This window comes from Lonchura striata, chromosome 23 (assembly GCF_046129695.1).
Source record: "Lonchura striata isolate bLonStr1 chromosome 23, bLonStr1.mat, whole genome shotgun sequence".
Classification (NCBI taxonomy): domain Eukaryota; kingdom Metazoa; phylum Chordata; class Aves; order Passeriformes; family Estrildidae; genus Lonchura; species Lonchura striata.
The window spans coordinates 1,911,969-2,052,824 of NC_134625.1; the positions used below are offsets into that span (position 1 = coordinate 1,911,969).

The 140,856-nt window shown below is 53.2% G+C and overlaps 1 protein-coding gene across 3 annotated transcripts; it reads left to right on the forward strand.

The window, feature by feature from the left end:
• The first annotated feature begins 3,741 nt into the window (after positions 1-3,741).
• Positions 3,742-84,443, forward strand: ETS1 (ETS proto-oncogene 1, transcription factor). Of its 3 annotated transcripts, none has more exons than XM_077787970.1 (10): positions 3,742-3,873; positions 11,722-11,804; positions 13,925-14,069; positions 58,791-58,910; positions 59,913-60,113; positions 63,292-63,369; positions 64,405-64,650; positions 68,840-69,100; positions 78,671-78,789; positions 79,795-84,443. In XM_077787970.1, the coding sequence occupies exons 2-10, from the start codon at positions 11,733-11,735 to the stop codon at positions 80,008-80,010; spliced, it is 1,458 nt and encodes a 485-aa protein (XP_077644096.1). In that variant the 5' UTR covers positions 3,742-3,873; positions 11,722-11,732; the 3' UTR covers positions 80,011-84,443. The 3 variants fall into 3 exon arrangements, with proteins under 3 accessions (XP_077644096.1, XP_077644097.1, XP_021386782.1); XM_077787971.1 differs by having other exon boundaries at positions 3,778-3,791; XM_021531107.2 differs by lacking the exons at positions 3,742-3,873; positions 11,722-11,804; positions 13,925-14,069 and adding an exon at positions 35,466-35,579.
• The last annotated feature ends 56,413 nt before the right edge of the window (positions 84,444-140,856 follow it).

The following is a 140,856-nucleotide window of genomic DNA, read 5'->3' on the forward strand; positions in this document are numbered from 1 at the left end:
GATGGAGATGAAAAAGAAATTTTTTCCCTTGTCATTTCTCACCCAGTCCTGACACCTTCATATATTCCCTGTTTAAAGCCTGTTTTTACAGAGATCTGATCTCCCTTAGAAAAGTGGGATAAACAAAGGATGAGGCAGTTCATTAAAATTATTGTGGTTGATGTGGAGGAGATCCACATGCAGCAGCTCCCAGCCTAAAAGAGCATCATAAAAGTGACTTTTGGGGCAGTTTAAGCATTCAGGATATTCCTCTGCACCCCACATTTTTCTGTTTCAGTGCATATCCTGTACCTGCACATCCAAGGTAATGGACATCCAAGGTCTGAGCTCCTGTGTGATCCAAGAGTAGAAAAAAGCTCCTTCTCCTGTCTGATCCAAGAGTAGAAAAAGCTCCTTCTCCTGCTTGTGAGGGCAGAAATTTCCCCTTAGCTCAGCTATTCAGCATCCTTGGGCTCCATAGAGGAGGGAATTCACCGGGGTTGGTCCGGAGGGATGAGCTCTGGTGCTGTTCCTGCTGGCTTTTGAGGCCAGGCAGCTGCAGAGGGTGTCAGCAGCTGGGTCCCAGCTGTGCCCAGCTCTGGGACCTCTGAACATCTGGGCACAGGCTGTGAGTCACACCCGGGTTCTGAGCAGGGGCAGAGGGAACATCTCCCTGGGCAAACGTGCCATGGACTTCCAGGCAGCTCCTGATCCGGCTGTGGCACCTTCTCCCAGGGCAAACACTGCGCAGGTTCCTCCAGCTCAGGAATCCTCATTTCACTCTTTGCCCTGAGGCAACACTAAAAGCAGAGATTCAGGTGCTCAGGACCATTTTGTTGGTTCCTTCTCTGTTTTCCCAGAGTAAGATGGAAATGGTGATCCATGAAGGGCTCTGGAAGCTCCTCCCCTTTAGTGGTTTATGATCCTCAGGCAGGAGCACAGGGATCTCTCCCTGCAGAGGAACCTGGGGGCTGCAAGGGAGTGGAGCTGGGCCAGGTGGCAGTGGGTGGCACTCAGGACTGGGCTGAATTTTGCCCAGATGACCCATGCTCCCTGCCCAGCTCCAGCAGACAAAGCAGGAGCATCTCCAGGTGCAGCCACGCTCCAGTGCTGCTGCTGAGCTGCCACCCCAAGTGCTGATGAGGATTTCTCAGGTCGTTGGGAAAGGGGCTGTTTCTGCTGACACCAGTGAGCTGCACCTTTCAACAGGAGCCTGAGTGCCCCCAAATTTAAGCAGCCTACGAGTGCAGAACCTGTGAAACATCCCCAAGACATCTCCAATTTGGTGAAACCATCAATAACTGCTGCAGGGAAACATTAAGGGATCGCTTTATTTTTTATGAGCACGGAGCAAACCCAAAGCAGCTGCCATGGAAAGTGCAATGACTTTATGATCAATTCCATGAGCTGCCCGAAATTTAACCCTACTTTTTGTTGTGAGCTCAAGCAACTGGTTTGGGTGACTGATGTGACAGCAGTGACCCTGAAACCAGGCAACCACGTGGAACTTGGTGATCTTCACAGTCCCTTCCCACCCAAAGCAGTCCATGACTCTGATTCCATGTCCCAGCCTCGCAGCTGGCTGCACAGCCACTCCACAGAGCTGTTAATGTCTGGATTCTGCACCCCAGCACCCTCCTGAGCAGAGCATCCAGGCAAGGACATCTTGCTCGCAGCTGCCAGCAGGGTTATCCCAGGAAGAGTTGCCCAGCTAAAAATTGATTGCTGAACACATTCCACTCCTTTGGAGCTCAGATGTGACAGAGCCTTTGTAGCAAAGCCCAGGAGGCTGGAAACCTTCCTGGGGAGGTGGAACCCTGTAAATCATTTCCTGTGTTAAAACAGCTACAAGAGGGGGCCGTGCCTGGCGAGTCCAGCAGGTAATGGATTTGGGCCACCTGGAGCTGTGTCTTTCTAAATTCAGGGCTAAAGGAGAGATTCATTCATCATTTGGCAGCTCCTGAAGGATCTGGGAATAGTTTTATGTGCATAAATAATGGGGTTTTTTTTTGTATTTGTAATTCTGTTCATTTTAGCAACCTCCTGGTCTGGGAGAGGGGGACAGGAGGGACTTTTATCCTGTGAACACTTGTTCAGAACATCTGATTTCTCTGGGGAACATTTGGCAGCAGGAGATGCTACAGGAGCCCTGTGCAGGCAGAAATGATCCACGTAGGAGCAAACACAGCTTTGGTTTGTACTTTGCAAATGTCCACTGTGCTGAGAGTACTCAAAACACCCAGGGTTGTGCTGGGGAAGGAGTCTGCAGGAGTTATTCCTCTCCCCACACACCAACCCTTCAGCAGTGACAGCTCTCAGATGTACAGGCTGCTTTGATTTTTCATGAGAGTGCTGCTAAATTCCCTGGAAATCACGGATGCTGTACAAGCAGAGCCTCACGGTGTCCGTGCAGCGAGGCAGTGAGAGCTGAGCCCGCTGGGGCTGGGGGCTCTTTGTCGCTGTGCTGCTCCAGTTCGCCCTTAGGATCTCCAGGGAAATGCCAGCAGCTGCTCCCAGCGCCCCAGTTTGTCCTGGAGCAGCACACATGGAGCCCTTGGGGCCTGGGCTTTGCCCCTGGCAGGGGCTGCTCCAGGGCTGCTCATGGACACAGCGGGATGGGATCTGGGCTGGAGCCGGCCAGGATCTCCAGCCTGGAGCCCTCTCCTGGAGGAAAAGGCGGCTCTGCTCTGGAGAGCGAGACAGGGAGAGGGATGGGCACATCTCCTGCGCCCGGGATTTGGGGTGCCACCGGCGTTTGAGCTCCCTGGCCAGGCTGCCAAGAGGAGGACAGGGGTGTTCGGCAAAGGCCACCCCAGGTCCTGCTGCTCCAGAGCCTCTGGAGAATCCCCAGGGGCGTTGCAGGAGTGAGATCACTGCACGCCGTGTTTCTGCCCCTCTGCCCGCACCTGGCCAGCGGGAATGTGCCCTCCTGCCCTTCTCCTGTGTGGAGAGGCCCCTGGGCACCGCCCTGGCCTGGGCTTTGCAGGGATGCGGGCTGGGGCATCCGCCCCTGGCAGAGCTGAGCCGGCGGCTCCCAGCGCTGCCAGCGAGCGAATTCCCCCTGCAGCTCCCCACGGAGCGAGGCTCCCTCAGCCTCCAGGGCTCCAAAGCGAGCAGCGGCTCCCGGGGCTCCTGGGCTGCAGCGGTGCGTGCCCAGAGCCCGCAGGGTTTGCAGCGGGGGGATCCTTCCCGGGCTGGGGTAAGGCAGCAGGCAGAGCAGAGCCCTGGGGCCGCGGGAGCGGGCGCAGAGCGGGGCCAGGCCCTTTGGGGAAGGGAATTCTGCCCTGGGGCAGGGGCAGCTGCCGGGCTGGGTTTGGGGTCAGCGCTGGCAGCGCACCTGGCCGTGCCCTGCGAGCCCTGATCGCTCGCTGGGCAGGACAAGCTCCGCTCGCGGGACTCGGCGGGCAGGCTGGAGCCGCGGGGATGCACAGGGCACGGCACGGCACGGCACGGCACGGCACGGCACGGCACGGCACGGCACGGCACGGCACGGCACCCACGGGCCGCCCCACGCGAGGCCGGCAGGGCGCTGCGCCCAGCCCTGGTTCTGTTTCCCAGCAGAAGGTTTTGTTTCCCCAGCGCCGTGCCATCGGCCAGAGGTGGCTCGTTCCTGGCCGGCGGCCTCCGAGCGCCTGGGTGCGGGGCTGACCACTCCCCCTGCCTTTGAATAGCAGCCCTGCCTCGGACGCGATGGCATTTCCATCCTCCCCGGCTCCGGCGCGGACAGCACCAGGTGGCTGGGACGAGAGCGGCCACGAGTGTGCGAAGCCGTGGAGGATATAAAGCTTTTCCCCGGGTCCTTCAGCTGAGCCGTAAGTGATGAGGGGAGAGGCTCTTTGAACTCTTTCGGGGGTTGGAGGTACCTGCGGACGTTTTCAGGACACCTCAGATTTGGTTTGTGGTGATTTACTTTTCCTCTCTCAATTTCCAGTTTCACCTAGTAATTAATTTGTGTATTTGCTACTGCAGGATCTTCTATAAATGTCTTAGATGATGCTTCCCTTTAAAAATTTATATATATATATATATATTTAGTACATAAATCTTATATGGACATTTAGGAGAATATTATTGTTTTCCTCATAGAGGTGGAAGGCTATGCACTGGCATTAGTACAGTGAATTAAATTTGCAGTTCCTTTGCTGTTCTGAATTGTAATTCGGTTTTGGTGTAATATGGTTTTGTTTTGCTGGGAGGGAGGGCAGATCCAAAGTGCCCAGGATGGGACAGACAGACCCAGGGCTGATTCCTGCTTTGCAGGGATGATTGGAAGAATTTGCTATGACCCCTCCAGGTGTTTTCCATGGTGATGCCATCCCCTAAAGGTCCCAGAGTGCCACAGGTGCCAGCATTTGCTTTTGGGAGAAGCTGGAGTGTGAAAACCACAGGGATGTGCTGCCATTCTTTGGGAAGAGCAGAATCCTGCCCCCCCAGCCCAGGCAGAGGGAATTGGGAGTCCCTGAGGAGCCCGGCTCAGGCAGAGGGAATTGGGAGTCCCTAAGGAGCCCGGCCCAGGCAGAGGGAATTGGGAGTCCCTAAGGAGCCCGGCCCAGGCAGAGGGAATTGGGATTCCCTGAGGAGCCTGGCTCAGGCAGAGGGAATTGGGATTCCCTGAGGAGCCTGGCTCAGGCAGAGGGAATTGGGATTCCCTGAGGAGCCCAGCCCAGGCAGAGGGAATTGGGATTCCCTGAGGAGCCCAGCCCAGGCAGAGGGAATTGGGAGTCCCTGAGGAGCCTGGCTCAGGCAGAGGGAATTGGGAGTCCCTGAGGAGCCTGGCTCAGGCAGAGGGAATTGGGAGTCCCTGAGGAGCCCGGCCAGGGCCTTCCCCTTCCCGTGAGTCTGTAAATCACTGCTGTGCCTGTGGCCACCCATGCTGGAGCCCCCTCCAGCCTCCGCTCCTGCCAGCGGGCACCTCGGGGTGATCCCTGCTGCTCCTGCCCCGCTGCTCCTGTGCAGCTCTCCCCGCCTGTCTGTCAGTAATGCTCTGCCAGGCCTGGCTTATGGGGCATTTGCTGCTTGCCCAGCGGCTGGGGGTGTGTGGAGGCCCGAGGTGCTCCCCAGCACTGGGGTGTGTGTGTGTCCCTTGTCCTCAGGTTCACCACGGAGCTCTGGGGGAGGGACCGTGTGCCCCTCCATGTCACTAAGCTCTTTCCCATCTGGCAAGATGAGGGACAAAGAAACAGGAGGTAACCCCACCTTCCCCGGTGGTTTGGGGCCCTGTGGAAGAGCGGGTTTGGTGGGATGTTCAGAGCAGGTTTGGGAGCCTGCTCCAGGTGTCCTGCTGAGGGTCCCACAGGGATCCCGGGGGATCCCAGCTCGCTGTGCAGCCCTGCCCAAGCCCCTGTGCCATGGGAGAGGCTGGGCTCTGTGGGATGGGGAAGGTGTGAGAGGGCAGGGATCCCCCTCTGAACAGCGGGACACTGCTCCTGTTCATTCCCCTTGTGCTCTGTCCCAGCTGAGGGCCTGGCCCATGGCATTGTGCCTGAGCTTACTGCTTCACAGAGGCAAATTCGTGAGTGAAACAAGAGCTGACCTAATTAACCCTCCCTTCACATCCTCCTGCAGTTGCCAGTGGCTGCTGTGAGCCAGGGCAGAGCAGGCTGATCTAATGGCAACAGCTCTGGCATCCCACCTAAACCCTCTCCTGCCTGACCCGTGCTGTCAGCTCGCTGTGCATCTGCTGGGGGCATTATCCTCGCTTAATTAGCAGCTGAGTAATCGATGAATGAGCAGAGAGCAGGAGAAATGCAGAGAAAACGCAATTTACTCCAAGCACAGAGAGCCAGGGCTTTGTGAGACTGGGCCAAGCTTGAACCACTCTGGCGCTCTTCCACGGCCGCTGTCACCCGTCCCAGCCACAGCTTGTCCAGCCAAACGGGAAGGCTCCTGAGATGCCCTCAGATCTGACAGGCACCGGGGGAGGGAAGAGCCCCTTGCTGGAGCAGCGGGGGATGCGCTGCAGGCGGCCCCTGCCCCATCCCCGCAGAGCGCTGATCCCTGACAGGGCTCGGGGCTCGCATCCCTGGTCCTGCCCCGGGGCTCGCATCCTCAGCCTGGCCCCGGGGCTCGCATCCTCGGTCTGATCCCGGGGCTCGCATCCTCGGTCTGATCCCGGGGCTCGCATCCCTGGTCCTGCCCCGGGGCTCGCATCCTCCGCCCTGCCCCGGGGCTCGCATCCTCAGCCCGGCCCCGGGGCTCGCATCCTCAGCCCGGCCCCGGGGCTCGCATCCTCGGTCTGATCCCGGGGCTCGCATCCTGGGTCTGATCCCGGGGCTCGCATCCTCAGCCCGGCCCGGGGCTCGCATCCCCGGCCTCGCCCCTCACTTTCCCCGGGCACCTTCTCCGGCCCTTTCACCTCCCGCAGATTCCCAGCCGGTGCAGAAGGGCCATTGCTGCTCTGCTGTTACCGCTGCACCTCCTACTGCCCGCCCTCTGCCCCACAGCGTGCGAACACTCTAAAGTTGTAAAATCGTAAGAAATGTGGGATATCGTGCGGCCAATCTGCTAAAACCGTGGCAGAAAGCACACTCCTGCCCGCCGCTCCTGCCTTAGGGATGCTCCTTCTGTGCGAGGCGGTGCCAGGGGCTGATGAATGGGAGGAGGTTTCTAAGATGCCAACAGATCAACATCCCCTTCTTCCCCTGGGAACGGGCTGGCAGGCGGCCTGGAAAGCGCCCGGATCCCAAGGGTTAAAGCCGGCGGAAGGATATCATTTCCACCGGCTCTTCGCCCCACCCTCTCAAAGATAATAAATTATTGCTCGATGCAAAAATGAAGTGGTTATCACTGAGCAGCTCTGGGTCAGCCAGAGGAGGGTGGGTGTGTGGCAGGGGCTGCTGCAGGTTCCTAAAGCCTTGATTCACCTTCTTGAAGGCAGAAATATTTTGGTGGGGTTGCTGATGCTGCCCCATCCTCCTGGCTTCTCGGTGGGCCCCATGAAAAGGAATTTTCTCAGTGTATTGGGAGGGAGGAAAGCACCCAAATAGGGTTTGGTGGCTGTCCCAGGTGTGCCACCCTGCAGTGACACTTCCCTGGTGCCCGGCTGGGGCTGGGGGATGTGGGATGGAGCCGAGTGTGGTGCAGCAGCTCAGGAACTGGGGAACAGTCGGAGCCTCAGCACTTGCAGCACAGCCATGGAGGGAGCATTAAACTGGGAAACAGAGATGGGACTTGACTCTGCCACTGGGAAGTCACTGGGGCATCGCTCCACTTCCCTCTGCAAACATAAAACTGAACAACAAACAACAACCATGAAGTGTCTTCATATATCCAACAGACAAAGCTCACTTATATCTAATGTTCTTTTTAAACTCCTTCCCAACTTCTACAGGGGAGTGTGTGTTAATCATGAGCACAAACAGCATTTCCCTTTTTAAACCAAGCTTGATAATTGACTTAAAATTAAAAAAAAAAAAAACTGAAAAAGCAACAAACCCAACCTTGTAAAAGAGGAGGGATGGATGTTGAAATGAAATTAAAATTTAATGTAGTTTAGAAATGACCCAAGAGTGTAATAGCTTTGGCTGGTACTTGATCAAGTCCCAAAATAAATGCTGGTTCTCCCACACATGTTTTCACAATAGGACAGGAATAATAAGAGCAAACAATAGAGCTGAAGTCAAGCTGTTAAATCATTAAGGATTTTACCAAACAGTTCGGATTCCCCTCTATTAACTAGCATCTCTCAGCAAGCTGTGGCTCTGGATTATCTTGATGTAAATCTGCAGTGATTTCCTCAGTATCAGCCAAATTACCTGCCCGGAGAGCTCCAGCCTGGAATGGAGCTCAGCCGAGCTCCCTGGCAGCATCCAGGGGAGGAGAGGAACTCTGTGGGCTCTTCTTAGAGGAAGCTGAAGAGAAGCGAAATATCGCTCAGCCATCAGGGAAACTTGCTGACAGTGAGAGATGTTTTGGGCTGTGAAGTAGTTTCCTTTGGGAAGTGGTGGAAGTTCTGTTAAAATTAGCCTGGACAAAGCACAGCAGAGCTCCCTCTGTGCTGTCCCTGCCTCGTTTTCCACACTCCCTTTTCCAGAGCACAATTATTCCACGCACAGGATCTGCTCACCTGCCTTTTCCAGCAGGGCGTGTCACCTACCTGGTGCCATCCCTGCCATCCACAGTGGGGGCTTGGAATGGTCCCTTCTGGGATTCTGTAATTCTAGGTCCTTTTCACAGCCTCCAGCCCGTGTTCTCTGCCCTTTAACCACTGTCACCCACAAAACCGGTATCACATTGAGGAACTGGTTTAATTTGTGTTTAACCAGGGCTTCTCTTGAATCCACAGAGATGGGGATGCAAATTGTTGCTGAGTTTTGTGTTGTGTTCCTGCGCCTCTCTTGTGCTTTTTAACAGCTCACTTTGGAGGGGAAGAGAAACCAGAAAGCAAACTGGCTCTAAATGTCTTAGAGCTGCTGTCTAGAGATGCTAATTCAGCTCTTGCAGGCTGGTGAGGGAGCTGCTGGGGCTGCCTTGCAGCCCTGGTTAAATCCTATTGCTATTCCTTGTTGCGTGAAGCCTGTCCTGGGTGTCAGGCTGGGTTTGGTGCTGCTGAGCTCAGCGCACACCACGGCCTCGAGCAGCAGCGTGTGCTGCCCCCCTGGAAGGTTCAGCCTGAGAAAGATGCAAAGGACAGCCAGCGAGGCATGAGCCGGCTCTCAGAGCTGCTGCAGGCGAGGTGCCTCCACCAAAGGGGAGAAAACCCCAAACCGAACCCCAGCTGCCGCTGCACGAGCTGCAGAGCAGAGCAGGGGGTGCTGCTTGCTGCTCCCTGGGGCTGGGAGCCCTCACCCCTGCACACGTGGGTGTCGCTGGGGCAGGTGAGCAGCCCCAGCTCTCTCCGGCTCCGTTCCGCCCTGTCTGTCCTGCCTTGTTTGGCAGCATCAGCCTTTGCTTTGGGGCACGGGCCAGCCCGTGTTTACCTGGGATGGTGCTGAAGCTCAGGTGTGTGATGGGCTGGGATTGAGCACCTTGCCCTGCGTTAGGGTTGCCCTTCATGCCAGGGATGCTCCACCCTGGGAGCGCTCAGGGCCAGCTTAGACGGGGATTAAAGCAGCCTGGGCTCGTGGCAGGTGTCCCTGCCTGTCGGAATCTGAGGTATTGATGATTCTGAGATTGTGGAAAGTCTCTGTCTGTCAGCCCCGCTGCCAAAGAAAAGCCATAATTGATCTGTGCTGGTTTCCAGGTTGTTTATTCTGTTTATCTCTCACATGTTCTGCTGCCCTGCCCAGCTCTGTCCTGCAGGGCAGCGTGTGGGGCTCTGCCCTCAGTGGGATGTGACAAACATTAAATACCAGAAACTCCCTGGGCTGCATTTACAAGAACGTGCCAATATCTGTCACCTCTGTTGGACAGTGTGTCCCCAGCCTGAACCAACAGAAAAATGCCAACACCACAGTGAGACATGGAGGGCATGAAGAAGGAGAAAAAGGACAAGGCACACCCAATCTCCTCCATCTTGTCCCCTTTGGACCCCTCATCTAGAATCCTAAAATTTTACTTTTGCACCCGTGCCACACTTAATTATTACTTCTATCAAACACTCAGAGCTTGTAATTCATCCTGTAAGATTGAAAACTCTTTTCCATGGCCAGAGATCACAGCCAGTGTCTCTGGGGGCTCTGTCCAGGGGGGTTCCTGACCCTGCCCGGGCAGCCAGAGGGAAACCCTGGATTCCCACGCCTGCCCATGGCAAAGTGCAGGGGTAGTGAGCTTTAGGGCCCCTTCGAACCCAAACGTTCTGTGCTCAGCCTGCAGCAATGGGCTCCGTGCACTTTGTCTGCCCCAGCTGCAGGGAGATTGAAGCCGAGGCGTTTTAACGCCTCGCTGGGGCGGGCTGGCAGGGCGTGCACAGATGCTGAGATTAGTTAAGGCTTCTCAGCCACACGAACTCGCACTCGATGTGGTTTTGGGTACAGCACAAAGAGAAATAGGCTGGTTGTTCTTCCACCACGTAGGGGTAGTTTTCAGTCTTGTGAATTAAAAAAGAGAAGTTTGAAAAAAAAATATTCTGGTGTTCGAGGCAGAGTTAGTAATAACGAGCAGGAAATGATGACAATTTAATACTGTGCACATGCAGGTGTTTTGTGTTGGGCCATTACTCACAGGGCACGGGGGAGATGCTCTGGGGGTCCCTGTTTGCTGAGGTGCTGAGTGAGACACAGCCAAAGCAGCTTGCCCTTCCCCAGGGGTGGAGAACTGCAGAGATCCAGCAGCAGCAAAACCCCCGGGCAAGGACCGGAGGGAAGGCTGGAGATGATCCCGGGGCCTCCAGGAGATGATCAAGGGTCCGGTGTGGAGCTGGAGGCTGGAGGTGATGTGGTTGTGCTGGTTCTGCTGAGAAGAGCTGAGCACAGAACATGTGGAGTGCGACGACGGAGCTGGGAAAGGAGCTCAGCCTGAGGAGAAGGAGGCTTGGGGGTCCCTTTTTAAAACAAGCCTGGATGTGGCACTGGGTGCCAGGGTTTAGTTGAGGTGCTGGGGCTGGGTTGGACTTGATGACCTTGAAGGTCTCTTCCAACCCAGTGATTCTGTGAATTCTGGCTCTGCACAGCTCCCTGTAAGGAGGGCCTCCAGGAGGAGTTCCCTGTTCTCCCAGGAAGCAAGTGATAGGAGTAAAGGAAACAGCCTCGGGTAGCACCAGGGGAGGTTTAAGTTGGATATCAGGAAAATTTCTTCACTCAAAGTTTGCCAAGCACTGGCACGGCTGGCCAGGGCACGGTGCAGTCCCCTTCCCTGGAAGTGTTCCAAAAATGTGTAAAGTGGCACTTGGGGTAGTGGTGGGCCTGGCAGTGCCAGGTTACGGGTTGGACTGGACGCTTCTGGGATTCTGTTGTAAGGACACTCAGCCGGGGGTTTGCAGCTGCAGTGGCCGCAGCCCAGGGCTCTGAGGAGTGCAGAGGGGCTCCCCAGGAGCCAAGCTGTGTCCTCGGGGAGGCTGCAGCAGCTCCTCTGCCTCAGCAGGCTGGGAACAGCCATTCCCACGGCTCCAGGTCCCATCCTGCCCCGGCCAGCCCTGCCCAGCCAGGCTGTTCCCCTTCCCTCTGTCCTCGCAGCACCCTGGAGCCACATCCCCCAAACACAGACGGTGCCTTGGACCCACAGCTCTGATAGCAGAGCCACACTGCAGCTCCCAGATGGGTTCGGGGATGATTAAAACTCCCAGCTAATGAGCAGCTCTGGCAGGAGGACTTGCTCAGGAGAGGGATTCCCGTGTGAGGAATTCCACGTGGGACTCAAGGCAGCGATTCAGCGAGGGAAACCTAAACTCATGTGCAAAACCAGAGGGTTTGTCCTGACAGCGGCAAAGTCCTTTGTGAGACAGACTGGGCCTGACAAAGCTTTCACAGGAAAGGTGTTGATCTCAACAAACTGCCTTTTTTGGTTTTTTTTCCTCTCTCTTAAAAGAAAAATATTGGCAACAATTTCCCACCAATTCTCCAGCAAAGGAAATATGATCTCATCTTCCCTCAGAGCAGCTCCCTCAGCTTGCAGGTGATAATTCATTCCCCATTGTCAGGCTCTCCCCTGGTCACACTCCTGCATCTGGGTGCTGCATTGTTGATGTGACCCCTCTAATCACAGTATTTCCTATTAATCCAGGTATTTTTCCTTTTAACTTTTCCAGCCTAAACTCCTTAAGGTGACAGTCTGCTCCAAGCTTTATACAGCTGTGGAAAGCATGGATTTAGCTGGTGCTGTCAGTTTTTATGGCATGGAATCTAATGCCCCTCTCCATTCCTGCAGGCATCTCCAAGATGATGAGTTATTATATGGACACAACCATCGGCAATGCAGCTCCTTATCCTTTGGCTTGGCCTGGAATGATGGTAAGCAATGATGGACAGGACAAGGGGAATGGCCTTGCACTGAATGAGGCTGGGCACAGATTAGATTTTAGTAAGAAATTCTCCCCTGGCAGGGTGAGCAGGCCCTGGCACAGGTTGCCCAGAGAAGCTGTGCCTGCCCCTGGATCCCTGGCAGTGTCCAAGGCCAGGCTGGGGCTTGGGGCCACCTGGGAGAGTGGAAGGTGTAGGTAGGACTTGGAGTGAGACAGTCTTTAAGGTCCCTTCCATCCCAAATCTCTCCATGCCTCTGTAAAAGACAGGAATGGGGGCTGCTTTCCCACCCCGGCAGCTTTCTCTCGGGTTGCTGTGATTTCTCCAGGCCTGACCCAGCTCGGTGCCATCTCCTGAGGATCCATGGTTTTAGTTCAGGGCAGTCCTGAATTCCAAGCATTTACCCAGAGCTTCTCTGACCCTCTGAGCCTGCAAACGTCCCCTGGAAATGGGATCCTGGTGGGATTCCCTGCGCTGGCGCTGGGAGGATTGTCAGGGGCAGCACTGTCACCTGGGAGCAGCGGGATCCCACGGAGCAGGGGGGAGAGGTGCCCGTGCTCCTCTGGAGTTTTGGGGTGTCCGGTGCTCCCTCTCCCCAGCCAGCTCTGTTCCCTTTGCAGCTGATGGGGGGCTGTGTGTAATAAAGGTTGCAGTGTGATCCTGGGACAGGCTGGGCAGGGATTTGAGCCTTTTTTAGGAAAATTGGATCCATATTTAGGGAAATCTGATCTATATTTCAATGAATCAGAGAAATATACTCAGAGAAATCAGATCTCTACTTAGAGAAATGACATTTCTAACCATTTGTCCAAAGAACTGCTGAGCGTTAGAGGTCAGATAAGCTCTGGGCTGACACCTCAGGCTGCACAGAACTTGTGCTAAAACCCGACATTTTCCCCAAACTGGGAAGAAAAGCCTGTCCTGAGCCATGAAATATTCCCAAGGCAGCTTCATAGCTTTCCTTTAAATGGCTCCAAGCAAGCATTTGGCTTTTAAATATTGATTTGCCGTCAAGGAAATCTATTCCCCCACAGGGAAATGGTAACAATGATAAAAAATTCAAACATCCTGCATTTATTTATAGGCATGTGCATGGTATTGTCCTCTTCTAGGGAGACAAACATTTAAATGTAACGTATTTATTGTATGCTATATATGCATTTGTGTGTGCGTCCATGGTAAATATATATATAAAATATACACACAGATGCACATAATAAATATGGTGTGTACATATATACATAAATATATATGTATAAAATAGGTGTGTACAAAATAAAATGAAAATTACATCCTGGAATTATTTATTAAAGCTTTGTTCCCAATTAAAAAAAAAAAAAATCTATGTTTCTAAATACCTCTATATCTATGCGTAAGACATGTATTTTCTTTATAAAGTACAAATTTAGCTTCATATACAATAAAAATAACTGTGGAATTTATACAGAGTTATAAGCTAGAATTACATAGGCGTGGGTGTATAAATTCTTATATCACCCATATAATTAGTACATCTATAATGCATTGTGTGTTAACACATAATAATACAGTGTATTATGTAATGTTTGGGTAATTATACATTATGTTATATAAATTATATATGCATCTGTACATTTCATATGAGGTGTATAACTCATATACCCACGTGTGCTTACCACATGTATAAACTTATCTGTGGACACACCAATAAAACCAATGTAAACAACCCAAATAGAAAGAAAATAATCCCAAATAATATCCCTATAAATAGGAAGAGGAATATAAATATGACTCCCTGTCAGTGCACCCCCTGGTGACCTCACACATTTTGTGGGGTTTTGGGGCTTACTGCTGCCTAAAAATGGCATTTCCAGCTGTGGGGAGTGGAACAAAGCTGTGCCATGGAGGTGTCCCCATGGAGACCCCCCAGCTGCAATGCTGCCCGCCTCAGCCTCACCCTGACCTTCACGTTTCCCTCACCTTGCTTTAAAAAATGCCCTTTTTGCCCAGCGCCCCTCAGGCAGCTGAGCTGGAGCTGCCGGGCAGGGTTTGCTGCCCGATTTTGGGGGCAGCCCCAGTGCCCCGCACCTTTGGGGTCCCGCTGCCCTGACGGTTCCCCCTGCTCCTTGCAGAAGCCGGGGCTGCCCGGGCCCTGCGAGGATCCCTGGGGGACGTGTGGCTTCCCGGCCTCCTGCTGCCCACCCCGGCCCTGCTGCCCGCTCTGGGACGAGCCCGCCACGCAGGAGGTGCCCACCGGGCTGGAGCACTGCGGCACGGGTAGGGCACGGCTGGGGCACGGCTGGGACACGGGCTGGCATGGGTGGGACACAGCTGGGACACCGGCTGGCACAGGTGGGACACGGGCTAGCACAGGTGGGACACGGCTGGGACACCGGCTGGCATGGGTGGGACACGGCTGGGACACCGGCTGGCATGGGTGGGACACGGGCTGGGACACCGGCTGGCATGGGTGGGACACGGGCTGGCACAGGTGGGACACGGCTGGGACACCGGCTGGCACGGGTGGGACATGGCTGAGACACCGGCTGGCATGGGTGGGACACGGGCTGGCACAGATGGGACATGGCTGGGGCATGGGGATGACATGGGTGGGACACAGGGTGGCATGGGTGGGACAGGGGGTGGCACGGGTGGGACAGGGGGTGGCACGGGTAGGACATGGAGGTGGCACAGGTTGGATATGCAAGTAGCATGGGTAGGACATGGCAGTGGCATGGGTAGGACATGGAGGTGGCAGGGGTAGGACAGGGGGTGGCAGGCGTAGGACACGGGGTGGCACGAGTAGGATACAGGTGTGGCATGGGTAGGACATGGAGGTGGCACAGGTTGGATATGCAAGTGGCATGGGTAGGACAGGGGGTGGCAGGGATAGGACAGGGGGTGTCAGGGGTAGGACAGGGGGTGGCACCTCCCCTGTTCTGGGGTGCTCGGGGCAGCCTCAGCTGGAAAACGAGCCTGAATCCTGCCAGGCTCTGTTTGTTGTGTCCCCTCCAAGTGTCATTCCAGATTTGCTTTCTGCCCCAGTCCTGCCTTCATGTTCTGGGGTTTTTGCCCTTAGTGCCACCCTCAGGCACAGCATCACCAGGCTGGTGCCTGCCTTGATGGTGCCAATGGGCTCCCTTAGCGAAGATTGGCCTAGAAAGCAGAAAAAACCCTTAAATATGGGGGTTTTGTATCTGTTTTCCTGCTATTGAAGTGATGCTGAAGGATGGCAGCTTCCTTCTTCCCTGCCGTGCTGTGGGAATGCTCCTCTCCCCTTTCAGCTGGTGATTTTGCTGGTTTTTGGAATTCTGAAGTTCTGTGTGCCCTGCTTGCTGCTCCCTGGCTCTCTGGGAGGGTCCTGTGGGCAGGGTGCCCCTGCCAAGCTGCTGGCTGCATCCTCTGCAGTGCTCCTGCCCTTTGCAGGACTGATGGCATGGCTCCTGGCCAGTGGCTGTGCAAGGTGGCATCCAGGGAGGCTTGCAAGGAAACTGGGATTCCCAAATTCCCATTGCACCCTGCTCATTTTGGGTCTCTTGTAACTCGGTGCTTTGCACTGGCACAGCGTGCCCGGAGCAGCTGTGCCCAGCCCTGGAAGTGTCCCAGGCTGGGACACCTGGAGCAGCCTGGGATGGTGGAAGGTGTCACTGCCCATGGCTGGAGGTGCTACTGGATGGGCTTTAAGGTCTCTTCCAACCCAGTTCTGGGATTTTTTGATTCCTTGGGAGATTGGTGGTCACCAGAGCTGGAGAGGAGTGGCCACGCTAGGCCATCAGCTGAAGCACCTCCCTGCCTGGGGCTGGCTGAGGTCTCCTACACCTTTAGAGTTTGGAAGCTGCTAGAAAAGCACCAGGTTCTTGCCTCAACAGCTGAATTTTCATGCTGAGCTACACTTTGGGCCCTTCCTTGTGGTGTGGAAGGTGGGGTGGGATGAGATGAGCTTTAAGGTTCCATGGAAGGCAGCCCAGCCTGGGATTCCAGGAGTCCTGGATGAGCAGCTGGCAGGGCAGGTGTGCTCTGGCCTGGGCTGGGTGAGGAGGGAGCAGCTCAGGGCTCAGGTACCCCCAGCATGGCCTGGCCACAGAACCAACAGAAAGAGCTCAAGCTGCACAACGGTGACCTGTGCCGAGGGCCACGGTGAAGTTGATGTTTCACTTCAGTCCCACATAAGCCTGTCCTGAAGCACTTAAATCCCAAGTAAGCTCCCCTGTGGCACGTGCAGCTCTCCTGGGAGCGTTCCTGCTCCTTAGTGGTGCTCACAGGCCCCTGGGGAGGGAAAGCACTGGTGTTCAGGGCCTTTCTGCAGCTGAGGAGTTCAGCAGAACCAGTGACTGCTGGGTCAGATGTGCACTTCGAGATCTCTCCTTGGCAAAGGTTCAGGCATTTGGGTTTTTTTTCCTTTCTCCTTTGGTGAGCACTTGAGTGTGAGCAGGAGATGGACACAGAGAGCTGTGCCTGTGGCTGGAGCAAAGCCCCTCTGCTATTCCCAGGCATCCTTATTCCAGCTATTTGCTCAAGTCCTGTGAGTGACCTCTCTCAGCATGATGTCAGCTCTGCTCTGATGCAATCTGCCCTGGCAGCATTTGGATTTGCTCAAACATTTTACAAATCTGTGCCTGGAAAGTTTTTTTAGGTTTTTTTTCCCCCAACCCTCTCCTGTTTTCTGTGAAAGTGCTGTCTCCAGGGACCAACATATCTGCAGCCCAGATCTTCCTTACTCCACCATGGCTCTGTGAACTTTCTCGTTGGAGAGGCTGGAGCCTGCCTCAAACATTAGTGAAACCAGGGAAGGAAATCCAAACTGTTGCTGTCTTCCACAGGTTTTGATTCAGCTTTTAGTGAGTTGGGATGAGCAGGACAGGCCCCTGGCTCTCTTGCAATACCTAAAAGTTACTTTTCAGTTCTTCCTGTTGCATTGCAAGGTGCTCTTTCTCTGATTTGTTTTTTACTGTTGCTGGTTCTTCAGTCTAGAGCAGTTTCTAATTTTAAATGAGAGGAAACTCTTATTTGTATATGGGGCCAGGAACAGCCTTTCATTTCTCCTTTGTGTCTCAGCTGCACATGAAAACCATTTGTCATCTATTCTTCTGCTGCACCAGAGGCTATTTTGGTTTTCATGGTCTTGATGTTGGTGAAAGAAACAAGTCAACAAGGAAAATGCAAGTGTGAATATATCCTCCTGCAATAGAAACCCACAACATTTCTAAGAGTTTGAGGGCTGCTTGTGTTTAGGGAAGATGCTTTGCCTTTGAAGCTTGGGCAAGTTTATTTACACTGTGCTTGAAGCTGATAAGATTATTCTGTGATATGGATAAAGGAAAGCCTGATGTGGATTTAGCTCACAGATAAAGCAAGAAGGGGTGGAGTCTTTTTGTCTTGAAAGGCCAACATTTGAAAATGGACTGGAGTTCAGTTTTATTTGTCAGCTTGTACCACAATGTGTGGTGCACGTGTTGGGAATGTCAGTGCCCAGGGATCACCACAGGAAGGAACGGCCCAGCCCAGATGTGACAGAACAAGGCCATCCAGAGAGGAGCTGCTGGCTGCTCATGGACAGAGCTCTGCTCCTTGGCACCAGCTCTGTAAAGGCACCTCGACTGCTCCATCTGCCCCCCAAGTGCAGGCGTGCCTGCCCAAAGTGCTGCTGGAAGGATGCAGAAAGCCACACCTAGCACCTTACGGTGAATTCATAAGGAAAGACGATCTTAGTGTTCCTCCCTGGGAATATTTTTTGGACTGTACAAGGTTAGATGTAAAACTGGAGTGGAAGAAAAAATTTGCCAGTGGAATTGTCAAAGTATTGTGGGACTCTGAGTAACCTGATCTAGGGGGTGGCATCCTGCCCGTGGTGCAAGTGTTGGAATGAGATGATTTTTAAGGCCCCTTTCCACCCAAACCACTCCAGGATTCTGTGATTCCATGACGATTTCAGCATGGACACAGTGCTGGCTGTGCTGCCTTTAGGAGCCAAGGCCACTTCTACAGCCCCTTGCACTCAGAGTGGATTTGTTTTCCTTACTGATAGGGGAGATAAAACTGTTGTTAATGGCAATGAGGGATGGAACCACTCTGACTCCAGCGGAAGAAGTTTCCACAGCTGTTGTTCTGAATTAGCTTCCTTGGACTGAGGGAACTCCCAGCCTTTTGGGTACTTCTGAGGCGTTTAGGGGAGTGCTCCTGGCTTCCCTGAAAAATGAATCACAGAATCCCAGGATGGCTTGGGCTGGAAGGAACCTTAAGGATCACCCCATCCCAATGCCCTGCCACTGCCAGCGACACCTCCCACCAGAGCAGGCTGCTTTGAGCCGTGTCCCGGCTGGCCTTGAACAATCCCAGGGATTTTCTGGAGAGCAAAAAGCTGAGCTGGTGCTTCATGGGCATCAAGTCCTCGCAGCCTGGGCTGCCCTGGTGCTGAGCTGGTTTGGCCAGACCTTGCAGCTGGAGGAGCACCTGGGTGTGCTCCGTCCCCACACCGAGCAGGGCTGGACGCTGTGATCCTCCTCCCAGCCCGGCTCCCAGCCCGGCCGGGGTCCCACGGGGCCACCCACACCCGTGGCCAAGCCTCCCTGCCTTTCCCCACGTGTCCCCCTCCTTTGCCTGCTCCTCTCCCGGTGGAGAACCCCGCAGGAAAACCTTTTCTGTGAGCGCTTTCTGGGCCGTCTTCCAGGCCCACGCTCGGAGGAAGGGGGCTTGGGGAGGAGGAGGAGGAGAAGGGGGGAAGGTAAAGCTGACCAGGCTCAGCCCGATGGCTTCTCCAGCTGCAGAGCATTTTCTGAGCAAAGCTTTTTTTTTTTTTAAATCTGCTTTTTTTTTTTTTTTTTCATGTCCTTTTATCCTATTTTTAACTGCGGCCTCCTTCCTTTTCTCAGCCTCCTCCAACACTTCCCCCTCCCCTGTGCTGCGCTGCCTCCCCCGCACGCTCTCGCTGAGATGAATGGGCGCCTTCTCACAGGGCACGCACAGCTGCTGCTCCTGCCTGCAGGACAGCCAGCCCTTCCCTGGGCCAGCCAGGATCACCCCTGGGCTGGCCAGGATCACCGCTGGGCTGGCCAGGATTATCCCTGGGCCAGCCAGGCTCACCCCTGGGCCGGCCAGAATCATCCCTGGGCCAGCCAGGCTCACCCCTGGGCCGGCCAGGCTCACCCCTGGGCCAGCCAGGATCACCCCTGGGCCGGCCAGGATCACCCCTGGGCCAGCCAGGATCATCCCTGGGCCAGCCAGGATCACCCCTGGGCTGGCCAGGATCACCCCTGGGCCGGCCAGGATCACCGCTGGGCTGGCCAGGATCATCCCTGGGCCGGCCAGGATCACCCCTGGGCCAGCCAGGATCATCCCTGGGCCAGCCAGGATCACCCCTGGGCTGGCCAGGATCACTGCTGGGCCGGCCAGGATCACCCCTGGGCCAGCCAGGATCATCCCTGAGCCAGCCAGGATCACCGCTGGGCCAGCCAGTCCTTCCCTGGGCCAGCCAGGATCACCCCTGGGCCAGCCAGGATCACCCCTGGGCCGGCCAGTCCTTCCCTGGGCCAGCCAGGCTCTCCTCACCCTCTTTAACAAACCAGGAGCAGGGAAATGCAGGATGTGCAGGAAGGTGAAGGAAATCAGGGTGAGCCCCACGGGGAGGGATGCACTGGCTGGGAAATCATTCCATGGCTCAGAGAAAGCCCTGCACAAAATCCTGCCCTTCCGAACCTGCTGCAGCACTCCCTGATCCACAGCTCTCCCAGGCCCAGGGCTGAGTGAGGCTGCTGGGCTCTGTTGTCACCCTCTGGTCCCTGAGGTGACACAGCCTCTCTGGCTCTGGAGCTGTTCAGGGCTGAAATGGGGGTTTTCACTTTTCCTTTGTGGACCTCTGGGTGCTCCATGGGCTCCAGTTAAAGGCCAGTCCCAGCTGCTGTGCTGGGACACTCTGGGCTGTTGAAGGACACACATCATTTCTCTGTTAAGGGCATTTTCCACTCTGTCGGTGGAGAGAGGAGATCCCTCCATGCCTTGGGAATGGATTGCAGGGCTGTGGGATGCCTGTGGTGTGTCTGAATCTGCTGGGAAGCATGAGCAGTCCCTGCTTGGCTCTCAGGTTGGTGGGACGTGGAGTGCCTGGCTCCTGTGGATCCTGTTGTTTCCCAGGTGAGGAAAACACACCCAGGGGTTCCCATGACACTCGGTGCTGCTGGGACCTGCCGCAGCTCAGCACTTGGAGAGGATTATTTGCTCTGAGGCAACAGAATGACAAAAATCCAGACTTTCAGTTTTCCATTTGTTTCCTGCCTGACTCTGGAAAATTCCCTGTGCTGCCCGTCCAAGACAAAGCCCCAGGGAGCTCCCTGTGCCTCGGTCATCAGCAGAGAATGAGCTCAGAGCTCTTTTCCCACTTGAGCTGCACAGTCAGCTGGGCATGAGGGATGGAGCTGGGAACAGGACCCTGGGATGAGGCTGGGGGAAGGCTGGAACGTTGGTGTGTGGGTTTTGGGAGCAGCTTGGAGATTGCTGGGATTCTCAGGTACAACAAGGGGGTGGGAGCTCAGCAAGAGGCAGAACTCAAGTTTGGGAGCTGCAAAAATGAGCAGCAGCACTGAGAGCTCCAGTGTGCCTTGCGGGAGGGACAATGGGATGTCTGGGAAGAAGGGATCTGAGCCACAGCCTGCTCAGGGTTTCTGTGATGCCTTGAGGCTGCCTGCAGAAGAGACCTCGTTTTGGGGTGCCCTTGGAGCAGGACTGACCCCTCTATAGGGATGGGGTGAGCTGGATGTACCTGCTGGGTTTTCCAGAGGTGGAAACCATCCTGCACCACCAAACACCTCAAGACAGGCCACACAAAGCACAGCTGGGGGAGGGGGGGTGTGGTGTTTGAGCCTTCCCAGGAAAATTTCTCGGAACTGTGACCTGTGGGGACACTGGGCAGCAGAGCACCCTCTCCAGAGGGTTTGGCTGCCTGTGGCCAGCCCTTGTAGCAGCACTTAGGGGGGCTTTGCTGGGCTGGGGAGGAACCAGGAAGGCAGCAGAAGTGAGGAGAGATATTTGGAACAGGCTTCCCAGAGAAGTGGTGCTATCCCTGTCCCTTGAAATGTTCAAAAAAAGTGTAAATGTGGCACGGGGGACACAGTTTAGTGGTGGACCTGGCACTGCTGGGGGGTGGTTGGACTGAGTGATCTTAGAGGGTTTCTCCAACCTTTAGGATTGTCTGATTGTGTTTTCTCCCTGGATAGACAATGGGATGCCAGGAGAGCACAGCAGGGCAGGCAGAGGGGCTGTGAGGAGTGGGGAATCCAGGACCCTGCAACAGCCTGATCCTTTCAGCTGCTGGCAGCTCGGAGCACCTCTCTCTCCCTCCAGATGTTCCTTGTGTTTATGGCTGCTGGAGCAAGAGCCTGAACTCTCTCATTAATGCGTTTCTCTCTCTCTCCTCCTCACATCGAAGCCAGGAGCCTCAGCTCCGAGGCTGCAGCTGGGAAGGAGCTGGGGTGAGGGGTGGGAGAGGGGAGGGAGGTGTGCGCCAGCCTCCCGTCCCATTCAGCTCCCCCTCCGCTTCCCTCCCCCCGAGTCCTCCCAAAATACACATGCCCCGCAAAAAGAAAAACACTGGCAGATTTTTTATTTCAGAAAGTAAACACTTAGGCCATGGGGGTCTGGAGGTTATGGGAAAAGAGGAAACCATTGGGCTAATCAGGCCGGGACACACTTCCCCTGCTGAAATAAAGCAGAAATCGCTGCCTCACAGGGCGCCGCTGTGGTTAACCCTGGGGCTGCCAGTGCCATGGAGCGTTTTCCCTCAATCCCTGGGATCTGGTGCCTCTTGGTTAATCCAGGGGCTGCCAGTGCCATCCATGGAATGTTTTCCCTCAATCCCTGGGATCTGGTGCCTCTTGGTTAACCCAGGGGCTGCCAGTGCCATCCATGGAATGTTTTCCCTCAATCCCTGGGATCTGGTGCCTCTTGGTTAACCCAGGGTCTGCCAGTGCCATCCATGGAGTGTTTTCCCTCAATCCCTGGGATCTGGTGCCTTGTGGTTCACTCTGGGAGTGAACTGTGCACTGTGGTTCAGTGCTGAGAGCTGGACCCTGCCCACTCATTTTCCCTCAGTCCCTGGGATTTTGGGGTGCATGGTTAACCCATGGGCTGCCAGTGCTATCCATGGAATGTTTTTCCTCAATCCCTGGGATTCAATGTTTTGTGGTTCACTCTGGTGCTCTCAGTGTTGCAGCCCAACTCTGCCTGCTCATTTTCCATCAATCCCTGGGATTTTGGGGCTCATGGTTAACCCATGGGCTGCCAGTGCCATCCATGGAGCATTTTCCCTCAGCCTCTGGGATTTGGTGCCTTGTGGTTCACTCTGAGCTAGCAGTGCGGGGAGCTGAACTCTGCCCACTCATTTTCCCTCAGTCCCCGGGATTTTGGGGTTTGTAGTTAATCCTAGGGCTGCCAGTGCCGTGGGGCTCTGTGAGCTGGACCTTGCCCACAGGTTTTCCCTCAATCCCTCGGTTTTGGTACCTCACGGTTCACCCTGGTGCTGCCGAGCCCCAGGAGCCCAGAGCTGCCCACATGTTTTCCCTCAATCCCAGTTTTGGGGGGTGGAAGGGGAGCCAGCACTCCACAGCAGTTCTGCGGCCCTTTGGGAATGATCTGTTGGGAAATTTTAGTAGGAAATTATTTTTTTTCTCTGGTTCATGAACCATCCTATAGAATTTCATCATCATCCTTGCCTGAGAACTCTGCCTGTCGGCTGCAAACCTCTGCAGAGAGGAAATCTCTCTCTGCTTGGATCAGTGGGATTTGGGCAGTTTCTGCAGAGCTTTGAGAGGTTTTCAGAAAACTCAATTTTCCCATCCTTGCCAGATTTGCATGAGGTGTATAAATGATTAGATTGTGGATTCTTTGGTCACAAATCCTCCAGGGGGGGATCCTTCCTCCTCTTTTTGACTCCAGTGTCTGCAGAGCACACGGAATGTGGGATCTGGCCAGGAGATGGGAAACCCTTGGTGCTCCCACAGGACAAGGAATGGTCTTAGGCCAGGTCAGAGCCCAGGGGCCTTTGTACCAGCTTCCAAAGAGATCCCAATTTTCCTTCTCAGAGCCTGGCCTTGGACTTCCCAGCTGCTTTCCCATCCCGAGCTGTGCACTGGGAATGGGAATGGAATGGGAATGGGAGTGGAATGGGAATGGGAATGGGAATGGGAATGGAATAGGAATGGGAATGGGAATGGGAATGGGAATGGGAATGGGAATGGGAATGGGAATGGGAATGGGAATGGGAATGGAATAGGAATGGGAATGGAATAGGAATGGGAATGGGAATGGGAATGGGAATGGGAATGGGAATGGGAATGGGAATGGGAATGGGAATGGGAACAGCAATGGGTGTCACTCCCAGGTCTCACACCTTTTGCAGCTCTGTGTGTTTTTGGAAAGGCTGGCTTGCTAAGCAGGTAATAAGTGAATATTAGAGACTGGCCATTGCTGGGAGGCAGGTCTGCTTCATCAGACCTTGTGCCAGGGATTGCTGCCTCCCTCTGCATCCTGCCAGGCCGGGATTGGCAGAGAACCGGGGAGACTTTGCCCCCAGGAACTCCAAATCTTATCCCGATGCCCACACTGCCACGGTCCCTGAGGGAATTCCCATCACCCTGAGCTGTCCCACCAGCCTTCCCTCCGCCTGGAAAGCAAAGCCAGCACGGAGCAATCTCTAGCCAAGGGAAAGTGATCTTTCCATCCGAGCAGAGGTTTTCCCCCAGTGCTGGGAGTGTGAGGGGGTGGTGAAAGGTGCCGTCGCCGGTTCCTTGAGCCATCAGCCCCGCTCTTGCGACATTCCCAGCAGGAGGCAAATCCCAGATAGCCGCAGTAGGGGAGCTGCAGACCTGCCGGGTCCCACCCTGCTATCTCAAGAATGCATTTGAACAGGAGCTGTTTCTGCAGCCTCTGGAGGTCAGGGCTTCAGATGGAAATCAGGCTCCAGAGACAGTCCCACGGGGCAAATTTCAGGATTTTTGGAGTTGGTGTTCAGTGCAGATAAGCCCTCGAGAGCACAGATACTTTATCAGAGCCTTATCTGAGCTATTTGCATCACTTCAGCCTGAGAAACTGCTGTCAGACGTTTGGGGGAGGGAGAGGGGCAATTAGGATGGTCTTTGGGTTCTTTAATTGTTATTTCCAACACAGAGACACTTCCAGGAGGATGGGACTGTCCCGTGCCCCAGCACAGCTCTGGGAGCTTGTCCAGGCCGGAGAGGGGAGCAGCAGGAAGAAGCACCAGGCTCAGAGAGCAAGGAGAGCATTAGGAGGGATGTCCTGGGAGAGCCCAGCATCTCTGCTCTCCTAAAATGAGGCAGAAATCAGCCCGAGCCGCCCCTGCTGTCAATTGGGAATGGAAGTGATTCCTCCTTTTCTGAGTGGAGCTAGGGCTGAGCTTTCCAAAAGAGCTCTCTGCACCTCCTTTTCCAGAGCCTGCTTTGTGCCTGTGATGTTTCTCACCTTACCTGGAGCCTCTGGGGGAAATACGGGGTTCCTGATCTCTTGCTGCTCTGCCAGACTCTTCAACCCAGCTTTGCAGCAAGGAGCTGTCGGACTGCAAGGACCCCACAGGGCAACCTCCTCTTCCCAGAGGGTGGGGGCTCATCCAGCCAAGCCCCCAGTCCTGGTGACTCTTCCCAGCACCCATGGCCATGGAAACAGAGAATCCCAGAATGGCTGGCCTGGGGGACCTCAAAGCTCATCTTGTTCTGTGGTCAGGGACACCTTTCACTGGAGCAGGCTGCTCCAAGTCCTGTCCAGCCTGGCTTTTTATGGGAGAAGGGTTCTCAGGGATAATATCCAGGAGACCAGACTGATCTTACAGCTGGGGTTTGGAAGACCTTGGCTCTATCACTTACCAGAAAGTCTTTAGGCATCTCAACCCCACTGCCTTCCCTTGGAGTGAGATCCCTAAATGCCTGCAGTGCTCCTGTGAGCCCCTGCACAGCAGTTTCTCACGTTGGAGATGCAGATGATTAATTCAGTGCACATTTTATTGCCATACTTAATTCAGTGAGGTCAGGAGAGTGGCTGAGGGTCCCTGGAGAGCTGGGCTGTACAAGTGCTTCAGATTGCACACAAAAAGAGATGTCTGAAGGGAGCTTTGGCTGCCGGTGTGGCCAGCCCTGGAGCTGCCTGCCATGTCCCCAGCACGTGCTGGAGTTTCCCAGCCCTTGGGATGGACCTTCCCCCTGGGCTTCGGGAACAATCGGCTTTGGAAAAGCTGCACTGGGTCAGTTGTTGGCAGTTGGAGCAGAGCTGGACCGTGGTTCCTCTCTGTGCAGCTGGTGCTGGGAGGGACAGGCCCCTGTGGAAGCAGGCAGGGATAACCAGGCCCTGCGTGTGTTGGGATGATGGTTCCTCTGGGGCACAGTCATGGGACACTCCAAAATGTGAGCTGAGGGCTTCAGTGAGGTGTGGGAGCAGCTTGGGATGCAGGGTGAACTTTGCACGTGGGCTCATTTCCAGCTTTAGGCTCCTGAAAGGAGCTTCTCTGTGCCCTGGGAGCTGCCTTTGGGGACCTCTGATCCCCAGAGGTCAGACAGGACTTCTCTTTTGATGATTTTCCTTCCCCTGTGATGCTGCAAGGGCAGGTTGGGATGCAAAGCTGGGATCTCCACAAATCCCTGTCAGGAGGGTGGAGCCCAGTGGGGGTTGGTCTTTTCTCAGGGGTGACAAGGGACTGGACAAGGGAAAAAAGCCTCAAGTTGTGCCAGGAATTGGTATTTAGGAAAAATGGAGAAAATTTACTGCTCCACCAAAGGGGAGATTTGATTTCTAAGGAGATCCAGCTCAAACTCCTTCTCCTTAACTCAGCAGCAGTTCTTTTTCAGAAGTCAGGAATGCCTTTCTCCCAGCTCTGTGTGATTCACTCTCCACATCTGAGGTTCAAGTTGGGCCAGGGAGCTCTTGCTTGGTCAAACTGATGTCAGCGTTGAGGTAGAAAAGGAAAAAAGGAAGAGATGCCCCAAGGGAGCCTGTTTGTGGAAAAATTCTAATTTGGTCAGTTCCAGGCATCTTGCAGAAGAGTCTGTGCTTGGGAGATTTCAACCCAGTTTTCCAGACTCCAGAGACAGGCCTAATTCTGGAAGGCAGTGATGGAAATAAAGCTGGCATCTCCTCTTGCCCTGGACCAGCTCCTCACCAGCTCCTACCCTGGGGTATCTGTGACATCTCCAGAGGTGACCAGACCTGCTCCTCCTCAGCTTTGCATCCAGCCCCTGCCTGACCCCAGGAGAGCAGAGGCTCCTGTGTCTGTGTTTCCACCCAGGCAAGCAGCCACGCCGTGGAAGTAGGAGCAGTTTTCCTTGCTCTGCAGTAATCAGACTGACAGGATAATGAGGCAGCGCAGTAGCTTTGCTTTGCCTTTTCCTTGTGCTGAGTCCCAGGCTGGGTGTCAGCTCAGTCCCCATATCTTGAGGAAAAACCTCTTTTTTTTTTTCCTCTTTCCTCCTTGTTGCTGCCAAAACCAACAGATTGTTGGGTGGAAATCATCAGTATTTTGTCAAAACCAAATCCAAATATTTCCAGGCAAACCTCAGCGTTTTCTGGTGCTGATGCACAAACAAATCTCCGTGGGAAATGCCAGCAGGGAAAGCAGATGGAGCAGTGGGCTGGAGTGTTCTGCTGTCCTGGCTGTCTGCTGGGGATGTGCGGCTGAGGGGCTGCGAGGAGGAGCAGGATGCTTGAACCCAGGAGCTAAATTTGGGCTGCTCGGTGTTTATTCAGAGCACAGTGGTGTAAACAGCCGTGCTCTGCTGGCCTGCACCAGCAGCCTGGCCTGGGCAGCTCAGCCCACAGAGTGCAGCAAGCACCGAAATCCCCTCCCTGCTTTCCAGGAGCAGGATGTGCTGCTTCACCCAGCCACGCTCCCAGCTCAGGGCACGATCTGAGAGCTTTCAGCCTCCTGCTGCTGCCTGGCTGCGATCACCCTGCCCTTCTCCCCCTGCATTTGCCCCCAGCCCTGCGTTTGGCACAGCCATACTCCCACAACCATCCCTCTTCCCAAAGCCCTGCCCGGGGCCTCTCAGCTCCAACGCCACTGGGTCATGGTGGGGGCACTTTCCCCTCCAAAAACCACCTGAAGTCAGGGTTTGGGGGCTCTCCCACGCCTGCCAAGAGCACCTCGCCCTCACTGGCCGTCGCTGCCGCTCCTCACTTCATTAGCACCAGGGATGTTTATAAATGGCAGGATAATATTTTTCGATTCCAGTTTGGGTTTCCTGGGCAGCCACTTTCTGAAGCACTTAGGAAGTTTAGAGAAGACAAGGTTATATAAACGGTTTTCCCCCCTGGGCCCTTATTAATCAAGTGGCCGTGGAGCCATTCCCAGAGCTTTGGGATCGAGGGCACTGGCTGGGTGAGGGGAGGCAGCTTTTTCTTGGCTCCTGCCCTTTATTTGGGATGAATGGAGCTCTCAGACCTGGCTGTGAGGTTTGAAGCTGCCAGAGGGCTGAGGAGGCTGCTCCTGGGTTATGTTAAACTGGGTTTGGGGCTGGACTCCTGTGTAGCCCCTTCTGGGCCTTTGTGTGAGCCATGGCATCTCTTTTAATGCTGTTTTTCCTGGCCCTGCGGATGCAACCATGTAAAATTTGGTTATTTGGTGTAAAACCATTGCATTTCCTGAATGAAGGGCAAAGATGATTTCAACAACAGTGTGCATCAAGTTGATCCCTGTGCTTTTCCAGTGGAACCCTATGGGTGTGCACATGCACTGATTAGTAATTCCCTGATGAATTCCTAAAGCTTCCCAGCTTTTTCCCACCCAAGCTCTACCAGCAGCTGCTCCCCAGGGTGGGTTTGGAAAGCAGGAGCCAGCTTTGGTTCCCATTAGAACAAAACCAATCTCTGCCTCCTCCTCCTCTGTGTCCTTCTTCCTGCTGCCTCCTCTCCGCAAGGGATGAGGAATGGGAATTTTCTCTTTGCCTTGGGTGGATGGAGCTCTGTCTGCAGCAGCAGGTCCAGCTGCTCCCAGCCTGGAGCCGCAGGTCCACAGGAAATCAGCTCATTAATCTGCTGCCCCACCTTCCCAGTCCTCCAGCCAGGCTCTCCCAGTGTGAAAATGATGATTGCAATAGCCAGAGGTGGGAAACAATGATTTAAAGAGGGTAAAAGGAATATTTGCAACTATTGCTGACTGGGGCCTTGACAGAAGGGAACTGAATTTCTTCCGGGTCTTGGGAGCGTGTGAGGAAAGGTGCTGAACATCTGGAGTGATTTAGGAGTTCTGGGCTGTTGTGCTGGAGCTCAGCCCAAGGAACTGGGCTGGGATGGGGAGAAATCCTCCCATGGCTTTTGGCTGGAGCTGGTGCAGGTTGGGTGTTCAGAAGGTCCATGTCCACCTCCCCCAGGGATGGTTGTGGTGGCCCAGGATACTTCAGGCAGCCCTGGGGTGTTTGATGCATCATCTGAGTGGATTTTCTTCACTCTCCAAAACCCCTTTTTGGATTGGAAGGAAACTCCAAGCCCCAGAGGCTATTTTGTTTCATCTCACAGAACACAAATCAGCTTCCCAGCTTCCCTTTGGCCTCATCCTTATCCAAGACCTTCCCCTCCCACAGAATCCTCCTCGAGGAGGTGAACTAACTGGGTGAAAAGAGCTTGTTAACAAATTACTTTTAATAGGCTTTTTTTTTTTTTTTTCCATGTTGCAATTCCTTTCCATATTAAAAGTGCAAAAATAGAAAGTTTCAGCTCTGGTTGAATGACACAACATTTTCCTTGTTTATTTTCTTTCCACTGCTTTAACCCAACGAGAAGTGTGGGAAAAGGAAAAAAAAAAAAACCCTACAACAAACTGCCTCTGTATCAGCCAGGAACATATTTAGAAAAAATATTTGCATCTGATTTTTTCTTCCAACCATCAGCAAAGCACGAAAAATAATAAATAAATAATCTGTTTTCATGGCTTTTTCTGCAGGCAGTTAGCTGGGAGGTGGATAGGGAAGCAGAGTGTGCTGAACCCTCTTGGATGCTCTGTTCAACAGCTTGCCGAGGATGGGATGAGGGAATGGCTTCCGCCTGGAACGGGGTGGGTTTGATGGGTGATGGGACGGGGTTAATCCCCGTGAGGGTGCTTAGGGAGCTGTGGCTGCCCCTGGATCCCTGGAAGCATCCCAGGCCAGGCTGGACAGGGCTTGGAGCAGCCGGGACAGTGAAGCCACGGCAGGGGTGGCGGTGGATGAGGTTGGAGTCCCTTAAAGCCCTGAGGTGCCGCGGCTGTCCCGGGGTGACCGCGTCCCCCCGGAGCCGCGCTCCTGCCCCGCTGTCTGCTCCCATTCACGCCCGCGAGGATTTGGGACCTCGGCGAGCTGATCAGGAGACGCTCCCGGGGAGAGAGGCGTGTTATTTAATTAGCGCACAATGGGCTGGCTGGGAGGCACGTGGTGGCTCTGATGGCAGGAGATAGATGTCCTTTTAGCCGGGCTAATTGTTGGGAAATAGCGGGGGCTTTGTTCAGCCCCAGCGTGGGCTCTGTGATCTCGCAGAGCCCAGGGGCTGCCCGCTTATAATTTTAGACAGATCTATTCAAGCCTGCCCTGCAGCGCGGGGCCGAACAAGCCGGGCATTGTTGTAGAGCCAGGAGCGGTGGCCAAGAAAACCACCCCGAAAAACCCAAACACGTGTAGGGAGGAATATTTCCCTGGCGTTTATTCACTGCCAGGCCAGGTTGCCAAGCGCGGACAATTGCGGGAGAGGAGGTTTCCAGCGCCGGGCGAGGGTTTTTCCTCTTTGAGACGCACTGGCAGGCGGATCCCTCATCCAGGAGCGATGCTGGGGGTGGCTCTGCTGGCAGAGCCTCTCTGGGGAGGGCAGCTCCAGGGCTGTGGGTCTCATCCCGGAATTTCCGTGCTCCGGGCACGGGTTACATGGAATAATCGTGCCCCCAACCCCCCAACCCCGAATTATCTCTCTAGTGTGCATTTGTCACCTCGTGGCCTCGGCAGGACAGTGGTTTGGGGTGGAGGGACCTTGGCTGCTGGATCTCTGTGGGTTGTGCCTTGCAGGGTCCTGTGGAACAAGGGATGGAAATCGCAGTTCTCTCTCTGAGCTCTCCCATCAAATCCCTGTCTGGAGAGACCCCATCACGGTCCCCAGCCCCTGAGAGTTTCCCTTGGGACTGCTGAACTCCCAGCTCCTTGGAAGGGGAGAAAGTGTCGTTAAAAAAAGGGATGGAGGCACAAAGGTGGAAATATTGGCCAGGAATTAAACTTCCATGACTTGAACCCCTCTGTCCTGGCCCCGGCATTAACCCGAGGGTCACTGCAGTGCTGTGGTTTATTTTCCTGGGCTGATCACTTCCAACTGGCTGCCAGCACGGGATTGTCCTGGTGGCTGCCACTTCTCAGGCTCTGGACTCTATACCAGAGCCTGGAGCTGGACTGACCTCCCTTGGGAGCTGCTTGTGAGTCTCTCGGACCTTGGTAAAGTGAAACGTGGCTGTCCCTCGGTGTTTGGTGAAGCAGTGGGTGGTGTTTTTGTGGTGATGGGTTTTTGAAAGATGGAAAGGGCAGATAAGTGTCAGTAATCACAGTCTGGCTGTCAGGAGACCATTTATGAGCAATGATTCCTTTGGGTCTCCTTTGTAACCCCCCATGTATCCCAGGGAAGGGAATTTCAAGGGCGACCAGGGATCAGTTCAGTAAGGAGACACTGGTGAATTCCAAGAGCCCAGCCACAAGCAGAGCTGTGCTGCTTAAACCTGAGCTGGCTGCTTTGTGTGTGCTCTGAAGGAGAGAGATCTGAGAACAGAGATCCGAGCCAGGAGATGTGAGCAAAGGCAAGAGAGGTGTCCTGCAGGTGGGATTTGATGTGCATTGGCTGCACATGCTCGGTGAAGTTTGGAATATTGGGAGTTCAACAGCAAAACTCTTCAGGATGTGTTCACCCAGAGCTCGGTGCTGTGACCGGAGGGGAGCAGGAAGATTTCCGGAGAGCAAACAGGGCGGCAGAGCAGCTTACGAGGATTTTCCATCCAGCTGGGACACGAGTGGGTGACAGCACCCTGCCATCGGAGTTCCCATCGGGATGGCACTGCCGGGGCCCAGAGCAGCTCCTCAGCTGCGGGATCAGCACCTCTGGGAGGCACTTGGAGCTGCTGGAGCAGCCTGTGAGGCCGGCCCGGGATCCCCGGCGTGTGACAGGGCTGTGGCAGAGCCACGCGGGCTCTGTGTGCCGAGCCCTGGCCCCCGCTGGCCACAAAGCGGCTTTTGTGAGCCCTCCCCGGCGGCCGAAGGAGAGAGGAGCCGCGGAGCTCGGAGCCGGGGACAGGCGCTCCCAGGAGCGCGCTGTGGCCGCGGGGCTCGGGCTGGGGTCCCCGGGACGCTGCCCTGCTTCTCCTCCCCCAGCGGCCGGGCCGGGGAGGGGAGGGACAGCGAGGGCAGCCCGGGGCCGCGTCTGGGCTGCGTTGTCGCCGCCGGGACCCCGCGCTGCTCCGGGAGCTCCCGCAGCCGCCCGGGCACACGCAGGATGCGCCACTGACGAGCTCCGCTGCCATGCCCCAGCCAAAAACGGGGGGCTGGAGCCAGCAGGGCTAACCCAGCCTCCTCCTACCAAAATACTCCAATAGTTCCCAGCTATTGCGGCGCTTGAAAGAATTTCTGTATCATTTTAAATTCCAGGAAAGGTATCTCCCAGGGGAACGGCCGCGGCAGCTGCCCGCTCTTTCCTCTCATTGCACAGGGCCACCTCCCCACCCAGGGCCACCTCCCTGCTCTTTCCTTTCTTGGAGTGGTGGCTGCTGCTCCTTCCAACAATGTCCCCGTTACGATAAATCCTTTCATGTCTCCGTTTCTCCCTGGAATTGCAGGACAGTTTTTTTTTTTTTTTTTTTTTTTCCTTTTCCCTTTCCCCTTTGCTCCTGATTTTTGTCTCATGCCCTCTGGGTATTGTTTACTTGACAAAACATCAAACCCAATCCCTGACCGCTCACGGTCATTAAAAATCCCATGGCAGTTTTGGGGAAGGCTCCAATTTGGCTAATTACGTTCTGCCATAAATATCCCCCTGCAGATTTAATTGGATATGGTGTTCTTCATTTCCTGGCCATTACAGCTGGGTGGATGCTCCACTTTATTACGTGGCCGTTGTATTTCACCCCATGTTTTGGTAGCAGCAGTGCTGGGAAAAGCTCCCTCTCCAGACCAGAAGTTACACCTAATTCCTGCTGGAATGAGAGTGGGGAAACACGAGGGAAAGGAGAAGCTGGCACAGCCCCACGACATCTGAAGGAGAGCCAGGAGCTACCCTGGGCTGGGGCAGGAGTGAATTTGGCCGTGGAGAAGTGAAAGAGCCATCCCAGCCAGGAGAGAGGTCATGGGAGAGCCGTCCCCGGAAATCACAGCAAAGGCTGCGCTCTCCTAACACCTTTCCTCAGTGCTAAATGAATAATAATTACTCTTGTTCTGTTAACCCAAGGTTAGTCAGCGACCCTGGGAACAATGGGGCATTACTGCCCATCCTTTCTTTGTTCCCAGCAGTTGCAAACAGTGGGGCTGCGCTGGGGAGGGAGGGCAGATGGTTATCGCCCATCTTGGGGCTGCAGGGCCGTTCTCAGCCCGGCATCCTCCCTCCCGGACAGAACCTCCGTGGATATTCACGTTCGGTAACGACACAGTGGAAAACGAGGGTGAGACTTGGATGAAGAAGAGGAAAGATTTTCCTAAAGCCTGTGAGCAGCAAATAGGAACCAGTTGCTGAGGAGAAGTCATGTTTGGCAGGTCTTGGACTCAGAATGGTCACATCCCAGCTGAAGAAACTAATCAATGGATTCCTTCCATGCCTTCTGCGAACACTGAGCCATTGAGCGGCTCAGCTGGAGCTCAGAGCCAGGGCTTTCATGTTGCAGCTCTGAAGTGAACACAAATTAAGGCGGCTGCTGGGATGGAGTTTGAAGGAGAGATTCAGCTGCCCTGGGAGGAAACCTCTGCCCGCAGCCACTCTCTTCCTCCCCTTTGGGGATTTTTGCCTTGGTGTTACTTTTGGAAGCATTTCCAGTTTCTCTGCGTGTTGGGGTTGTCATGCTTTGCACCAGCAAAATGGAACACAGGTTTGGGGAGACAAAAGGGGGTGAGGCAAAGCCCAGAGCTCCTCTGCAGCCATCCTGCACCAAGCTGGGCTCAGTGTCATCGGCTTTGTGGGATCAGGGCTCAGCCGGGATGCCAGGAGAGCGTGGATGTCTCCTGCTAAAAACCCCACAAGCTGTGAGAAAGGTCTTTATTAGAGCCTCTGTGCTGGTGCAGAAGAGAAGGATCTCCAGTACAGGTGCCCTGGAGTTCAGCCAGTCCTCGAGACTGTAACACTGCAGGAGCGGCTGAGCCAAAAGGGGAGCCCGGGGGGGCGAGGCTAAAGCAGAGACACCTCAGGGCACCCGCTGCCTCCTCTGTTGCTGCATCTCGGTCTGTGGCAGCTCCATCCAGGGCTCTGCTTTGTGCTGTGTGCCACCAGCAGCCTGTCCCAGCCTGTGTTTGGGCAAGTCCCAGTGACCTCGGCGCGCCTCCTCCTCTGTTTCGGTGCGGGGCTGTGGTTTGCTGCAGCCGCGCTCCGAGCGATCCGCCCGGGGTCATTTCCATCCGGCTGGGACCGCAGGTGCTTTCTGACGGCTCCGGCAGGCAGCTGCACAAAGCGGCACCCCCAGGCAACCCCCCGCTTCCCATCCTGCCGGATCCCAGCCCGGGAGCACGGGGAGGGAAGGGCTGGGGGCTCTGATAACTGCATCAGGTTTCTCTGCCCAAGCCTGCTCGGGAGGGATCAGAGATCAGATAGAAAGGCAGCTGTTTCTCCTGACTCCCCTTCTGATTTTGAACTAGAAATGTTCTGCTAAATCTCCTCTCTGTAGTTTCTTCCTTTAATCCTTGCTGTACGGGGAAGAAAGAAACCCAAACCGAGGGCAGGTGCAAGCACATGATCCTTGTCCCGGGGAGGGACCACATTTTATCCCTGTAGCAATCCTCTTTCCACCTTTGGATTTCCAGGTTCATTCCTGTGGTAGGTTTCAAACCACCAGCTGAGGTTTCCAACGCTGTGCTCTGCCTGAGCACGGCTCAGGTTCTCCTGAGCCCTCGGGAATCAGTGGAGGGAAGTTTTTCATCACAGCAAATCACTGGTCCCACTCCACTGCTGCAGGAATAGGTTGTCCAGAACTCAGCTTTCAAGTAAATTGGAAGCAAGATTGCCTGGAAAATTGAGAATGTGAGAGGCTGCCACTGGGTGAGGAAGATGAACCTGGAGCTGGAGCTCTCTGCCCAGCTTTGCCAGCTTTCAGCCCTCCTGCTGCTCGATCTGCCTGCCTTGGCAGAGCCGTGTGTGTGCAGCCAGAGCCGCCCCTCCTTGTCTGGCCCCGGCAGCCTCGCAGCTTCTTTCAGTTGCACAAACTTCCCCGCTATAAATACGCCGGGGTGGCTGAGAAAGGCCCTGCTGCAGAAGCGAAATAATCCGAGCTGCAGTGTTTGCATCTGCAGCTCATCTTTTGGGGCCTCGGGAGGTTTCAGGGGTGTTTGCAAGCGGGGCCCTGGTCCATCCTAAGGGCTGAGCAGTGACCATGACCCCAGGCAGCTGCTCCTGAGGGCCTATGTTCACTTGAGGCCATCTTCGATGAGAGCAGCCTGATCTGTGCCAGAGTCAGGAGCTGTTAAAGACTTTCAGAGTGACAGAACCACAAGAGCTGGTTGCTAATGACTTTTTTTCTCCGTACCGGTAAGCTGACATCTGTGAGTCATACTCTCCTTCTGCTGTGCCGTTTGTGGTCTCAAGTTTGTGCTACCTAAATACAATCAAACAGATTTCATGTGAAAACCGATATTCTTCTGTTAACTCCATGCTGTACTGGCATGACACTCATCTTGCATCTTCAAGATGTTTTTTATCCAGTCAGTTCCCACCTCTCTTTGGCCTCCCACCTCTACCAAGCAGGGCAGGAACAACCACCCCTGGCTGTCACCCACCACTGCACGATGTGCACTGCTCTGCCCTGGCTGTGCCCCTGAGTTTGGATGTGCTTGTGGGTGTGAGAGGGTCAGGCTGCTCCAGGAAGGATGATGGGAATGTGAAAGGGAGATGGAAATGTGAGGAGAGGATGTGAGCATGAAGGGGTGATGGGAGCCGAAGGGGTGAGTGTGAAAGGCAGCGGATCATGTCGAGACAGGCAAGGTGAGCACAACTGGCCTGGTTTCAAGAACTATCGGTTTTGGGCAGCGGCTCCAGCCAGGGCTGCGCGCAGCCAGCGTGCTGAGACTCTGAACCCGTCCTGCTGGGGAGCCGGGGTGCGAGCAGAGCTCGGGGCGGAGGCGCCCTGGGCCCCCTCGGTCCCCGGAGCCCCGATCCCCCCGGTCCCCCCGGTCCCCCCGGCAGCGCCGGCTCCGCTCCCCGCAGCGCCGGGCCGGGGCCGCCCCCGGGGCGGGGCCGCCGCTGTCGCCGCTCGGGGCCGGCCCAGCGCCCTCCCCTCGGCTCAGCCCGGCCGGGGCGGCGGCGGGCGGAGCGCGGCGGAGCGCGGAGCGCAGCTCAGCCCGGAGCGGAGCGAGGGAGCGCGGGAGCGCGGGAGGAAGGAAGGAGGAGGAGGAGGAGAAGGAGCAGGAGGAGGAGGAGAAGGAGGAAGAGCAGCGGGAGGAGGGAGGCAGCGCCGGCCGCGCTGCCCCGGGCGCCCCGCTCCGCGCTCGGCGGGGCTCAGCCGCCGCCCCCCGCTCCCGGCGCGACGCCCCCGCGGCGCTGCCCCAGCCATGAAGGCGGCGGTGGATCTCACCATCATCAAGACGGAGAAGGTGGACATCGAGCTCTTCCCGTCCCCCGGTGAGCGCCGCGTCCCCTCCGCGCCCCGCTCCGCGCGGCCCCGTCCCCTTCTCCCTGCGAGGCGGCGGGGGAGGCTTGGCCGGGGGGGACGGGGTGGTCGGAGAGGTCGGGGTGCGGTTTTTGGGGGTGTCTTTCGGAAGGGAACACGCAGCGCACCCCAAGTCGCAGCGCAGAGGCGCCGCCCGGGCTCTGCCCGCTGCGAAGGCGAATTGACTTTCCGAGCGCTTTTATGACTTTCCATCCCCCTCCTTCCCTTAAAATCCATCCCGCCGCCCCTCCAGCCTCCTTCCCTCACGCTCCCGGCATCCTTGCCGGGATGTAGGGAAGCCCGTCCGGCGGGGAGGCAGGAGGGATGCGCTCCGCGGGGCTCCCCGCCTGTTCCCATCGTTAGCTGGGATCTGCGTTCTCCCCATCCCTGGCTGGAAATGTCTTGTGTGGTCCAAGCACTCGTGGTATTTGGGAAACACAACTCCAGTGCTAAATACTCTGGATTTAGCACGTTTAATCTAGGAAAAACCGCCGCTTTGATATTTTTTTCGCCCTTCTGCAGCTGGAGAAATGGGTGGAGAGGGGGTGCAGAGAGCAACACGTTACTGAAGGGAGGCGAGAAGGGGGTTTTGTGTGTTTTAGAGGGGTGAGTTCAGCTGCTGCTGGCTGTGGTTAACTGCTCCGAGCCGAGCCCTGGCCGGAATAAGGGCTGCTGTTCACACACTGGTGGCGTCTGGCTGCTCGCCGATCCCGGGTGCTCAACTCCTCTCTGCCCTGCCCAGGCACGGTGGAGGATGGAGCTTGGAGGACCCGCAGGAAAAAAATCAAAATCAAAAACAACAACAAAAAAAACCCCAACCCTTTTTATGCATTAAACGAGTCCTGTTGCTTCATCTCTCCCTGCTGCAATTCCCACTGCGCCAAACTGGAAGTTTGCTGAATTTTGTGCAGCACCGGTGCGGCGAAGAAAATCAAATTAACGACTGAGTTGTACCTTTCTCTGCCGGTTAGGAAGTTTCTAGGAAGGCCAGAAGGGAGGCACAGCTCCCGCAGGCATTGGGATTTTGGGCTGCAAGTGGAAATAAAATGACAGCTGAGTGCTGGAGCCGCACAGGGCTTGGTGCTTAGACTTCACTAGATGCTGGTGCAGCATCAGCTGGCCTGCAGAGAGCCCCGAAGGCAGCACCGCCTGGGCATCAGCCCATGGGCTCCGGAGTGTCCAGCGCAGGAGCCTCCCTTGGGATCCCTCCTCCCTCCCTCCCTGGCCGCAGGGAGCCCCTGTGCTGCTCGGAGGGTCCAGCGCTCCCTGCCCCGGCAGCAGGGCTGAGCCTGGCCCCGGCCGGGCTGGGGAGCGCCCGGCTTCGAAATGCCCGAGGGATGCTAAGAATGCAGCCACACCGCTGAAATGAGAGGCCGGAGTGGAGCCGTTTGTGCCTATTTCCTAAAACTTTGGGGAAGACTCATTCGTGCCCTTCAGCCCCTGAGGGCAGCCTGTTTGTTTGGAGGGGGAAAACAGGATAGGAATAAACACCTGGACCATCAGGGTGGGGTGGAGTTTGTTTTTCACTCCGGAGTTAAGTATTAAAATTTGCACTCTCCTGGTGCGGGTGGGAGCTCTCACGAGGCTCTGTGTGCTCTGGGTGTCTGGAGCAGTGCAATTCCCTGGTTCCTGAAGGGAGGGCTCGGAGTTTCACCCTGCCTTAAGTTCACTTTCTTCTGTCCCTGAAAGCTCTTCTGCAGCTGATGTCAGCAAACAGCTTTTAGAGCTGCCCCAAAGTTAAGCTTGGGCAGGAAGAGCGCTGAAAAACACAAACCCAAGAGGCAGAAAAGCTCTCCCCCCCATCGGCCTCAGCTGCAGCCGCTCCTGTGCTGGTGGCTGCGCTCGCTGGGAGCCACAAAGGTCAGTGCTGTCAATTAGCTGGCTTAACCTCATTTCCCCTCCGAGTCGCAGAGAACGCTGCAGCTTTCTGGTTTGGTGGGATTGATGGTGAGGGAAGGAGTGTGGATGCTGCTGGGTTGTGTTCCTGGGATCCGGCCAGGGGAGGAGGGAACATCACTTCTCTCTGCTCCTGGAGGGCTCATCTGCTCCCTGATGGCTCCTTCAGCCCTGAATCTGCCACCAAATGTCCCCATCGTCCTTAATTCCAAAACGGGCTGGGAAGGACTGCAGCCCCTTGTCCCGTCCTGCCGATGGGGTTAACCTCGGGCAGGGAGGGCCCTGCAGCCAGAGGGTTTCAGTTGTGCAGGATGTTTGATGTGCCAGGTGTCTGATGCCCCGTGAAACTCTGTCCGCTCTCACCCCCCAGCCAACCCCTGCTCCACCCCACAGCTCTGCCTGCGAAACTCCGGGAGATCTGTGCTGTGTCCAAAGGGTTTAAAAATAATCTGGAAGGGATGTGGATCTGTAGAAAGCTTCCAAAGCCAAATCCTCCCCCTCCACCCCCGCTATTACCGGCAGGAATGTGTGAGTGAGAAGAGGAGGTCAGAGCCAGAACCCCATGGGGGTGGGTTCTCCTTCAGGATGCAATTCTAGGTGCGTGGATATGTTTATGAGGATGTGATGGAAGGGTGGTAACATCACCTGTGGTTGTACATACATGGCTGGTGGGACCATTCTCAGACACTAAAACCCCAAACCACGCAAAATTCAACCCCAAGGGAACTTCACCTGGGGGCTGATGAAGGCTGCCCTCCACAAATCACTTTGTTTCCTGCAGCTTGGCCAAGCTGCATTTGCTGGCTGTGGGCAGTGGGAAGCAGCTGCAGCCCTTGCTGGGAGTGTGGGGTGGAACTGGGGCTCCCAGTGCTCATTCTTGCTCAGGGAGCTGCAGATTTGCCTCCCCCGAGGTACCAGAGGAGGGCTGCAATCCCAGCTGTCATTCCTGGGCATCCCAGGTGGAGCCAAATTCCCCATCCTGCATCCAGCCTTCCTTCTGCCTCCTTTCCCTGCAGGTGTGTTACTGAGCAGTGGGGGATTTGTTCCTGGAAAAAGCACAGAAATCCGGGATTTTTGGCTCTTCCTATGCCTACCCTGAGGACAGCTGGGACGTGCACACACTGTTTCCATTGGCCTGTGCGTGGGTGGCATCCCAGGGGTGTGTTTTTATCTGACAAGAGCTTTTCCCTCTGTTTGGGATCTGGGACAACACTGGGGCTGAAGCAAGATTTTCCCTTCCAACCCAAACCTCTGTAAGGTTGTGGTTCTCCTGCTGTGGTGGTGCAGGGTACAGGGAAGCTCCTGCACAGCTTCCCTGCTGCTTTGGGATGTAGGACCTGCCTGAATCGTGCTTCTCCCCCTTCCCACAGCCAGGCCAGGCTTCGCTTTCACTTTCAGTGCAGACAAGTAAGGGAGCTGGCTTTGAAAGCGAGTCTGGCAAATGCAGAGCTCCTCCACAGAGCCTCGCCGCAGGCAAGTGGCAGAGAAAATCTGCCTTCTTTAGGTTTTAGGAGGGGATCTTTCACTCTGTTCTCTAGCTTGTCTCGGGAGGACAAGTTTTCAGCCATCCCTGGCTCCAGGTGTGCGTGGAACGGGGTCACAGCTGGATCAGCCCGACCAGGGGGGGTCAGTTTGCTGAGCTGCTCGGGGTTAAAGTGCTCGGGGATTTGGGACATTATTCCCAAAAAGACAGGTTTGATCCTGCGTCGTCCTCTCAGGATTGAGCCCCCCAGTTGAGTCAGCCGCTGTGTGACTCAGTTTCCCTGCTGCTGACAGGCGCTGGCTCCTGCATGGCCACGTTTCCTTTCCATCAGGGATCTCCAGCATTTCCCTCCCTGCTCTGGCACGTTCTGTGTCCTCCCTGTGCCTCAGTGGGCCTGGGAGAGCGCTCACCTGTCCTCCCGGGGACACGGGGATGCCAGAGCCCGGGGAAAGGAGAGCACTGATTGATTGGCATCTCCAGGGATGCAGGGAATGGCACAGCGTCTTTTGGAGTGCTCTGCTCCGCGGTGCACCAGCGTGAGAGCTGGGCTCGGCTGGGGATGCTCTGTGGGCTGGGATGCTCAGCAGCGAGGCTGAGGCTCAGAAATGGAGGGCTCGGGGCCGCTCTCGCATTTTCGGTGCTGATTGCCTGCGGAGGAGGTGAAAACTCAGCTGAAGAAGAGCAATTACCTGTGTATGCGCTGCCAAAATGCCCATTACTGTGGTATCCAGGCGGGATGCGGCAATGAGAGCTTCCCAGGAGGGGGGACTGCCTGCACTTGGCTGCCACCGCCTTCGAGTTTTTTAGTGTCAGCTTCACAGCAAAGCTCTGAAAAGGGGCGGAAAGAGGGCAGCTCACGGAGCTGTCCCTCAGGGACACATCCCCGCAGCACATCCCCGCTTTTTAACCTGGGTACAGGCAGGGAGATTTCCAGGCAACAGGAGCAAGCCCCGTTCCTGTCACGTTTCCATCCCGTACTCCCCAACGCACACACCAAGTGTGTAATTACAGTGTCGTTACATGAAGTGGCCCCTAATTAACCATGTAATTACAGCGTGCCGTGCTTTGATAGGCCTTGCAGAATGCCGGGATAACACAGGCTCACGCTGGAATGCTGTGCTCCAGCTCTCCAGAGCCAACTGCTGAGACATCCTAAGACTTCCTGCGCTCCCAAATCCAGAGCAGATTGCTGGCAGGCAGGCAGCGAGCGGCTGGGACTCCAGCAGGACTGTGGCACACTGAGCTTTGCCACGGGATTATCACAGAATCCCAAAATGGTTTGGGTTGAAACCCTTGCGGATCTCACCTGGGAGATCTCCCACCGCCCCAGGGAGCTCCAAGCCCTGTCCAACCTGGCCTTGGACACACCCAGGGATGGGGCAGCCCCAGCTGCTCTGGGAGCCAGCTCTGGATTTGCTGCTGTGGAACTGCAGGCTTCCGTGGCAATGATGGGAAAATGTGGGAATCTACAGTCACATTCCTCTGGAATGGATCCTGCTGTCTGTGTGAGGAGCTGGGGACAGCTGGATCAGGCTCAGAGTGCACAGGCTGTCCCATAGATGAAACCCCCAGGTGGGTGTGAGCAGGACCAGACTGTCTGAGTACATTTCAGGGATGTGAACTGGCAGAGCTGGCACCCTAAATGGCTCTTGGCAGTTGTGGCACCAGGATCCGCTGGGATTTTGGGGAAGAAGGGAACAAATCCAAGTAAATCTGTCCCAGATAAGGCAGGAGGATCTCTTCCTTTTTGCACTGTCAGCTGGTCCTTGCATGGCACGAGGTGAGGAAATGGCATGATTGAGGACACAAGTGTCACTGCTGTCCCTGATCCAAAGGATGCAGCTCTGGCACTCCCCAGGCTGACAGGTCTTGCTTGGTGGAGCACCTGTGCTGGGTAGGAGGGTGCCAGGACGCTGGGGAGGTGCTCAGGGAGGGGATGAGCTGCTTTATTTGAGCACTGAAGTTCCCCTGGAGCCAGAGCCTGTTCCTGCTGGGATCCCTGTGGGAGCTGGGGTGTTCCGTAGGGGCAAGGCTGTGCCTCTGAGGCCAAGCCCTGACTCCCCAGTTTGCTTTTTGGCTGGGAGTTCCTGGTGGACTCCAGTGTCTCTCCAGAGCCTCCTGGTGCAGCTCCAAGCCCCATCCCAGCAGGAGCCAGTGGCACAATCTGCAGCTGATCTGAGCAGCACAGCTGTCTCACAGCCAAAATTCAGGCCTGCAGCCCTTTTTTTGTAACCCCATGCCACAGTTATCCATCTCAGCTCTTTTGTTCCTCTTCCGTGACTAAGCTGCTCGCTGCCTCTGTTTCTTTTTTTTCCTTTCATTGTGTAGTTTATAATCTTCCAACGAGATACAGACAAAAATTTGTTTGCAGCGCTGGCCAAGAAGTCTCTTGTTTCCCTGGCACAGGGCCATGCTTACATCTCCAGTCAAAATACTGCTGGTTAAACAATAAATATTTATTGATTCTCCTCCGAGCTCCTGCATTTTTCCCAGGTGCAGTGGAATTTGAGGGGGGAAGCACTTGAGTGCTGCCCATGGCAGAGCTGGGAGATGGCTCTGGAGATAACGGGCCTGGAGTGGGATCTCATCCTGCGGAGGAGATCCCTTTCCACCCCTTGCAAAGCTGGGATGGCTCCTGCTGCACAGCCCTGCAGAGCTGCTCTCATCTCTCCAGCCCAGCTTTCCTAGCTTTGGGGATCTGTGCCTGCAGCCTTCCGTGGCAATGATGGGAAAATGTGGAAATCTACAGTCCCTTTCTGTGCCTGAATATCTCCTGGAACAGGGAGGGACAGTCTGGGACGGGCACAGTTTGAGGCCAAGTGCACAGAGATGGCATCAAAAGAAAGAAATCCTTGAATCCCAGAATGGTTTGGACTGGAACAGACCTTAAATCTCACCCAGTTCCACCCCTGCTGTGGGCAGGGACACCTCCCACTGGCCTGGGTGGCTCAGGGCCCCGTCCAGCCTGGCTTTGGGCACTGCCAGGGGGGTTTCAGTTTGTAATTTGGTGGAAGGGCTCAGCTGTGGTGTCTCAGTGCAGCCCCCCCGGCTCTGGAGCCACTGACAGGCTGCAGATGGTGCCTTGCAGAGCCTGAGCCCTGCATGGAGGGCTTGAGGTGCAGGCAGAGCCCCAGTGCTGCTCTCAGAGCTGCTCCAAGGCGTTCATCCTCTGCAGAGGGTGGCTGGCTCAGAGGAGCCCCGCATGGGTCAAGCCCTGCTCTCTCACTACCATCGCTTTGTGAACTGAAACTCCGCATTTTTATGTTGAGGTTTTGGGGTTTTTTCAGTCAACTGCCAAAAATCCAAGCCCTGATTTGCTCCTCTGTGCCATGAACACCGCCAGCTCATGGGAGCAGTGCCCCTGTGCAGGACCAGGCAGGACCAGGCAGGTGACACGTTTTCCCTGTCCCCGCCGTGGCTGTGCTGACCTTGCCCAGTTTCCTGGCTCTCCAGGCTGTGTCCTGCTCTTGCAGGGCAGGTGTTTGCAGGAAGGCAGGAAGCTGGTGCAGCACAGCCCCTCGGTCCCACATCTGGTTCCTGGAGCTCACGGATAAATATAACCTGCCAGAAAAATATCACAAACACACCGAGAAACAGCAGCTTGCTTTCCCAGAGAGGAAAACCTCCTCGTTTCTGTGGCTCCCTCTGCTTTGGGAATGAGGATTGGAGTCACTGTGACAGACTCGGTTGTGGATTGGGATGTGCAAATGACAGGGCTCTGTCTGGCTCTGACCTGGGCTCTGGGGCTGTAATTCCCATTCCTTCATCTCCCACTGCTGCTGGGCACAACAGCAGTACCTGCTCCAGCAATTCCCTTTTTTCCAGCTTTTCCCCTCATGTTTAAACCTTTCCTATAAAGCCAGAAGAGGCAGAGACCTCCAGCTGAGGTGGCTGGTGCAGGAGCGCCGGGGTTGTTTGGGCTGGAGCAATGTCCTGGGAGGGTGTGCAGGGAGCACTGCTCTCCTCTGGGCTGCAGCTGTGTGGAGGATATCTTCCCCCTGAATCCCATGTTTCTGGGCTGGCTGTGGGGCTGCCTCCTCACCCCAGCTGAGCATCCAGAGCTTGTTAATGAACAAAATGCATTTTCTTACACGGAGGGGATTCTAAATTGGCTCCACATGGGTTCTGTAGGTTGTCGCACTTTCCCGGAGGGTGATGGCATGAGCAGGAATGTGGGATTGATGAAAGAAGCCAGACACTGAGTCAAAAGCTCCCCCTCTCCCCTCGCCGTGCCCCCTCTCTCTCCCCCCATCTCATCTCAAATACTTGACGTGATTCCAGGGCATTCTTCACATGGCTGGTGGGGAGCGCAGGAGAAGCCAGCCCAGAGGCTGAGCTTTTCTTTAAAAGCTTCTTTCTAAAGCTTTGGGGCCTTGCACCCCAAAAGTTGTTGAAAAAAGCTTTGATGAGAGCTTGTTTTTTAGGGAAGCTGAGGTGCAGCACTCCCGTTCTGCTGAGGTGGGAGCATCCTCAGCTGGGTGCTCCAGGCCTCCCTCTGCTTGCAGCAGTCCCGTTCTCCATGCTCTGCGTTCCACTGCCTGGCTCCTCCCTGCTCCTGCACAGGCAGGCCTGGAGCCATCCACCTCCCGGAATTCCCAGCCTGGGGGTGCTGGGTGACTGGGACAGGCTCAGCATCCCTCGCAGGCACGGCAGGATGGGGGTGCTGCCATTCATTCCCCCGGGATGCTGCCTCTGCTGGCACGGCCTTGCAGGATAACCCTGCTCGCTCAGGGAAGCTGCCACTGCCAGCAGCAGACCCCAGAATCTGAAGCTGGACACTGGGCAGTGCTTTGGGGGTTGTTTTCTCTTGTTTACCCCTGTTGTCAGCGCTTTTTATCACAATAATCGAACTGTGGCTTTTTGACCCACATGAAAGTTTTTTTCAGAGGTGCCTGCATGTGTTTGTGCAAAGCCACTGAATTATGGTCACTGCTCTGGAAACAGCAAAGGGGATTTTTGTTCTCTTACCTTTTAGTTTTGAGCAACTGTTTACCGAAACCTGAACCCTCTGAAGAAACAACTTGCAAAAGCTGAGTAGTCCTGGCTTTTTCCACTGGAAAATTAAAAAAAGATGGAGTGGGACACGTGAAATTTGGGTCTTTTTTTTTCCCTTCTTTTTTTACCCATTATTGTTAGAAGCGGTTTGAAAATGCAATGCCAAGAGCTTTCTCTTTTCAAGTGCTCGAGGCACGTTACCCAATTGCTCCATCCCTCAGACTGCTCCGTGAGGTCAGCAAACACAATTCCTCCTGGTCTGCAGCTGGAAATGAAGAAAAACTCCTTTGCTCAAGCCCTGGCATCAGCCCCAGGCAGCAGAGGAGCCCGGCAGGTTGGCAGCAGCAGGGGTGGCATTTCCCAAGGCCATCCGTGTGAAGGGCTGCCAGAAGTTCAGGCTGTGTCCGAGGCTGTGCCGGGTCTGGGAAGGCTGGGAAGGTTGGTTTCCCTTTCCAGCAGCAGCAGCAGGGTTTGGGATGCGGAGCTGTGCCGGGTTTGGGAAGGCTGGGAAGGTTAGGAAGGCTGGGAAGGTTGGTTTGCCTTTCCAGCAGCAGCAGGCTTTGGGATGTGGGGCTGTGCCGGGTCTGGGAAGGCTGGGAAGGTTGGTTTGCCTTTCCAGCAGCAGCAGCAGGGTTTGGGATGAGAGGCTGTGCCAGGTTTGGGAAGGCTGGGAAGGTTGGTTTGCCTTTCCAGCAGCAGAGGGGTTTGGGATGTGGGGCTGTGCCGGGTCTGGGAAGGCTGGGAAGGTTAGGAAGGCTGGGAAGGTTGGTTTGCCTTTCCAGCAGCAGCAGAGGGGTTTGGGATGTGGGGCTGTGCCAGGTTTGGGAAGGCTGGGAAGGTTGGTTTGCCTTTCCAGCAGCAGAGGGGTTTGGGATGTGGGGCTCTGCCGGGTCTGGGAAGGCTGGGAAGGTTGGTTTGCCTTTCCAGCAGCAGCAGGGTTTGGGATGTGGGGCTGTGTCGGGTTTGGGAAGGCTGGGAAGGTTGGTTTGCCTTTCCAGCGGCAGCAGCGGGCTTTGGGATGCGGAGCTGTCCCGGTAGCCGCAGCTCGGCGGGGCCGCTCCTCCCTGCGGCTCTTTCCATCCCTGTAAGCGGCTCCAGATTTGAATTTGGCTCCAAAGGGCGGAACATGAAAGGCCCCGGCCCCGCGCCTGTTTGCCTTCCAGCGGGATGACTCGCACCATTCTGGCTTCCAAGCAGCCGAGCCCGGAGCAGCCGGGGCCATATGGATCCTATAGAGTGACCCGAGTGCCCGGCACTGCGGGATGGGGAGCGGGGGGATCCGGAGGGAGCCCCGAGCTGTGTCACCCCCGGGCTGGACCCTTTCCCCTCCTTTGGCATCTTCAAGGGCTTCTGCCTTCCGTGGCTGTCCGGCTGCCTGTCCCAGGCCCTCGCTGAGAGCCAAAGTTCGGCTGAATGAAAGTTCAAAAAGAAAAGAAAGAAAAAGAGGGATAAGAAGGAAAAGGAGAGAAGGGAAGGGGAGGGAGGATGGTGTGCCTTTAAGCCGCGTGTGTAGCTGCTCGCTAATCTGGTGACTAACTCGGTGTGGGCTGCCAAGCCGGGATCCATCCCCAGCCCAAGGCTCGGGAGTCATCGGGTCCCCTCCCTGCCCCATCCCGCGCCCCGCCGGGCGCCAGCCCCCCCGGCCCCCCGCACTCCCCATGGCAATTTATTTACTCATCTGGAGGGCACAGCCTCGGCGGTCTCTTGACTCAGCAGTCCGGGGCCGATGGGAGCTGCGGGAGCAAATTCCAGGCAAGAAATAATCTCATGACTTGTCTCGGAAAAGATTGCTCCGCAAAGATCCCCTGACGGTCACGGAGCGCTCCGTGCCGGCCCCTCCGGCAGAGCCTGACCAGGCTCCCGATTTCCCAACCTCGGGCAGCCGGCCAGGGATCCGAGGGGACTCACTGCAGCTTTCTCCCTCGGAAAAACAGGGATGGATTCAGAGATAGGGGATGGCGCAGGGCCTCGGAGCTGATGCCTGTCCCCCTGGGACACAGGCAATGGGGAGCTGGAGCTGGCTGGCCTGGGCAGGGAGCCCAGAGCTTGGGGCTGTTTTGGTTTTTGGGGCATTCCTCCTTTCCTTTCCCTCCACTTTCCAGGGAGGGTTTAAACCCTTCCTTCATCCCCAGGCAATTTTCATTCCTCCATCTGTGTTTTTGCCCAGGCACTGGCATCACCCCCGGGAGGGCTGGCACCGAGGATGACTTTCGAAGCACATTTATCCTTGTTTTTTTTTCCCCTCCTGTTGGCTCTTTTCCCTCCTACATTTCTCTCATCCTGGTCTTTTTCCCCCACCTCCTCCCCAGCCAGAGTAGCTGGAGTTCCATCCCTCTCTGAGGGCTCTTTGGGAGGTCTGGTCCATACCCAGTGCCTTCCTGTGGGCGCTGGGAATGAGCTGGGATTACACCAAACTGGGAATTAAGGATCTTTACGAACCGGCATTTTTCTGGGAGGAAAGCCCCGGGGGTGGGCAGGGCTGTTGGGCTGGCAGCTCCTTTGCCTCCTCCTCAGCTGGGATCAAGGCTTGGGATCACTCAGCTCCTGGGGCCATGGAAGGCAGCAGGTCCAGTGCGCGGTGCCCTTGGAGATGATGGGAGAGGAATCCAGCCTTGGATCACCGAGGAGTCACTCCTGGAGCACCAGGAGCTCGGGGCCAAGCTCCTAAGGGAATCTCACACCCCTCAAACCACACATCCAAGTCACTGCCAAAGCTCCTCCAGCCTCCTTAGGGTTGACGGAGGATTCCTGGAGTTCCTGGCAAGGGCTCCCAGCTCCCGAGTCCCAAATGCCGCCCCCTCCACCCCCTCCTCCGTGGAGTCTCCTAAAGAGCCTCTTGGCGTGAGCAGCCGAATTCAATCAGCCCTTTCACCATCTGCTCCCAGGCACTTCTGCCGGCAGGGCTCGGGGCCAGGAGGCTGCAATTCCTTAATAGCTTCCGGATGCTTCGCGGGGTGGATGCGAGGCCTGGGAGTGCCTCAGCCTCTCTCCCCCAGCCCTGCCGAGGTTTCCAAGCTCGGGCTTCCTCTGGGCAGATCCGAGCACCTCCAGGCACTCACATTATCCCTGCTTGCGCTTCGCTCTTCCCGGCTGAGGCCAGGAGCTGACATAATCCCATCCCAGCCAGCGCTTGGCTCTGGGATGGGGATGACTGAGGCTGATGGGGCAGCCCAGCTCGTCTTTGGCCGCCTTTCCCAGCTCACTCCCACCTTCATCTTCCCAGGGCTTGGTCTGGCCCAATCCCTGCACTGGTCCCTTCCCTGGTGGGAAGTTTCCTAGAAGTAGGAGCTGGAAAAGATCTTCTCGGAGATGGAGAAAACCCTTGCTCCTGAGCCTGAGGATACACCCAGATGTTGCATGGTGTAACACACCTGGGCAAAGCCCAGGAGCCCTGTGCTCAGCCTGGGATAGAGATGATTAATCCTGGGGCTCTCCTGGAAAATCCCCTTGGTTGTTTTTCTTGTCTGCTTAAAAATTACTAAAACCAGGAGAATTGTTCCTGGGAAGTTGTGAAATAAAATGACTTTGGCACCGCTGTTCCTGAGGCTGGCGTGGGCTCCAGAGCTTTGGTTCCCAGGGTTTTCCCAGGCCCTTCCTGGCCTCCATCACTGGGGGAGCTGAGCTTGGCCAGGGAACAGGGAGGTGAAGTGGTGCAGGACTGGCAGGAGCATCCAGGGAAGGCCTTGTCCTGGTTCCCTCTGGTCCCAGATGGGAAGCTGACTCTTGTTCTCCTCCCAGCAATCCCTTGGCTTTCATGGCTTCCAGCCTAGCTAGGAAAGGGCTCCTGTCCTGTTGTGGCTGCTGGGATCATCGGCTGCAGAGCCTGTCCCGGGGCTGGGGGACGTGCAGCGTGTGGGACGTGAGTGGTACCACGGAGGTGTCGGGTGGTGGCACCAGCAGAGCCACAGCCCGAGGAGGTGGGGCTGGCTCAGTGGCAGAGCAGCAGCAGCACCTTCTCCCTGTCGTGTGCAGCAGGTCCTGCCTCCCCTCCCTGCCTGGGAGTGCCAGCTCGGGAAGGTGCTTGGAGCGTGCAGTGACTGCTGTGAGCTGCCCTGGCCGGGGGTTCAGCTGCTGGGTGTATTTGTGTGTGTTTGAGTGTGTTTTTGAGTGTGTGCTTGTGAGCCCTGGCCACGGACACCCTCAGAGAGGGTCATGGCACTTGTGAGGGCAAACCTTCAGGGCAGTAAATCCAGGGATGCAAAGGAGTCAATCCCTAACCACACAGGGAGACATGTGGCTCGTTACCTGCCATCTTTTGGCAGCTGCCAGTGGAGTTGACTGTTTGTTCTAAAGAGTTATAAATAATTTTGTTGATTAAAATGATTGATTACCCTTGGTCTAATATTATTTAGGCAGAGCAAACAGTGCTGAGATTTACCAGCTGCTCTCTGACCTCCCAACCCTGATCTGTTTGCAGAGAGCCTGTGCAATTATTTGTTTGATTTCAAAGCTAAATATCCTAATCTTCCCTCTCCGCCTTTGGAAAGTGCAACTGGCACCGGGACAGCTCGGGCTGCTGAGGGAGGGCAGCCCTGGAGTGTGCAGGGACTTCCCTGGGCACGGGGGTGAGGGGGCACATGGGCAGGACAGGGCTCCTGTGGGGCGAAGGCGTTTGGGGATGCTGCTCCTGCCCCGCTGGCCCGGGCAGAGCCGGCGGTCCCCGGTGCGGGGGCAGGAGGGAGGCGGTGCGGGCCGGGGCAGCGGGCCGGGCACCGCGGGCGCGATGCGCCTTGCGCTGCCGCTGAGCGCCCGCGGCCGAACGCCGGCGCTGCCCGCGGGGCTGCGGGGAGCGACGGGCAGGAACCTGCAGCTGCCGAGCGGCGGAGGCGACCCGGGGCTGCCGAGCCTCCCTCGTCATCCTCTGATCCCTCCGCACCGCCGCCTTCGTGCTGGCAGCGTCCCGTGGGGATGTTCTGGGCTCCGGGAAGCCGTAGGAACATCCCCGGGGACCTTCCCCGTGAGTGCATGGACGCCCCACGGCATCTCCGCAGCAGGTCCGGCTCTCACAAGCATTCCCGGAGCATGAATGGGGGCTGGTGAGGCAGCGGAGGCTTTGATGTGGACGGACGTATCTGGGGGGTTGAACATCAGCCCAGCCCCAGGGCAATGCCACTCTCCTGCCATGTGCTGCCTCGTGTCTGGCGTGACTCGGCCTGGGGGCAGGGGCTGGGCCGGGACACACAGGGATCAGTCTGAGCAGGGAAATCAAGGGAAGGTTGGGGAATTCCTCGGGACAGACGGATTGGAGGTGTTTGGCTGAGCATCTCTGTGCCTAATCCCTTCCCAAGGCAAGGGTAATTGAGGCTTCTGTGAGTGATTTCCCAGTGATTTCCCAGCAGCAGGGACAGCTCTGGAGTCCATCGGCCTCAGAAACCTCTCCTGGTGATGGGCACACAAATGATGGGGTTTTACCCAGGGCATGGAGTCATTGCGCATGGATCATCGGGACTGTGGGATGAAAACATCCCGAGCTGTGAGGTCATGTGTGGCTGCTCACAAAGTGTGCTGGCACAGTTTGTTCTTCAGGAGTGTCTGAGCCAGCTTGGAGGGCTGGGATCCTTTGTGAGTGATGAAAGAGCTCAGCTTGAGTGAAGGTTCCTTGGCCTTCCTCCTGCTGCGAGGGGACAGCCCTGCCAAGAGATCTCAGCCTTCCCTTTTCACACTTCCCATCCTGACAGCATCTTCCCCACATGATGTTCTGCCAGTTATCCTCAACCTGGCCTTGCTACATCCCTGCTCTCCCTCGCTGGAGACTCTGGTGCATGCTCTGGCAGCCCCAGCCTGCAGCAGCAGCTGGAGGTGTTGGAGCTGAATCCCCTTTGTGTCTGTCCCTATTCTGGATGATGATGAAAGAGAGGGAGATGAGTATCTGCAGAAGAGTCGGAGGGTTTGTTTGGATGGATGGAGAAATGTTCCATCTGAACTGCCCGGGGAGTACCTTGGGAGCATCCCATGGGTGCTTCTGCAATCCAGGAAAAATCCATGGCAGGGTTCTGGAATGAGTTCATCCTTCTCTTGGGACAAATCCTCCAGTCCTATCCCTTCTTCATCAAAGATGCCAGAAGTGGCAACACCAGCCAGGGAGCTGAGGGGAGAAGAGCAGAATTCCTGGGTTTGACCCGGCTGGAAGGGAATGTGAGCTCTCAGGGCGGTGGGTGTGGATGACCCAGAGCTCCCTAAGTGCTGGAGCCCAGCGTGGGATTGCTCTGAAGGCTCAGGCTGGGCTCCTGCAGCCCTGCCAGGCTCCGGGGGCACGGCTGGCACGAGGGCTCAGCCCGGGGAGAGCGAGGAACGTCAGGCGTGAGCCGTGAGCAGCCGGCTCTGTGCCAGCAGCAGGGCAGGAGCTGTGCTCGCCTGCTCGAGCCGGCGGCTCCGCAGGGACTTTTCCCTTTTTCCCCATTGCTGTTGAGCAGCCCGAGCTCTGGGGGTGTGAGCGGCGGGGTTTGGTGGAAAGGAGCATCTCCCGGAGGTGGGGCACGGCCTGGGCCGGCAGGCTCCCCCTGAGCTGCTTGCAGCAGGGCTGGGTGTCCTGGGGCTTGTCCAGGCTCCGCAGGCGTGCGCCCTGCCCTGCCCGGGGACCAGAGCTCCTAGAGGCGCGGGTAGCAGCGATTAGGGTGATTATGGGGGACGCCTGGCTCACGGGTTTGCCCAGCCTGGGAGGGTCCTCCCGGCCCTGCTGAGCAGCTATCCCAGCTTGGAGGTGAGGTGTTAATCCTGGCTCCTGGGATATCCCATTGGAAAGAGGCAGGGAAGGGCTCTAAGGGCCTGATGAGGGTTTGCCACCTGAGCAGGAGGGCTTTGGGCAGGTGGAGGTCGCTCCTTGCTGGCTGCAGCCTCCTGGCCTGGCTGTCTCCAGCCTGGAGCCTCCACAGGGGTTTAATTGAGTTCGATTCCACCCTCAGGCCAGCGGGCTCAGGAAAGGCTGGAGGAAGTCTTAGGTTGTGATGCTGTTACATCTGAAGGGACTGCAGAGGCCATTTAGAGCTGATTCAACAGTAGGAGGGAGGGTCTGGTGCTGAACTGCTGGAGCTGCTGGAGCTGAACCACTCCAGCCTTGTAGCATCCCATCCTAGAAGCCTCGGGTGGGTTGGGTCCAGAGAATCCTTAAAGTTCATCTCATTATCTTATCCCACAGGCACCTTCCACTACCCCAAGGTGCTCCAAGCCCTGTCCAGCCTAGTCTTGGACACTCCCAGGGATCCAGGGGCAGCAACAGCTGCTCTGGGCAAAGCTGATGGAATTTGACTGATGAGCAATCCTGTTTCTGACATCTTTGGTGGTTCCAATGAGTGCTGTTAAGCCATGGCCATGTTCCCCAACCTCAGAGGTGGCTGAATCTCCCCAGGGTTTGCTTTATCCATCTGTGCTCCTTACAGCAGCTGAAATGGGGAGGATGGGGTGAATGCCCAGCTGAGGGGAGCCCCTGAGCTGCTGAAGGAAGGGGAGCCCTGGGCCCTGGCCCTGCTGAGCTGGGGGAGCTTTCCCAAAATCGCAGTGAGCGTTGACTCAGGGGCTGTGGTTTAGCTCAGCTTCAGCCCTGGCCTTTCTCTAGCACTTCATTCCCTCTTCTCTCCCACAAAAGCCAAGGATGGAGCGAGCTGCCCACCAGGCTGCTCCCCTGTGAGCTCCTGGGACTCTCAAGGATGCTGCTTTCCCAGGATTGCCATCCAACACCCACGTTACAAAGCAGGGAGAGCGAGGGAGGAGAAGGAGCTGGAGCCTGAGCAGGGCGGGCTGTGAGCGATGGTGGCTGCAGAATCCTTTCCCTGGAATGGTTCCTCACAGCTGCCAGAGCCCAGAGCCAAACCAGCCCTCCCTCACCTGCTGGCTGCTCTGTGCCCACTTTTCCTCATGGACACGTCTCTGCCAGGCCAGGCTGCCCATGGCACACGGGGCTGAACCCCAAAACCCGAGGCCGAGCAGAGCATCCCAAGCTGAACCTTCCCCTCTGGTTCTGCGAGTGCTGAGAGCCCAACCTGGGACAAAATGCTTTTATCTGCATTTAGGGAGGACACTGTTCAGGCCCCTTTTCTAGGGGAAGAGCTGGCCCCCATGGCACACCACATCTCCCTAAGAAAACTGCTGAGGGCCGGAAAAAAGCCGGCTTTGTTGGGCTTTCTGCAGTGCTAAGCACTGTGGGCTTTCGGTTTCCTCTCTTGTTTTTCTCTTGAAGCCCAGCTTTCATCTCACAGTATTTATTTTTCACTGCTTGAAGGAGGGAAAAAAGAGACTTATTTTTCTTCTCGTTTTTATTTTTTTGTTTAAGAAATGTATTTATTTTAAATTAAAATAGCAAATGTCTGCACCTTTTATGCCATCCTTGCAGAGGGAAGCAGGGCCGGTCTCTGGCACGTTGCTGCAGGACAGAGACCCAAATCTCCCAAATCTCCCCCATCTGCTCCCATCCCATCCCATCCCCACAGCCCCAGCAAAGACCCCTTGCTGTGCTTATCCCTGCTCCCCATCCAGATTTCCTTCTGGTCCTTTTTTCCAGCTTTCTGTCCCACTTTCCCTTTCCCCCCCTCGGATCTCGCTGCCCTTTGGGTCCGAGGAGCCCTAATTGGAACAGGCCGGCTCCTCTGCTGCTTCCTGCGTGGGAGTGAGAGGCAACGCTTGTGAAAACAGTTCAAAAGTGCACACAAATTTTTGCCTAATCCTGCCTAAATAACAGGGGGCTCAGCCAGGGTTGTTAGCCCGGGTGTCCCTGCTCCAGGGCGGGGGCACCTGGGAAAAGCAGAGCTGCCCGAGGGGCTGGAGGTGCCTGGGGGTGCTGGAAACCCGAGCTGGGGACATGGGGATGTGGTGGGGACGTGGTGGGGACGTTGTGGGGACACTGTGGGGACATGGTGGGGACGTTGTGGGGACGTGGTGGGGATGTGGTGGCCTCGCTGGGGAGCGTGGGAAGGGTCTCGGCTCCCGGCCCCCCTCTCCTCAGCCTCCTCTGATCCTGAGAAAGGTTCTGGGCTGCTGAACCCTCCCAGCTGGGGAACCTTGGGAAATCTGTGCTCCAGCTTGCCCCAGCTCCAGCTCTGCCCTGCTTTGGATCCCGGGGAAAGCTGGGACAGAGGGGCTCAGGGAGATGAGCCCGGGGTGGGCTGGGGGAGCTGTGGGCTTGGTGGCCACGGAGTCACCGGTGGGAGAGTGAACCCCGATCACCCCTCTGGGAAACTCCTGCTCCATCAGCACCCAGCAGTGGGGGGATGTCCTGGAGCACGGGCAGCTCCAAAAAGATGGGATGGGGGCTCCAGGGGGATCTCAGGTGCCTCAGGGCTCAAGGATTGAAGTTTCTGAGGGACACAGGCATGAATTCATGGAGCCCTTGGATGCATAGTCCCTGCAAATGATCTTGTTTAAAACCAATGTGCCTCTTCCCCCCTAATTTAACCATGGAATCCTGGAATGGTTTGGGTTGGAAGAGGCCTTAAAGCCCATCCAGTCCCACCCCACTGCCATGGCAGGGACACCTCCCACTGTCCCAGGCTGCTCCAAGCCCTGTCCAGCCTGGCCTTGGGCACTGCCAGGGATCCAGGGACAGCCACAGCTGCTCTGGGCACCCTGTGCCAGAGCCTGCCCACCCTCCCAGGGAGGAATTTCCTCCTAAAATGTAGCCTAAATCTAAATATAAATCTAAGCAAAATCTAATTTTAAATCTACCCTGTTTCATTTGAAGCCTTTCCCCCTTGTCCCTGTGCCTCTGCCAAGCCACACAAGGGCCTGGAATCTCCAGGCATCCATGTGCTCCAGGCCGGGGAAGGGGAGACTGAGGAGAGCTCGGGTTCCTGCCCTTGGTGTCCATCCATCCATCCATCCATCCATCCATCCATCCATCCATCCATCCATCCATCATCCATCCATCCATCCATCCATCATCCATCCATCATCCATCATCCATCGATCCATCCATCCATCCCCATCCATCCATCCATCATCCATCATCCATCCATCCATCCATCATCCATCCATCCATCCATCATCCATCCATCCATCCATCCATCCATCCATCCATCCATCATCCATCCATCATCCATCCATCCATCCATCCATCCATTCATCATCCATCCATCCATCCATCCATCCATCCATCCATCCATCCATCATCCATCCATCCATCCATCATCCATCCATCCATCCATCCATCCATCCATCCATCCATCATCCATCCATCCATCCATCCATCCATCCATCCATCATCCATCCATCCATCCATCCATCCATCCATCCATCCATCCATCATCCATCCATCCATCCATCATCCATCCATCCATCCATCATCCATCCATCCATCCATCATCCATCCATCCATCCATCCATCATCCATCCATCCATCCATCATCCATCCATCCATCCATCCATCCATCATCCATCCATCCATCCATCCATCCATCATCCATCCATCCATCCATCATCCATCCATCCATCCATCCATCCATCCATCCATCATCCATCCATCCATCCATCCAGGCAGGAACAGGAGGTGCTGTGGGTTCGGGTGGCTCCACTCTGACCCTCCCCACATCCATTTCCAGCAGCTACTGGGTGAAACCCCACACAGGGACACACCGGGGCTCTGCTGGAAAAAAGAGTGAGTGGCCGAGGGGAGCTTGGAGGAGTCACTGACCCGGAGTGGAAACTTGGCTGAAAAATGACTGTGCTCCCATCCTTCTGCTCAGGGCATCCTTTTTTCCCCTGCCTGCCATTTATTTTCCTTCTGCAATCAGCTGCAAATGGCTTTGGCGTGCAGAGGAGTTCTGTGCATTTGAAGGTCAAAATCCCTAAAGTTTGTAAATCCAAGTCCTTTAAAAAGATCAGATGTGTGGAAATAGTTTACACATGCAGGGCCTGGTGGGAGCAGAGTGGGAATTTGGCTGGTGTTGGTCTCTTTGCTCCTGGTTTTCTCTCAGGCTCCATGTGCCCCTGGCTGGGGGCTCTGGGCAGGTCCCCCTTAGCACAGAACCCATCCAGGGCAGTGTCAGGGTGTTTTATCCTCTTGTGTCTCTGAGCGCCATCCCCAGGGGTGTCAGGGAGCTGAAGGGACCTGGTTTGGAGAAGCCACGGAGCCCCCAGATCCCTCTTTGCCTTGGAAAGCTGCAGCCAGATAAAAGCTGTCCCCACGCGAGGCAAATCCTGCATCTCTGCTCTACAGATGCTGCAAATGCTGCTGACATAACTCTGCAGGGCGACTGCAACTCCTGGCACTGTTTAAAAATCAAACCATACTCCCAGCCTGCTCTCCCAGGAGGGGAATCAAAGGCGGCTCTGTCGGCGCAGGACGAGGACACGGCATCCCCACAGCCGGGTGCACGTGGCAGCTGTGTCAGGGGGCTTTGATGGGCTCCTAAAAATCAGCCAGAAATCCCAGTCTGGCCCCTGCTGCTGAGCTTGCTTTTGGGATTAAAGCCCCAGCATTCCTAAACTGGGTTTAGGTGGAACAGCTGGGCCTGTGCTGGCTCCCACCCCAGCCCTGCACACAGCTCTGTGCTCTGTGGGCAGCACTAAAGGAGAGGTTTTATTGGTGCAAGGTTTGATTAAAATCTTGCAAACAGGTTTCAGATGGCACTGAAAGCTGATACCGGGGCAGCTAAGCCAGGCTTGTTGCTTTTGTTCCTGAAATTCTGCTCAACTCTGACCTTTAGGCATCCCAGACTGGAGGCAAAGGGCTGGAGGACATTGCCAGGGTTTGCCTCCATGGGAAGGAATTTCCCTGCACCAGCAAAGTTCATAGAGTTATAGGATATTCCAGGGTGCCAGGGTTCACAGGGATCACCAAGTCTGAGTCCTGGCCCTGCACTGAGCTAGGTGAACTCCACCATGCTCCCTGCACATAAACCACCCTGTTTTAAAATAAATACTGAATTATTTAAATAAATTCAGTACCCCCAAATCAGTAGAAACAGAATTTAGAGTAAAAACTGTCCATCCACCCCATCCTTCTCCAGCCACCCAGCCAAGCCTTGTCCCCAAACACGTCTGCAGAGCTTCACACACACGTTTGGTTTCCCTTGGGTGAATTTTCCCCAGCTCTGGGACACTGCTGACCCAACCAAGGCTTCTGCAGGCTCAGGGCTTTGGGGATGCTCTGTCCTCAGCAGAAATTCCAACAAGTAGCTGCGACTTCATAGGAAAAAAGCAGATGATGTTTTAGTCTTGAAACTGCCGAGCACAATATATTTTGCAGAAGCCTTGAAATGCACACTTGGGTTGATCTGGGTGTTTAAATAGACACTGTCCTCTGGCATGGTTTTTTTTATTTGGGAACAGATTGTTTGCTTCCCTGTGACCTCTCCCAGAGAATCACTTTTATGTCTCCCCTGTTTTGACAGGTTGTTTGTGCAGAGCTCAGCATTCACCTTCCTAAACCGAAATCTTATCCTCTCGCTACTGCAAAATTGATTTTCTGGGTTTGTGCAAAGTCAACCCCATGGATCCTGCACAAGCAAACAGCGGCATCAGGGATGGGCCCTTGCTATTGCAGAGATAAAAATACCATTTTTCTCTTTTTCACCCTGCTCTTGGTGTCTGGCCTGAGGAGCTCACCTCCACACAGGTTCTCCTGGTGATTCAGTGTTAAAATTGGGGTTAGAACCGTTTTCTCAGCCTGGCTCTGAGTCATCTTCCCAGGGCAGGCAGGAGCTGCTGTTGAGCAGGCGGAGGCAGCAGATTCCTGGGTGGTCCCTGTGACCACAGAGCAGGGAGAGCTGAGCATTCAAATGTAACTTGAGGATGAAGGGAAAGGGGCACCGAGCCACTTTCTCCCAGTGTTATCTCAAGCAGCAGATGGGGAACAGAGATAGCGATGGTGGCTGCTCATTTTCCGTGCCCTCTCCAGCCAAATCCAGTAAATAATGAAGTGTAATTTGCCAAATAGCCTTTGGATGTGGGATTTGCTTTCAAAGGTCCTGATCCTGCCACTGTGGAGGCAATCCCGGATTTGTGTGGTGGGCTGAGGGCAGGAATTGTATCCTGTGTTCACCATGTTGGGAGTTTCACTGTTCCCACCTGAGCCAAGAGTCTGCAAATCATTTCTGGAGAGCCTTGGGGGCTTGGCTGGAGGATGTGAAAGGGAAAGGGGAATTTCTGAATTGGGGCTGAGAGGTGGGAGAGGCAGAAGTGGGGACAGAGAAGTTGCTCTGTTTGGCTTGGGAGTGGAATTGCGTCGGGAGCATCTCTCAGATGATCTGGGGATGCTTTGCAGCATTGTAACCCTCACCCTGTGCTACAGAGCTGCATGTGGAGGTTTATCCATGGAAAACCAGGATTGTTTAGGCTGGAAAAGCCTTGCAGGATCATGGGGACCAACCATTCACCAGCACTGCCAGGCGACCACCAACCCATGTTCCCAAGAGCCACATCCACAGGTTTTTTAAACATTTCCAGCGGTGATGACTCCACCACTGCCCTGGAATTCTGTTTATCCAACCCCCAGATTCCCACTTGGAAAAAAACCCCAGTGTTGGGTTATTTGGCCTTTAAATGATGCCCATGAGTTTGGCTGGGGAGCAGCTGAGTGGAGCAGGAATTCCAGACTGGGGCAGCTGGGCTGGCTCTTCCCGGTGGCTGCTGCCATCTGTGACTCCGTGTTTTATCAGGAATACACCAGCACTGCCTGGAACAGGCCCTCAGCAGCATTTTGCAGGTGTAAAGGTTTATTAAATCAGGAGTTTAACAAACTTGGAGTGATGGAAAACCGTGGTGGTTGGGTTTCCACAAGACAGAGAATTCTTTGATTTTCAATGTCTGCGTCCAGATATTGATGAGAACACCAAAGACTTTGCCCATGGTGTCATTTTTCCACTGAGTTTTCATGGAAAATTTCTACTAGGCTGCAGAACTAAACCAACCTCAGGTGGAAGATTTCCATCTCTGCTGACCAAGTGCAGTTTTTGGGGTGGTGGTTGTTCAAGACTTTCCTTCTCCATCAAAGATGTTTTTCAGGAATATTGAAAGTACGGGGAAAAGAGCCAAACCTCTATTCAGATATTTTGCCTCAAATGTTTGCTTTTATTTGTGAGACTCTTTGGCTACAAAGCTTCATCTCTTTCCAAATAAATTAGAAAAAGGGATTTAAAAAAGGAAAGGAAGAGGTTTGGTCCATGTCAGGACTGACTCCAGGCCTGGCTCTTGGCTTGGCCCTGCTGTCCCATGGGATGGCTGGCGTTGTCCGTGACTCACCCGTGGCTCCGTGCTATGGATGTGCATGACGTAACTCTGGGCTCATGTGGGATTTTCCAGCTCTTTGTTTCCCTTCCCCTCTCAGATGGGTATTCTGCCACTCCTCCATCCTGTCTCAGCCTGCTGTCAGCTCGCTTTTTCATGGAGTCTCAGAGTCATGGAATGGTTTGGGATGGACGGGACCTTGAAGCCCTTCCCATTCCACCTCCTGCCTTGGACCCCTCCAGGGAGGGGCAGCCACAGCTTCTTTGAGTGACCTGTGCCAGGGCCTCCCCACCACCACAGGGAAGAATTTCCTAGGATAAAGAATTTTCTAGGATTCTTTAATTTTCTCCTTGCTTTTCTTTGCACTGGGATGACAGAGTGGTAATTCAGGGATGCTTTTCTCCCTCTTTCTTGCTCACCCTGGTGTGGGACTCTTTGCCTTCCTCATTGCCTGGAGCTGCTGAGCCACTTCCCAGGCTCCAGACACACCTGGAATGCTGAAGCCCAGCAGGCTGATGTCTGGAAAAGCCTTGATACCATCATCCAGTAGCACATTCCAGAAGCGTAGGGACACCATGTGCACCTGGCTAGCATTCCCTGACATCTTTCCCAGCCCCGTGTCCTCATGGCTGTGTTTCTCTCCTGCTTCTTTCAGACATGGAATGTGCAGATGTGCCTTTATTAACGCCCAGCAGCAAAGAAATGATGTCCCAGGCACTGAAAGCCACGTTCAGCGGCTTTGCCAAGGAGCAGCAGCGGCTGGGAATTCCCAAAGGTAAGACATGGCTTCCCATGAACGACCTCAGTACCCACAGGGGTTGTGTCCTCCTCCCAGGCTGCCCAGAATTCCCTGTCTGCCATCTCCCCTGCTGGTTCTTGGAAGCTTCAGCTGGAAAAACGTGGACAAGTCATTTCCACTAAACAAAGAGGCAGCTGTCCCCTTTACCAGAGGCTGGTGACAGGGAGAAACCAAGAAAATTGGAGAAATGGGTGGGAGAAGGGGGTCAGGGAAGTGATGGAATTTTTAGAATTCACAAACAAATCCAAAGCTTTTTCCTTGGTCAAAATGTTTCCACGTTAAGGCTGAGCCAGATCGGGTGTGGTGCTCACACCCTGCTGCCGGTGGGCTGCCAGGCTCCAGGGCTGAGGCTGTGCTGCTGCAGGCACTGCAGCACTGCCCTGTCCTGTTTTCCCGGGATCACTGCCCGTGGGTGTCACTGCTGGATCCAGGGCTGAGGCTGTGCTGGCACAGGCACTGCAGCACTGCCTGTGTCCTGTTTTCCCGGGATCACTGCCCGTGGGTGTCACTGCTGGATCCAGGGCTGAGGCTGTGCTGGCACAGGCACTGCAGCACTGCCTGTGTCCTGTTTTCCCGGGATCACTGCCCGTGGGTGTCACTGCTGGATCCAGGGCTGAGGCTGAGCTGGTGTAGGCACTGCAGCACTGCCTGTGTCCTGTTTTCCCGGGATCACTGCCCGTGGGTGTCACTGCTGGATCCAGGGCTGAGGCTGTGCTGCTGCAGGCACTGCAGCACTGCCTGTGTCCTGTTTTCCTGGGATCACTGCCCGTGGGTGTCACTGCTGGATCCAGGGCTGAGGCTGAGCTGGTGTAGGCACTGCAGCACTGCCTGTGTCCTGTTTTCCCGAGATCACTGCTCATGGGTGCTTACTGCTGGATCCAGGGCTGAGGCTGTGCTGGTGTAAGCACTGCAGCACTGCCCTGTCCTGTTTTCCCGGGATCACTGCCCGTGGGTGCTCACTGCTGGATCCCTCTGCAGACCCCCAGCAGTGGACGGAGACGCACGTGCGGGACTGGGTGATGTGGGCAGTGAACGAGTTCAGCCTGAAGGAAGTGGATTTCCAGAAGTTCTGCATGAACGGAGCTGCCCTCTGTGCCCTGGGCAAGGAGTGCTTCCTGGAGCTGGCGCCTGACTTTGTGGGAGATATCCTTTGGGAACACCTGGAGATCCTGCAGAAAGGTCAGTCCCGGGGTGTCCCGGGTGAACAACTCATGGCAGCCTGGTTCTGGGGCTTTCCATAGACCAGGGGGTGTTCACCTTGAGCTTTAATCCCAGGAAAAACATCTTCCAGAGCCCAGCTTTTCAGCAGGATTCCAAATGGGCATCCCAACGGCAGCGGGCAGGGAGAATCCTGGCAGTGCCTCAGAGAGGCAGAGTGTTTGTGCTGGCTGCATGGCAGGGATCCCCAGTGGGCAGGGACACTCTGCCTGCCTGGAATCCACGGTGGGATTTTCCAAAGCATTTTTCCTCAGCCTGTTCAGCTCCTGTTGTGAATTTTACTATTTCCTCCACTGGAACTGGGTACAGGAATACAGCCAAAATCCTACCCAAATTTCCCAGCGGCGATTGGAAGCTGCTTTGCTTTGTTCCATGTCCCCAAAACCAGCATTTCTGGGAGGAGAAGCCATCTGTGCCATTCCCTGCATGACAGCATCCAAGAACATTAACTTCCAGTGACTGGGGACACACAGTTTGATTTAGGGTGTTGATTTTCCATGTCTGGATGCCCAGGAGCACTGGAATGGTTTCCAAGGGGCAGGGGAGGGACTGAGTACCTCTACCTGAGGCACAAGCAGGAGCTGCAGCACACCTGAGCTCTTTTTCCAGCTCCCTTCTCTGGAGAGCTGTTTGCTTTCCTGGAATGTCCCCTGTGCTGTCCTACTGACCCTGGTGGCAGGAAGGGGAGGGGGAGCACAGTTATTCCTTCCAGGAAACCATTGACAAATGGATGTTAATTGCCCATTACTAATTTTACTGCTACCTGTGGTTTGCAGAAGGTAAACATGGCCCTTCCCGGGCTCTGGGCAGGCCAGGCTGTTTTCCTGCTCTTGGGCTCTAAATCTGGTCTGTCCCTTTTGTTTTGCATATTTTTCATGGAGTGCTTGGATCAACACCGAGCAGTTTAACCAAACAAAGCCAAACCTTGTGCTCAGCCCAGTTTCTCCTTGCAATGAGCCATTGCTTGCACCTTCCCACAGCCCTTCCTCCCTGCTGTCCCTGCCCATGGTTGGGAGTAGCTGGTCTTCAAGGTCCTTTCCAACCCAACCCTCCTAGGATTCTGTAATTCTGTGATTTTTTTGGGCTGTGCCCACTGGAGAGGGTGGGATGTGCTGCAGGCACTGACTGAGGCACCAGGGCTGGGTTTGCACCTCCTTCCTGCAGATTCCCCACACATGGAGATGGACTTGATGCTGTAAATTTATGGCAGAGGGGAATCATAATTCCAGAGAGCACTGACACATGTGGGTATTCAGACACTGCAGTATTGATGGTACAAAGGCCTGGGACAGGGAGGAGTTTTTTCAAAGAGGCTGAAAATCTTTGTGCCTGCTGCAACTCTTCTTCTGAAAGGATGAAAATGAATAAAGCTGAATTTCTGTCTTCACACTGTTGGTGTTGCCCTGGGAGCCCAGAAATCTCTGTTGCCTGCTTGGTTTCACTGGTGACTTTGTCACTCTTGCACAAGCAGGGCCCTTGCTCCTCTGGTGGGCTCTGAACCCATTTCCAGTGAGGTATTTGGTGGGTGACGAAGCTCCCAAGAAATAACCAGCCTCCCCCCAGGAGTGGTTTCTGTTCCTGTGAGTGCTGGGGCTCATCTCCAGCCTGACCAGAGCTGTGCTGGTGCTGTACAGACAGAACTGAGCTGTCCTGCCACATCTGCCCATGCAGGAGGAGCTGGGGCTCTCCCTCTGCACCTGGATGTGACATGGGAAGAGATCAGCTATCTCCAGGGCTCCAGCTTGTCTCTCCATCTTCCCACCATCATCACTGGGGGTGTTGGTGCTGGGAGTGGTTCTTGACCCCGAATTTCCTGGCTTTACCTGTGCTGCTGGCCTGGGGTTGTGCTGGGACGGGCTGTGACCCCGCTGTCCCCTGGGAGTAGTGCATGACTCACGTACCACAGGCTGCTCAGGGCTGAAAAACAGCACATGGGTGCCTTTTCCCTGCATGAATTTGGGTATTTTCAGGCTCACTTTTCCATAATTCTTCCTAAAATAACTGCCTCAGTTACCAGCAGTCAGCAGTGCCCTGCACTTGACTCAAAGCGCAGCCGAAGGTTCTCCCCTGCTCTGTGGTCACCCCCTGCCCCTTGGCAGACACTGTGGAGAGAGGAACAGAGCATTTCTCATTAGTCCTCTGTGTTTGCACAAGCCCTTCTTTTTGTTAGGGAATATTTTCCAGCCTGCAGTCCCCAGGGGAGAGGGCCAAATTTAGGCTCCTCGCAGGCGAACGTGCGTTATCCGTGCTCGGATCCTCCAGAGCCGGGGCAGAACCAAACCCAGCCCAGAGCTGCCTGGGGGCCTTGCTTTGGGTAAAGGAAAAAATCTCCCATCCCAGTACCCCTGCTCAGCATGCCACGCTGGAATGAGTCAGGTGTTCATGGAAAAAAATTTCGGGGTGGATTTTACATGGGAAAGCAAATTCAGCAGAGCCCAGGAGGAGCAAAGTGCCACAGGAAGCAGGAAGTCCATGCTTTGACGTGCTCCATGCTCTCTCCCAGTGAGTTATGCCTATGGAAAGCTGAAATTTGGCATTTTGACCATATATACATGGAGGAGTCTGTGTCAGGAGTGGGGTCAGGGACAGTGAGACAAAGCAGTTTTGAACATGGGTGTCAGGCGCTGCACAGGCTGGGAAATCACACGGATTTGGGGTTAGAGGAGCTGGGTTTGGGATGGGTCACCCACTCCCTCATACACACCTACTGGTCTAAAAATAGGGCTTTTCCAGGAAAACAGCTGTCCTTGTGTGGGGAGTTTTTCCAGGAGCTCACACATGGAAGTGTGCTCAGCAACCCTCAGGAGAAGGAGAGGTGACAAAGCCTGAGGCAAGCAAGGAGATGATGCAGCTGGGAGCTCAGAGCCTCCTGGAGCCCTGGCTGAGAAAGCTGTTGCTGTTTGGGTTGGGCTGGTTTGGTTCAAGTTCGGCCACACCTGCAGCAGGAATTCCCAAAGGACCCCACAGGCCCCAGGTTTCTGTGGGATTTCGGCTCTGAATTCAATTCTGTTGCTCAGGACGCCCCAGTTTAACCTGGGGAGGAGATTTTGGGAAGTTCGGGGCTCTCTGTGTCACAGCAAGTCTTGCACAGCTCTGGGTGCCTTCGACTGGTGACATTTCCTTCCTTTCCTCTTTGCAGAAGAGGTGAAACCGTACCCAGCAAACGGAGTGAACACCACGTACCCCGAGTCCCGCTACACCTCAGACTACTTCATTAGTAAGTCTCAATTAGCAGTGTCAATTATCACCATTATCATGTCTGGAAGCACCTTTGAGCTGAGGTTTGTCTGCACCGCAATAGGACTGCACCATGCAAGGGGGGATGTTGTTTTTCCAAGGGTTTAGGGTTGATTTTGGAAGCCTTCTGTACTTTTTGGTGGCTGCCTTGTGTGCCAACATCTGATATTTTTCAAGCACTGTTTGTCTGAAGCTGTAACTCAGCCGACTTTGAAAGCAGCCTCAGCACACTTGAGTTTGGGAATTGCAAAAAACCTGGTAAAAAAGGGAGGGAATGGGAGGAGAAGGCTTAATTCTGGATTGCCAGGGAGGAGCCTAGCAAGGAAAGGGATGAGGAATGCACTCCTGCACTTCCCATTGCCATTGCTCTGGGGATGTTCTTTAAGGGCATTGGAAATATGGGAGCTATTTCATGAACAACTAAAAAGCCTAACTGACCTGAAGAGGGGAGATTTGGATGAGGTGTGAGGGAGAAATCCTTGGCTGTGAGGGTGGGGAGGCCCTGGCACAGGGTGCCCAGAGAGGCTGTGGACTCTCCATCCCTGGAATTGTCCCAGGCCAGGTTGGTTGCTCCAGGCTTGGAGCAGCCTGGGATAGTGGAAGGTGTCCCTGCCCCTGGCAGGTGTGGGATTGGATGAACTTTAAGTTTTCTTCCAATCCAAAACCTGAGATTCTGGGTTTCCATGACTCTGAGGATTGGGATTCCAGGCTCTGGCACTGGGGAGAGGTGGCTGTGCAAGGGACCCCCCTTTCCCAATCAGCAATGATGCATTTTTATCCTGAGACTCCACTCCCCAGGATTTTCCAGCTTTTTCCTTCTGGCAGCTCCCCTGGGAGGAGTTGGGTGCAAAGCACATTGAGGATGGTCGGGGGTGTCTTATTTTGCTAAATTGCTGCACTTTTAGACCCCAGCTCTGTAGCTTCTGACCCAAAGCAGTGCCCAGGGCTGGGGCGGGCGATGCTGTGGGTCCTTGGGGCTGGTTCTGGGGGGGCTCTGACTCTGCTGTGCCCCCAGGTTATGGCATCGAGCACGCCCAGTGCGTGCCCCCCTCCGAGTTCTCCGAGCCCAGCTTCATCACCGAGTCCTACCAGACCCTGCACCCCATCAGCTCGGAGGAGCTGCTGTCCCTCAAGTACGAGAGCGACTACCCCGCCGTGCTGCTGCGCGAGCCGCCCCAGGACGCGCTGCAGAGCGACTTCTTCTCCATCAAGCAGGAGGTGGTGACTCCAGACAACATGTGCATGGGCCGTGCCAGCCGAGGTAAGGCTGGGCTGACCAGGGCCTGGGTCTGGAGAGAGGTCTGGGGGTTTAAGGCTTCCACGGTGTGTGTTTGTAGGTAAACTTGGAGATAAGAAAGGCTGACTTAGAAATGCCGTGGAATGGGACAGATGTTGTTGAGAGGGAAATGGAGTTAGGAAAACAGTTTGAAAGATAGCTTTTGTAAATAAGACTAGATACTTGGGAGAAATAGAACTATGAAAGTTCTAGAAAAGGTATTGTACAACAGGGGCTGGCTTGGATGCCTGCTGTTCTCCCCTCTTCCCTCCTGAGGGAATGGCTCTGGGAGCACTGAGGGAGCTGTGCAGTGCTGACACAGCCCTCTCCCAACACATCCCTGGTGCCTTTGAGCCCTCCTTGCCCTTCTCTCCAGGGAAAACACAAGGAAGGCCTCTCCTCTCCTCTCCTCTCCTCTCCTCTCCTCTCCTCTCCTCTCCTCTCCTCTCCTCTCCTCTCCTCTCCTCTCCTCTCCTCTCCTCTCCTCTCCTCTCCTCTCCTCTCCTCTCCTCTCCTCTCCTCTCCTCTCCTCTCCTCTCCTCTCCTCTCCTCTCCTCTCCTCTCCTCTCCTCTCCTCTCCTCTCCTCTCCTCTCCTCTCCTCTCCTCTCCTCTCCTCTCCTCTCCTCTCCTCTCCTCTCCTCTCCTCTCCTCTCCTCTCCTCTCCTCTCCTCTCCTCTCCTCTCCTCTCCTCTCCTCTCCTCTCCTCTCCTCTCCTCTCCTCTCCTCTCCTTTTACATCCTCTGCAGAAATTCAATGTTTCTGGTGCTGTGAATTTGAATTGAGTTTTTATCTTATCAGGGAGGACAAACTGCTGGGTGCTTGTAGAAATCCCATTTTTAGGAGCCCAGGCAAATCCCCCCAGATTCTTTCTCATCAGGAATTGCTGTTGCAGGCTCTGAAGAGTTTTGCACTCTGTGATCTGAAGTCTTTGTCCATTTTGTTCAGGGATTTGATGGCTGCTTGTTTGAAATATTCTGCTGTAGCCAATATTCCTGAGCTTGGATACGAGGTGCAGATGTCAGGGCAGCAGCAGAGCTAAGGACCCCCCAAATGCTCCTCTCCAAAAGTGATAGGTACACGATTCATCTTTGAGATGGTGGGATTCAAACACCTGAACACTTGGGAGGATCTGAGCCCAAATACCTTCCCAATTAATGCTGTGAGGCTGGGAACACGCGGGCCCACGTGTCTGATTGCTTTGTGATCACATCAGTGATGCCAGGCTGGCATGAGGCTCTGTCTCCTTTCAAAGCAAAGAGCTGAATCCGTGGAGCTGAAAGTCCCTCACAAGTGGGATCATTATCTGCAGATTCCAGGTAGGGAACCTGAGGCACAGGGAAGAGATGTGACCCTGCCATCCCCTAAAATGGAATCCGGGTGTCCTCAGCCCCAGAATTCGTTACAGTGACGTGGTGCTGTGACCAGGTTTGGTGTTAAACCCATTTATCCAGAGAGCTGAGGATGAGCTGCCTTCCCAGGGAAGCCAGAGCTGCTTTCTGGGGCTGGGGGGCACGTGCAGCTCATTTGAACTTTCTCACTCTTTTTCCAAGCTGGGAGAGCCAATTTGAGGGAAGTTATTTTTTGTGCTGTTGCCTCTCCCTCTGAGAGAGGTGACCTGAGCCAGAAGGGCAGCAGGGTTTTAATTTAGGGTAAACTTCTCTTTTTTTGGGTTGTTTTTCTGCTGAAATTTCAGTAATGTCTTTCCCTTTTCTTGACCTTTACTTTAACACAGGTGATTTCATCATTCTCACAGTGCAATGGTTCAGGAAGGCTTTTGCAACTGTACCTTGAGCCTGTTCTCAGGGGCAAACCTAAAAATGGTTTCAGGGGAACAGAGAGCCCTGGCTGCTGCTGTTAGCAAAGACTTGAATGCTGATTGCAAGATCAGCTCACACCAGTGCTGCATTTCAGCCATGGAAGGGCCTTTGGGGGACACAAATCCTCCCAGGGCCAGGGGAAAGCCTTAATACAAAGCAGAGCCCAGTTAATTGATATTTATGTCCCTCTTTACCTTGCACTGTCTTACAAGGTTAGTCTGACACCAAGTCAAGGCCTTCAGCATCACCTCAGGGTGAAGGTTCTGCAGACACTCTCCTTCTGTGGGGCCTTTCGGAGGAAATTTTGGGGTCCCACAGGAGTTGTTTCTCTCTGCCCTGTCAGCCAGGGCGGCTGGTTCAGGAGTGGAGCTGCCAAACTCACTTGAGCTTCTCCTGAGTAAGTGCAGGGCGTGATTGTTCCAGCTAGGTGGAATTTAGGTGAATTTCCAGTGGATTGACACAAATCACATCTCTGTCAGATTTTAATTCCTTTTCTAAACAAGCCTGTGCTGCAGGACTGCTCAGGGAATTGGTTATGGCAATTAATGTACACACACACAGCAGTACTGTGTTCTCCTTAGCAGGATTCAGGGAAGGACTGGAGTGTGAAAATCCTCAAAAACAACAACAACAACAACAACAAAATAAAATAGAAAAGAGTTTGGACCAGGGCTGTCCCATCAGAACAAAGCCAATGGATCCCAGCTCCCAGTGATTCCAGGCCAGCAATCAGGGCAGGCCCTGCAGGAGTTGAAGCTTTTCATAGCAAGTGCTCTTCAAACTACAACACAACAAATATTTGGGGGCGTGTGCCAGCGCCCTTCCACGTTCCCTGTCCCCCGGGATTTGCTCTCTGGGCCCAGGCTCTGGGTAGCTCTGCCAATGGAAATTTCTCCAGGAGCTCTTGCACAATCCCAGCAGCTGTTTTTAGCTGGGTTTGGGAAATTAGTGAACTTGAATGATCCTGTTACGCTTGTAGCTTGTCAGGAAAGATGTTGAGCAATCAGTAGAGTAGGGAGATCAGAGGCTGCATTTTCAGTTTGTTCTTTGGGGCCTTTTTTAGCTCTGTTTCAGCACAGGGCTGGCTCTGGGGATGTAAATCAGCACTGCTGAGGATCTGGCCTCTCATGTTCTCCCTTTGACTAAAAATACCCCAGAGAGTGACTTTGACACAAACCAGCTGTGCTCACCTTACCAGAGCTGGGAAAAGCTGTTGGAGCTCTCAGCCATTGGCTCTCCTCCTCCATCAAACCTGCTGCTGGCTGGGGATTTGGGGCTGGCTGGAACAGATGGCAGCAGAAGGCTGCTGTGTAATTTGGGAAGAAACATCCAGATTCAAGGAGCTGGGTGTGCCTGAGCAGTGTTTGAATAGGGCTGGCAGATGTAGTGGGGGATTTATTGGAGACGTCCAATATCCTTGAGCAGCAAGAGAATCACAGAAATCAAAGAATCAGAGAAAGGTTTCACTTGGGAGAGACCTTAAAGTTGGTTCCACCCTTGCCACGGGCAGGGAGACCTCCCACTGTCCCAGGCTGCTCCCAGCCCTGTCCAGCCTGGCCTTGGGCACTCCCAGGGATCCAGGGGCAGCCACAGCTGCTCTGGGCACCTGTGCCAGGGCCTGCCCAGCCTCATAAAGAGGTCCTGGAGTGCCCATGTTGAGGCTCCTGAGCTCAGCCTTGAGTATCTAAAGCGAATTATGTCTCTGAAATTGGAATTGAGGGACCATTTTCAGTCAGCCCCAGGCACCAGTCTTGGGTAGAGAGGCCAGATTTGGGATTTTCCCATCTCTCTCTGCCTTGCTCTTCTGCCTGAAGTTTTCCAGGGCTCAGCCCTGCTCTGAATAGCAAAGGTAAAAATATTGCAGCTCTGGGCTGTGCTTACTTTGGAGATGGGATGTAAAGGAACAGCATCAGTTGCCTTCTGCCTGCGCAGTGCCGAGGTGAGGCACACTGTGCTGGCCAGGTGGGGCTGCCTGTGCTGGCCAGGTGAGGCTGTCTGTGCTGGCCAGGTGAGGCACACTGTGCTGGCCAGGTGAGGCTGTCTGTGCTGGCTAGGTGAAGCAGCCTGTGCTGGCCAGTTGAGGCACACTGTGCTGGCCAGGTGAGGCACACTGTGCTGGCCAGGTGAAGCACACTGTGCTGGCCAGGTGAGGCTGTCTGTGCTGGCCAGGTGAGGCAGCCTGACCTGGCCAGGTGAGGCACACTGTGCTGGCCAGGTGAGGCTGTCTGTGCTGGCCAGGTGAGGCACACTGTGCTGGCCAGGTGAAGCACACTGTGCTGGCCAGGTGACCACGCTGTCTGGCCAGGTGAGGCTGCCTGTGCTGCCAGGCCCATCTCACCTGCTGTGCCTCCCCCAGGTAAGCTGGGAGGCCAGGACTCCTTCGAGAGCATCGAGAGCTACGACAGCTGTGACCGCCTGACGCAGTCCTGGAGCAGCCAGTCCTCCTTCCAGAGCCTGCAGCGCGTCCCCTCCTACGACAGCTTCGACTCTGAGGACTACCCTGCCACCCTGCCCAGCCACAAGCCCAAGGGCACCTTCAAGGACTATGTGCGGGACCGGGCCGACATGAACAAGGACAAGCCTGTCATCCCTGCTGCTGCCCTGGCTGGCTACACAGGTAGGGCCCCATCCTGGGAACGCCTCCGTGCCCCCCAGCGCCTCGGGGAGCACCTTCCCGACCTCAGGGCCAGACTCTGGGGCACTCTGGGCTGCCCAGCTCGCTGTGGTGTGAGGGAGGGTTTTGGGGTGTGTGGGGTCAGCTCAGGGCTGTGGCAAGTGTGGGCATCCCAAGCTCATGGGGGATGTGGCACCTGGCTGGGCGCGGGGCACTCAGTGCCTTGTTCTCCATTTGCCCCTGGCTGGCTGTGGAGGAGCTGGGGCTGGTTTGGTTCCTGAGCAGGAGGTGCTGCTCAGCCTCCAGCCCCTGTGCTGGTCCCTGGGGGCTCTTGGTTGTGCCCCCCTGGGGCAGGAGCAGCCTCATCTCCAGCACTGCTCCTCTCCCTCTGGCACAGAGGAGGCCCCGCTGTACCTTGGTGTGAGGCAGGGATGGGGCGCTGCCAGAGCCATCCCAAACATTTTCCATTCCCTGGGCTGGGAGAGATGAGAAGGTGATAGGCCACAGAAACTCTGGCTCTTTATGACAGCCCTTCAGCAATCTGGCATCTCCAAGGAGAGAAACTTGGTGGGATGGGAGTTCCAGCTAAAGCTGAGCTAATCCTTTCCAGCCCTTCTGTGCCATGGCTTTTCCCTGTGCTCTCAGCAAAACTCTGGGGCTGCCTCCTGCCAGTTCCCCCGGCTCTGCACCTTCAGATGTGTCTGGCCCAGCTGGGAGCAGCTGGTGGGAAGAGTTTGTGTCGATAAAGATCATCACCAGGTTGAGAGCAGAGCCTGAGGTGCGGCTGTCCCCGAGCGTCCTCCCACGCGCGGCTCATCTGGGGCTGACACCGAGCCCTTGTGAGGGTGGGGAGAGCTGCAGGAGGGAGGAAAGGTGGGCAGATAATTTTAGGAGAGTAAAAAAGGAAGTGGTTTGTTGCTATAGCTTTAGTTAGAAAGAGAACTCAGCCCTGCCTGCTGAATGAGACTCTACCAAGTCCATGCAAAATATGAGAGTGCTCTGCATTCCTGAGTGGACTGGGGCTTGGGCGTGTGCTGGGGAGGGAGAGGAGGGACTGTGACCTGGGGCTCATTCTCTGCTGTGCCCTGGAAATTGATATTCCTGACAAAAGAGACCTCTGAGCACAAGTTGCTCTTTTTGTTCCTATTTTTATTCCTATTTTCTCCTGATGTTGCCTTTCCCTGTGGCACCTGGAAATGCTTTGGGAGCCTAGCATTTGAACAGCTGGGGAAACTGAGGCACTGCGGTGCTGGCAAAACCAGGAGCATTCTTTTCCAATTGGATATTGGAAAATAATGGATATTTCCAGTCTTTTCCAAGCTGGATATTTCCCTCCACGTTTGCTGTTGCTCATGGAAAAGAGTGCAGAAGGAACTACCCCTGGAGAGAGGAGAGGAGCTGAAGTCAGTGGCTGGGCCCTGTGTTTCTTCCAAGGAATATCAGCACCCCAAAGGCTGTCCTTGGAGCAGTGCCTTTGGGAAGGGGAGACTCGGGTTCATGCCATGCCAGAGCACAGTTCCAAATGCTTTGTTCTGTGTAACATTTTCCCTCCTCTCATTTCCAACCCCTTGAAGCTGGGAAGAGAATCCCTCGGCCCAGGCATTTTGGTGGGATGATAAGTGGGAATGCCTGAATTTTTCTTTTACTTTTGCATTGCCTCACTTGATAGGATTTAACTGTGGAGAGGAGAATCTGGAATCACTGGGAATTCTCGAGCTGGAGCTCTGTTTGCCTGCTCTGAAGGCTGCTGAGCAATTTTCAGTGCTCAAGCCAGCTTTTGCCATTGGGAAAGATCCCTGGACAGGTGATCCTGGCAGGCAGTGACTCCAGAGATGTCCTCTGAGCCATTTTATAGCCCCAGACTTTTGGCTGTGGGCTTTCCAAGCAAAGGGAGCCAGAGTTGGGTTGCTGTTAGATCAGGACCTGGGGAGAGTGAGTAGAACATATGGGGTTTCAAAGTGGAGGAAAACTGGGCACTCCCCACTATGTGTCTGTGTCAGTGAGGAAAACCCAGCTCAGGCTGCCCACTGAGAATGCTGGAGGTCTGGCCTGGGCCAGATGAGCTCAGAGTGGGGACTGGGCAGAGCTCAGAGTGGGGACTGGGCAGAGCTCAGAGTGGGGAAGGGCAGAGCTCAGAGTGGGGAAGGGCAGAGCTCAGAGTGGGGAAGGGCTGAGCTCAGAGTGGGGACTGGGCAGAGCTCAGAGTGGGGAAGGGGCAGAGCTCAGAGTGGGGAAGGGGCAGAGCTCAGAGTGGGGAAGGGGCAGAGCTCAGAGTGGGGAAGGGCAGAGCTCAGAGTGGGGAAGGGCTGAGCTCAGAGTGGGGAAGGGCAGAGCTCAGGCCTCCCTGTGCATTGCTATGCTTTACTCCTGCTTTACTCGGGGGAGGAAGTGCTGTCTGGCAGCCCGAGCAGAGGAACTGAGTCTGGGCTCTGCCTGTGGCTCTGATGAGGTGGAGGAGCCTCCCAAGGAGCAGAGCAGGGCTCTGCCAGCCCAGGAGCCCAAAACACTGAGACCTTGGCTTTCCATTTCCCACTTGAGGACTCAGCCAGCAGCCAGGTCCCTCCTCGTGGTGGCCCTGCTGGAGCTGGCAGGGTGAAGAGGACATCGCATCCCTCATCCCCAGAGCTCTGTCCTGGCTTTAAGGCCCCGACAATCCTGTTCAGGTTCTGTTAGCAGCCCTGGTTCTGAGGTGCCCAGGGAGGTGGCCCCAGCACATCTCTGATGGTATCTGCCCCAGAGGCGCGTTTTGGGGTGAGAAGGTGCATTTTGGCGGAAGCTCTCTTCGCGTTTGATGTGTTCTTCACCCAGCTCTGAGCAGCCTTTCAGAGCTGCCTTATCTGCCCCCACATCTTGACCTATTTTAACAAGTTGCCATGGTTGCTCACAGAGAGGTTGATGCAATTTTCTTATCTTTTTTTTTGAAGAAGAAATGTAATTGCTCAGGAGTTGGTGAACTTCAGTTTCCATCTCTGCAGGGAGGGCCAGCCCTGGACACCTGGGTTTGGAGCTGGCTCAGAGCTTGGGCAGCTTGAATTTTACCTGAGGGAATGGCTGGAGCTGGGCCAGGGGAGGTCAGGCTGGAGAGCAGGGAAAGGTTCTTCCCCCAGAGGTGCTGGCACTGCCCAGGCTCCCCAGGGAATGGGCACGGCCCCGAGGCTGCCAGAGCTGCAGGAATGTTTGGACAGCGCTGCCAGGGATGTTGGGTGTCTGGGCAGGGCCAGGGGTTGCCCTGGATGATCCTGTGGGTCCCTCCAGCTCAGGAGATTCTCTGATTCTGAGATTCTACATTACTCCAGATTTTATTGTCTTTGCCGTGACACAGAATGCATCCATGAAATCCAGGCAAGGGATGGCTCAGGATGTGTGTTCACTGCTGAACCTCACGCTGGCTCAGCTGAGCTCAGTCTGAGCTCTGTGGTTCAGCAGCAGAGCCGTGTTTGGTGTGAGTGGGCAGAGATCCCTCCAGTGCCCGAGCCCAGCTGGGCCAAAGCCAGCTCAGCTCTGCCTCCACATCCCCTGGGGCTGTGCCCTAGCTGGATCCTGCAGCCTCTGGTGATTCCCATGGCCACCAGCATCCTGCAGGAGCCTGGCACCAACTGGGCAAACTCAGCTGCATCCTTGTGTCCTGTGTTTGCAGCCCGTGCTGCCGCTCCCCTGGTGCTGCAGGGCCACAGGAGGCTCAGACTTTGCTGGGTCGCTGTGGCCATTCAGCACTGAGCTGGTTTTGGGCTCCCTGGAGCAGCTGTGCGGTTTGGCAGCCAAGTGACGGGGTTTGTTTGCTCTGTGGTGGGCAGGACTGACACCCCGGGGCTTTCCATCCACGGTGGTGGTGCTGCCATGGCCCAGAGGGGCTGCTCCACATCACTGAGCACACAGCAGGGCCATCCCTCGTGTTCCAGAGGGGAGGGGAGAGGGATGGCAGAGCTGGGGTGGTCACAGCAAGCCCTGATCCCACAGATGCAGGGCTGGGTTGTATGGCTGCTGCTGCCTGTGCTCTGCTCCGGGCCTGGTTAGGGAGGTGCTGATCCTTTAAAGCCAGTCCCAGCACTTGAAGAGTTAGTGCCCCTTCCAGCTGGTGTCACCATGCCTTGAGTGTCCCTCTCGGAGCATCCCGGGTATCCTGCTGGGCGGCAGGAATTCGGGAGGCAGTGCAGGAACAGCCTCCTTCAGAGGTGTTATCCCACCCTGAGCTCTGTCCCCTGAGCTGGACTGCCCAGGCCAGAGCTCGCTGTGCCAGGGCCGTGCCAGGGCCGTGCCAGAGCCGTGCCAGGGCCGTGCCAGGGCTGTGCCATGGGGCCCAGATGTGCCTCAGCCCCTGCAGAGTGTGAGCTGGCTGTGCTGCAGGGCCTGCAGCCTCCCCGGCTCTGTTTGTCAGCGATGCTTATCTGTGACCCGCAGTGAAAGCACAGCTGCTGTTTTGCAAGAAAGTCGAGGCGGTGCCAAGGAAAGCAGGTCTCGTTCAGGGCACCTCAGGTGCTGCTGCCCTCCCCCTGCTGCTGTGCTGCTGCTCTGGAGCCTCCATGGGCCAGATCCCCCCTGTGCTGTGGCCATCAGCACCCAAAAACCTGCCAGCAGCTGCCTGCCTGTCCCTGTCCTGCCACGCTCCAGTGCTCTGGCTGTCCTTGCCTTCCCTTCCCCAGCCTGTGCTGCAGCACTCCTGCATTCCAGCACCTTCCCTGCCTGCACTGCTGGAGCAGAGTGTCCACCTGGGCATCTGCAGCCTCGGCACAGGAGTCTGGGAATGCAGACACCCCTTCCTGTGCACAGCAGCACAACTGCTCCTCTGGCCCTCTGCGATGCAGGGGGTCACCCTGCCCCTCCTGGCTCATGTCCTTCATGTCCTGCTCCTCCTGGCTCATGTCCTTCATGTCCTTCATGTCCTGCCTCTCCTGGCTCATGTCCTTCATGTCCTGCTCCTCCTGGCTCATGTCCTTCATGTCCTTCATGTCCTGCCCCTCCTGGCTCATGTCCTTCATGTCCTTCATGTCCTGCCTCTCCTGGCTCATGTCCTTCATGTCCTTCATGTCCTGCCCCTCCTGGCTCATGTCCTTTGTGTCGTGCCCCTCCTGGCTCACGTCCTTCAGCTGCCCTTGCAGGTGACTTCAGGGTGGCCACCCAGCAGCTCCTGCCCACGTTTGCCTCAGGGAGGGCCCAGTGGGCTCAGTGCCCTTCTGGCCTCCCCAGGGTGGGACTCAGGGTGGGCCCAGGGCCGGTTCAGTGGCTCCTGCCCCGCCTGCCAGACGTGCAGACGAGAGCAAACGCAGCCCCATGCACCGCTGCCCAACCGTGGCACAGCTCAGCTCCCCCCAGGGCTCCTCCAGCCCGGGGGTGATGGGGGCCAGCAGCTCTGGCTGGGTCTCCTCCAGACACCCAGCTGGTGCTGCTCAGCAGCTCGTGGCCCGCAGGAGCACTGTCAGGGGGATGTGGAGCTCACAGAACCCCTGGAGCTCTGCCAGGTGCCTCTGGAGTCAGCCTCTGAGTCCTGGGACAACGCTCTCAGGCACGGGGCAGTCCCATGCAGCGCCAGGGGTTGGAGTCGATGATCTGTGTGGGTCTCTTCCCACTCGTGAGATTCCATGAGATCAGTCCCCCCAGCACTCCCTTCCTGAGAGCAGAGGAGCTGCAGCAGGGAGGCAGCTCTGGCCTGGCCTGGCCCCCTGGCTGCTCTCCTGCCTGCAGCCATGGCCGTGTGGCTCCCTAAGGAAGGAGGAAGGAGCCTCCTGGGTCCTTTCCTGCTTTTTCACACCTCTTCTTTGGAGATGCTCCATCCAAGCTCCACCGCTTTGCAGTGTCTGGGCAGGAGTTGTGGGAGCTGGTCTGGCAAGGCAGTGATGGGGACCAGCACTCCCAACACTCGGGGGCTTTGGGGACCGCGTGCCATCCAGGGGGTGGGCAGGGTGGCAGGTGAGTGGGGCAGGGTGGCAGGTGAGTGGGGCAGGGTGGCAGGTGAGTGGGGCAGGGGCTGTTTTGGAGCCGTTGCCAGGGCCGATTGTTTGTGGGGTTGGAACCACAAACCGCAGAGCGCCAGGCAAAGGTGCCTCGAGGGGGGGTTGGTAGCTGGGGTTTTTCTGTCTTCTTGTCTTGTTTGAACCAAGGGGAACAAAACAGAGGCCGTTGGGAGGGGTGGATGTGTAAAACCGTCCCGAGAGACACGGCAGGGCTGGGGCTGTGCCCTCGCTGTGCGGTGCCACCGGCACTGTGCCGCTGGAACGGCCCCACCCGGCAGAGTTTGGTGTCCCCGCGGTGGGGAAGCTCAGGGACCTGCCCTGACCAAGGAAGGATGGCACAGGGATGGCGTGGCACCAAACCCTTCGCTCTGGGGACACCGTCAGGGCTTGGTGCTGAGGGAGCCCCGCTCAGACAGCGGCTCCCGGTTCCCACAATTCCGGCTGACAGCCGGCCCAAGAGGAATATTTTCCCCCTGACGCCGCAGAATTCCTGTGGTGTGACAGTCCCTGCTGAAGGACCCTGTTCAGTGCCACCAAGGCCAGACAGGGCCCCCATTGTGCCGCTATTTTCAGCAGCCCCGTGGGTGCAGGAGGTCGCAGCGGGGTGGGAGGACCCCCCCACCACTCTGAGTCCTCCTCTTGTCTTTTGTGGATCAGGGGCTGCCCCCAGTCCCCAGCCAGGGCTGGGTCTGCTCTGGGAAGCCCCTGGATGTCTGTGGAGGGAGCAGTGCCATAAAAGCTGCCTTGTGCCCCTCCACCTCACGCTTGGAGCTGCATCCCAATCCAGGCTGTGGGAACAGGTGGTTGTTTTGGGATAACCAAGGCAGCAGATCCCGTGGCCTTGGGACAGCCTGGCTGTGTGGAGTGATCCCAGCCCGTGGGATCCCAGGGAGTGATCCCAGCCTGGCATCCTGATGGGGATTTCCAGCCCTGGCTGGGATGAGGGGAAGGGTTGGAGCACGAGGGATGGAAAATGGGCGCTGCTCCCAGCTCCTGTGGATGAGGTTTGGGGTGCAGGGGCAAGCCCAGGAGCTCCCTGCTCGCCCTGTGACATTGAGGGGAGGCACTGCTGCATGAGCCACCTGGAAATCCTGTGGGAAGATATTCCCTGCTCCTTGCTGGCTGCAGAGTGGCTCATTTGTGGAGATCCCCTCCCAGCACTGATTGCAGCTGCAGCAGATGATGCCCTGACCTCCAGCACTGCTCCCTGCTCTGTTCTCCTCCCTGCCAGCGCAGACCTGGGGCGCAGGCCTGGGCATGTGCCGGGGTTTGGCTCCTGCCACCTCGCTGCCATCTGGGAGCCGTGCCTCCCCCTCGGGCAGGGAGGGGGTTTGCAGGAGCTGGGACATGCCTGGAGCCCTGCACAAACACATTCCTCACATAGCTGCCTGTCCAACAAGAGGAATTTGGGGTTTTACGCGTGTCCTGCAGGCAGCCCAGAATAGACCTTGGGAATCCCTGTTCCAAAGATGACACCATTTCCTTGGAAATCCCAAAATACCCAGCAGGGTGGCACTGGGGGTGGTGGCAGGAGCCCTACCTTGCTTGCTGCAGAGAGGGCAAGAATTCCTGGGTTTCCCAGCACCTCTTCCTGCCAGGAACCAAAACAGGAATAGCACTGGCCATTGGCTCAGGGTTAGAGAGGCTGGAACCTCCAAAGACCCTGCAGAGTCAGGATGGCCCAGGGGTGTTTTGAGGGCAGGTGATGAATTTCCATCCCTCTTATTTTGGGGGAGGAATCAACTAAAAATCCTTATTCTTCAGTTGGCAGGAGAGAAATCAATGGGAGGAGAGGGACCTGGCCTTGGACACTTGGGCTGTGTCTCTGTTAACTCGATTTGGGTGTTGGATGTTTCCTGGCTGTGTATGGGGAGTCAGTGTAAGGCCAGATGGGCCAAGATAACTCATCCCCTTGGGAATTCACCTGTAGAAGACCTCAGGCAGCCACTGAGGTGTTTTCTCTGCATTTAGAGCTCACTGCTATAAATAGGCCTGAGCCTGGAGATGTGGTGGCACTTCAGGCCAGGCTTTTCACTCCTCCCTTTCAACAAGAGGCGAAGGCGTCATCTGAATTTCCTCCCTAATTTTGATGTGGATAATCGAGCTCCATCCCTACTGGAGAGTGCAGTTGTGGAGTCAACATCTTGGCAAGCTCCAGAGGAGCAGCAGGCTGGAGCCTTTCCCTGCCGGGTCCCTCTCCGTTTCCAGCAGAATGAGCCAGGAGCTCCCTGCCCTGCCCTGCCTGTGGCTGTGATAACCCCCAGGCCTGGCGCTGACAAAGCCCTGGAGCGGTTCCACAGGGATAACAGTTTGGAGACAGTTTGGGAAGGGCTGGATGGGACACGGCCATTCCCGTGTCCTGGAGCCAGCTCTCTCATTTCCTCCTCCCCAGCAGCTTTTGAGTCATTTCAAACTCTGTGGAGAAGGGGAGCAGCCCTCCCTTCCCTCCATGGGTTATCCCACAGCCACAGCTCAAACAGCATCCATTGTCATTGCTGGGAACAGGCTGGGCTCCATCCCTTTTTCCGAGCCCATAACTCATTTTTTCCCTGCTTGAAGCTTTGCTCAGTGCTGTCAGCACTGGGATTACCCCAGCTAATCCAGCCTGTGCAATTCTCTGTGGGATAAATAATTTCCTCTCTCCTCTGGCTGTCTCATTGTAATTACTGTCATTATTAATGATCTATTCCAAGCTGGGTTTAAACCATGGCAGGGTCTCTCCCAAAACACCTTACCCACAGCTAAGTGGGTACTTGGGGCAATACTTGGAGTGTGGCCACATTTGGAAGTTGTTCATCAAGGAGATTTTAGCTCCAGGGCTTCTCCTCTACCTTGGTTTGGGACACAAGCCCAAGGAAGAAATAAATATTTCAAAACTTCTCTGTGACTCCGACCAAACCCCGCCACAGGCTCTCACTGGGTGCACTGGGACAAACTGGTGATGGTCAGAGTGGATGATTGGAGGGGAGGTGGAGACCAGGTGAGGAAGGAGAGGTGGAATGCCCATGGCATGGGATGCTCTGCATCACCTCGTGCCTCTCCAGCTGGGCCAGGGGAGCAGCAGCCGCGGGGAGGTTCCTTGTGGGTTTGCTGAGGCTGTGCCAGTGAGGAGATCCTGGGCTGGGGAGCTCTGTGTGCCCCCGCCCTCCCCATGGGCCTGCAGAGCCCATTCCTGCAGCAACACGCCCGGGAAAGAGGCCAAGGAATTCTCGTAGCTGGGTGCCCTTATCTGGATCAGCAGCGCAGAGCAAAGAGTCACGGTCGGAAGCGGAGTCTGCCCGAGTTCAGCCGTGGCCGGCGGCGCTTTGGCACCGAGGGACTGGCACTGCTCTGGTGCCAAGGCAGTGACTCCTCCTGTTCGTGTGCCAGGAAAATAATCCTATTTATGTAACTCCACACGAAGCATTCCAGGGCATGAATATTCAGCTCTTCCTGCAAACAGGAAGCTCTGTTACCTGTAGGGATTAGCTCAGCTCCTGCCCTGTGGCTGCTGGTGGCTCTTTTTGACAGGAGAAGGCTTTATTTGATTCAGTGAGCATCTTTTGTATGGGAATTTTCCCCCGCTGTGGTAGAACAAACTGTGTTTTCCTGGCATTAATATCCCATGTTTCCTTTGTCTTTCTAGGCAGTGGACCCATCCAACTGTGGCAATTCCTGCTGGAACTGCTCACTGACAAGTCCTGTCAGTCCTTCATCAGCTGGACGGGCGATGGCTGGGAATTCAAACTTTCAGACCCAGACGAGGTAAAGTGCCCTGGAATTAAGTGCACAACCCAAATTCCTCAGAAATATTGGTGTGGATAAGCCTCTCCTCCTCCCTTTGGGCAGTCACTTTGTTCTGGTCATGGGCATGGTGTGGGGAACCAAGGAATCAGAGTCCATCTGAAGGTTTGCTGAAAACTGGGATGCAGTCACCCTTTGGAAGCAGAGGTTTGTGCCCAAAGTTGGTGGGAAGTAGCTGGAACACCTTAGGAAGAGGAGCAGTGGCAAAGCTCTTCAGATAGGCAGGGTACAGGCGAGGGGTGACTGTCCCTGCTTTGGGGAACAGATGGGATCTTTGCCCCCTCCCCTGACGGGATGGTGGGAGTTGGTCTCTTCTGCCAAGCACCAGTGACAGAACAAGAGGAAGTGGCCCCAAGCTGCACTAGGGGAGGTTCAGGTTGGATATTAGGGAACATTTCTTCGTGGAAATGAAGAAATGGAAATTTCTTCCATTGGAGGAAATTCCATCTTTCCAAATGGGAATTTCTTCCATTTCTCCTGGCACAGCTGCTCATGGAGTCCCCACCCTGAAGGGATTTAAAAGCTCTGTGGATGTGGCACTTGGAGACATGGATCAGTGCTGGGCAAATTGGACTCCATGATCTTAGAGGGCTTTTCCAACCTAAATAATTCCATGAGTGACTGGAGCCTCCCTAAGTGCAAAAGCGACTGGCACTGGGCCTTTGCATGTCGGTGTCACCCGGTTTGGAACTGGGAGAAGGTGGAGCAGGAGCCTTGGGAAAGGGGTGAAGGATTTGGGATAAGAGGATATATCTGAGATACCACATGAAATTACCCAGATAAATCCTCATGGGATGTTCTGCCATATTCTGCCATTGCACAGAGGTTGCTTTTCCCAAGCATCAGTTCCTAATGACGAGGAATTCTGTGAATTCTGTGAAAATTCCTGCTGGGAAGGGAACACCCCCACAGCCACGGCGAGCGAGGCAGGCTGACCTTTCCTCCCTGTCCCTGCTGTGCCTGCAGGTGGCCCGGCGATGGGGCAAGAGGAAAAACAAGCCCAAGATGAACTACGAGAAGCTGAGCCGCGGGCTGCGCTATTACTACGACAAGAACATCATCCACAAGACGGCCGGGAAGCGCTACGTGTACCGCTTCGTCTGCGACCTGCAGAGCCTGCTGGGCTACACCCCCGAGGAGCTGCACGCCATGCTCGACGTCAAACCCGACGCTGACGAGTGACAGCGACGCGGGGACAGCGCTGTCCCCCGGGAGAGCCCAGGGACTTCTTTGGTGGTTCTTTCTGCATTGATTTTCGCTGTTCTTCTGCTCGGTTTTCTTTTTTTTCTCGAGGGCCGCTCAGATTTGAGGCTTTGAGGATGTCGGTGGAGAGGGGGGAGGAAGAGGAAAGCTTTGGCTTTTTGTTGATTTTCCTGAAAGTTCCAAGACAGGTTTTTCTGGGGGAAAACTCTGAGTTTTGAGAAGGCCAGGAAAATGTAGCTCACTTAAAAATCCAACAATCCCCTCCCCACCTTTGGCTCTTTAGAAAAAAATGCGACGGAATAGATCCCTTTGGTTGCTCACACACAAACTGACAGGTCAGGAATGTCAATATTCCTGAGGATTTGAGGAATTTTAAACTTTTTTCTTTTATAACACCAAAATGGGTGAATATTCTTGCTTTGGGGAGGGGCAATATAGGAAAAAAACCAAGGACTGTTGTTCTTGTTCCATCACCTTTCTGTCAGTTGTCTTCTTTTCTACAAGATAATTTTTCCTATTAGGGATCAAAACCTTTTATTTTTTTTTAAAGTTTTATTTTATTGAATTTTGTGCCAGTATTTTTTTTTTCCTAAATAGTCTTAAGGTCTAAGATGGTCTCAGTATTGCAATATTGTGTATGTTTGTTTCTGTTCTGCCAGCAGGGAGTTTTATCCCAGGGAGGAAAAAGAGAAAAAGAGGAATTAGTTTATGCAGACCCCACTGGAGAATTGGAATGCTGGGACTGGGATGGGAAGGAAAATGAACTCCAAAGTGGCTCCTGTTGATGCTGGCTGGGGGTGCCACTCCTGTTTCCAGCCCCACACGCTGTGCTGATAATGCTGGTTGAAATCCCTGCTTTTTTTTTTAATGCCTGGCTGCACAAATCCTCTCAAAATTCCTATGGAAAATGTCTTTTTGGCATTTTCCAAATCACTTCTTTTGCTCAAGGAACACTTTGGTGCTTACAGAAATTTTTTTTTTTGGGAGGGGGAAAGGAGAGAAATTCCCATGTTTTCAATGTGGTAAATGGAAAATACGCAAGCTAATCGAGGGGAAAAATCAGGAAAAAGTTCAAAACCCAAAGGGAAATGTTTTTTCCTTCCTGTTTCAAGCAGCTCTGTCTTTATGGCCGTGTGTGGGCACAGCAGAAAGGAAATTGTCCCTGCGAATGGGCTCTTTATGGCTCGGGGCTGCTGCTGCCAGCAGCCCTGTCAGGGTGTGAGTGGCACGGTGTCACCGGGGGCTGTGGGGTCAGGCCCAGGGAAGCTGCTCCCCCGGGCCTCCCACCCCTTCCTGCAGCTGCTTTTCTCTGGGGGGTCGCTCCTGCTGTTCCTCTGCTCCCCGGGGTGCTCTGGGCAGGCTGAGGACAAGGTCCCACCACCCTCGGGTGCAGCGGTGGGATTTGAAGGGTCAGAGGTCGTTCCCATATCCCAGTGCAACCCCAAAGCCAGATCCTCGCAGATTTGGCCTCCCAAGGGAATCTTTCACCCCCCTGGGTGTTTGCATTTAAAGGCAGCATTTTGTACTTTACCAAAATCCCTCCTCTGAGCGTGCTTTGTCTGTGTCTTGGGGCACAGAGTTCATTCCAGAGGCACTGTGGAGCCAGGGGGTCAGAGCCTTTCCAGAGGTGCTGCAGAGCGATTCCTGCCTGACCCCAATGGACAGGACAGGAATCTGTGTAAATACCCATAATATTCAGGCACAACCCCCCCTCACAGAGGCAGAGCTGGGGGGGAGCCCAACCCCAAAATGATGCCCAGAGGTGGTGGGCTCTCCTTTGCCTCTGGAGCAGGGGGACCCAGCACCTCTGTATCCTAAACCCAGGCATTTTAGGGAAAGTCAGCCCCAGAATTGCTGTGTCCTTACAAAAGGTGGAGTTGGAGGGGAATGGGAAGGCCAGGAGGGAGCTCCTGCCAAGGGGGTTGGAAGCAGAGGGGGTCCAGGAAGGGAGGTCCGAAGGAAAGGGTGGGATGGAGGGAAGGAGGGAAGAGGGCATGGAAGGAAGGTGAAGGGAACCCCAAAGGAGGAAAGGGATGCTGCCCACTGAGAAGTGGAACTCAGGCTCATCTCCTTGGGCAGGCAGGGAGGAGGAGGATGGGGGCAGCCTGGCCAAGCTGGAGAGAGGAAAGGAAAATTGGGATATCATGGATGAGACCCCCAGAGGTGAGGCTCTGGGACAGATCCAGCCTGAGCCACAGCTGGGCAGGGAGCCGGGAGAGGTGTGAGGGCACAGAGTGCACAGGGAGGAGCTGGTAACGAGCATCCCAACAGCAATCAGAGGGGTTTTTGGGATGTTCAGGGTTGCTGCAAAGTGCCCTGAGCTTCTCTGTCATGGGTCACTTCAATTCCCCTTCCACCTTTAGAAAGGGACTCCCAGACATCCCAGCTCCTGCCCCTGGCAAGGGTCGTGTCCCAGGACACCCCTCCTGCTTTGCTTGGATGCTCCAGCTGAAAAAGGAAAAGAATGGGACAAAATTTCCCTCCAATAGGAGGAATTGCAGGTTTGGCTACAACCCCACGCCCCTGCCAGGCTAAATCCTTCCTCCACTGTGCTTATTCCAGGTTTCCAAGCTGAGCTTGTGTGTTCCCAGTGATTTTGGGGAGATGGTTGAAGGTAAGGAAGGGTGAGCCATGGGAAACAGCTCTGGATTTCTGGAAGAAGCCTCTGGCTGGAGTTTCCCCATCATTTCTCCCAGCCCTTTGCCCTCCCAGCTCACAGCCGGTGAACAGTCCCAGACACATCAGCTCCATAATTCCCTATTTTCCTTTGCTTTTATTCCTGTTCTAGAGGCCATCCCAGAGATGGGTGCTGTTTATACACTGGAAATGTGCAGATTTCTCTTTGTTTCTTTTGCTTTGTTCCTTTTTCCTTCTGCTTTTCATTGCTGGCCTTTGGCGAGGGCTGTGCTGAGCCAGACGAGCTCAACCCTCTGAGCCCTCTGAGCTCCTTCAAGTCCATGAAAATTTGGTTAATTCCCACCTGCTGGCCCAGAAGGATGGATTTGAGAGGGATGATGGAGATCTGCCAGGGCTGGACTCCCTCCTGTGCTGTTTCCTCCACACAGGAGTGAATTTCCTTCCTCCTTGCAGATGCTGTTGGAAATGGGGTAATTTTGTCTTGGTTTGGAATGTCTCAGGTGCTTTGGGTGAGATTTTGGGGTAATTTCTGTGTCCTGGTCATTCTCTGCTGTTTCCATGTGGGTTGTTGTTCCCTTGGCCCCTCTGGCAGAGCCTGAGCCCTGCTTGCAAATAGCTTTGGGGGCCTTGACAGTTGATATTTGGGAACTCAAAAATAAAGGGAAAAACCCCAATAATGATAAAACCACCCCAGTAATGATAAACCCACACCAATAATGACAAAAACCACAAGCACTTTCCTGCTGCCGGTCCCTCTCCATCTCCATGTGTGGGATCACCATAATCCTTGGATTTTGGGGTGTGTCCAAGTGGAGATCCATGGCATTCCCACACTCCCGCCATCCAGATGGGATCATTCAAGGGGAGAAATAACAAAACAGGGCAACAAATAAAGAGTAATGTAAAATTTCACTTTCTCCTGTCTTCCCAAAGCAGCATCTCCTCCAAAAAACAGTCCCAGAAAGCAGCAGTCAATCCAGATGCTGCAGGAAACATCTCCACTTTCTGAGTTTTGAGTTTTTGGAGGGTTTTCTCTGAGGTTTTTAGGATTCAGTTGCTGATTCCTTGTGAACTTTGGAAAACTGGGATGCCTTGGTGTGCTCTGCTCCCTGGTAGGGTCTGTGTAACACCCAGGAGCTGTTGTCTACATTCCAAAGAGGTTTAAATAAAGGATAAATCTATGTATACATATATGTTATAATGGAATATCTCCAGGAATTAACTGCCTCAGTAAAAAAAAAAACAAAAAAAAACAACCAAAAACAGACAAACAAAAAAAAAAAACAAAAATAAGGAAGTCTTTTTTTTTGTTTTATTTTGGTTTTACACATTTTTTTAAGCTGATAAACTTAGAAGAAGTAAAGAAAAAGAGATTGTTATATTGTGCTGTTTGACTATTTTCCAACGTGTATTTTCATATAATTTATATTTTTTAAAAGTGGGAAAAAAAAGTTTAAAAGTGAGATTTAAAAAAAAAAATAAAAAACAAACAAGGAAAAAGCAGGTGCTTTTTTAAAAAAACCTGAGCTGAGGTAGCTTAGAGATGTAGCGATGTGTGTGTGTGTCCGTGTGTTGTGTCTGGTTCCGTTTGTTTTTTTTTTAAAGGATTCAAAAATAAAAAATCCCTCCTCCACTGAATTCCTAGAGAAGGAGGGGATTGGTTTTGTGTGAATTGCTGATGCTGGCACATCATTTTGCTGGAGAGTTTTTTATATACTGTAGCCTTATTTCATATCGTATTTTAAACCATGTGAAATTAAAAGAATAATTCCTAACCCTTGGTGTCCGTGTGGTTATTCCTTGCCTTTTCTCTTTAGATCTGGGGCAGAAAGAGGGAAAACAAAAAATGTAGAAAATCCAGCAATTTCTCTGTTTTCCCCGTTACTGAAATTGGGGTTTTATGGGGAAGAAGGGCCTGGCTGACATCACGGCGGGGTGATGCTCCTCACCTTTGGCTCCCTCTCACTTTGGGATCATGGATCCCATCCCAGGCTTTCCAAACCCTCTTTCATCCCTCACTGGGAGGGATGGGGTATCTGGTTCACCAGTCCAAATGAGCTTCGAGAGGGGCATTTTCCTCAGCAGGATCTCAGGGAATGGATGTGGCCACCTCTGCAGATCCCGTGGCCACCAAGGGGAAGATGTGCTGGGAATTCGCTCTCCTCCTGGACACCTCAGGCTGTGGCCCATGGGGAGGAGAAATCCACCTTGGCTCTCTCCAAGTCCTTCACACTGTGCTTCAGATCCTGGAAAAAAGCACGTTTGGATCCAGTATGGAGTATCCTGGGTTGGAATGATACCCTGGCTTTTGAGTTTTTCTCTTCTGTTTCGGTGTGCAGCTTTTAGCTTTATATTCAGTGTTACTGGGATCTTTTCACAGGGTGGTGAAGACAAACCAATCCTGTTCTAGCTGGAGACTCACGGACAATCTCTTCAAACTTCAGGCCCGAAGCACAAACAACGTGAGGAGGGCGGGCAAGCAAGCAAGGAGGATGAAACTTCATCATTTGAAGCTGTTAATTGGGCAGTTAAATCCTGTATGCAAACGGACTAAAACTTATGAAAACCTGAGATCTCGTGGCCAAGGCCTCTTGTGCTTCCACCTTGGAGCCAGGACCGTGGCTCTGGTCCTGCCAGGGTGTCGCCTGTGAAAGCACTTCAATAAATATCCACTTTATTACTTTATTCCTCTGAACTCCGTCTAGCCTCTGTTCCAGCTCCTTAAAGACTCACAACGATTCCAACTCCCAAGCCTGCACAGGACTTGGGATGCTTTTTCCAGGGAATTTTATACTGGCTCTGGTGTTTCCTCATCCTCATCCAGCCAGGAGGAAAACTGTGCTGTGCCCAGTTGGACGGGGCTGGATTGGAGCCTGACCTCTGGAAGTGGTGATTAACGAATCCGGCATCTGGGAGACGTCCGTGGGCCAGGAGCTGCTGCTGATCCATAAAATTCTGCGTGATGGGAAGCTCCCGAGGGACGCCAGTGACGCTGGGTTGGCTGAGTCAGCACGGACCGGGTCAGAGCCTCTGCTCAGGAATGGGATGCTCGCGTTTGTTGGGTACCGGGAACGGCGGACAAGTCACGGGGGGATGCAGATCCAGGCTGAGGAACTCTCTCCCTTTATAACAACTTGCAGCCATGCAGGGAGCAATCCCGGCATACCCAAGGATGAGCGTGGAGAATCCTGATGGTCCTCACGGCAGCCGGGGCGTGCTCCCGGGACATCGCGGCACTCCCGAGGCTCAGCCGATCCCTCGGAGGGAAGGGACGGACCCGGAGCGGGGACAGCCGTGGGACAGCGCCCGGCCCGCTCCATCCCTTCCCTGCAGCGCCGGGCTCCGAGCGGGATCGCTGGATCCCGGCGCGGCTTTTCCATCGCAGCGGGAGCCGCCGGGGCTCTTGCTCGGCTGTCCCGGGAAAATAAACATCCAGCGGCTCCTTCCCGCTCCTTCCCGCTCCTTTCCCAGCGCAGCTGCGGAGGCTCCGGCTGGGGCAGCAGCCAAACCCCGGAGGGATGAAGGTGCCCCGACTCTCGGGGATTTTTCCTCCTTGCAGAACCTGGGGATGCCGCAGCTTCCCCCCCGGCAGCCCCAATCCCGCATTCCGCAGGGATTGCAGCCTGTGGTGAAACAGCCGCGGGCCGGGGCAGCCCCGCGCCCATTAACGGCCCCGCGTTAATTATTAACCCCATTAACCGCCCCGCGTTAATTATTAACCCCATTAACCGCCCCCTGCTCCCCCAGAGCAAGCACGGGGGGGTGGGAAGGAGTGGCACACGGAGCAATGTGCCCCCCCGATGTCCCTGCCCTGTCCCCACCCCTCCTTTCCCCAAGGGTCTCCATGCCACCACCAGCTGCAGTGAGATTTGGGATGGAGAAGTGGAGTTTGGGGAGGGAGCCGGAGCTTTTCCCATGGAAAAACCCACCACAGCTCTGCTCCCACAAAATTCGTCCTCTTTGCAGCATCCTGCAACCAGGCTTTTCATAAAAACCGTGGGAATTTGGAATCATACTATATAGTACTATAGAATAGAATTATTCATAGATTATGATTACAGAATATAGAATAGAATAGAATAGAATAGAATAGAATAGAATAGAATAGAATAGAATAGAATTACTCAGGCTGCTCCAAGACCTTTGAGTCCAATAATTTTGTAGAATCATGGAATAAATGAGTTTCATGATAGAATTGAGCTGAGAGGAAGAGGTTTGCTGGGAGTGATGTCCTCCCCAACAAGAAAATCCTGCCTGTGTGGGGAACTGCACCTGGAGGAGGATGTTTCCGGTGTGTTGGCTGCTGTGTGGCTGCTCAGGTGTGGGACTGAAGAGACCCAAAACGAGCAGATCTTCTGCTGGAAATTTCCCAGACTCCAGCATGTGATTATCCAGGGATGCACACATCCAGCAGTGCAGTGGAGCAGGAGGCAGCGTATCCCGAGGGATCCCTGTGGGATGGAGGGGATTTCTGGGCTGGAGACACCCTGAGCTGCTGCTCCAAGGGGAGACCAGCGAGGAAAAGGGACATTTTCAGGTTGGTGTCTTGAAATGAGACATTGAAACCGGTGTTTGAGGGACACTGAGATGGAAACAGGAACAGGAATTGCTGAAGGCTGAAGTGAGGGAAGGGCTCTCTGAAAATCCCTGAGATCCCAGGGAGGTGGAAGGACGTGGTGAGAGAGAAGGATGAATTTATTGGGGGGATGCAGAGGGGGAAGGAGAAGGATGAGGTGCTGAGCAGCAGGGGATGAACTTGGCTTCTTCCTGGGTGATGGTTTCTGGATGATCTTTTAGATCCCTTCCAAACCATTCTGTGATTCCATGAGGGGTGTGCACACCTTTCCACACATCCCCCTGGCGGATCCCGGGCACAGCGAGCACATCACACCAGGCAAACGGAGATTTAGGGCTGCTGGGAGCACCGGGACACCTTTGGTGCCCATTCCCCTCCCGAATGGAGATTTCTGGGAGCACCGGGACACCTTTGGTGCCCACTCCCCTCCCGAATGGAGATTTCTGGGAGCACCGGGACACCTTTGGTGCCCACTCCCCTCCCGAATGGAGATTTCTGGGAGCACCGGGACACCTTTGGTGCCCACTCCCGGGCCGTGCCGGGGTCGCTGCCGTGGGATGCCGGGGTTTCCTTTCGGAGTCAGCGCTTCCCGCTGTTTGCTTTCCTCCCCCGGCTCGGTCCCGGCCTCTGAACCTCGGCCAGCAGCGACTTTCCGCCTCTTCCAGCGCCTTTCCCCGCGCCCGGAGCGCGGCCGCTCCTGGCCTTGCTTGGACGGCGCTCCCACAATGAGCCTTTGTGCCAGGCTGCTCCGGAGGGCAGGAATTCGGGACTGCGGGAATTCGGGATCGCGGGAAATCGGGATCGCGGGAAATCGGGATTGAGGGAATTCGGGATTGAGGGAATTCGGGATCGAGGGAATTCGGGATCGCGGGAAATCGGGATCGCGGGAAATCGGGATTGAGGGAATTCGGGATTGAGGGAATTCGGGATTGCGGGAATTCGGGACTGCAGGGATTCGGGATTGAAGGAATTTGGGATCGCAGGAATTCGGGATTGTGGGAATTCGGGATTGAAGGAATTCGGGATTGTGGGAATTCGGGATCACAGGAAATCGGGAACACAGGAATTCGGGACTGCGGGAATTCGGGATCGCGGGAAATCGGGATCGAGGGAATTCGGGATTGAGGGAATTCGGGATTGCGGGAATTCGGGATCGCGGGAAATCGGGATTGAGGGAATTCGGGATTGAGGGAAATCTGGATTGAGGGAATTCGGGATCGCGGGAAATCGGGATTGAGGGAATTCGGGATCGCGGGAATTCGGGATTGAGGGAATTCGGGATCGCGGGAATTCGGGATTGAGGGAATTCGGGATTGAGGGAACTCGGGATTGCAGGAATTCGGGATTGAGGGAATTCGGGATTGAGGGAATTCGGGATTGCAGGAATTCGGGATTGCGGGAATTCGGGAATGCAGGAATTCGGGATTGCGGGGATTTGGGATTGCGGAAATTCGGGACTGCGGGAATTTAGGATTGCAGGAAATCGGGATTGAGGGAATTTGGGATTGCAGGAAATCAGGATTGTGGGAATTCAGGAATGCAGGAATTTGGGATTATGGGAATTTGGGATCGTGGGAATTCGGGATTGCGGGAATTCGGGATTGCGGAGATTTGGGATTGAAGGAATTTGGGATTGTGAGAATTCGGGACTGCAGGAATTTGGGATTGCGGGAATTCAGGATTGCAAGAATTCTGGATTGTGGGAATTTGGGATTGCAGGAATTTGGGATTGTGGGAATTAGGGATTACAGGAATTTGGGATTGTGGGAATTTGGGATTGCGGGAATTTGGGATTGCGGAAATTTGGGATTGCGGGACACACGAGGCCAAACAGCCTGAGGGCCTCGTGGGGAGCCCGGGGCAGGGGTGCTGCCCCAAATTCTGCATCCCTGTGGTAGGGATGCTTCCCAGCTTGCTGCATTCCTGCAGAAAGGATGGTCCCCAAAGCGCAGCGTCCCTGGCGAGAGGATGCTCACCAAGAATCCCTGCTCAGGGACGTTCCCCAGAATTCCCCATGCATCAAAGAACGATGCTTCCTAAAATTCTGCACCCCTGGGGTGGGGGTACTGCCCAAAATGCTGCATCCTTGGAGTGAGAATGCTCCCCAAAGTCTTCATCCCTGGGGTCAGGACACTCCCATAGCTGATGCATCCCTGGGGTAGGGATACTCCCCATAATCCTGCATCCCTGGGGTAGGGATACTCCCCAGAATTCTGCATCCCTGGGGTAGGGATACTCCCCATAATCCTGCATCCCTGGGGCAGGGATACTCCCCAGAATTCTGCATCCCTGGGGTAGGGATACTCCCCAAAATTCTCTATCCCTGACCTGGGGATGCTCCCCAAAAACTTCATCCCTGGAGTGCAGGTACTGCCCAAAATTCTGCATGCCTGGGGTAGGGTTGTTTTCTGCATTTTCCATCTCTGGCTGAGAATACTCCCCCAGATTCTCTATCCCTGAGGTGGGGATGCTCCCCAGATGCTGCATCCCCCTCCTGCCTTCAGCATCATTTTGGGAAGGGAGGAGGACACTCCCAGCCTGCTCATGCTGAACTGAGATTATCTTTTCCTTAAGACAGGACTATCTTTCCATGGGGTAAATTTCCCAGGTTCCCATTCCCTGAGCTTGACTTGCCTTGGATGGACCCAGGAGAGCCTCTCCCTCCTCCTCTACGCTCCGCTCGTTCCTTAACTGCCTTCCCAAACTCTCCACCCTCCTCCCGGGCTCATCCCTGGCATCCCCCATGCCCCATCCTGCCGCTCCAGCTCCAGCACGGTGGAAAAGGCACGGCAGGAGCGGTGCTGTGGATTTTCAGCTCCCGTTAATGACATTTCCCAGCTGGAAAACGCGAGGTGAAGCCAGAGCCATCGGCCTTGGCTCGGGGCAGACCACCAACGTGCCCACCACAGACCTCCAGCGAGCCCGCGGCTCCCAGCCCAAATCCAGGGGCCTGGAGGGAGCTGGGAGCAGGCTGGGAAGGCTGGAGGGGCGAGCAAGGTCTGCTCAGCTCCAGCCCTGCCAGAGAAGGGTTTCTTTTGGAGCAGGGAATCATCCTCTGCCAGAAAAAAAAACCCAAAAAAACCACCTAAAATTCCCCACATTGAGATTTTTCTTTGGGTTTTTTTTATGTTTTTCCCCTTCCCTGTCTTGGTTGCTCCTGCAAAATCCCCAGCTGCTGCTGGCAGCGCTGTCCTCGTGCTGGGGGCTCTGCTCCAGGGGGAGAATCCTTGGCTGAATGAACCCAGAAAGACAAGCAGGGGGATCTGGCAGCAGGAAAAGGCTTTGCTCCCTGTCTGAAGGGCACGAGGATCTGCCAGGGGTCTCCCAGTGGAGGTTTGGGATTCAGGATCTGTGATTTGGGGAGCTCTTGGCAAGTTCGGCCTCTTTCACCATCTTTGCCTCAATTTCCTCAAGTGCAATCCCAGATCCCAAACCTTTCCAGCCTGCCTTAAACACACTGGGGGTCCCTGGTTGGGACTGGGATGGGATGGGATGGGATGGGATGGGATGGGATGGGATGGGATGGGATGGGATGGCTGCTCCTTCCATCCCCACTGCCACTGTGATGTTTCATTTTTCCAGTCCCCTAAATCCTCAGCCAGGATCAACCCAGCACAGCAGAATAAACCCATTCCCACATTGCTGCCACCTTTCCCCACCTCTTTCCCAGACATTTCCCAGGGAAGTGGGATGGGGGACACTGGGGATGTTATTTGGGGTTTCCCTGGAGACACCACACCCAAAACCTGGGAGCTGGGACCACCAGGATCCTGTGGGAAGCCCGGTGGGATGCCCTGCCCAAACAGCTCAGGGCATTTCCTGTGAGCAGCCCTTGCAAGCAGCTCCCCAGCACATCCCAAACGCCTTCCTAGGAGCATGGGGAACATCAACACGGAGCATCAAAAGTTAACCTGGGTCGTCTGGGACCTTTGTGATGTGCAAAGGCTCTGCAGAACCTCATCCAGCTGGATCCATCCTGCTCTTTTGGGGTCAGGACACTGGAAATGGGTTTGGTGACAGTGGCTGCACTTTGGGGACAGTAAAGGCACCTGGAGTCCCCATCCTGTGCCCCAAACCCTGGGATAAGGTGACCCTTTGGGGGCTGGACTGAAGGTGTATTGCAGCACCTGTTCCCAATTCCCTGCCAGCTCCTCTTTCCACCGCTCCAAGCCCTTCTCCTCAACACTGCCCAGTCTGGCCAAGTGGAAAGTCCTCCTTGGAGGAGAACTCCCCATAAATCATTGGGATCTGCATCACCATGCTGGGTTTTCATCATGAAATCCCCCCAGAAAATAGCAAGTGGGGGCAATCTCACTCTCAGCACAAAGCTGGCGCAGCCCTTGTTTGGCTTTTCCCTCCTCCATGAAATGCAGCCCTGGCTCAGCTGCTGGCACAGGGTGAGATGGATGTTTATTTTTCCCTCTCCCCTTTTCTGGATCCTGGGGTTGCTCCTGTGAGGTCCCACTTTCATGGCAGAGCCAATTCCTGATGATAAAAATAGAAGGCAGGGGCTTCCTGCCAGTGAGGGAAAGAGGAGAAAGGGGATGGAATGCCAAATAAATCAGTAAAAGTGGCAGAGTGGCACTCACAGAGCTGCAGGAGGATTTGAGGATCCAAGGAACTTCTGGCTGGGTGGGATCAACACGTGAAAAGGGATCAAGGGGAGTGATTTTGTCACCATCCTTGGGTGACACAGGGCAAAAGCCCTGTGCTGGTGTGAAGCAATGGATTTATGCCCTTCAGTGTGGATCCAAACCCTCCAGCCCCTCTCCCAGCTGGATTTGGAAACCTCTGTCACTGCTGACCTACTTAAAGGCTGTGCCAAGCGTTGGTCTGGGATGTGCAAAGGGTTTGGATCCCACGGTGTCCAGGCTGGTGTGGGTTCTGTGGGATGCCAGCAGCTTCCCGAGCCCCCCTGGCACCCATGGATGAGATGTGATGATTTGTTAGGATGAGATGTGTGAGGCTCTGTTTTGTTCTGCCCTGGGTTTTGCCAGGTTTTGGGAAGATCTGTCACGGGATCCTTTAGAGTTTGGGTTGGAAGGGACCTTAAAGCTCATCCCACTAGGGACACATTCCATTATCCCAGATTCTCCAACCCCCTCCTGCCTGGCCTTGGTCACTTCCAGGGGTTTAATGTCTATACATCCTTATCTCCCCAGTAAAACAGGGATAAGAACAAAAAACGGTGCCTGGTCTCACGGCTCTGCCAATATAATTCTGATTTTGGGGTGAAAATCAGGGAATGTGAACCGGGAGCAGCAGGAGTATCCCAGAGCTGTGACAGCTTTTGGGCTTCAACAGCACCAATATTTACAGCCCGAGTGGAGGAGCTGCAAAACTGGCAGCAGTTCAGGAGAGAGCGAGGAAAATTATTGGAATGAGGCTCTGGGAGCTCCATTTCTCTCCCTGTGTGTCGGAAGGGATTTATCCAACTCACAGGCTCCCTTCCTCCACAGGGAAAGGAAATTTGGCCATGAAGGGCTGGGAGGCAAAAACTGATCAGTGAACAAATACAGAGTGCCATGAGGAACAAATAGAGTGGCAAAGAGGGAGGTGTTAATTGGTGAGGTTCATTAAGCTCTGGAAGGATTTGCTGTAGCTTATTTGGAGCCTGGGGCTCATTTTTGCTCCTCATCCGCCAAATTTGTTCTGTAGCCCAAAGAAATCATTCCTGCAGCAGGACACAGCAGCTCCTTGCAGGGATCCCATCTGGCTGAGGTGCTGACCACAAACCTGGGATTTTCACACGAGTTTTGGGAGTTTCTGCAACTGAACCTTATTTTGAGCTGGAAACGTACCTCAGTGCCAGTGGCAAATCCATCCTGGAGTGCTGTGTCCAGCCTGGGAGTCCAACATCAGGAGCTGGAGCTGCTGGAGTGAATCCAGAGAGGCCACAGAGATCCTCCAAGGGCTGGAGCTGGACTGGGAGAGCTGGGGGTGCTCACCTGGAGAGGAGAAGCTCCAGGGAGAGCTCAGAGCCCCTCCAGGGCCTGGAGGGGCTCCAGGAGAGCTGGAGAGGGACTGGGGACAAGGGATGGAGGGACAGGACACAGGGAATGGCTCCCACTGCCAGAGGGCAGGGCTGGATGGGAGATTGGGAACTGGGAATTGTTCCCTGGGAAGGTGCTGAGGCCCTGGCACAGGTGCCCAGAGCAGCTGTGGCTGCCCCTGGATCCCTGGCAGTGCCCAAGGCCAGGCTGGACAGGGCTGGAGCAGGTGGGACAGTGGGAGGTGTCCCACTGGAGCTGAGCTGAGCTTTAAGGTCCCTTCCAACCCAAACCACTCTGATCCCATGATCCCTCCCTAATCCCAAGATCACCACGTTGTAGCAGTAGCAAAATGGGATTTTGCATGTTCCACTTCCCAAACACTTCATGCTGCACCAACCCAACCCAAAGCTGGTGCCCATCCCCAAAACCTCCCAACCTGAACCCAAAATTCCCGTCACAAGCAGACAGGCCAGGAAGAGCTGGATCCGCCTTTGCCTGGTCATGGTGAATCATCTGTGGTGAGGCTGTGCCAGCTGCTTGCTCAGCCACCAGCAAGGAGGGAAAAACTCCAAACAAACCCAACAACTCAACAAAAATCCGTCTGCAGTTCCTCTCAGGAAGAGCCACTGTGTGTACGCACAAGGCTGGCAGGAAAACACGATGCTCTTTCCATAGCAGCATTCCTGATATCAGCCTGGGGATCTGGCCAGTCCTTCTCTGATAAAATTAGCAACAAGGAATGTGCAATTCCTACTGGGATGGCTTATGGAAATGACAAACAGAAACAACAATTCCAGGTTTGGTGTGTGGATTTAGAAATCTCAGCAGCTGCAGCTCTGGATTCCCCCTCTGTGAGCTTTGGGGTTGTGGGAGAGGGGGAAACTGGAGCACAGGCTGCTTCCGGGAGTGGCACATTTTAGTGAAATTGGTTTAATTAACAATTTGGGTTGCAATTCAAACTTGTTTAACCACACAAGAAAAGCTGAGAGGAATCACTTGGGGGTGGTTTGTGCTCGCCTGGGGTTTGCACAGATCTGCAAGCGCCCGTTCCTCCCCAGTGTGGAGACGGAGATGATTCCTTGGAGATAAGGGTTGAATTAGCTCAGGGATCTGGTTACAAGAAGAATTTGAAGGATTTCACCCCAAATTTTGCCTTGTCCATGACCAAAATGAGATGGCACAGGAAGGACAACAGCACAGAGCAGGTGATTGTCCTCCAGAGCTGTGTGCTGTGAGGCGCCACATCCCTCCTCTGGAGAGCACATCCCTCCCTCTGGAGAGCACATCCCTCCTCTGGAGAGCACATCCCTCCCTCTGGAGAGCACATCCCTCCTCTTGGAGAGCACATCCCTCCCTCTGGAGAGCACATCCCTCCTCTTGGAGAGCACATCCCCCCTCTTGGAGAGCACATCCCTCCCTCTGGAGAGCACATCCCTCCTCTTGGAGAGCACATCCCTCCTCTTGGAGAGCACATCCCTCCTCTTGGAGAGCACATCCCTCCTCTGGAGAGCACATCCCTCCTCTTGGAGAGCACATCCCTCCCTCTGGAGAGCACATCCCTCCTCTGGAGAGCACATCCCTCCTCTTGGAGAGCACATCCCTCCTCTGGAGAGCACATCCCTCCTCTTGGAGAGCACATCCCTCCCTCTGGAGAGCACATCCCTCCTCTGGAGAGCACATCCCTCCTCTTGGAGAGCACATCCCTCCTCTGGAGAGCACATCCCTCCTCTTGGAGAGCACATCCCTCCCTCTGGAGAGCACATCCCTCCTCTGGAGAGCACATCCCTCCTCTTGGAGAGCACATCCCTCCCTCTGGAGAGCACATCCCCCCTCTTGGAGAGCACATCCCTCCTCTGGAGAGCACATCCCTCCTCTTGGAGAGCACATCCCTCTTCTGGAGAGCACATCCCTCCCTCTGGAGAGCACATCCCAGCCAGTCTCCCAGCCCCGCTAACAATTTTCTCAGACATTCCTTCTCAGCCCTAGCACTCCTCATTTGGGGTTGCTGACTCCAGAAATAAACACAGGAGGTTCTGCTGGGGGATAAAAATGCTGTGTGGTTTTCCCTGCCCGACTTCTGTGTGCTCAGCTTCCAGATGCTCCGGAAGGGTCGGTTTTGGGAGAGCAGCAATGACGTGGCCTGGGAAAAGCAAGGCTTAAAGCCAGCCAGTGGGGTCCCAAATTCCACTCCTGATGTTAGGAGCAGGAGATGGTGGAGCTGTGGAGAGGGGGAGTGGGCTTGACAATGGGAAGGTGCAATGTGAAGGAACTCTGGTGTTTTATGTGCTTTCCTTGTGGATGATGAAGATTTTTCTGCAAAGGTAGATTTGTTCCAAAAGCACCAGATCAGGATAAGTCACATCCTGAGAGAGATCAGAAGTGCTGACAAATATGAACTCAGTTTTGTCTTTCCCGTTTTCCTAACAAAACACCAGGAGTTGTTGGGGACAACTCAGTTCCTGGTTGCTTTCCTCGTCATGCTCTAGTGACACGGCCAAGCCCAGCCCAGGATGTCCTGGTTTGTGCTGGACAAACCCTGTCCAGGAGCTCCATCTCACCATGCGTAGCCACCAAATCCATAGGCATGGGCTCTGACTCAGTCCTGAAGCCCCAGCACTGGGATGGGATGGATCTTGGGGGGCTCCAGGTGAGGAGTCCTGTGGTGTCTTCCTGGGGATGGAATCTCAGCATCCAGCAGATGCTGTTTTGGGAACATCCCTCAGAAAACCAGCCAAGGAGGAGACCAGTAGATCTCCTTGGGAAAAGAAAAGCCTGGAGCAGGAAGCTGGTGACCAATGAATGGACAGGAAGGGACCAGGACCTGGGGGTGCTGGTTGAGAGGTGGTTGGATATGAGCCAGCAATGGGCCTCGATGTGCCAAGAAGGCCAATGGCATCCTGGCCTGCATTAGGAATTGCGTGACCAGCAGGAGTAGGGAGGTCATTCTTCCCCTGTACTCGGCACTGGTGAGACCACATCTTGAGTGCTGTGTCCAGTTCTGGCCCCTCAGTTCAGGAAGGACATAGAGATACTTGAGCACGTCCAGAGGAGGACAACAAGGCTGGTGAGGGGCTTGGAACACAAGTCCTGTGAGGAATGTTTGAGGGAGTTGGGGTTTTTTAGCCTGGAGAAGAGGAGGCTTAGAGGTGACCTTATTGCTCTCTACAGCTCCTGAAGGGAGGTTTAGACAGGTGGGGGTCGATCTCTTCCACCAGACAGCACTGACAGAACAAGAGGAGACAGCCTCAAGCTACGTCAGGGAAGGTTTAGGTTGGATATTAGAAAAAAAATTTTCACTGAAAGAATAAGAAAATACTGGAATTGTCTTCCTAGGGAGGGGGTGGAATCACCATCTCTGGATATGTTTAAAAAAAAAATGGACTTGGCACTTGGTGCTATAGTCTAGTTGTGGTGTTAGGGCACAGGTTGGACTTGATGATCTCAGAGGTCTCTTCCAACCTCATTATTCTGCGATTCTGTGATCCTGTGAATGGCCGTCCAGCACAGGGCCTCTGAGCTGGGAAGATCCTAGCCCGCGAGCAGGGCTGCCTAGCCCAATCCAGATTTCCGTAGGAAATAACTCAGGACACTTCCACCACAAACTATGCTCTGCTGCTGCTTGGAGGAATCCGTACGCCATCAGCCAGGCTATTTTTTCCCCATCCTCCCTTCCAAGCATTGTTCCAAGGCCGCAGCCAGCTGAGTGCCCTGGGAAAGAACTTTCCCAGCACTTTCCCTGTCCCGGGAAGGACACGGCGGGAAGCAGACAGAGTCTCGCTGAAGGCAGCAGGAGGCACATGGGGGGTGACTCAGGAATGTGGTTCTGAGGAGGGAATGCCGGCTCCTCATCCCCATCACCAGAGGGACAAAGCTGGGATCCAGGTGGTTGCTCAGGCTCCGCACATGGAAGTGTGGGCTGGGCTGGGGAGGCAGAGCCTGGCTTGGGAATGACAATATCCATGTGCATTCCAGGAACGAGGATGAACACGAGGGACTGTGACCTCCAGCAGGGCTGAACGGGCCAAGGCAGCCCCAGCTTGTTCTCCTCTTCCCAGCTGGATACTGGGAGCTGTGGAATGCATGTCCCAGAGTGCCACGGCTCTGGCAGCTCCTTGGAGACTTGAGCTGGCACACGAAAGGAAAGCCTGAAAAAATTCTTCCTGGAAAAGGCAATAATCCCCAAGACAATTCTCCAGGTGAAGAATGGGATTCCTGATAGGCTCTTTGTAAAATATATCAGCCGTGCATAGAAATTCTGGGATGGGCATTACAAAAGAGGTGAAGGAATCAGTACAGAAATACAAATCGTGTGGGAGTAAAGGGGGTGAGTTTGGCTTTGAGCTGAAAAAATTGATTTTCTGGGAGAGAACAGAAATCAAACGAAATGAAAACATGTTTTGATCACCTCTCAAAAAAATTCCAGAATCTTTTTCTCCCAAAGGCTCCTGATACCAGAGTCTGTAACCCAAGTTACAGACTTCTGTGGCGTCGTATGAGGGCTTTGGAGGCACCCAGAGGGAGGGAGGGAGGGAGGGATGGATGATGGATGGATGGATGGATGGATGGATGGATGGATGGATGGATGGATGGATGATGGATGGATGATGGATGGATGGATGGATGGATGGATGATGGATGGATGGATGGATGGATGGATGGATGGATGGATGGATGGATGACAGATCAATGATGGATGGATGATGGATGGGTGATGGATGGATGGATGGATGATGGATGGATGGATGGATGGATGGATGGATGATGGATGGATGGATCAATGATGGATGGATGATGGATGATGGAGGGATGGATGATGGATGGGTGATGGATGGATGGATGGATGGATGATGGATGGATGATGGATGATGGATGATGGATGATGGATCGATGATGGATCAATGATGGATGGATGATGGATGGATGATTGATGGATGGATGGATGGTGGATGGATGGATGATTGATGGATGGATGGATGGATGGATGGATGATGGATGGATGGATGATGGATGGATGGATGGATGGAAGGATGATGGATGGATGGATGGATGGATGATGGATGATGGATGGATGGATCAATGATGGATGGATGATGGATGATGGAGGGATGGATGATGGATGGATGGATGGATGGATGGAGGGATGGATGATGGATGGATGGATGATGGATGATGGATGGATGGATTGATGGATTGATGATGGATCAATGATGGATGGATGGATGATGGATGGATGGATGATGGATGATGGATGGATGGATGATGGATGGATGGATGATGGATGGATGGATGGATGGATGGATGGATGATGGATGGATGATGGATGGATGGATGGATGGATGGATGGATGGATGGATGACGGATGATGGATGGATGGATGAATGATGGATGATGGATGGATGGATGGATGATGGATGGATGGATGATGGATGATGGATGATGGATGGATGATGGATGATGGATGGATGATGGATGGATGGATTGATGGATGGATTGATGGATTGATGATGGATCAATGATGGATAGATGATGGATGGATGGATGGATGGATGGATGGATGGATGGATGGATGGATGGATAGATGATGGATGGATGATGGATGGATAGATGATGGATGGATGATGGATTGATGACGGATCAGTGATGGATGGATGATGGATGATGGATGGATGGATGGGTGATGGATGATGGATGGATGGATGGGTGATGGATGACAGATTGATGACGTATAGATGATGGATGGATGGATCTCTCTGGGAAGAGGGAGATGACCCAGCCAACCTGATGAGGTTTTGTTGTCCAGGGCATTGCTATGTATCCCAAATAATATGGTGTCCATCCAAGACTTTGGAGATGCCTGAGAGAGATGGGATGGATGGATCCATCTGTCTGGGTAAAGAGAGGAGATCCAAAAAACCTGACCAGGTCTTGCTGGGCAGGCCAAGGCTGTCAACACATCCCAAACAATCCATGCACTTCCCTGACCACCTTGTTTTTCTGGACAAGGAGAAATCCTATTTCCAGGAGCTGCCAACAGGGCAATCCCATGGGATTTTAAGGCACTTGGGGGTTTTCCCCAGAGGTGCAGGCTGGCTGGGGTGAGGGCAGCAGGAAGGAACTCCCTGGACACCCCTTGGCCCCTCAGCAGCAGCTGCCTTGGCCTGGAGCCCGGGAAAGGATTTACAGGGACAAGAGCAAAGGATAAGGCTCACCTCTGGATCGCTGACAGCTGGAGCTACCTGGAAGAGGGAACTTCCTTTTTAATGTGCTCTTGTTGGAACATCTGTTGGAGAAGGAATTTGGGGATCCTGGGCGTTTCCTCCCGGGGCTGATCCAATGAATCTAGCATTGGGAAAACCATGAGCATAAGCAGGGTAAGTGTGGAGCTGCCTCTAAGGAGCCTTGAGCAAGGGTGTGGAGAGTTCAGCGCTCCCAGGGGAGATCTGGCATGGATTGTACAGCATTGCTTTCATCCCAGCTTTCCTGATTCCTCCTGAAATCCCCCATCCCCCGGGATTTGGGAGCAGCCAGCTGTGGTCTGTGGGAACGAAGTATGAAGCAAATGAAAGTATAAGGAATAAAGCTGTATTTAGTGATGCCTTTCCCAGGAAGGACTTAGCTGGGAATATCTGGGAATCGCTGGAGGTGAGGAAGAGGCTGGTCCTGGTGGTGGCTTCCTGGATGTTTCCAGGATTTATAGGCACACAGGGAAGAAGGAAAATGCTCTGGTCCATTACAAACCTCTCACCCCCAGCCCTCCCCATATCCCAGCCAGTGGCTTTCCCACAGAAGAACCCAGGATCTGAGCATGGAGAAATCCTCAGCAGAGAGCGGGGAAAACTGGGATGTGAGCATGGAGAAATCCTCAGCAGAGAGCGGGGAAATCTGGGATGTGAGCATGGAGAAATCCTCAGCAGAGAGCAGGGAAATCTGGGATTTGAGCATGGAGAAATCCTCAGCAGAGAGCGGGGAAAGCAGGGGGACCCCAGCAGCTCTGGGGGTGCCTTGCCCTGCCCTGCTCCCATCCTCCTGGAGAGCAATTCCCAAACTCCTGCTGGAAATGTGACCCTGGCTGCCCCGCAGGAATGAAGGGGTTCACCAGAGCTGGTACCAAAATTCCCCAAATCCCTGAGCAGCGTGGAAGGCCTGGGATCTGAGCGTGGTCCCTGGCATTAATCACTGTAATAGAAACCAGAGCTGGCTCTGGGCCCACTGAGTCCAGGCAGCCCCTGCTGAGGCGTTGGGAAATTCACAGGCTGAGAACGGGCAGCAGGAGAAATTCCAGGCAGGGCTTTGAATTTTTATTTTTTTAATTAAGTGGAATTTCAAAACTGGAAAAACATAAAGGGAATAAAAATAAAAACAGCAACAGCAACAGGCTCAGCAAGCTGCTGGGCCTGGAACTCCCTCCTCTTCCTCCTCTCCCACCCTTTTCCACCTCCCTGGATTCCACTTCCCACTCCCTACATGAAGTTCAGCTGGATTGATGGGAGCAGGGAGGACCATGAGGAAGAGGAAGGGACAGGTGGGCCAGGGCTTGGAGCAACCTGGGACAGGGGAAGGTGTCCCTGCCCATGGCAGGGGGTGGGACTGGAGAAGTTTTAAGGTCCCTTCCCACCCACACCATGCTGGAATTCCATGGTTCCATGAAAAGCCTCTTCTGACCCACCTGAGGAGGGATTTTGTGCCCTGGGGATCAAGGGGCAGTGGGTGGTGTCAGAACCACAGCATCCTACAGGACCTCAGTGAGTCACACTGGGACTTATGGCTGGGCTTGGTGACCCTCAGGGGTCTTTTCCAGCCAAAGTAATTCCATGATTCTGTGATTTCAGGTGCTGCTGCTTGACAATAAATATCTCATCCCAACCTTTTGGTCAGGAGAAGCAGAGATGTCACCCAGAGAACGATTTAAATCCTTGCTTCTGACACTTCTCCATCCCTGGGAACCTCACACTTGGATTTTTCCCACTTCTCCTTCTGTGTTAGGTGGGATGAACTCAGGTAAAGATTGCTGCAAGTGAATGGATCACAGGAAAACTTAGGAGAGAAGGATTCTTGAAATGCTTAATGAGGCTTGACTTAATTATCTCCTCTCCCCACTCTCTAGGAATTAGTTGGAAGACAATGGGGAGAGAAATCTCTCCAGAATTTTATTGGATGCTGCCAAAACGTGAAAGAATTTTTTTTCAAATCAGAGTCCAGAATCATTTGGAGTCACTGGGTTGTTTCAGAGCATCAGGGCTTGACATCCAGACAAAGAAAATTGCAATCAAGGAAAAAATCCACTCCAGCTCCCCCATCCTCCCTCCTGCAGCTTTTTCCCACCAGAAGAAAACTTGGATGTTTTATAGAACTGTTTAATAACGTGATGACAATCCCAGCCCCTGCTGCAGCCTCAGGCTGATCCCTGGAGGATTCTGAACTCCAACCAACAGCTCCAAATGCCCTGGTCCTTCCTCTGCAGGAGTTTTCCCTCCAGTAGAGTTTTCCATGTGAAGTGGAGGAATTTTCCCTTTTTCTTTACATTGCTGCTGCTGGGACATCACACGTGGGGGTGGCACATGGAAATGTCACTTTAAGCACTGGAATTTTTTTTAAGCTCATCTGGGCAGCAAGCTTTAGCATGTCCCAGAGATAAACAGGGAAACTGAGGCACACAGTGCCTGTATTCCCAGTGATGCCCCTGGGGAAAAAGGCAAGAGGGATTGCCCCTCCTTTTTACCTTCATTGTCATCCTCTCTCTCCCGAGAATATCACAAAAAGAGGCTGAAAATCATCTGTTTAACCAGAGCTTCATTCTCCAAGCTGCCCTGAAAGCACAAGCGTGTGTGTCCCAGCAGCCCGGAGCCCCTGCAGGGACGGGGCAGTGTTTGTCTGGGATCTGAGGGGAAAATGGGGCAAAGCCCAGCACTTTCTGCCCACGCAGGGCAGGGCGGTGTTGAAAGAGATCCTCCACCCCAGCTGGATGCAATCAGGGGCAGGCAGCAGGGAAAATGTTCCACAGGTGCTGTGGGACCTTTATGGAAACTTCAGACGCTGCTTTTCCCAAAGCTCCCAATCCCAATTCCTGAATTATGGCTGTTTTCCCACATGTGCAGCCCGGCCTGGGGGTTCAGGGAACTCTTGGATGGTGCTGGAGGAGATTTTATCATTTTTTCTTCTGCTGCTTTTCCCAATTTTATGCCCAGCTCCATCCGAAAATGGTGGTTTTCTTGGATTCTTCTCAGTTTTTACCGGTGTGATCCCAGAAGTGCAGCCAAGCACCTCCCTCTCATTACCTTGAATTCCTTTCTTTGGCACCTCTCTCCTCAGGACTTTGAAATAAGCTCCTTTTTTTGTCCCAGTTATCCTACAGGGATAAAAAATCCCAAGTTTTTGCAAGGAAAGCACCACAGGGAGGCTGGCTGTGAGAACTGGGGCTTTTAGGAGGGAGTTTTTGACTGGTTTGTTTGATTTATTTTTTCCTTCAGTGGATGCAAAGTGAGTGGGGCAGCCTTGCTCCATGTAGAGAGCATCCCACGTGTCCATGGGCAGCAGCTTTGATTTTGGCCAGGGTTGCATGAAAACTTGCATGAAATTCCCTGTCTCATTCCCAGGATATGAAGTGGAAGGCAAAATCCAGCCCTGCTCTGTGCCTCAGTTTTCCCACCTTAAAAATCATATAAAGAATGACTTCTCAGGGGTTTGTTTTGTTTGTTGTTTTTTTCTTGGCAGAAGGGATCCCTGTGCTCTTCATTTTAGGCTCAGAGCTGAACAGCACCAGTGGAAAGGATGGAAGGATGGGAGAAAAAGCACAAAAAAAAAAAAAAAAAAAAAAAAAAAAAAGGGGACTTTTCTTTTTAATGGCCATGCAAACAGCACAGCAAATTCCCAATTTTTGCAGGGGCAGGAGGAGCCAGTTTTTGTCCCTCCCAGTGTTTTTAGCAGCTGCTGCCCGGGGCAGCTCTGTGCAGTCCCTCGGCCCCGTGTGCCGTTGAGGATTTTGGTGACAATTCCGGGGTCACTTCCTGCGGGCAGGGCCACACTGGAGCTTCTGTTTGCCATCTGCTGGGGTCAGCAGCGCCTGGCCCCTGTCACCCGGGAGCAGGGACAGGGGCAGCTCCCCTCTGCTCCTCCTCTGCTCCCCCAGAGCCCCCACGAGGAGTTCTGGTGTCGGGGTGAGCCCCGGGCCCCACAGGAGGTCACACATTTGGTGGTGTTAGAAATGAAAATTTGTCCAGCCAAATTTAAAATGAAAAAATAAAATATTTATTTTGCAATGAAATTCTATCTAGCCAGCCACAAGGAAAGAACAGAGCCGAGCCCAGGGTCAGCCCTGGGCGTGCAACAAGGAGTCAGCCTCAGCAGAGGTTTTCCTCTGTGCCCACACCTCCACCCTGGCACAAGCGGTTTTTATAGGGAAAATTCCGCCTGAGGCCAAGATTTTGGCAGTCAGTCTTTTCTTCCATGCAGAGTCCATAGGTTAATGAGATTTTCTTTTTTGGTGATGAAGAACAATTCAGTGTCCAGAGTTGGTGAATCCCTTGATGAAATTTACGGAACTCTGCATTCCCATGGATCTGCCCGAGGATTTCCATGAGATCCGTCCCGGGTCGTTCACACGGTGATCAGCGCCTGGGGTCCCGAATCTCTCCAGCCATGGCCCATCCCCATCTCCTGGCTGAGCTACATCCTTTTACTCGTAAATCGGGTTTCAACACACACCAGGTTTCGTGCAAGGGTGGGGGGGACCTCCTAATACAAACGTCTATACTCCAACAAATATTCAATATTGTCGGAATCTGTGATATTTAAATGATCCCAAGATTGTAGAAAGTCTCTGTCTGTCAGCCCCCTGCCAAAGCAGAAGCCATAATTGGTCTGTGCTGGTTTCCAGGTTGTTTATTCTGTTGATCTCTCACATGTTCTGCTGCCCTGCCCAGCTCTGTCCTGCAGGGCAGCGTGTGGGGCTCTGCCCTCAGTGGGATGTGACAAACATTCAATACCAGAAACTCCCTGGGCTGCATTTACAAGAACGTGCCAATATCTGTCACCTACGTTGGACAGTGTGTCCCCAGCCTGAACCAACAGAAAAATGCCAACACCACAGTGAGACATGGAGGGCATGAAGAAGGAGAAAAAGGACAAGGCACACCCAATTTCCTCCAGCTTGTCCCCTTTGGACCCCTCATCTAGAATCCTAAAATTTTACTTTTGTACCTGTGCCACACTTAATTATTACTGATATCAAACACTCAGAGCTGGTAATTGATTCTGTAAGATTGAAAACTCTTTTCCATGGGCAGAGATCACAGCCAGTGTCTCTGGGGGCTCTGTCCAGGGGGGTTCCTGAGCCCTGCCAGGGTCCCAGGGCAGCCAGGGCAGCCAGAGGGAAGCTCTGGGTTCCCACACAATATCACATATATCATTCTAGAAATGGCACAAATTATATCTCCTACACATAACAGTGGCCTTTGACCTGCTGATCCCAAAGAAAGCGGCTCTGCCCATCAGGGAGGCATCACCACCCCAGTGCCTGATGGCACCCACCTTTCCTCCAGGAATTTGGGGTCCAGCAGCCACATTTATACTGAGGGTGGAGATGCTGGGCTGCAGCACAAGCTCAGCCCTGTGTAAGCCACCAGAGAATCTCCACGGCCGCTTGCAGAAGTCTGTAGCAAACTCTGTGACTCTTCCCTGCTAAAAATGGAGGGTTTGGCTTCCTATTCAAAGTGATCAGCTCTCCTCCTTCAATAAAATTGCATTGGCTGAGAGATGAGGGAATCTGGTCTGGAAAGGAGCCGTGAAGATGAAGATCCAGCAGCAGCAAAGTTCATGGCTTGGGAGCTTTGGGGTTTTTACATGAAACACCCCAAAATGTCAGGAAAATTTCTTCCCTCTTGTCCAGTGCGTGGATTTCACCTCCTGCTGTACTGGGTACCCCAGGTGAGGACAGCCAGGTCCCCGTGGGCACCTCCAGGCTTGGGCAGGGGGATGGAGCATCCCTGGGAAATCCAGCACGTGGTTTTCATTTTCCTCCTGCTCCAGAGGAGAGAAAAGGAAGCCCAGAAGATTTATGGGCTCCCTGTTCTTCCTGCAGGTTTATAAATAGCCTTTCTCAGGTGCTGGGCACATGGGGGCCTTGGGGGAATGCTGGATCAAAGCAGCTCTGGGTCCCTCCTCCTCTCCCCTCTCCACGTGTCTGATCCCTGCTCCATCTCCAAAGGGCCACAGAAACATCTCTTCTCCAGACTGGAGATTCACTGGGAGATTCTGCTGCCTGAAATCCCAAAATGAGCCCCTTTGGAGCAGCAGGACTCCCCCTGGCTTCGATGTTTGCCCTGGGAAGTTCAGGTTACCTCATTGCTGTGGGGGAGAGGGAGAAGCTCCAGGAGCCCCCAGGAGGGGACCCCACCTCTCTCTACTAAAAGAGTCTTTGGGCAGAAGGAAAGCAGCTCTGGGAATTAAAATTAAACCAAAATATATAAAAAATAAGCCCAAGGAAGTTGTTTCCACATCATCATTGCACAGAAGGGTCAATATCTCTGTCCATAACTTTGGGTTTTAGTATTAGTTTTCACTTGAACAAAATTTGTGATTTTACAGAGATGTCTTCCCAGTATTTTTTTAAACTGAAAAGCAATATTCTTTTAAAATAGTTCTATTATTTATATTCTATTTCTTTTTGAGCTGTTTTTCAGTTCCAAAAGAAAAAATTAATATGACAATAGAAAGTTGATGCACACTCACAACCAATGGCTTCAGGAGAGGAAAGGCAAGAGCTGGGGAAGGCAGAGATGGCAAAAAGGGGAAAAGGGTTTTGAAAAAGTGAGGAAAATAATTGCTATGGTTTTGTTCATTCCTCTTTTACCTGAATTTCTGTGTCCTTAATTCCAGCTTCTTTGGGAGGCTGGAAGGCAACACTTGGCTTTTCCAAAGAGCTGTTAAAGTGAATTCCCAGGAAAGGGAAAAGCAGATTGTTCATACCAAAAAGTAGAAGCCTCTAAGGACCCTTTATAAAAAGAAAATAACAACTTCAAACCTCACAGAGCTCAGGTTTTAAGTGACATTTCTAACTCAAGCTCTGTTTTTGATCCCCAAAAACGCTCAGGATCACCAGGACAAACCTGGGGAGATGCCTCCTTTTGGAGCACAAACCCCAAGCCATGGGTGGGGACAAAGCTCCCGAAAATCCTCTTTGGGAAAAATCCTGTCAGCCTCAGGAAGGTGCCAGAAAAAAGGTGACTGCTGGTTTTCTGCCAGCTTTCTGAGGCTTTTTTAGGGAAAGGGGCATTTTTCCCCAATGTTTTTTAGGGAAAAGGAATTTTCCCTCAATGCTTTTTAGGGCAAAGGGAGTTTCCCCCGGTGCTTTTCAGGGAAAGGAGCATTTCCCCCCAAAGTTTTTTAGGGAAAGAGACATTTTCTCCCAGTGCTTTATAGGGAAAGGGGAGTTTTCCCAATGCTTTATAGGGCAAAGACAGTTTTCCCCCAATGCTTTTTAGGGAAAGGGGAGTTTTTCCCCAGTATCTTTTAGGACAAAGGGAGATTTCCCACAGAGCTTTTTAGGGATAGGGGCATTTCCCCCCAATGCTTTTTAGAGAAATGGAATTTTCCCCCAATGGTTTTTAGGGAAAGGGAATTTTCCCCCAATGGTTTTTAGGGAAAGGGAATTTTTCCCCAATGGTTTTTAGGGAAAGGGAATTTTCTCCCAGTAGTTTTTAGGGTAAGGGCGTTTCCCCAGTGCTTTTTAGGGCAAAGGGAATTTCCCCCCAATGGTTTCTAGGGAAAGGGAATTTTCCCCCAATGGTTTTTAGGGAAAGGGAATTTCCCCCCAATGGTTTTTAGGGAAAGGGAATTTTTCCCCAATGATTTTTAGGGAAAGGGCGTTTCCCCAGTGCTTTTTAGGGCAAAGGGAATTTTCCCCCAATGGTTTTTAGGGAAAGGGAATTTCCCCCCAATGGTTTTTAAGGAAAGGGAATTTCCCCCCAATGATTTTAGGGAAAGGGGCATTTGCCCCCATTTTTTTAGGGCAAAGGGAGTTGTCCCCCAGGGCTGGAGCAGTAACCGGGAATATTTCCCTTTCCCTGCTGCCAGAATTAGCACACGATCCTTATCTCCCGGCGTTCAGGGAGTCACAAGCCGGGCTGGGGCTGATCCTCCTCCTGCCCTGCAGCGCCCGGGATGCCCCAGCCCACCCCAAGATAACATTTTCCATGGGGAAACAGCTTCCAGAGCGGCTGATGGCAAAACTGTGCCAGGATTAACCTTTCCAGACCCCTCTTGGAGTTTGGAAAATGGTTGGGGATTTTTTTCTCAGAGATGTCAGGCCCAGGAATAAATAGATGAGAGAAGTTTTCCAGCACTCGATGATTCAAATCTCCTTCCCTTCTGCTTACAAAGGGTTTTTTTAGGGATATTTTTTTTTTTTTTGCAGATGCCTTTCCTGATTTCAGCTCAGATTCTCAGCAGAGGGGCTGTAAATGGAGGATTAAAACCCTTCAGTAAACAACGCTGCTGCACACACGCTGGGAGAAGATTTCCAGGTGATATAACTCCACCAACGTCAGCAGGGATGGAAAATCCTCGTCAAGAGAATTGCAAAATGAACAGCTGCTGGTTTAAAATCACTCTTTTACTACCAAATGATGAAACAGTGGATTTTTAACTAATTAGTGTGGTTTAAATCTGGCTTTAAGTCCTTTTTTTGCCCAGGCTCTGGAGCCTGAGCCATCCTGGCCTCCGTCTCTGCTGGCTGCTTTGGATGGGCAGGGGCTCCTCTAGGGCCGCAGGGATGAATCCCAGAGCTCCCAGAGGAAACAGGTCCTACAGCACCGGGCTCCCACTCCTCGGAGTGCTGCCCCCAGGCCAGCTGGATTTCGGGATTTGAGCGCTTGCCCGGCTCCCTCCAGGCCCCACAGCTCTGCTCTGCGGGGCGGCGTCGCCTGGCTCCAGCAGAGACCTTCTCCAGGCTGCCATGGCCACCCCCAGCACGCCGGGTGCCCAGGAATGGGCACATCCCCCAGAGCAGCAGCTGAGCCCGGCCACCAACCCCTCCCCAAAACTCCAGGTGGGTTCAACCCCACCTTGGAACAGCCCCAGGAGCGGCTCCAGCCCTGCTGGCACACCCAGGAGCTCCAAGGTGTCCCCAGGAGCTCGGAGAAGTCCCCAGGAACAGCCCCAGCCCTGCCAGTTCCTCCAGGAGCTCCAAGGTGTCCCCAGAAGCTTCAAGGTGTCCCCAGAAGCAGCTCCAGCCCTGCTGGCCCATCCAGGAGCTTCCAGGTGTCCCCAGGGGCTCTGAGGTCTCCCAGGAGCATCTCCAGCCCTTCCAGTCCATTCAGGAGCTCCAAGGTGTCCCCAGAAGCTCCAAGGTATTCCCAGGAGCAGCTCCAGCCCTGCCAGCCTCTCCAGGAACTCCGAGATGTCCTCAGGAGCTCCGAGGTGTCCCCAGGAGCTCTGAGGTGTCCCCAGGAGCTCCCCGGTGTCCCCAAGAGCCCCAAGGTGTCCCCAGGACCTGTGAGGTGTTGCCAGGGGCTCCTGGGTGTCCCCAGGAACTCCCAGGTGTCCCCAGGAGATCTCAGATGTCCCCAGGAGCTCCCCCAGGAGCTCTGAGGTGTCCCCAGGACCTGTGAGGTGTCCCCAGGAGCTCCGAGGTGTCCCCAGGAGCAGCTCTGGGCTGCTCAGCCTCAGCCTCGCCCCGAGGAGCTCCCTGGAGCCGGGGCAGGGTGTGGGAGCCGGGCTGAGCCGGGCTGGGCTGAGCCGGGCTGGGCTGAGCCGGGCTGGGCTGAGCCGGGCTGGGCTGAGCCAGGCTGAGCCGGGCTGAGCCGGGCTGGGCTGAGCCGGGCTGGGCTGAGCCGGGCTGGGCTGAGCCGGGCTGAGCCGGGCTGGGCTGAGCCAGGCTGAGCCGGGCTGAGCCGGGCTGGGCTGAGCCGGGCTGGGCTGAGCCGGGCTGGGCTGAGCCGGGCTGGGCCGAGCCGGGCTGGGCTGAGCCGGGCTGAGCCGGGCTGGGCTGAGCCGGGCTGAGCTGGGCTGAGCCGGGCTGGGCTGGCAGGGCTGGCAGGGCTGGGGGGGAGCAGACGCTGCCCTCACACCTGGGATGGGAAGGGCTGGAGCAGAAGCAGCTCCTGGAGGTTCTCTGGTGGGAGCTGGAGAGCAGAGGGGGAAGGCAGAACCCCCCGAGCAGAAGGAAGCAAAGGGGAAAGGGAAATAGAGAGAAAAGGGCACAGAAGGATGGGGGAAGGCACCAGCTCCTCCACAGAAGAGGCTGATGGAGCAGCACTTTCCTTGTTGGGAACAAAAATTTCCAAAAGGAATTGGTGTTTTCTTGCTCTTCCCTGTTTCTCTTCCAAAAATGATGAGTTTCCACATACCCCCAAAGCCAAAATCCTTCCCCACACAGCACGTATGGCAAACAGGGCCATTTTTAAAATTATTCTTATTTAACCTGAGCATCTTCCTTTTTTTAATGAGTCAAAAAATAATCTTACAATAATGTGGTTTAGGTAAATGGATTAAAAAAACCAAAAAACATGGAAAGGGTTGTATATTCTGCATTATCTTCTGTTTTGGCAGTTTTTCCTGTCTTGCAAGATAAACTCGGGACTCAGGGAGCTGCTGGCTGTCTGCAGCCCAGTGAATGAACACTGGTTTAACTGGGCAGGAGAGCTGGATTGCAGCCTGGGGATGGGGGATGGAGCAGCTCTGGCCCCACAAAGGTGAGCAGGGAGAAGCTCAGCTCCTTCCTCTGCCACTCCCACGGCTGCAGTTGTCTCTGCACAAGGTCTGGGTGATCTATTAAACCTCTCAAATCGGGATTTAATTTAGTTTTAATAAGACAGTTTGGGAGATGTTAATTAAATTGAGTTGTTAAAGCTGCATGGGCTGGACTTGGCTGATACATTTCCTTCTTTATTAAGTCCATTAAAAAACAAGGGAAGATAGAAGGGAGGAAAAATCCTGTTTGGATGCAGCAGCACATTCAAAGAGTTTCTTTTTCCTTTGTTGAATTAAACATGTGGAGATGAATAAACACCAAAAACCAGGTGAGCTTGAATCCTCCCAAGATCAGCAAGGCTTGGCTTAAGGATGAAGCCAAAATGATGAAATTCGTTGAACCCAAGTGTCCAACAGATCTCTGCACCTTTAAACCCAAAATTTCCTCCAAATTCCATTCCTGCTGCTGGATTACCAATGGGAGTGATGCTGGATCATCATCTCCATCCATCCACACTCCAGCAGGGAAAACTACAGGAATACACGTTTTTGTCATCCTTCCTAACCAGATTTTTCTTACCTCTGGCAAAAAACACTTCTGGGAATGTCTTCAGTTGCAGGAATTGTCAGGGTGATTGGGTTAAGCTGAAGAAAAACTCCCACGTGCCTCAGAAATGACAAATATTTTATTATCTGGAAGTGTAAGCAGCTCTAATTAGCTAAGCAGGCCCGAGTTAATTGATTTATAATCTTTAGAGGATGTAATGCACTGGTGAGACAATCCAAAGGGTGCTGGGGAGGAAATCCATCCTGCACTTCCCCAGCGATCCTGTTCTTTATGCACAGAGAGCCCCTGCTCCTGCCCCGAGGACTGCAGAGGATGTTGAACCCACCAGGTTAATCCCGGCTCTCTCCTGTTTTATTCTGGAATTTCCCTGGATTTTTTTCCTTTTCCAAAACCCCTCTGGCTGTTATTTATTGTGTATCAATGCTGGCAGCTCCTGCCCCCTCCCTGCCAGTGACTCCTGGTTGATTTTGGTCCTTCCCCACCCTTTTCTGCTCAGTGCATGGATGGAAAGGGATTAACAGCACCAGGGAAAAATCCTGGGGATCCTTACATCCACCAAAGCTGGAAAGCACAAGGAAACACTGGAAAATAACCCAAGAGCCCCTTCTCTCCATGCCTGTTCCCTAAAAAGAGCTTTGTGCTGGATTTCTGACAGCTCCCAGTGCAGACCCCCTCTGCTGGCCCCTTCTTGTGAGGATTAAGCTCTAAAAAGCAGGAAATCTATTAAAATTTGTATTAATGAAATGGATCCCTTGTGGCATTCAGGTGTTCACTTTTCCAGGTTTTCAGCTTCCTCCTTCCTCTGTCGAGGTCAGGATTGGAGCACTCAAGGAGAGGTTTTGTGTTCAGACTCGGGTGTTTGTTATTTCTTATCCATGTCACAGTCTCACAGCAGTGAGCTCTGCAGTTCTTCACTAACCAGCTACAAAACAGCTCACCATCTTTCTCTCAAGGTATTTTAGGGCTAAAGCGTCCAGTTAAGAAATGACACCTCAATTATTTTCACTTTTAACCCAATAACCAACCACCCATGGCCTGTAATGTGAACTTTTCTGTCCAATTACACAAAACCACCCAAACCCATGGAGGAGGAGAAGAAGAAGGAGCAGCCTCTGCTCTAAAACCTCCATCTATATTGCTCCATATCTATTACTATATTCTAAGCCCTTAAACTCTGAGTTTCTCACCCTGTGGTATCACACACCTCTATCCAAACTCCACACCCACAATCCCAGTGCTATCATTCCATTTTGGAAGCTTCTCCATGGCCTCAGGTCAATCCAGTGTTCTCCTGGGGATCAGAGTCTGTCAGCACAGAAAGTCTGAAATTCCCAGCAGCCAGGGCTCCAACAGAAAAGATCCTTGATCCCGATGGAATTGCTGGGGCAATGGAGGCAGGAATGGGACAAGCTCTCTGTGGATGCTCCTCATGCCTGGTGGCACTGCTGGATTTGAGGGATGTTCCCAAGGATGCTGGATTTAAACTGAACATCTCCAGAGCCAGGTTTTGCAGGAACAATTGGAATTCCACATCCTCAAGCTGGACTTTTTCCAACCTGCCCAGAGCCTCCAAGGGTTCCTGTTGATGTCCCTGTTCCCTGTGGATATGGAGATGCCAGTCCCCTCCTCCCAGCCCTGTTTATCCTCCTGTCTCAACAATATTCTGCTTATCCTGGTTCCTCCCAGCCTGGATGGTCCCACTGGGAATAATGGGAAAAGGCTCAGGCCTTGGGGACCTTTCTGACAGGGCTGGTGAGGAAAGGACTTGGATTTTCCTGGTTGTGGGGAGAGGGATGACCTGCATATAATGAGGGAAATTCCACTGCCCCTAGCTGCCCCTCACCAGGCAGTGAAATAAAGATCTTTCCCTTTCCAACCCCTTTAATTCTTGTTTTTTCAGATGTTCCATGTGAACCCAGCAGGGCTTGATGGCCACAAAGCAGGAATGCTCTGGGAAGTCTCCTCTGGACATGGAGGAACTGTGGGGTTTTTCAGTCACACCATCAATGTGTGACCCTGTTCTGCCTCTGTTTCCCTTCATTAATTAGGGATGGAGTTATGCCCCTGGATCCCTGGCAGTGCCCCAGGCCAGGTTGGATGGGGCTGGAGCAGCCTGGGACAGAGGAAAGTGTCCCTGCCATGGCAGGGCTGGAATTGGGTGGGCTTTGAGATCCAACCCAAACTGGTCATGATTGCATGGATCAGTGACTACAGACTTCAGGTCAAGGTAGAAACTCTATTGTTCTCCACATGAGGGAAGGAATTTCTGTCTCCACAGAGCTCATCCATAGGCCCAGGACCACCTGCACTGCTGGGAGCTTCTGCAGGGGCTCACCTGGGAAGCCCAAATTGGGAATTAATGCAGAGGAAATACTTGGCAATACATGGTGGAATCTTCCAGCAACCTCCTGGCTGCCATCTCTCCGGGATGTGGATCTCCAGTTTCACCTCCACCAATTTCCTGGCTCACCTGAGGCAGGTCGCCAGCCCCATCCTGCATTCTGCCCTGAGAAAACCCAATTTTCCTGCTGGAAACGGCCCCATCCCACCCCACCACGCCGTGCTCCTGGATGCACCAGCTCCCCCAGAATCACTGCCAAGGAGTCCCTTCGGCAGCTGCTGCCTCACGGGAGATTTTTGGGGGCTGGGGGGATGCGGGTGGGATCTGTGCTCGGTGCCTGCAGCAGCTCTGGCACAGGAGGGCAGAACCCAGCCCTGAGCAGCTCCGCAGGGCTGGCACAGGCCGTGGGTGGGATGTTTGGGTGGGGTCCCCCAGCCCCACTTCACAGACAGGGACAGCCAGACAGGGGCTTTCCATGGAAAATATTGTGCTTCAGAGTTAAAATAAAATTAGAAAGCAAAAACTACAATTTATTTTTTTTTAAATATTTGTTTTACTTAAGAGTTCTCGTTCTGCCAACACCAACACATCCAAAACCCTTCAGGAGCTGTTTGATCATATCCCTCCCAGGGATCAAGGAAAGCTGTGGTATGCATGCACCAGCCTTCAGCTGGGTTTCCATCCTGGTGCCATTCCCAGCAAAGGGAATTCAGATCCTCACATGAAGGCTGGTGTGATCCCACTGCCTCCTTTGTGTGGGATTATTCTTGTTATCCATCCCTCTTCCCATAAATAATGTTACCAGTGACCTAACAAATTAGACAGCATAATTTATTTTTATATTAAATATTGGCTAACAGGAGTGGCATGGAAATTTAATTTTTTTTTTTTCAAAAAATCCATTTGAGATCCAAATCTGAGTCTGTGTGTTGTTTTAGGGTCACAAAGTGTTTCAGAGGTGTAGAAGAACTTGAGATATCCCAGATTTTATTGCCTGAGCAGTCCCAGGACAAATCCCAGGATTTTATTTTTGTATTAAGTGTTGGCTAACAGGAGCTGCATGGAAATTTAAATTTTCTTTCCCCTATTTTGGGGGAGAAAAAAAAATATCAATGTTTGCAGGCTGCTGCTCTGTCCAGATGTCCCAGTGCCAGGCGAGCTGAGCAAACACTGAGGAACCCAAAACAACACTGAAAAACCCCAAAACCTTGGGCTGGGCTCCGGGGTAGGAAACATCTGGAATTCTGTTTGGCTGGCCTGTCAGGGGCTGATAAAGGATAAATGTGGAGTGACAGCCGTGGGCTCTGCACATCTGCCAGGGCTGCAGGTGGGATTTTGGGGGAAATTCTCCCTGGACGTGCCGGGAGCAGGAAAATCCCCCACAAACCTTGCAGCTCCGTGAGTCAAGGCCATTGTTTCCGAGGGGAAAACACGCCTCAGGTTCCTCCAGGGATGGATGGAGGCTGCCAGTGACGTCCCCAGGAGCAGGGGCCTGAGGGCTGGGGGCAGGAGCAGAGACAATGGTTTCTCCAGTTTGGATGGATGCATGAGTGGCTGCAGTGGGGGTTTCCTGCTCTGCGAGGGGCAGGTTGATGCTGCCAGGGCTCCTGGTGCCTTTGGGCTTTGCCTTTGCTCCATTCCCAGGGCAGGGACCCCTCCGGGCTCCTGGGCCTGCCAGGCTGCTGGCACGGGCTAGGGTTTGGCCGTGGGGTAACTCCAAACTGTGGGGTAATGATGGCTCTGCTCACCAAAACACCTGGGAAATGGGGATAAATCACCCCCTGTGCCTGCAGAGGGGACCAGGCTGGGGACCGGCCATCCTTCTGCCCACCCTGCTGGTCACACCCTAGCCAGAGCAAGCCCAGGTGTTGGTTTGCCTCCTTTTTGCCATTTTTCCTCTTTCTAGCACAAGAAAAACATCTTTTCTCTCTGCCTTGGCTCTCCCTCTGCCAGGACTGCAGCGAGGACTGGGGATCCCTCACACTCACCCACCCGTCCAAGCAGGAGCAACTGGAACAGGGCTCAGGTCTGATTTTCTTGCCACACCTTTTCTCTTTTCTTTTCTAAACACCGAGCTCTTTTTTGTCGGCCTGAGCTTCAGCCCTGCAGCAGAGAGGAGCCCACAGCCCATCCTGTTGTGGCCCAGCTCTGTCACAGAGGTCACCACGAGCTCTTGGCAGCCCCAGCTCTGCCCCTTGCCAGCGCTGATTTACCCCTCCAACAATAAAAACTATCTGGGAAAAAGGTCCCTGCTGCTGGAATGAACAGTTCCACACACAGGAACTGCACAGAATGGAGATTTTTTTTCCACTTTTTAAAATACAAAACTCATCCAAATCTTGTCTGTGTCAAGGCATGGCCGTGGCCTGCTGAGCTACAACACTGCCTGTTCTAGGAGACAAAAAAATCCATTTGGGGCCCAAATCCAAGCCTGAACGTTGTTTTGGGGTCACAAAGTGTTTCAGGGGTGTAGAGGAACTTGAGACAGCCCAGATCTTATTGCTTGAGCTGTCCCAGGCCAAACTCTCCGTGGTTTGAAGCTGAAGGTGGAGGTGTCTTAGAGCTCCTCCTGGGTTGACCCAACTGTTCCCAAACTCCAGGGGCTTCACGGCTTTGGCGGGTCCATCCCAAGGAAGCTCTGTGTCCCTGCTGGAGGGAGGCAGAGCTGTGCGAGCTCTCCGCCCGGCTGTAAACAGGAAAGGTCGGAAGCGGGAGCGGAGCGCGGCTCATCCCGGGCCGCGCACACAATGCCGGCCCGGAAAGGGGATTATAAATACCCGGGGTCAGGGCCAGGCTGCGGGAACAATGGGCAGCAGGAGGATGGAAAAGCTGCAGGGGACGCGCGGGGGCCAAGGCCACCCCGCCGGGCGGTGCCGCAGCTCAGCCCCCGAGCTTTGGGGTGCAGCCTGCCGGGTAACGCGGCTGTGGGGTGATGGTGTTCCCAAACCGCGCCGTGAGCCCCCAGAAAGTCATGGAATCCTGGGGAGTTTGGGTTGGAAGGGCCCGTTAAAGGCTGGGCTCTCTGCAGGGTCAGGTAATCCTGCGTGAGCTGGCAGCTGGGGTTTGGGTTCAGCAATTGCAGCTCCCCATAGCTAGATTTGGGATTCCCATTCCTCAAAAAGGGCAGAATCCACCCATGGATGCTGGTGGGTTGTGGAAGGGGTTCGGAGGAGCCAGGGCCTGGTTTAAATTCCCACCAAGGTTTAGCTCTGAACGTCCCGGCAGGCTGGGGAGGAAGGGGCAGAGACGTGCCCTGAGCCTCCCAGCACTTCACAAGGACACCCTAAATTTATCCAGGATCCCCACTCCAGGAGTGTCCAAGGCCAGGTTGGACAGGGCTTGGAGCAACCTGGGAGAGGGGAAGGTGTCCCTGCCCATGGGCTGGAACAGGGTGAGCTTTGAGGTCCCTTCCAGCCCAAACCATGCCAGGATTCGCTAGGACCTTACACCAATGCAAGTTTCAACAGAGGGGTTTTGGAGCTGCTCATGGATGATGTGGACAATGGAATTTGCTCTTGCCAAGCTGTGTGGAGCAGCAGGATCTGGCATCCCCAGGGGTTTTCTGTGCCTGGGCACTGCGGCGCTCCCCTGCTGCCTCCTCCAGCCCACACAGCCTCCCCTGCTCCGTGCTGGTCCAGAGACGCCAGAGGAACCCCGGGAGAGGAGCGCCAGCCCGGGGCGTGCTCAGGCCGGGCTCGGGGAGGGTCGGCGGCAGCCCCGATGGCCAGAGGCGGGTCAGGGCCAGGGGATGGCAGGGAACATCCCGGCGGCTCGGGGGAGCCCGGCCCCTTCCTGCGCCCCGCAGCACCGCGATGCTGCGGGGCTGCTGCGCCCGGGGCTGCTCCCGGCAGCGGGGCCGGCTGGCTCCTGCGGTGCCCGGAGTTCCCAGCCCGGAGGGACACTCTGGCAACGGGAATGGGAATTCCTGCGTGGATTTCTCACTCCGGAGAGGTGTTCTAGCGATGGGAATGGGAATTCCTGCATGGATTTCTCACTCCGGAGAGGTGTTCTAGCGATGGGAATGGGAATTCCTGCGTGGATTTCTCACTCCGGAGAGGTGTTCTAGCGATGGGAATGGGAATTCCTGCGTGGATTTCTCACTCCGGAGAGGTGTTCTAGTGATGGGAATGGGAATTCCTGCGTGGATTTCTCACTCCGGAGAGCCACTCTGGGAATGGGAATTCCTGCGTGGATTTCTCACTCCGGAGAGGTGTTCTAGTGATGGAAATGGGGATTCCTGCATGGATTTCTCACTCCGGAGAGGTGTTCTAGCGATGGGAATGGGAATTCCTGCATGGATTTCTCACTCCAGAGAGGTGTTCTAGCGATGGGAATGGGAATTCCTGCGTGGATTTCTCACTCCGGAGAGGTGTTCTAGCAATGGGAATGGGGATTCCTGCATGGATTTCTCACTCCGGAGAGCCACTCTGGGAATGGGAATTCCTGCGTGGATTTCTCACTCCAGAGAGCCACTCTGGGAATGGGAATTCCTGCATGGATTTCCCAGCCCGGAAGGGCACTCTGCGAATGGGAATTCCTGCGTGGATTTCCCAGCCCAGAGAGGTGATCTGGGAATGGGAATTTCTGCAGGTGTACAGATTTCCCACTCTGGCAATGGGAATTCCTGCATGGATTTCCCAGCCCAGAGAGGTGCTCTGGGAATGGGAATTCCTGCATGGATTTCTCACTCCAGAAAGGCACTCTGAGAATGGGAATGGGAATTAGTGTGTGGATTTCCCACTCTGGAGAGGTGCTCTGGGAACGGGAATGGGAATTCCTGCATGGATTTCCCAGCCCAGAGAGGTGATCTGGGAATGGGAATTTCTGCAGGTGTACGGATTACCCACTCTGGCAATCGAAATTCCTCTGTGGATTTCCCACTCTGGAGAGCCACTCCGGGAATGGGAATTTCTGCAGGTGCACGGATTTCCCACTCCGGCAATGGGAATTCCTCTGTGGATTTCCCACTCTGGAGAGCCACTCTGAGAATGGGAATTTCTGCAGGTGTACAGATTTCCCACTCTGGCAATGGGAATTCCTGCGTGGATTTCCCACTCTGGAGAGCCACTCTGGGAATTCCTGCATGGATTTCCCACCCCAGAGAGTCACTCCAGGAATGACAGCGTCCCCTGGGACTCGCTCTCCTGCTGGAAGGGCTCTTTAACCCTGGCTGTGACGTGCTGGGAGCATTGCTGGGAGCATCACCGGGATCTCCAAGGGTTTGGCCCTGGAGCCCCCAGGTTTAGGTCAGAAACAGGGCTGGGGGTGCTCTGTGCTCTCGATTTGCCCTCCCCCATCACTGCTCCCACCAATATCCCATTTCCCACCTCCAGTCCCTAATGGTGTCCCTGAGGAGCTGCTGGAGCCCTCAGTGCTTTCCCCTGGGAATGCTCAGGGATGATTTGGAAGGCCAGAGGCTGCTGGAGGCACAGATATCAACCGGGAATGACAGATAAAGGCCGGGATAACATCTCCTGACATCCCTGCTCCATCCCTGCTCGATTCCCACCTCCCTGATTCCCCCCTGTGTGTGTTGGGAAGGACTCAAGGCAGCCCCTGGTCCTGGGACAGGGCTGTGGGGTTGAGATGACAGGCTGGGGAAGCCAAGGCTTGGCTTGTTCTGGGAGATATTTAAGCTGCAGAGGTGAGGGTTTGGGAAGGTTTGGGTTCAGAATGGATATATCCCTGTTCCCAGGCCTGGAACACCCCCAGCCCACACCTGGGGAACTTCCTCTCCCTGTTTTCTGAGATGGAATCCAAATATCCAAGAGAGGAATGGCAGGAAAAGCTGTTCCCTTCTTCATTTCATGGAATTAGTGTTTAAAAAATCCCGGGAGAACTGATTGTCACTGTTCAGCCCCAGCTCCAGGAGGGTCCTGCAGCCCCTGGGAGTTATCCATGGCAGGAGGGTCACTGTGAGCTGAATTCCAGCCTGGGAAGGGGAATGGCACCCATGCAAGCTGTATTGATCCCAAATAACTTCAAACAGGTACAAATGTACCCAAAATATGGATGATAAATAAAATAATGATATTGGCAGCTGCAATCAGGGGCTGAAATGGGAGAGATTGCTAAGATTCCTTTATATAAAAATCCTCCTAAATAACTGCTGGGCCTTCATTTGTTTGTTTGTTTGTTTGTTTGTTTTTAATCATGATTTTTTGGAAGGGATTGAGTGATGCACAAGCAATTTTTAGGGCACTGGATATTATGATAAGCACAACAAGGAAAGCACCAACATCACTTAAAGCGCTTTCTGGGCCCTCTAGCGGTGCTGGCTGTGCTGAGAGTCAGCCCTGCTTCCCAAAACAACACCACAAATCCCACTTAGAGCACTTTGCCTGCTCTCTTCCCTCAAATAAGGAGAAAAAGGTCAAATGTCTACTTTTCCCTTCTTTTCTCAAAGCACACCGATGGGAAGAGCTGTGAATCCTACCGGTTGGGATCTTTCTCCTGCACTTTTTGAACCAAAACCAGGGAGTGAAACTCATTTTAAAATTGAAAAGAAACCCTTTGGAAACTCTGAAGGGGGAGAGGTGCAGCAGGAGGGGAAACTGGGCTATGCAGGATCAGCCTCCTTTCTCAACCTTTACTTTTCCCACTCTCCACTTCAAAGGAAAATGATGTTCCCAGGAGTTTTGGAAGCTCTGAGGAATGAGGGATTTATGAATTTCTTTCCGAGACATGTCTCTAAAATAAATAAAGGTTAAGTTTGCTGCAAGGGGCAAAATATTTCAGTTTTATTTCCTGCCTGGAAGCTGCAACTGGTTTAGCAAAGGGGACAATGGAAAAAGGTGACTTGGAAATGCTGTCCTTGGGGATTTGAGAGTTAAATATAAGATAGAGATTAAATATATGAGATATAAAAAATATATGATAGAGATTAAATATCTATATAAAACAGAGATATAAATAGATAATAAATTATTCCCCATCTGCTAATCTGGCCATCATATCCTACCCCAGTTTTTCATGGGAAACATCCAGTTTTGTTAAGGATGGCATTTTTTCCCCAAAATTGTTGGATTATGCTCTTTTCTGACCCAGAGATGGGGCAACTGAGAGGTGTTTTAAAAATTTTTATTCCATTTTCAGTATCACGTCAAGGGTGAGAAAATACAGATGTTATAATTCACACTATCATAATCAGAAGACAACTATTTCCTAACTGCAATATATTATTGTCAGAATCTGTGATATTTAAATGATTCCCAGATTGTAGAAAGTCTCTGTCTGTCAGCCCCCTGCCAAAGCAGAAGCCATAATTGGTCTGTGCTGGTTTCCAGGTTGTTTATTCTGTTTATCTCTCACATGTTCTGCTGCCCTGCCCAGCTCTGTCCTGCAGGGCAGCGTGTGGGGCTCTGCCCTCAGTGGGATGTGACAAACATTAAATACCAGAAACTCCCTGGGCTGCATTTACAAGAACGTGCCAATATCTGTCACCTACGTTGGACAGTGTGTCCCCAGCCTGAACCAACAGAAAAATGCCAACACCACAGTGAGACATGGAGGGCATGAAGAAGGAGAAAAAGGACAAGGCACACCCAATTTCCTCCATCTTGTGCCCTTTGGACCCCTCATCTAGAATCCTAAAATTTTACTTTTGTACCCATGCTACACTTAATTATTACTGATATCAAACACTCAGAGTTGGTAATTGATCCTGTAAGATTGAAAAGTCTTTTCCATGGCCAGAGATCACAGCCAGTGTCTCTGGGGGCTCTGTCCAGGGGGTTCCTGACCCCTGCCAGGGTCCCAGACCAGCCAGGGCAGCCAGAGGGAAGCTCTGAATTCCCACATATTATAAGCATTTATTGGCCTGTCAGCTTTTTGCCATGCCATGCTGTGGATTTCTTAAAGCAAATCACCTGGAATTACCCCTCGTGGGTCCTCCTACAATGCATCTTTCACAGTTCTATTTCTCTGAAGTATACATACAGATGCACACTATGTGAACTTTCTGTCAGCATTTGAGAACTCTCTACAAATCCATTTCCCACTGAAAATAGCTGGTTTTAGGGGCTGCAGAGGAGAGGCAGCATTTTTAGTGGGCTGGATAAGGATTTGGGGTGGCTTTCTGTGCCTGTTCCCTTCTGGCTCCTCCACAGCCTTGAGGGAGGGGGTAGAAGAAGAGGGTGCAAGGACATTTTGTTGGATATCCAAGGGAATTACTCCCATGGAGATCAACAGTCCATCCTCAGAGGAACTTCCCAAAAAGTCCTTTGTGCCACATGGAATTACCAGCCTCAAACTCCTCTCCCATCCTTTTCCCACCTCTCCAGTGTGGAGGGGTTGGGGATGAACACATGCCATGAGCTGGGTCAGTCCTCAGCAGCTCCCCGGGGTCTGGAGGGACACAGGGAATGAAGGGAATGAAAAAAAAAATGAAGGCCCAGCAGTTATTTAGGAGGATTTTTATATAAAGGAATCTCAGCAATAAAGGAATCTCAGCAATCTCTCCCATTCCAGCCCCTGATTGCAGCTGCCAATATCATTATTTTATTTATCATTCATCTTTTGGGTACATTTGTACCTGTTTGAAGTTATTTGGGATCAATACAACTTGCATGGGTGCCATTCCCCTTCCCAGGCTGGAATTGGGCTCACAGTGACCCTCCTGCCATGGATAACTCCATGGAGGACACAGGGAATGGCTCCCACTGTCAGAGGGCAGGGCTTGATGGGATATTGGGAATTGGGAATTGTTCCCTGGGAGGGTGGGCAGGCCCTGGCACAGGGTGCCCAGAGCAGCTGTGGCTGCCCCTGGATCCCTGGCAGTGCCCAAGGCCAGGCTGGACAGGGCTTGGAGCAGCCTGGGACAGTGGGAGGTGTCCCTGCCATGACGGGGGTGGATGAGATGGGCTTTGAGGTCCCTTCCAACCCAAACCATTCCTGCAATTCTGTGATTCTGTTTTCTTGATTGCAGCCTCCCAGATTCCTCCTTGTGTGTGGGTTGGGAAGGACTCAAGGAAGCCCCTGGTCCTGGGACAGGGCTGTGGGGTTGAGATGACAGGCTGGGGAAGCCAAGGCTTGGCTTGTTCTGGGAGATATTTAAGCTGCAGAAGTGAGGATTTGGGAAGGTTTGGCTTTAGAATATGTTTTTCCAAGAGGGTCACACCAGTGCTGTGATCCAAAGGGGTCTGCACAGGGAACCCTCAATTCAGCATCCGTCCCCTGAGCCCCACTCTGTCCTTTGGGATGTCTTGGGCTGAGCACTGCTCCCTGGAATCACCCAGGAGCAGGGTCTGTGTGGGAAATGGATTTGCAGAAATCACAGCCTGACAGAAGGATCACGCAGTGTGCATCTGTGTGCAAACCCTGAGACAAGAAATGCTGACTTAGAAATGCCAGGGAGTAGGACAGACATTGCTGAGAGAGAAATGGAACTAGAAAGAGGTTTTAAAGGATGGCCTTGCAAATCAGACTGGATACTTTGGAGAAATAGAACTATGAAAGATGCAATGAAATAGGATCCATAAAAGGTGATTTTATATTATTGTCTTTAAAGCATTTACAGCATGGTGTGGCAAATCTGATAGGCCAAGAAGCTCTTACAGTGTATTGTAATTAGGAAATAGTTGGCTTCTGATTGTGACAGTGTGAATTGTAACATCTGTATTGTCTCGCCCTTCTCATGAGACTGAAAATGGAATAATAGTTTTTAAAATGCCTCTTTGTTGCCTCATCTCTGGGTCAGAAAAGGGTTTAATCTGACATTCTGAACAACCTGATCCAGCTGAAGTCGTCCCATCTCAGGATTTCATGTTTGTTTCCAGCCCAGGGGATTCAGTTTTTCCAGGATTCTGGGGTGGGTGGATGATGGTGCTCCATTTCCAGGGGAATTCCCAGAATGGCAGGAGCAGGGGATGCAGCAATGGACACCCAAATTTTTATGGCTTTTCCCTTGGGACAGGAGGTGGGGAAGGTGGATCCAGGGACACCGGAACCTGGGAAGTCGGAGCAGGAGGGGAATTATCAACACCCCACTTTTTGGGATAAAGCATTCCTGCTTCTTGCTGGCTGGAACTAGGGGCTGAGTCAGAATTCCAGGGCTGAGTGTGAGGGTGGAGATGTGTCTTGGTTTGAAAAGCCAGGTGCCTGCTAAGGAAGGCAGGAGCCTCCCCTGAAATGGAAAATGCAACCCCCCTCCCTCCAAATTATAATAATTTTCAAATTAAGGGGCTCTCAGGCAAAGATACGGGAACAGGAATAGCAGTTCTTTTTTAGGGAAGAAAATAAAAAATAAAATAAAAAATGCAGTAGTACAAACCAACCCTGCCAGAGTGAGAGCAGCCCTGTCCCCTGTGGGTCAGGGAGTGGCTCAGCCCCATCCCAGGGGGGCTCAGCCCTCCTGCAGTGCCAGCTGTGCTTCTGCTGGAGCAGGATCCTGCACAAGGGGGGAGTTTTCCTTGGAGCTCCAGGGCTGGGGGAGATGGGCCTGAGCTCCTCTGGGAATGCAGGGGGAAGGAAGCTGCTCCTCTGGGAATGCAGGGGGAAGGAAGCTGCTCCTCTGGGAATGCAGGGGGGAGAAAGCTGCTCCTCTGGGAATGCAGGGGAAGAAAGCTGCTCCTCTGGGAATGCAGAGGGAAGAAAGCTGCTCCTCTGGGAATGCAGGGGAAGAAAGCTGCTCCTCTGGGAATGCAGGGGAAGAAAGCTGCTCCCCTGGGAATGCAGAGGGAAGAAAGCTGCTCCTCTGGGAATGCAGGGGGAAGGAAGCTGCTCCTCTGGGAATGCAGGGGGAAGAAAGCTGCTCCTCTGGGAATGCAGGGGGGAGAAAGCTGCTCCCCTGGGAATGCAGGGGGAAGGAAGCTGCCCCTCTGGGAATGCAGGGGGCAAAGGCTGCTGTGCCGTTCCCAGGTCAGATTGTATCCAGGTAGGAATGCTTGGCTCCTCCCCTGGGCAGAGCATCTCCCCATGGATGATGGAATTTTCTCCACCATGCAGGGACACTCAGTGGCCATGGACAGAAATAATTAATAATTAATGGCCCATGAACAGCAGAGATCTCCTGGAGGGAGGACTGGCTGTGGGGAGATAAAGGAAACTGCCCCAGCTCTGACAGGTGGCAATGGAACACACACATCTTGCAGCCCAGGACAAGCTGCTGTCCTGGACCTCCTGCCCCGATCTGGGAATTTGGGAGGGTCCCAGGCAGGATCTGATCCTTGCAGGGAGCCTGGGATTCCTGCTGGGATATGAGGCACAGCAGGAAACTCAGAAATTTGGGAAAAATTGAAAATATTTCTGGATTTTTCCATTTTCAGATGAATTCTCCCCATCTGCCCAGACACCTGGACACAGCTGGGCAGTGGGGCAGAGGCTGACGTGACAACAAATGAGAAGTTTTTCCTTTTTTCCCCATTTTCCAGGAAATGCTGCCCAGCTCAGCTGTGCCTCTGCCCCAGCATCTCCATTGGAGCTGAGGATTTTTGGGAAAGGATCCCAAATCCAGAGGTTTCCAGGATCTCTGTGGGGCCAAAGACACTCCCTGTGCTCATTTTATAAAGTATCCAAGAGACTCTTTAAGGAGGTGACGCTCAGGAATGGGATTTGGGGAGAAATATTTTGGTTGGTAGGATTACTTTTTTATTTCAAAGATATATTTATGCAATAAATATTTCTATATATAAAGATCTCCCTATTAAAGAAAATGTGCAATTATTTAGCGTTATTTTATAACATTTGTACATTATGATATATATTATTTAAGGTATGTAATATGTTCAATATATATAATGACTATTAAATGTAATATACAGAATATACAGAATATATATACTATAGACTATATACTAACTATATATTATATATTACATATTACATATTACATATTACATATTACATATTATATATTATATATTATATATTATATATTATATATTATATATTATATATTATATATTATATACTATATACTATATACTATATACTATATACTATATATTATATACTATATATGATGATATATGATATATGATATATGATATATGATATATGATATATGATATATGATATATCATATATCATATATTATATATTATATATTATATATTATATATTATATATTATATATATTATATTATATTATATTTTAATAAGCATAAAATATATTAATATATAAACATTATTTATAACAATATTTATATGGTGTATTATTTAAACTGTTTAATATATACAATACAACCTAATATATATATATATATAAAGGTCTCCTTTATTAAAGAAAATTTGCAATTATATAATATTATTTTATAACAATATTATATTATTTATAATATATAAATATAGCAATGATATTTTAATAATATTTTAATAATTGTATATTATAATATATAAGAGAGGTGTGATAAATTATTTAGTGTAATATAATATATATTGTATATTAAGAATGTAATATATAATATTGGAATAATAATATTATATGTTATAGATCTAATACATAATAAACGCATAATATATAATGTATAATATACAGAATATAATAATATATATTAATATCATAATATATAAAAATATTTTGTGACAAGATTTATATTGTCTATTATTTTAATTATTTAATATATACAATACATATAATAACTATTAAATCTAATATACAGAATATATTGAATATATTTATATAAATTATGGTTTGGGCAGAGTTTCCCAATATCTCCATCATACAAGTGGGATTATATATATATATATATATATATATATATATATATATATATATATATATATATATATGTCTCCTTATTAAAGAAAATTAAAGATTATTTTATATTATTTTATAAGATTTATACATTATATTGTATATTATTTAAATTATTTAATATATACAATACATATATTGGTTATTAAACAGAATTTGCAGAATATATTTCCCTAAATTAGGATTTGGGCAGGGTTTTTCCCATCTCTCCATAATTCCAGAGGAAATATATATATATAAATGTCTTCTTTATTAAAGAAAGTTTACAATTATCTAATATAAATTAATAATAATATTATATTATGTATAATATATAAATGTAACATTAGTATGTTAATAATGTTATAATAAATAAATATTTATATATATAGTGTGATAAATTATATATTTTAGTATAATATATTACAATATTACAATATTATGATATAATAATATTATATTTTATAGCTATAATACATATTATACAATATATAATATAATAAATTATACATATTATAGAATATAGTATATATATTATAATCAACGTAATAATATATTAATATAGACACATTATTTATAACAATATTTATATTGTATATGATTTCAATTATTTCATATATTCAATACATTTAAGGACTATTAAAGCTATTATTCAGAATATACTGACTATACTGATATAAATTCTGGCTTGGGCAGGGTTTTCCCATCTCCCCGTCATTCCAGAGGGATGCTGGTGGTCCCTTCCCGGGGCTCTGGGCACAGCCAGGGAGCAGCCCTGCTGTTATTTTTGGATTGCATTACACAGCTCCCAGATGGAAAACCTCCCTCCCCGGGGGTAATAAAATGGATTAAAAAAGGGTAAAAAAAACCTAAAAAAGAAAGGTCCTGACCCCAGCCGCAGAGCAGGAACAGCATTTGCTGCGGAGAAAATCCTTTTATGAGGTGGGGAAGAGGAAATTTGGAACGGGGGATGGAGTGAGAGGGAAAACGGGGATCAAATGCAGCAATTCCGTTCTTTCGGAGCTGTGGGGTTTTACAGGGGCGTGGGGAAGGGGCAGAGTTCCCCCAAACCTTAGGAATAAATCATTTTTCTGTGTGAAAACAGGCAAGGAGGGGATCAGGCAAAGTGCTCTGGCCCGGAATGCTCCAGCTTGGAAAACAGGAGGGAAGGATGGGGAATCTTGGCTGCTCTGGTGTTATTTCAGTGGAATTTTGCCCAAAACTCTCCTTCCAAGACCATGAAAATGTTTCCTCCTAAAGGGAAAGGACTTGTGGCTGATCACAATAAAAATGAACAGATCTGTGGAAAATGGGGATTTCACCAAATGCAAATTGTCACCGGGGGATGGATGGATGCTTCCTTCCCAGATTTCCCATAAAAAGGAGGCTGGAAAATGTGAATATTTCTGATCCTGGAGGTTCCTGAAGAAGTACCTGGATTGGGGGGGAAAGGGAGTGGCAAGGAAAGGGAGAATTTATTTCCCTCTGGAATTCCTGCTGCTCCTGGGCATCATCTGAATTTCATCGAGAGGCAGAAGGGATCTGCTGAGGATGCCTAAAAATATCAATTATTAAACAGATCCTTTAGGATTTATTTATCCGGCATTTATCAGGATATTCAGACCGGCAGAGCAGCTTCTCTTCTTAAGGAGCAAAATTCAGTTTTCCATGGGAAAATCTCCTTTGCCTCCAGAAAAGGGGGAATCTGTCCAAACAAGGGGTTGATTTTTAGAGCTGAACATGACCTTTCCAGCATAATTCCCGCCCCTGATCCAGCAGTCCAAGTTTACCTGGACACAGGATTATTTTCTACCTGCCCCATGTTTATTCCACCAGGAAATGTGCTCCAAAAATCCTCCAAGAAATGTGGAATATTTGAGTTGGCCAGGATTTTCCAAGCACCATGCTGTGCTGCAGTTTCCTTATTTTTCCAAACAGGGAATTTCTTTGCCACCCTCCTCTGAAGAAATGATGAACTGCATGCTTTGATCCGTAAAGAGATTAAAATCCTCCAAAATGGAAGGGAAGGGAAGGGAAGGGAAGGGAAGGGAAGGGAAGGGAAGGGAAGGGAAGGGAAGGGAAGGGAAGGGAAGGGAAGGGAAGGGAAGGGAAGGGAAGGGAAGGGAAGGGAAGGGAAGGGAAGGGAAGGGAAGGGGAGGGATGCACAGAGCTTCTCAGGTCAAGGAGCATCTGCAGCTGATTTTAGGTCCAGATTGGAGCAAATTTTTAACAGACTAAGTATTGTTAAATCTCTTGCATCACTGCAAACTGAATCTTTGCTGCATCTTCAGGAGTCAATAAAGGACCCACATTTCATGTCATATTTCATATCATATTTCATATCTTCAGGAGGCAATAAAGGACATAAATTTCATATCATATTTGTATCATATTTCACATCATCAGGAGTCAACAGTGACCCACATTTCAGATCATATTTTGCATCTTCAGGAGCCAAAAAAGGCCTCACATTTCAGATTGTATTTGTGTCATGTTTCACCCATCACAGGGTGCTTGGTTGCCATGCAACCTTTATCTTGATCTCAAGAGTTTCACTCAGCTCCTGGGCAAAGCAGCTGCAAACCAAAACCCCAAAAACTCAAAAGAAACCACCTTTGTGCCTTGAAGCAGGAGCTGTCACCGAGCTGGCCTGCAGCAGAGGTGAGAGGGAAGCTCTTGTCACACCCACCCCAGACTGGTGTCACCACTGTTTGCTCGGGGTTTTGGTGCCCTGGCAACACTCAGAGCTCAGCATAGGAGGAAATCTCTCCTCTGCATCTGCAGCGTTTGCTTTTTGGAGAGGTGCAACAGAGAGAGAGAGAAGTTTGGAACTGCTCACGTGTCTGGGTGTCACTCAAAACCTCCCGAGCCTCTCTGAAAATGAAGCCAAATATGGCCCAAAATGTGGGGCCTTTGTTGTGGCTCCTGATGATGTGAAATATGATACAAATATGACACAAAATGTTGGGCCTCTACTGGCTCCTGAATAATCAAAATATGATTCTAAATGGGGGCCCTTATTGACAAAATATTGTTTCTTAAAAGTATCAATATGATACAAATATGATATGAAATACAGGGTCTTTATTGACTCCTGAAGACACAAAATATGATACAATTATGATATAAAATATGAGGCTTTTATTGGCTCCTGAGAATACAAAATATGATACAAACATGATATGAAATGTGGGGCCTTTATTGGCTCTTGAAGACACAAAATATGTTATGAATATGATATAAACTGCTGGGTCCTTTATTGTATCTTGAAGATAGAAAATAAGATATAAAATGTGGGTCCTTTATTGACTCCTGAAGATGCAAAATATGATACAAATATGATGTGAAATTTGTGTCCTTTATTGCCTCCTGAAGATATGAAACATGATATGAATATAACACAAAATGTGGATACTTTATTGAGTCCTGAAAATGCAGCAAAGTTTCAGTTTGCAGTGATGCAAGTCTGGGTTTAACCAGACTTTGGCTGTTAAAGTTTGCTCCAATCTGGACCTAAAACCAGCTCCAGGTGCTCCTTGACCTGAGCAGTTTTGTGCAGCTGAGCCCTTCCTTTCCCATTTTACTCTTTTTCCTCTTTTTCTCTCATTTTTCCCCGTTACCAGCTCCCTCCAGCTCCCAGGTGTGGCAGGTTCCTGTTTCAGTCCTGGGGCACCCAACGACTCTTTGGGACTGGGGGTTTCTGGGGCACCACCCAAAATCTCCTGGACCTGGGCATGAACCCTCCCCTCCACCCCTCCCCTGATGGGATCTGTGGTGGGAGCTGCACCTGAGTGAGGGTGAAGCTCTGAAATCACCTGGAACCACGGAATTATGATGGTGGCTCAGGTTCAGCTTTTCTATTTTTCAGGTTCTGTGCTGCTTCAGTGTGTGGGTCTGGGATTCACATGAGGGGATGCTGAGCTCTCTGCACAGAGCAGAGACACAAAACAATTCCTGCTCCAGCTGGGCACCAAGGACAAATGATCCAAATCTCAGCCCAGGAGCACAAACAGCGTGGGCTGGAGAGAGAAAAACAAGCAGGATGGGACTGATGGGCTGGAGCTGGAATGGGACAATGAACTCCAAGGTGCCAATGGAGCAGAACTGATCCCAGGGAGAGCCCCCGGGAGCACTTTGGGACCATTTTGGTTCATCCTGGGGCAGCCCTGGCTGGGCTCTTGTGCTGCCCAAGGTGGATCCATGGAGGAGATCGTTTGAATAAATTTGAATAAATCCCTGATTTATTCCTTAGCACTGCCCAGCTCTGCTCTAGGCTAGCCTGCACAAGGCATCATTGGCATCTCAGAGTGCTTAGGGCTGGAAAGGGACCTCACAGCCCATCCTGTCCCCCCCTGACAATAGCAGGGGAAATTCCACTCTCCCAGGTTGCTCCCAGCTCCATCCAGCCTGGCCTTGGACACTCCCAACCTGTGCCAAGGCCTCACCCCCTCATCCCATGGAAACCCCAATGCTTTGAACCATATTGTCTTTTTAATGTCTGTGGGTTATTATTTTGTTTCTGTTCTTATAGTGAACAAATTCCTTTTTTAAATTCTTCCCTATTCTGCAAATATTTACCCAGGCCCTCATTCCAAACCATGTTAGGGCAGAAGGTGCTGGAGGGAGCTGTGGGAAAGGGATGTGGAAAAAGGAGAATTTCAGTTTTGGTCCCTTCTGGGGGGATTTTTCCTTTTCTGGCCTTTCCCCACCCTGTATAGCAAAGCAAATCCACAGATTCATAGGGAACATCCTTAATTAGGGAGAAAAATCCTTGGGAGGGGCATCCAGGGCTGGGGAAGGTGGGGAGAAGAGAAGCTTGAAGGTGACACTGCTCCTAATAATTCCCTCATGGGCTCCTGTGACCTGGATGGGATGGGATGGGATGGGATGGGATGGGATGGGATGGGATGGGATGGGATGGGATGGGATGGGATGGGATTCTCCTGTGGGAATACACATGTTAACCCTTTCCCTGCTACGGCTCAAAGTCCCTGGCTCCCACTGGGATGCCCTCAACATTTCCTTTCCCTCAGCAGACGCCAAAAACCTTTTGCAAATCCACCATGCGTAGTGCCAGGAATGGATCCACAGCTCCTGCCTAGAGTTTCCTTCCATGCCTTATTCTGATTGAAGGAATTTTCACCCCTCGAGTGTGGTCCATACCTACAAATGTTCACCAAGGAATATTCCCTGGAAAACAAAGGGGTTTGGCCAAAGACACCATTTCTGGAGAAAACCCAACAATTCCCCTCTGTCTCTGCAAGATGATCGATTATAGATCGACCTGCAGGGGGTTGAGAGCGACGCCAGCCCCTCCCAGCACTGCTGGGCTGCTTTTCCCAGGGGATCTGTGTGTCCTGGGAGGATGGGGATGGACAATGACCACCGCAGAGCCAGGATCTGCAGCCAGGCCGGCAAATCCCTCCGGCCCCGCTGCAGCCGGGGCTGGGCTCCTGTTTATTGGCAGGGTCCTGACCTCGCCCCGTTTATTTTCCCGCCGGGATCTGGGCATGGAAAGGGGATTTGTAACGTGACACTCACAATAACACAGGCGGGACAGGGCTCCCACAGGCACAGCTGCCTCCCGGGATGGACCTGCAGCCACGGGAGATGCTCTGCTCGGGAAAAGAGAGGAATTCTCCCACAGTTCTGCTTTCAATCTCCTTTTTCATTTGGATTTTAAAAGAGAGGAAGCTCCTGCAAGCTCCAAAAGAGATCATTTGCTGATAATAGAATGGTTCTTTTTTGACTTACAGGTCTCCAAAACCAATATTCATGGCCATGGAGATGCTGGCTCAGATTATGATCAGGGCCAGAGAGAGGCTGTTGACCACGGCAAGTCAAGATTTTACAGTGATTTATATGCCTTTAAAGAAAGAGTATTGTTGGGCTTTGCAAAAATCAGAATATTTACAAATTGCAGCGTTAAATTTCCCAGGTGCCTGGGTAATACAAGGGATTGGAGGGTCATGGGAGGTGGCTGCTCCATGCTGAGCCACATCAAATAATCTGTGACAAAAAGGAGCTTCCAGAGGGTTTTCCTTGGCTTGGTGGGAAAGCTTGGGTGAGTTTGAATCTCCAAACACATTGCTCTTCCCTCCATATTGATTGGGGGATAAAGGAGGGGAAAAAGGAGGAGAAACTGGAAACTGTGGGGATGCTGCACATGGAGAACCAGTGTTTGCATCCCTGCTCCAGGTCTGAGGGGAGAAAGCAAATCCTGGGATGCCAGAGGGAAGGAGAGGCAGGGAAAGGGCCTGGAGCATGGCCCCGTGCCAGGGACCCAGCTCTGTCTGTGGCTGCAGCAGGTCCTGGGACATCCCACACCTCGGGCAGCATTTCCTCACCTGCCAGGATGGAGACCTGATCCAAGGTTCTCATCCCATTCACACCCATTCCACATTCCCGGTCCAAACCCTTCCAGGCCTCAGTTTCCCCGGGAAAGCACCATGTGTGGCTGTGTGGATCCCATCACCTCTGTGACATTATTCCCTCATCTTAAATGCTGCACAGGAGATGCTGAGCCATGGAAAGCACAATGCCCTGGATGGTTTTCCTGCACTTTTCCTACTTTTTCTGCTCCAGTTTAAAACCAAAGCCTTTCCATGTGCACTGAGTCCAGCCCATCCCACCCCTCTTTTTGGGGTTTGGAGAGGATCTCAAAGCTCCTGACTCTCTCAATGCATCCTCTGTGGATGGGCAGGGATTTTTCAAGCCCCTGAGGTGCCCAAGGTGAGGTTTTTGGGATGGAATGAGGTCTAGAAACCTCAATTAAAAGGAAAAGAAGTGGAGGTTCATCTATAAAATTGGGATTTGGGGATTTTGGGAGAAATGTGAGGAGTGGGAGACACAGGAACAGCTCAGGGGACCTGACATGGTGGGGGGAACAGATATGGAGAAAATTCCCCTGGCTTTTAGAGTTCATCCCAGCTCCCAGCACTCCCTGGAATGAAGCCAGAGGGGCTTTGCTGAGATTTGAATCCCAGCTAAGAGGTGCTTCCCAAATCCAGCCCTTCCACACCCCAGATTTGCAGCGGGGCTGTAATACCTGCAGTGATGCCCCACCCCCATTCCCAGGGCTTTGGGGTCATGGACACCCCCAGAGTCCCACCCCGTTCCTCCCCCACTCCTGGCACCCAGCAGGGACAGAGCTGCTGCTTCCTTTGGGACTGGGGTCAGGGCTCCTGCTCCTCCTGCCCGCTTCCCTCCTCTGGGAAGCTTTGGGGTGCTGAGTGTGGGAACCCCAAACCCCAAATGATGAAGAGCCTCGGGGAAAGGGAAACGCTGGCTCTCCTGGCCCACAGGATCCCAGGAAAGTGTTTCCAGGTGACCCAAGAGGTTAAACCCCAGTGCACCGGGAATCTGCTGTGGAACGCTGATTTTTGGGAAGCACCTCTGTTTTTGTCCACATCCACCAACATGCAGACAAATTCTGTAAGAAACGAAATTCCCCCTTGGAGAACTCCTTAAAATCCTGGGGTAGCTGAGATTTCTCTGGAATTTTATGTCCAGATCAGAACATTCCCTCTTAAGCACCTGCACAGCCAGCCCAGCCCTCACTGCTCTTAGGGCATCTTAAGGAATAAAAAAAGGGCCATTTCCACCATCCTGTATGTTTGGATGTTTTTTCCCTTCCCAGGATTGTTTTCTATTAAATTCAAACAACCCAATCACTTTCCTGTAAATATGCTTCCCTTAGATCCAGAGTTTGCCAATGATCCTGATTTAGAGACCCAGGAGTGAGGAACAAGGCTGCAGCTCTTGGAAGTGACATAAAATTGCATTTATTTGCATTTTTTTTAAAATGAAACCTTGAAAGTCTTTCAGAAAACCCCAGTTTTCCCTAAAACTTCAGAACTGAAGAGATCACCGATGATTTTTCAGACCCTGGTGATGGATTTCTGTGCTCCTCTCAGGAAATTCCAAATGAAGGAACATAATTCATCCAGGGCAGAAAGGGCAACAGTGAAAGGAAAAAACTACTGGAAAATTTTAATTTCCAGGTCTTTGGACCTCCCCCCTCCATGTCTCTATTTTTTATAAATCCTAGGAAAAAAACTTCCATTCATACCCAGAAATGTTTAGTGATGTGTTGGGCTTTATTTTCTTTTTATCCAGGGTGGGGATTAAATGCGTGAGATGGAATTTCTTGTTCAGACTCAAATGTTTATCAGTTCTTATCTCTGTTACAGCCTCACAAATCTGAGTTCTGCAGCACTTGACTCTAACAAACTAAAAATGGAGCTCATCTCTCTCTCTACAAGATCTTTTAAGGCTAAACTGTCCAATTAAGAAATGACACCTCAATTATTTTCACTTTTTACCCAATAACAAACCACCCATGGCCTGTAATGTGGAGTTTTCTGTCCAATTACACAAAACCACCCAAACCCATGGAGGAGGAGGAGGAGGAGAAGGAGGAGGAGAAGGAGGAGGAGAAGAGAAGGAGAAGGAGAAGAAGGAGAAGGAGAAGGAGAAGGAGAAGGAGAAGGAGAAGGAGAAGGAGAAGGAGAAGGAGAAGGAGAAGGAGAAGGAGAAGGAGAAGGAGAAGGAGAAGGAGAAGGAGAAGGAGAAGGAGAAGGAGAAGGAGAAGAAAGTGGAGAAGAAAGTGAAGAAGAAAGTGCAGAAGGAAAAGAAGAAAGTGAAGAAGAAGAAGAAGGAGCAGCCTCCACCCTACAACCTCCATCTTGCTTTATATCTATTACTATATTCTAAGCCCTTAAGCTCTGAGTTTCCCACCCTGTGGTATCACACACTTCTACACACCCACAATCCCAGTGCTATCATTCCATTTTGGAAGCTTCTCCATGGCCTCAGGTCAATGCAGTGTTCTCCTGGGGGTCAGAGTCTGCCAGCACAGAAAGTCTGAAATTCCCAGCAGCCAGGGCTCCAGCAGGGATGAATTTCCATGCTGGCACATCCTGCAGACATGGAGCTCCTGATGCCCAGTGGAAGCAGCAGTCTGTGACACTCAAAATTCCCTGGTGAAGACAGAGCTGGGAGGTGGGAATGTTTGTAGGGAAAGGAATTTTTTACATGGAAAATGGGATTTCTGTTGGATCCGAGGGAGAGCAGGGCAGGCTGAGGCATTGCAGGGGAGGAAGGGGATTTGGTGTGGCTCTGCAAGGCATCAGAGGGATGCAGAGAGAGCTCCTGGGGGTGATGGATGTCTGGGGCTGGATCCAGGGTGATGGATGGGGGTGGTCCTGGAGGCTGGGAATGTTTTGGGGGTGTTTTCATCCCAACCCCTGCACTCTCCATAACCCAGGAATGAGCTCCTGTTCCCCTCTGCACAGGGAGACCAAGAAAGCAGCAGGGGAGGGGAGGTGGGAGCTGCCGTCCCTCTGCAATAACAAAGTGGGGAAGATCCTCCACTAATTCCCAAAATAAAGGTTCCACTAATTCCCAAAATAAAGGTTCCACTAATTTTAGTGGATCCCACTGTCCTTCCCCTTCCCAGACCTTCCTCCCACCTCCTCCAGGATGTTTTTATCAGCCACAAAGTGAGGCAGAAAAAGCCCAATTCTGTCACTTCCTATTATTCCCAAATAAAAACCAAATGTTGGGCCCAGAGTTCAGATCAGGGGAAAATCCACAAATCTCTTGGCCGTCTGGGATCTTTTGTTTATCGCTGCTTTTAATCCCATTTTTTGGGTCTCCCGGGCTCAGGGAAGATAAATGAGGTGTGTCAGGAGCTCACCTGATTAACTTGGCCCATTCAATGGGGTTATTCTTCTCCAAGGCTGGGCTGGAAAGGGAACAGCAGGAATTTGGGAGTGCAGAGTCCCACAAAGGCAAAAGAAAAAGGCTTTGGGGTTGGTCTTTCTTTCTGCCAGGGACACTCTGCAGGGAGAAATGTCAGCAAAAAAACTCTGGATAAAGTACTTTTTCCCTGGATTTTCACTGCAGGTCAGATTTGGCCTTGTGCTGCTCTCATCCCCCTTCAAGGAGAGCAGTTTTTCCCACAAATATCCATAAAATCTGTGCTGTAGGCATTGCAATGCCACATCCACCCTATTTCCTCTGCTTTTTCTGAGCTCAGGTGGAAAAAGAGGGAATTTTGCTGTGCTTTATGGGATGGGAAGAGGGGGTTCTGTAGGAGCCACAGAGATGGAGACCTGGCACTCCTGTCAGAGCCCCAAAACCGACCCCAAAATCCTTTTCCATGGATCCAAACAGAGGTGTGGGGATGACATGGGCACTGCCTCCTACCCCAGCCAAAGAAATGCCCAAATTTTCCCCAGGGCTCGGGGAGCCAGGACTTCTCCTGGTATTTTTTCCACGTGGAACCCGAGGCTGGCAGAGGCAGGAGGAGTTTGCTGTGCCCGTGTCCCGCTCCTGCTGCAGGATCCGAGTGAGGGATGGGGAGGACGGGAGACGCAGCCCTGGGATCTGTCAAAGCTGCCACAGCCGGGGCTGGGGAAGGGAACGGATTAACTCTGCTTCCCGGCTGCACTGCCTCCCAGACAGGTTTTTGGGCAGCCCCGCCCCGCTGGAGGCTTAGTCCCAAACTTGATCCCCCGACCCTGGGGCATCTCTGCTGTCTTCCTGCACATTATTGGTCTTAATGCTAGGAAAAAGCCTCCATCCCGTCCTATGGGTATTCTCAGTTCAGTCAGAGGGAAAGGAGAGCTTCTAACCAGGCTAGAGCCTGGGAAAGAGTTGCAAAGGAATGTAAATAATTCTCTATCTCTCTTGTTGTTCACGTTGTTGATAGATGTGTTCTGCCACCGTGCGTCATTCACTGCGCACCAATGGGTGGGATGTTTTTACTTTAAGACCAATGAAATTAGTCTGCATGATGCTGTCTATAAAAGAGCGATGTATTTGAAATAAAGTTAGTTAGTGTTCATATCATCAAGCCTTCTGAACTGGAGTTCTTTCATTCCCATCCTGCCTCAACAGCGACAGCTTCAACTTCCCACCTGCTTTGGGTGAGGATCCCTGCCGGGAGATGGGTCTGGGATGCCCCGGGAGGGCTCCGGGATGCCCGGGAGGGCTCCAGGATGCCCCGGGAGGGCTCCGGGATGCCCGGGGGGATCGGCCCCGCCGCTCCTGCCCCTCCAGCAGCTCCCTGCCCTCGCTGCTGCACCCAGCCTGCAGCGCTGGGACAGCCGGGATTCCAGACAAACCCACCCTGCTCTGGGACAGCCAGCTGCAGCACTCCCCCTCCAGCAGGAGCTGCCTTTATTTCACAGCAAGCCAAGTCTTTTTAGTCCAGATTAGAAAGGCAGAGCTGAGATTCCCAAAATATTCAGCTTTTCTCCAGCACTTGGGCGCTGTGTGGGTGAGTGATGCTCATGTCCGTGCAGGATTTGTGTCTTTGGAATTCTTTTGGGACAATCCCACGTTAAATTTACACCTTTAATTCCTGCCCCAAATCCCAGCAACCCTTCAGGCTCACCCCATCCTCAGTGTGGAGCTGAGACCTGACGTGGCAAAGGCACCATCCCACCTCCTCCCTGGAAATCCTTTCCAGGCCTGGCACAAGAGGGAGACAAAAAGCCAACAGCAGCCACAGATTTGGGCTGGAGACCTGGTTTGGGAGGGAAAATAAGGGAAAATATTGCATTTCTGTGATGAGAAGCACAAGGTTTTAGCTCTTCTTGTATTGGGGGTTGAGCAGGGAAATGGATCCAAACAGCCCCTGGAATTCAATGTTCGTTTTCCACTGATGGACTGAAGTGGAATTTTGTCTCTTAAATCCCTTTTCTCAGCACCCCGGGAGTCTGATCCAACAGGCAGAGCTGCAAAAGGCAGGCAGCTGTGCCAGGGTTGCACTCCTGGATCCTGATCTGCATCCCAGGATTTCAGGAGCCCAAAGCCAGCCCAGATCCCACCTCACTCCAGCAGCACATCCAAAAGCACCATGATCCTGTGTCCCTCCCTGATCCCAGCTCCCTCCAGCACTGGAGAGAGCACAGGATGGAGAAAGCACTCAGGATGGACTCAAAGTGTGGCTGCAATGAGCTGTGAAATCTCTGGGCAGAGCCAGGACTGGGAAAAAGCAGGAGAAAATCTCTTCCAGAGGTTCTGAAGGGCCAAAACCTGAATTTCATGGCAAGGAAAGAGCAGAGAGTAATTCCACTGCAGGAAAACTCTTCCTTTCCCCCTCCACAAGTCGGATTATGCTCTGGAGAAAATTTCTGAAGGGGCTGATTGTTAAAATTAGCCTGAAGAAAGTTTGGGAGATGGAGGAGGGAGAAGCATCCATGGTGCTGGAAGAGGCTGAGCTGCCCTTGGCCTTTTTGTATGGGGTGCAAGCAGGGCTCAGCCACTTGGGTTAGTAAATTTGGCTTTTTTTGCCCCAAAATTGGGATGCTGGCAGACACCCTGCCTGTGATCCAGTTGGGAAAATTGCTGTGGATATGAAACACTGCCCTTGGTTTCAACTTGCTGACACCATGAAGATGGTTTTAATTAAAACTCGTTAACAGCAACCTGTTCCTGAAAATGAGCGTGGCTAACCCAATTATGGAGCCGATTCCTTAGAGATGCTGCTCTTCCCAGAAGCCCAGCCTGGACAAGGGTGCGAATCCTCACTCTCCTCCAATTCCCAGCTACAGAGGGTGAAAATCCTGAAAGGAACAAGGAGACTTTGGGGTGTTGGTGACTTTGGAGAGCACAGGGAAGGAGGATGCTGTCACGTACCAAGAACAATCCTCTCCATGGGACCACTTCTCCTGGGAGGTCTGTTCTCTGTGCAGAGCAGTGATTTGAGCTCTGCTGCAGTTTGAGGGGTGAAATGGATATCTGGGGATAAAATATCATCTGGTCTCTTGGGCATGAGCTTTAGCCTTGAGCTCAGCTTTGGGGTGTGGAATTCCCTCTGTACAAATCTTTCCTCTGGGACCGGGGGAGGCAGGCAGGAACACCACACCCACCCCGGGGAATGGGAAACCCCAATGAGCTGGAAAAACAGCTCGGCCAAGTATTGGCTGCACCCACAGGAGAGCTGGTCCCGAGAGCTGGCTCTGGGGGGCCGAGCAGCCTCATCATCCTCTGCATCTGCACTGACAGGTTCTTTGGGTGCCTCCTCCCCATCCCCATCTGTTGGGAAGGATGAATAAATATGATTGCCTGGCAAAAGATTTACAATAGTACAGCCAGGATGAAGACAATCCCCCCTTCTTGTTTAACAGTGCCCTTACCTACAGGTAGGTCCAAGGGTCAAATGGACTGTTGGATCCCATCCCAATGTATGGTTCATCCACACCTGTAACCCTCCCTGAAGCATCAGGAGTCTGTGACCCCATTGGCCCAAGTCTTGTTCCAGCCCACCTTGGAGCCCCCTGATAAAGGGTCTCTGAGAGGCCAGACGCCCTCTTGGAACTCCCCCTCTCTTGGAACTTCCCCCTCTCTTGGAACTTCCCCCTCTCTTGGAACCCCCACTCTCTTAGAACTCCCACCCTCTCCTGGAGCATCCTCTCTGCCCCTTGTCTCTCCCCTCCCCATCCCCTCAGGCCTTGCCCCATGCTGTGTCTGGCAGCTCCAAGCAAGATCTTTCTCCATCCCTAATAAACCTGATATCCTAAGAGCAGCCTGCAGAGATCTCTTGTCTCCATCCATCCAAATCGTCCTGGAGCCCAGCATTCCCTGCACCCATCCCTGTCCCCCATCCCCATCCCCATTCTCATCCCCATCCCCCATCCCCATTCCCATTCCCATTCTTACCCCCATTCCATTTCCATTCCCATCCCCATCCCTATCCCCATCTCCATCCCCATCCCCATCCCCATCCCCATCCCCATCCCCATTCCCATTCCCATCCCCATTCCCATCCCCATTCCATTCCCATCCCATTCCCATTCTCATCTCCATTCTTATTCCCATCCCCATTCTCATCCCCCTTCCCCTTCCCCTTCCCATTCCCCTTCCCATTCCTATTCCTATTCCATCCCCATTCCATCCCATCCCATCCCCATTCCCATCCCATTCCCATCCCATTCCCATCCCTGTTCCCATCCCCGTTCCCATCCCCGTTCCCATCCTTATCTCTATTCTCATCCCCCTTCCCCTTCCCATTCTCATCCCCCTTCCCCTTCCCATCCCCATTCCCATTCCTATTCCATCCCCATCCCCATTCCATCCCATCCCCATTTCCATTCTTATTCCATCCCCATTCCCATTCCAATTCCTATTCCATCCCCATTCCCATTCCAATTCCTATTCCATCCCCATCCCATCCCATCCCATCCCTCCCTCCCGCCGGAGCTCCGGGCAAGGAGCAGGAATTCCGCGCGGTCCCTCCCCCGCTCTCCATCCCCCGCAGGCAGCTGGTTCCCATTACCAGGAGGCTGACAAGGTGCAGGAGCCTCCTTGGCAGGGAATTGTGACGAGAGGCAGAGGCCGCCCGAGTGTCTCCGGTGGGTTTCCGGGGCTGTTATCGGCCCGGCGCGACCCCTCCCGTCCGCCCGTGCCGGGGGAGCGGGGCTGCCGCGGCGGAGCCCGGCCGGAGCGGGGCTGGGATGGGGCCGCCGGCTCTCCTTCAGCTCAGCGTTTCACCTGTCTGCAGGAAACGAATCCCTGCTGCAGCCGGCCTGGATAACTTCCAGCCTTTTATCTGGCGGCAGCAGAAATACCCCAGCTGTGTGCTGGGGGGAATAATCTCCGCAGGCCTTCCTCCATCCCGGCGTTTCTTGTTGTGCCGAGGTGCCGGGCCCCTGCCCTTCCCCTTGGCACGGCATTCCCGGCTGCCCTGCTTTGGGTGGGATGGTTTTTCCCAACAGGGCACCCATTCATGCAGGAGGTCAGCCAAGGCTTAAGGATTAAATATATTTATTCAATAAAGCAAATAAATACTGCCCCAACTCCTGGGTGTCCACAGCTTCACCTGCACCTCCCTGGATGAAAGCAGCTCCACGGCCACAAACACGGGCAGCACTTCCATGCCCCCAGACAAATTAATCTCCTCCTTCCCAGGCAGACACATTAAACATCATTTTCCAGCCCTGCCAGGCCCTGCGAGACGTGCTGGAAGCCGCGGCTGGAAAACGCCCGGTGCCGCGGGGGAGAAGGAACCACCGGGGGTCGGGGCAGCAAATGCCATTTGTCTTCCCTCTTCTCCGAGCGTGCTGCACAAGCTGTTGCTTGGCTTTAGCTGGGTTTGCGGGATGAGGGCATCCCGAGGGATGGCTCCAGGATGGGTCAAATTTGGGGAGCCTGAGTCAGAAATGGAATCGTCCTCCCCAGCCTGGCTCAGCAAGGAGCTGCAGCCTCCCTTTCCCACTCCGGAGGAGCTCTCGGAGTTTGGTCTCCCTAGAAACACCTTGGGTTTTTCCGAGCCAGGTTTATCCATTTCAATTGTCCTTCATTAGGCAGTAATCAGGTAATTACCACCCCTTTAACTCC

What these genes read in the sequence shown, in the direction of transcription:
- ETS1 (XM_077787970.1), top strand. Translation starts at nt 11,733, where the DNA reads ATGATGAGTTATTATATGGACACAACCATCGGCAATGCAGCTCCTTAT. An exon ending in CCTGGAGATCCTGCAGAAAG is followed by an intron (nt 60,114 to 63,291) that starts GTCAGTCCCGGG and finishes TCCTCTTTGCAG; the next exon opens with AAGAGGTGAAACCGTACCCA. An exon ending in TGCCCTGGCTGGCTACACAG is followed by an intron (nt 69,101 to 78,670) that starts GTAGGGCCCCAT and finishes TTGTCTTTCTAG; the next exon opens with GCAGTGGACCCATCCAACTG.